General features: G+C 39.9%; 1 protein-coding gene across 2 annotated transcripts; it reads left to right on the top strand.

The window, feature by feature from the left end:
- Positions 1 to 64,518: 64,518 nt before the first annotated feature.
- lrrtm4l1 (leucine rich repeat transmembrane neuronal 4 like 1) lies at positions 64,519 to 129,685 on the top strand. 2 transcript variants are annotated; one of them, XR_002747046.3, is made up of 3 exons: positions 64,519 to 65,105; positions 84,491 to 86,187; positions 127,835 to 129,685. XR_002747046.3 is itself a non-coding variant. In XM_035955421.2 (3 exons), the coding sequence occupies exons 1-3, from the start codon at positions 65,102 to 65,104 to the stop codon at positions 127,898 to 127,900; spliced, it is 1,701 nt and encodes a 566-aa protein (XP_035811314.1). In that variant the 5' UTR covers positions 64,521 to 65,101; the 3' UTR covers positions 127,901 to 129,685. The 2 variants fall into 2 exon arrangements, 1 of the variants encoding a protein (XP_035811314.1); XM_035955421.2 differs by having other exon boundaries at positions 64,521 to 65,105; positions 84,491 to 86,121.
- The last annotated feature ends 14,494 nt before the right edge of the window (positions 129,686 to 144,179 follow it).

The following is a 144,179-nucleotide window of genomic DNA, read 5'->3' as shown; positions in this document are numbered from 1 at the left end:
TAACATAGCCTTAGCTACTGTGATAGGAGCTAATTCCCTGGTTTGTGGCAACGGCTTGTGTTTCTAGTTCAGTTTTTGCTCGAAAGACATTTCCAAGACCACAGAGTGATGACAGACAGAGAGAGGAGGCTGCATCAAACCTGAAGCAGCACATTTAATTTATCAGTAATTGGTCAGTAAAAATACTGATACCTGATTACTGGAAAAATGCAAAATACCTGTATAAATTATCAGCCAGGCTGATAATCAGTCTATCCCTAAAGCTTGACCCCCTCCACCACAACTAGTCCACCTGTTGCTATGTCTCAAGCAAGCATAAGTTATGGCAACTGGACTAACCTCGTGTGAGTCGAAAACGTTTCACCTCTCATCCAAGAGGCTTCCTCAGTTCTGAAAGCCTGGTGGGGAGTACCAGATATTTATCCACCAGGAGGGTGGTGGCAAAAACAAGTGGACAAAGACCCGAAACCAACAGACTCGTTAGGTGTTAATGTGAGTCGTTAGCCTTTGATGGGCGGTCGTTACCCCTCCCAGCCCTCTAGGAGGGTGGTTGGGGGTCACCTGACTGCAAGTGGGACAGATGGCTGCACCTCCTTGGGAGGGCTCTAAGAACGGCGTTGTAAGTGGGAGACAAGTGGTGTCTGAGGCCCCCTCCTCTGTTCAAAGATGGCCGTTCTAGTTTGACATGAATGGCTTCTTTTACCCCTCTCTCAAACCATCTGTCCTCTCTGGCTAGAATGCGCACCTTGTGGTCATCAAAGGAGTGCCCCTTCTCCTTGAGGTGGAGGTGGACTGCTGAGTCCTGGCCTGTGGTTGTGGCCCTCCTGTGTTGTGCCATGCGCTTGTGTAATGGCTGCTTAGTCTCTCCAATGTACAGGTCAGAGCATTCCTCATTGCACTGCACTGCGTACACCACATTGCTCTGTTTCTCCCTTGGAATTTTGTCCTTGGGATGGACCAGCTTTTGCCTCAGAGTGTTGCTGGGCTTGAAGTGTACTGGGATCTGGTGGGTGTTAAAGATCCTCCTGAGTTTCTCTGAAATTCCTGCCACATAGGGGATGACAATGTTGTTTTTCTTTTTGTGGTCCTCGTCTTTCTTATCCTCCCTGCGCTTTTTTGCTGTTTTGATAAAAGCCCAGTTTGGATAGCCACAAGTTTGAAGAGCAGAGTGAATATGTTTGTGTTCCCTTCTTTTTCCATCCGCTTCTGATGGGATGTTCTGTGCTCTGTGCTTTAAGGTACGGATCACCCCCAACTTGTGTTCTAGTGGGTGGTGTGAATCAAACAGGAGGTACTGGTCTGTGTGAGTGGGTTTTCTGTAGACCTCAATGTTGAGTTCCCCATTGGTTTCAATGCGTACCACGCAATCTAGAAAGGCCAGACAGTTGTCTTGGACATCCTCTCTTGTGAACTTGATGTTTTTATCCACCGAGTTGAGGTGTTCTGTGAAAGGTTCGACCTCACCCTTCCTGATGGTGACCCATGTGTCATCCACATATCTGAACCAGTGCCTCGGGGAGTGGCCACTGAATGTTCTCAGTGCCACAATCTCCATTTCTTCCATGTACAGGTTAGCTACAATGGGGGACATTGAGAGTGAGAACATTCAGTGGCCACTCCCCGAGGCACTGGTTCAGATATGTGGATGACACATGGGTCACCATCAGGAAGGGTGAGGTCGAACCTTTCACAGAACACCTCAACTCGGTGGATAAAAACATCAAGTTCACAAGAGAGGATGTCCAAGACAACTGTCTGGCCTTTCTAGATTGCGTGGTACGCATTGAAACCAATGGGGAACTCAACATTGAGGTCTACAGAAAACCCACTCACACAGACCAGTACCTCCTGTTTGATTCACACCACCCACTAGAACACAAGTTGGGGGTGATCCGTACCTTAAAGCACAGAGCACAGAACATCCCATCAGAAGCGGATGGAAAAAGAAGGGAACACAAACATATTCACTCTGCTCTTCAAACTTGTGGCTATCCAAACTGGGCTTTTATCAAAACAGCAAAAAAGCGCAGGGAGGATAAGAAAGACGAGGACCACAAAAAGAAAAACAACATTGTCATCCCCTATGTGGCAGGAATTTCAGAGAAACTCAGGAGGATCTTTAACACCCACCAGATCCCAGTACACTTCAAGCCCAGCAACACTCTGAGGCAAAAGCTGGTCCATCCCAAGGACAAAATTCCAAGGGAGAAACAGAGCAATGTGGTGTACGCAGTGCAGTGCAATGAGGAATGCTCTGACCTGTACATTGGAGAGACTAAGCAGCCATTACACAAGCGCATGGCACAACACAGGAGGGCCACAACCACAGGCCAGGACTCAGCAGTCCACCTCCACCTCAAGGAGAAGGGGCACTCCTTTGATGACCACAAGGTGCGCATTCTAGCCAGAGAGGACAGATGGTTTGAGAGAGGGGTAAAAGAAGCCATTCATGTCAAACTAGAACGGCCATCTTTGAACAGAGGAGGGGGCCTCAGACACCACTTGTCTCCCACTTACAACGCCGTTCTTAGAGCCCTCCCAAGGAGGTGCAGCCATCTGTCCCACTTGCAGTCAGGTGACCCCCAACCACCCTCCTAGAGGGCTGGGAGGGGTAACGACCGCCCATCAAAGGCTAACGACTCACATTAACACCTAACGAGTCTGTTGGTTTCGGGTCTTTGTCCACTTGTTTTTGCCACCACCCTCCTGGTGGATAAATATCTGGTACTCCCCACCAGGCTTTCAGAACTGAGGAAGCCTCTTGGATGAGAGGTGAAACGTTTTCGACTCACACGAGGTTAGTCCAGTTGCCATAACTTATGCTTGCTTGAGACTTATCATGACCTGGATGACTGAGAACATCCACAGATTCACCTGTTGCTATCTTAAGTGGACACCAAAGTTGCATCCTTCGCTTAGCCACGCGCACTATGAATGTGATTGGTTTAAAGAAGTACAACCAAGCCAGAGCGTTTTTTGCCGCTATAGGAGAATGACAGTGTGGTGCAGCCAGACCATTAGGTTCTATATAATGGACTGGCAAAGCGAGACTATGGTGGCAATGCAGAGAATAACTGCTCTGATTCATCTTATGGGAACCGTGACTATCTGTATAAAATGTCAGTAAGACAAATCAGTTGAGAACAATTTCTCATTTACAATGATAGTTGAGATATTTCAGTCCATACCAAAACCAAAGAGTTAAACCAACCAGAGGCTGTTTCTTAAAGTACCAGAGTGCACCAATCAGTGTACAGTTTAGTTTTATCACCAATGTTCCTGTGAGTATTTTCATCTTGTTGAGAGTATTATAAGTCAAGCGTCTAGCTCAGTATTATTAAACAAAATCATGGATGTAACAGGTTTTATTTACTGTGGCACTGAGTGATACAGCAAGTTGTTTTTGTTTTGAATGAATCCGTTTGCTTGTTTGTGTCCAACATCTGAAACGTCCATTCCGGTGCTGTGTTGTGTAGTCAGAGGTCAAGCACAACTAACAGGCCGATCTATGAAAATATGGCTAAGCAAGCTTTCATATCCTGCAGACTCTGTGGATGCAGAGTTCAAGAGGTTGCTATCTAATGTTCCTTTGCAAATGAAACACAAAGACACCATCAGAAGTGTGAATGATGAATGAGAGGATGTTGTGCTGCCTTTTCATATTTACTAGCTAGCGTTAGCTCTGTAGAATAAATAGCTTTATTCATAGTGCCACTTGAAGGCTGCTGGCAACAACTGGCAGCATTTAAGGTCAAATGTTTTCTTGCACTTTAATCAATGCATGAGTTGTGAAACAATCGTACAATGCAATATTTAAGGTGTATACAACTTTGACTGTTAAACTTCTTTTAAATGGTCCTTTATTGCCTTTTTTTTTTGCTTAACATATGCTTTAATTTAAAAAAAAACCATCAAAAACTTTGATGACTTTCAGCCACGTTACATGAACTGAGGATCTATTTCCTAATATAGACCCATCATCCAGATCAGCTCCGACCATCCAAAGAGCATCGATCCATTCCAGCAAGTAAATAGGAGGTTTCACACAATCTTGACTTGACAAACCTAATAATTTCTCTTACGATCCCATAACTGGATTGCTAGTCAAACTGACCAGTATTGACCTTTGCATGTCAGTTTTTGGTGGGAATAGTTGTTGTGTTGGGTCTCTTCTTTGATTTGATTTTGAGACATTAGCTAGAATTTAAAAAGATAATGTGTGCTTCAGTTCCCAATCTGTTGCGTTTCTCTAATCACAAACAGTGGCGCAGATGGTGGGATGGTGACTGTTGCTGATTTATGCAAATACAGTTTCAAATGCAAAGTTGTCTGACTACATAGATGGGCGGCAAAAACTAAAAAAAAAAAAACAATAAGAAAACAAAAACCGAAAAACAGCTTTAGCCACGTGACAACAGATGGCCGTATGGTGATTCAGCAAAGGAGGCTGAAAAAAGTTCCAGGTTCGTGTGACGACAGCTTGGTCCAAGCTGTAAAATACAGGCAAAAGAAAGTGAAAGAAACTTGAATTTGGAATCCTTTTAGACAGAAAAATAAAACACATCCCCAAAGCATATTGTACCATTTCAGCTCTTCAAACCCTGTGAGTTGGTGGTTTGCTTTTAAGATATTTGTGTGTAATTTCTGTGTGCAACTGCGCTGCACAGAAATCCACAATAATGTATTCCACAACCTCTACCATCCTCAACCTCACTCACACTTGGCATCTTCTTCTTTCTTATTACCTTTAGACGCAACAGCAGAAAGATGTGAAGTGCAAAAAGGACAAGGAGGCTCAGGTAGAGAATAAAATGCTGATCCGGCTGGGTGCCGAAACCCTCGGGGACATGCAATGAAAGTAAACACAAACACTGCACAAACACGTACCCACAAAATAGTTTGGAGGCTATCCTGGCTAACTGTTGCACTTTCATGGGTTGTTGAGTGTTCAAACTGTTCAAAAATGCAGTTATTTAAATGGTTTTGGATTTCCTCCAGGGAATATCTGATCAAAATAAACAATGACAGACTCTGAGGCTCAGTTTCCTTGAAAAAAATATTTTCAAAGTCAAAAATAGTCAATATCAACATGATACCACATACAACAGAGTACGCCGACAGCAGCAGGCAGCGGATAATATCGGAGAAACAAAAAGCAGCTGTGCCAGGTTGAATTTTGTGCAAGATGTCATGAAGAACTCCAGAACAAAGACTAAACTGTGAGCTTGCAATCTTTCTAACTTTAAAGTTTTGGGAGCTTATTGAATCTTTTGTTAGTGCTGAATTAATAAAACAAAAAGACTATCACTGCGGTGATCAACGTCGCTTTCCTTCCACTCAAATGGTGACATGAACTGTGAAAGCAATTTTTTTTTTTAGAGAGAGAGAGAGAAGAAGTTTCATAAGTAAACAAAATCTGCCGAAAATGAGAGACTGCACTTCCATTTAATGGATGATGACATGCACTATGGTTTTACTCGTTACAAGGCTGAGTTGTTGACAGCATAAATGTGCAGTGAGTCTATATACTCATAAAAGCATAAAGAAAAGAAAAAGAGGAGGGGTAGGGGAATTGCCTCCTTGACTTTTTGTCTGCCAACTGCAGGAAAGCTGGTCCTGCATTGGTGCAGCTCTTCACTACATTCCCTGTTTTGACTTTGAAAGAGAATTTTTAATCCGTCCAGTGGCCCAGGGACTTGTCTCAGCTGACAAGTTGAACATCAGGGCATCTTCCTCAGCTGTCTTCAAAAAAGCAAACAATGACAAACTTGCTGGGGCATCCTTAGCGGGGCTAACCCAGGATTCACATCAGACAGGTGGGAGTGAAGCTTTTAATCCAGCAGGGACAGATACGGAGCAGAAAGAAATGGCTTGTTGAGTAGTCGTGTCACGGCAAAGTAATCATGACAGTTTTGATTTGAAAAAATTATGAACTAAAGCCATTTACCAAGGAAAACGGCAAACGGGTGGCAGCTAGACCTCTTTTCAAAGTGATGATTGGCTGTTTTTGCCTTTTTTTTTATCATGATGGATTGAATATTTTGGGGGATTGAACTGTTGGTCAGATGAAAGCAACATGAAGATGACAGTTTATTACTAAACAGTTGGGCAAATATTGGAAAAATCATCAATACTGAAAACAAGGATTGCATCTGTGTAGAAAATTATCATGTATACATTAAAAAAAACACAACTAATACATGAAAAATGTGTCATTCATGAAGTAACCTGACGTATACACTTAATAACTGCGACTGCATTAACATATGCTGCAATAATTTTCAAAAGACAGAGCTGACTTGTGAAAGCAGATATGGGAAAAAATGAGGTGCTCTCTCAGGAAGAACTATGTAATGACTCAGCAGCAGAGAAACACAAAAGAAACACAAAAAAATATACTACTGCAGCTAAGGCTGGAGAGGAGAGCAGGAGGGGAGGAGAAAAAAGCATTTATTGTCGACGTGTAAACAAGCTTATCGCTGGCTGTCATTAAGTGGAAAAAACTGCCTGCTGATACAAAACTGTGTCACAGCGAGTCCGGGAGAAGATCTTCTATTCATCTGGTATTCTGTGGTGGTGGCGATGGTGGAGGGGGAATATGAGGACAATCTGCTGCATCAATCACCGCAGGGAACCCAGTGATGAAGCTCCAGCACATTAATATACAACGGCAAACGTCATCTATGATTGATAACAGCGGACGGGGCTACCTGAGAATCCTGGAAATGGGGCAACCAGTTTCTGATATCCATCGTACTATTAATCATTATGTAAAACACACGAGCTCTGAGCTGCTCCGGCCTGCAAACAGGCCTCTGAGCAGCTCTCAGTGGGACTCTGTTCATTTGCAATGATGGACAGACTGTAGGCCATGTGCTAGAGATGTTAATGACACATTTTCATTCGTTTTTTTTGTCCACATTTTTACTGAAAATGCCACGCTCAGTAATTAATCCCACCCCATTTATTTGCCACCACATCTATCAAGCGCTTATAATTGCTAACAAGCTTTTTGCACATCTCCACTGCGATGTTGCCCTCCTCTTTTGTGACAATCAGCAGGTCTTTAAGGTTGAAAGAACTTCTTGCCATCACTCTGCTCTACGGTTTCACCAAAGATTCTCAGGAGGATTCTGGTCTGGACTCTGATGGGTCCAAAATGGCTATATTGTCTGTTTTGGCTCTAATGTTTCAAATGATTGTGTCAGTGGAAGTTTTTCTGCAGACTGCTGGAAGTCTTCATACAGACCACTCACGATGACACTTCTTTCGGCAAGGTCGCCTGGATTGTCAGCTGGGAAAGCACTTTGGAGTCTTACCATTCACACCACCATCTCGTGTCTGTGTGTGTCTTCCTTCTTTCAGCAAACAAAAGCCATGTCCATGTGTTCAAACAACTCCATTTTCATTTCATCCAAACACAGAATGGAATACTAACATCAGAACTAGAGTTGACTTCTTTTTTGCTTTTGCAAAGGGTTGCTGAGTTTTTGTGTTTCAGTCTTGGAGAACTGGAATCCTTTGTGGTGAGTGTCAATGGAGCAGCCTTGTTGAGTGTCTGCTGGAGTGTCTGTTTTGACATGTTGCCACCAGAAGTGTTCAAATTCCTCATGAAGGCATTGGTGGAGATCTGAGGATTCTTCTTAGCCTCTCGTACTCTCATTCTGGTCAGCAGAAGGGTCACTTTTGACTTCTGACCATGTCATTTGTGTTATGTATTGACAACGAAATAGGACCCAATATAAACTTTAATAAGACTTACACAACATGTCATTAACAGGCTGGCAGGGGAGTAAATAAAAAGCAGCTGGTGATTCAGGTAAAATACAAACTAAAAGTCCAAGAGGTCATTAAAGAAAACTAATCTAAAATCAGAATCCGCTTTAATGGCCAAGTATGTACACAACATAGAAGAAATTTGTCAGGGCTCCCTCCTCTGTCCCAGCTTCAGCCCCCACCTGACCTCCCTCATCCTCCTCCTCCTCCTCCTTCCTCCTATTCCTCTCTCCACCTTCCTGCTCTGTCCAGCTGCTGTTCATCACCAATCACTCGTCAACGGAACTCCATGCAGCTGCAGTGCAGCACACCTGATGATCATCTCCACCATAAAAGCTGGCTGCACACTCCACACCCTTCCAGATAGTAAATGCTGCTCACGCAGTCAGTTGTCTAGCCTTGCACCTTTGCTGCGATTTTTTTTTTTTTTTTTTTTTTTCTCCATTGAAAAGCCTTACCTTAACTAACCCTGTTTTTCTTGCCTAGCTCCGCTGACCCAGCTGCCCGGTTCCACCTGCTCTGTCCTCCCATCTCCTGCACTCTGGATCCAGCCCTGACCAGACCTCCCCCCCCATGCCTCCCTCACCTTGGACCTGCTGCCTGTTCCTGGAACTCCTGCTCATCATGGAGGGTCTCTGCCTGCCGTACTCCCCCCTCGGCTCTGGAAAACACCCCGCCTGTCGCCCCCCCCGGAACGAGGCCCTCCTGCCCGCTCTCTGCTGCTGACCCACCCCACGGAGAATGCCAACCGGGCCGCCGGTTCCTGGTACAGTCACCCCCCCAACCTCCCCTTTAGTTCAGTTATTCTAGTCACCAGGTTCCCCACCCCGTCCAGCACTCCCCTTTGTTTTTGTTAAATAAAATCCACCTTTGTTCTTGCCTCAGTCCCTCGTCTGTGTGCTCTCTGCTCGGGTTCACCCCCACGCCGTGACAAAATTTGGATTTGGCTGTTGGTGTCACCCTAGGAATAAGGAAAGAGAATAATAAAATAGCTATAGAAAGAAGAAGTGGGGTTTTTTAAATCAAAAAATAAAGAAATAAAGTAAGATGAAATAAATAAAAATAAAAAAATATATACAGATATTTACACATATGTAAAGAATATATAAACACAATAGCCCAGAATGATAATTGCTACAATGATAATACAGTGCAAAAAGCAGACAACCACAAGCAACCAACACAACCACAAACCAAAATGTGGTCCAAAAATCCAAACCTGACTCCCAAGGAGCACATGGAAGCAGCAGGTATTAACTTTCAGCTCTATTGAAATACAGTATGTGAGCACAGAGAGCAGGAGAGAAACAAACACTGGCTGAGTTTAAGTTGCACCAAATCACAACAAGCTTTATTTACAGAAAGGAATCAATTAACAAACAAGAAAAGCACTCAGAGAGGGCAGTACTCCGCCCAGCCTGCTCAGTCGTTGTATAAATTCCGATGGATGAAATCTTAAAAAAATTTGAGGTCCGCAGCGGTTGATTTGTAGAAGGATCTGAATCATGTGATCGTCAGGAGGCAGCTGACGTAGCGTTCACTTGTTGTCATAGTTACAGTGACGCTGTAACGCAATCTTTCAATGGAAATCCTTAACAAATCCGTGGATCCAGGCTTTAAACCGCATCCCTGCCAAAATCTAATGAGGAGGTCCTAGCGTCCTTTCTGACCTTCACTGAAAATTTCATCCAAATATGTTATTCCGTTTTTGAGTAATGTTGTGCACAGACAAACGTAACACATAACTCCGCCGGGTTCCTTGGTGGAGTAATAAATATAAAGAACAACAAAAGTCCACATGTACACACACTCATATTCCACTGTCCCATGTTTGGCCAAAAGAGAAGTTGTTCAGAAGTATCCATGGGAGTTACTCCTTTGAGTTTCAAAGCCTAAGTGGCCACGGATAAAATCAGTTCTTTACACGATGGATGCCACATGCATGAGACCATCATGACATCAACCATGCATAACAATGTCCTACGTCCGTACATGATAATCTTGCAGTTGCCTGTAAATTGTTATGACTGTATGCAGTTCAGAATTCTGTCAAGTCAAAGGTGTAGCTGGGTCTGACCTGCTGCAATTTAGACAGAAAAGTGGGCAGGGAGCTCAGTCAGGTATCTGTTTGACAGGTTTTCATTTGTTTCGAATCTATGTTAAAGTTTCAGTTTAACACAGACTATTTATACACTGAAAAGTGCTTATGGAGACAAGACAGTAAATGAAACTCATGAGGTCAATCAAAAAATGAGAGATAAAGGGACAAAGTAAAATGATACATGAGGCAAAGGTATTTCAAAAGAGAAACTGAAAATGCAAAAAAAGCTAATCAGAGCCAAAGACCATGATACTTTGACACATTTTTCATTTCATGAAACTCCTTGTACTTTTTGATTTGGCTTTGCACAGTGGCCACTTGCACTTGAAAACACTTGGATATAGCTTAATAGTCTTTTTCCATTTTGTGAATAGCCGTGATGCATAACTCTCTCTGTGATGGACATTAAGAGTGACCTTAATAAGCACTTTAGTTGTAACCATGACTTAGAATCGAATGACAACTGAATAGAGAATATTGAAATGCCCTAGAACATGGCAGATTTGGTAGGGAACAGAAGATGCATTTTCTCAAAAACTTGGGGAAAATTATGAATAATTTTAGACATGGCATATTTAGTGAAATCATAAAAAAAACATAGATGCTATTCAAATTCATCTTACCATGTTTTTTCCACTTGTGTGTGTCATTTCCAGCCAGACGAAACTCACTGAAGAAGAAAAAAATCTCAATAAATTTAAATTTGGCATGGGTATGAATAATTTTGGGCTTCACTGTACCCAAAAATCCATAAAATGTGTTGCAGTCTGGGGCATCCCCAAGGTTGCTCTTGAAGTTTAGGCAGATATTTTCCTCTCTAGCTCAGCTGCTGCAGATTTTAGTCAAACTCTTCAAAGTCTAACGGTGTCAGAGCCCAGGTGGGATTGACCTCCCATTTAGGAAATACTGGTTGTTTGCCTAAAACAGAATTGAAAAATAATAGAAGTAGAGAGAAATGGAGGGACTGTAGTGAGTGAAATTCTATGAATAGAGGGTGATGACAATACTGTGTTTCACTATGTAATTTTACAAAATGGTGCATTAGCAAAGAGAGCAAGCTTTGTTCGCTGTCAGAGCGGCAATGCAATGGGTACAATCAGCGTATTTAAAAAGGAATCCAAGGCATTGCTTGTTGCACCTATACAGAGCGAAACAGATCATTACAGAGAAAATGACTGCTTGAAATGTGAATGAGGAGTTCAGGAAGGATGTAAGAAAATTCACATCCATTATCCTGACTCCACATTGAAAGCACTGCAAACTTACCATGACTCACCACACATGATGACAAAAAAAAAAAAAAAAAATTCCAAAGCGTTGACTAAATGGAAAACAACAGGCTGTTTTGTTGCGGGGTGAGTGGTGATTAGCAAGCTGAGCGTAGCAAAGCAAACAGATTCAAAGACCACTTGTATAATTCTACCCAGGGGACAAGCTTGTCATTTTTTATCACTGCTGTAATAATCCCAAAATCATCCGTGTTTTGAATATCATTCTGCTGTGGGGTGCCACGAATACCGCCTTAAAAACTGCAACCTCAAGGCTGCACTAGAGAGAACTGCTTGTATGCTATCTACAATGTTATTGCTACTTATATATACTGTATATACTGAGTCAAGATTTCACTACTCAAGTTAGTGACTTGTTTTAAACTGCCTTTATTTCATTAAATGGCATGAATATATAATTTCTGACCAGCTGTGTGCTTTCTGCTGGTTTTCCTCGCCAACCCTATCTCCAGAAATTCACGTTTCTATACTACTTAGCTGCATTTTCATTTGAGTTTGAAAGAAACATCAATAGCTTTGCTCTTAAACAGACATATTAACCAGGCTTCCAGTTTGAAAAAGCCACAAAGATTGGCATCAAGTTTCCTTTTCACTCGTTTTTTTGGTCAGGTTTAGGCACTAAAACTATGTGGTAAGGCTTAAGAACAACACCAGAGTTGGGGTTAAAATTAGGGCTCGGACTTTAATGAGTTACTTTATCGATTAATTAATTACAGAAAAAATAACGTGTCACTCGGTTCACTAATTTCTGGCACACCAAAAATACATTTTAATCATGATTCATTACAAAGCCTCTAATTAATTAGATTTTTTAAAATCGCATCCCACCACTTGTTAACATACAGCCCTGTCACATTTGAAGTTTCTCCTCCATTTTATCGGTTACCGGGGCAATCATTTCTACACAAAATCATGTTCCTATATGACAGAACCGTCAGGCTGGCAGCTGCCAGGCCTAGATAGTGCTCTCTCCCTCTTTTCTCTGCCTCTTTTTCCTTTTTAGGTTTGTCGGCAGTGCAGTTGCAGCGGCAGGTGTCTCTCATTGACAATCATCATCAGCTGGTGCAGGAGCAGATTTGCCAATCAAGCTTCACTCTGGCCACAGTATAACCAGACGCCACTCACCTCTCAGCGCTGGATTGTAACACAGCCAGTACTGAGTTCTGAATTTTACTCCAGCCACAGTTCCGTGTTCTCGTTCTCCTGGTAACTCTGTCCTCCTTTGTTTCAGTCCCGGTTCCACCTGCCCCTGCTTTGATTCATCCTGGTTTCTTCGTCACCTCCAGTATCCTGTTCTGTTCAGCGTTCTGGAAATATTCACGTGTGCTGTTTCCCTCCGTCCTGGCGTCCAGCTGCACTCACCTGTCGCTGCAACTCGCCGTTCATCGTCCAGACTCAAACCCATCCGCTTAGATCCATCTGCAGCTTATAGTCCGAGCATCTTGTTTAGTGTTCGTGAGTTTTTGTCCAAGAAATCTGAATCTAGCTTAGTTTATTAGAGTAGCTGTTCTTGAATTTAGAATCGAGTCTTGTAATCATCTTGTGTCCTAAATCAAGTTTTGTATTCTTGAGTTTCTGATTTTTGAACCTAGTATCTAGTTGTATTTGCGAATTGTAGATTATGAATCTGGTTTTTGTTCCTAGAGTTTTTATGTAAAGCGATCTTCCTAGTAGTCTGTTATTTTTGACTATCATTCAGGCTTCCTAGTTGTAGCTTTTCCTTAAGTTGAGCCTTTTTGTATTTTCGTTCTTTATTTTAGTGAAGCTTTCTTGCCTGGGTGTTACCTAATGTGAGTTAGTGTATTTGAGTTTTTGTATTTAGTCTTCCCTGCCTCTAGTTTTTGCCAGGAGATTATCAGAAAGCTTACGTCGATTTCCGGTTTGTAGTATGAAGAAGATCCTAGTTTACGTCTTGAAACTCTCTCTCCCTTTTTTTTTTTTTTTTTTTTGAGGTTCTGTAAATAAAACTTCTTTTTTGCATTTAAAATCTGCCTGTTCATTTCCTGAGCCTCCTGGACAATTGTAACAGAAACCTTATCCTTAAATACCCTTAAACATAATTTTCTTATGAAATAAACATAAGTTGTCATCCAAAGGTGTCAAGGCGGACAGTTTGAAAGAGTAAGAAAGTCCAGGATTGCAGGTTTGCATAAACCAGAACCCAGACCTTTACCCAGAAGTCCAGTTGTGTGATGGATGAGAGATATTCAGTGTCAGAATTAAGTTTGGTTTACTTTTGGTTTTCACTCACTTTCCGGTTGGAAAAGATGATATTGGCTTGAAACGTTTTTGCGACATGTCACAAAAAACAGAATCTCTCAAGAAATGTTTCCCTCAAGACACAATTGAGAAGGTGGTTTAGTTGTATAGGAATACCATTTTTGGGAAATTATCACATTAACCCGAATTTAAGTCAATATATTTTCTTCGGTTTAGTTTTGAAAAGATAGAATTTGTGTTTTATTCGATGACAATTATACCTTCACAGCTTAGTCCAAATTAGGAGAAAGGCTTTGGTTGTAGTAACAAACCAGCAACTGGTTTTTACTTAGAAGGAAAGGATTTGCACCCTGTGAAAATTAAGGGGTTGCTTTCTGGGATTATTTACTTTCAGTTTTCATTCTCTTTCTTGTCAAGACTAGGCATAAAAATGACATGGTTAGGAAAATATTGCACTATATGTGACACTTTTACGTGGCTATGGTTAGGAAAAATGTCAGGGTTTAGGATAAAACACAACCCTTTTACTTCACATTTAAAGCTAGGTTTAAATATAGGTTCCACCGCGTCTACTATATGATACATTTCAAATCAGTGGAACTTTTCAGACAACCATTTATTTGTGATACATTGCAAACAAACATAATCTGGCAGAAAATCTGTTTCTCTCAAGGCGTAATTGAGAGTGCAGTTTGGTGGTGCAGAAATTTCTTGATGCCTGAAAACGAGTTCATAGCAAGAAAATCTATCAAACTGCCGACAATTACAGCTGTTGCAGATGAGGCAGCTGGAAAATGTCTGTCAGAGAAACATGATTCTGACCATTTCTAGGAGCCTGACAGGAGAGAAAGTGAGTCTTTGACAGAAGATTCCAGCCCAGTAAAATGATGAGACTCTTACGCCATTGTTTTGGTGGGATTCATCATCCTACCAACCTAAAAACCAACAGGAACCTTGTGGTTACTGTTTGCATGGGTATATTTTTAACTCAAACTAGGATTCTTTAATAAACCTGTTGCTTCTTTTCTTTATCACATTATGAAAGCAGACACAGGATAGTAGAAAAGAATGGGCCAGGTAAAAAAAACAGAAAGGAAAAAACACTCACATCTCACTCTTGTACTGCTTTTATGGTAAATCTAATACATTTCTCACTGTGAATCAATGCACCTATTACATATTTTTCCATGAAATGAAAATACATACATGTGACTGTAACATTCATCTATTTTATGTTTCACTTTACGAGAGAAAAGGCTTCATTGTTGAGGACCCAGCTCTTCTCCTCAGCTTAATGGTATCTCAAGGAGCTTTTTATGAACAGCATGGATGTAAAGGTGTTTGTCTGTACTCAAGAATCTTTGAAAACAGCTCTTGGAACATGGAGGTCATCCCATAATAAGGAATGTCCTGTGTTCATGCTAATATACTGTTGCTGAGCATAATCCTGGATTTGCGCTGCCTTCTTGTAAAGTGTGGCATGCTGGAGAGACAAGATACATGCAGACAGCAGAAAGACACCTGAGAAAAGCAAACTCCAGTCCTATATATCATGTAATTATATAAGAAGATGCGCTTCTTCAAATTACATGCTTTACATTGTCCAGATGGTATGATAACATGCAGCGCTTGCACTGTACACGTGACTTAATTAGCATTTCAAGTCATGCGTTATGACAGCCAGATGACTGATCTAATGTACACATCAACGTCTACCTTTACCACAGTTTCTTTAAGTTATTACTGTCTCCTGGTGTGTTTTTGAAAATAATGCACTAATTATTCATTATCTTGTTTAGATGCACAAACCTGTAGTGGTAAAAGCTGCTGATTAAATGGATCCACAAAGAGTTCATGAGAGAAAAAATGCTCAGAATGCAAGTATTTTAATCGAGTAGTGTCTGTTTTTTATGTTAATCCATGGGACGTACAAATTAGGATAGGACGAGACACATTAGAACATTAGGAACTGTGAGTTCACATGAAATGCAATGAATTCAAATGTATTTAATTGTTCACTGTAGCATCCCCGGCTTCGTTCACAGAACTTGTGCTCCACTCGAGGGCATCAAGTAATACTTTCTTTTTCTGTAATATCACATGGGGGTGAAAAGGCTGAGCTCTCTAAAAGTTTAAATGCAGGATTCCTCCAGGGATGAGTTTTACATGAGTCGCAGGACCTCTCAGCCAAACTGGCAGGCATGTGTCAGCCCACCTGATGTATAAATAGAACTCAACCACTGCAGAAAACACCTATGAATATTGTTTTTCCACTCTGCTGTGCTATAGAGTCTCAGATATTACTTTAAAAGGTCCCAGAAAATAAGAAGTGGCTTTCTTTTGTGTGTTTTCTCCTTTACACATTTGAAAGTCAAAATCCAACCTCCTTTTCCTTTTTATTTTTATTCTATGATGCATCATGCTTTTGGGAGTATATTTAAAATTCCATCTGGTTAAATGTGATCATAAATTTTGGGGGGGATCCAGCTCGCCATCTTTTAAAACCTGCATGTTGACATTCATCCTTGAAGATACACTTTCCTGATTCTGTCACAATGGAGTTTAAAACATCCGGAGATTTTAGATTTTTTTGGGAAAGCTGCAGGTCGCCATAACAACAATGGAGACTGCATTTATGTATTAGTAGATGGGACAATGCTCGGTCCTTTTCATGCATAATCTTCCACCTGGCAGAGTAGTCCATGTAGGCGACGGTTCCGCTGAATGCTAATGTTCATGTTCATTATTCCATTTTTGTCCAATTTGCTTCAAGCTCTCAAATTAGGGCTCAACATTCAGTCCTGCTGCCTCAATGTCTTTCACGTCAAGCTAATTTAGTCTGAACTTTGAATATATTACTAATGCAGGTATATTTTACTACTGTGCCAATGTCAAATTAAGTTTTAATAATGCTTCTTCTGTGTGTATATCATCTGCAATTAAACCTACCAACCTCTCCAACGCCACAAGCTCCATCCATTTAAATCAAGGGTAAACCTGAAAGTTTATTTCTCATTGATGAAATTTGAAGGTTTCCAGGTATCTGTATATTATAGTAAGTTCACATGTATCTAGAACAACCTTACCGCAAGATTCAGTCCGGCCAACACTATTCACTAACACAATGTAGCATTAGAACACAGGAGTGATGGTTGCTGGAAATGTTCCTCTGTACCCCTATATAGATATTCCATTAAAAATCAGCCGTTTCCAGCTAGAACAGTCATTTACCACATTAACAATGTCTAGAGTGTATTTCTGATTAATTTAATGTCATCTTCATTGGGGGAAAAAATGCTTTTTTTTTAAAAAAATAAGGACATTTCTAAGTGAACCTAAACTTTTGAACAGTAGTGTATGTCTTGAATAACTCCTTAACCTACAATCTACGCACAAGACCTTCGACAGTTCAAGAGACCTTTATTGTAAAAGGCTATAACATAAATGTCTAGAGTTCTGGGTTGTGGATGAACGGTCATGTAAGATACTAGCATTTCCCTTTAGTCACAGACCTGCACAAAGCTTTCTATTATGTCTGTTATGTAACCATGAGCCCAACAGTCCAACATCACAAATCATGAATATATCCTCAGGGGGCTCTGCAGTCTGTTAAACATGTGACACCTTCTATCCTCAGGCCCTTCAATTAAAGCTGAACTGTTGCTGTTTTGCAAAACCACAAACTTTCTATTTAACCCTCATCAGCACACGTGGCAAAACCTATTAATCTGTACAGTTGGGTTCCAGCTGGACCCCTGCAGTATTTCATCTATTTCACATTTCTGTACCTCTCCATACCCTCTCAATATATATTTTCTTAAAATGTGTGTCATCTGTAGATACAAGTATTAAAGAAACAATGAAACTTGGGTGACTTATGTTTTTATTCAAGAGAAAATGAAATGAGAGTAACACAACATTTTCACTATTTTCATACTTTTACATGTCCAATTATTCTGACGGTAAAAAGTAAGGAGACATTAATTGTTTGTAGTAGAAGGGCATATATATGGTCCTTTTGATTAAAACTGCCCTCTTTGCCACTGGGGTCCAAGTGGACCCCGTGATAGTAGGATGTTGTTTATGGTGGAAATATGGGTCCAACGGAAAACACATAATCAGTTCACAAAACAATGTCAACTTTAAAAAACACACAATGTTTGACCTTACTGTATATGACACTTTCATTCCTCTGCACAATTATATGCATTCATCACACATGACGCTGTTAGTGGAATGGTCCTTGCAGACATTAATGGTACACATGGTGCAGGCTTGCTGGATCTTCTGGTCAGTTCCCCCTTGTGCAGAGGTAGCATCGCTTTTTAAGAGCTGGTGCTCTCTCAGCAGCATGCTGGCGAATGTTGAGCTGAATCATCCATATCTGATTCAGGATCAGACTCATGGTCTTCAGTTTAGCACTGGTTAGCACTTTCGCCTAGCAGCTAGAAGATCCCTGGTTCGCGTCCCGGCTTTCCCGGGATCTTTCTGCATGGAGTTTGCATGTTCTCCCTGTGCATGCGTGGGTTTTCTCCGGGTACTCCGGCTTCCTCCCACAGTCCAAAAAACATGCTGAGGTTAATTGATTATTCTAAACTGCCTGTACATGTGAATGCGAGTGTGATTGTTTGTCTGTATATGTAGCCCTGTGATAGACTGGCAACTTGTCCAGGGTGTCCCCTGCCTTCACCGCAAGTCAGCTGGAATAGACTCCAACGCCCCTGCAAGCCTAATGAGGATGAAGTGGTGTATAGATAATGGATGGATGGATATTCCCCTGGGTCCACAGCCCAATCAGCCGAAATGGCACATGCCAGGTGGGGTCTGGAGCTCTTCATTCAGCTGAAACCAAGTGTTCACACAAACCATCTTCCCACACAGAGGCTGCAAAGGATCCACCACAAAAAGGGAAACCGCACGACCACCAGGGGCCGAAACACAATACATCCTCACTCGTAGCTCTTCAATCCTCGGTCCTCAAGATGCATTTTAGGAATCGAGACGTCTTTTGTGCACAAACGTTGATTTCCAGAACACAACCTTTGCCTCACCCACCCCTTCCCACTTGCTGCAGTTGTGTAATTTTTTTTTTTTTTTCGAGTTGAGAGTTTTAGACTTTAAGAGTTGTGGCGCACAAATAAGTACTGTACAAATTGGGTTTTTGCAGATATTTCCACTGTTAAGTAGGTCTTAGTTGGGATTTTGTCAGAAATGCTTCAAAAGCCACAAAGAACTGAAAGTATAAAGACTCTTTAACTTGTATCTTTTCAATTTTCATGACCATGCATTCCATTGGACGCTATCTTAAATATGTCTAACCTCATACCATGTACTTTACATTCTTGCGTTGCTCATTTTAATGGGAATTTTTGTCAGTGGTGAAGTTTGTGTCGGGAGTGGTGGGTAAAAGATGAATAGAGCTGCCCTCCAAATGGCACCACGAACTGAAGATCGAAAACGAGCGTGACACATTTTCACTAAAGCAGTGAAGCAAGTGCATTCAAAATACACAACAGCTTACGTGACATTTGGTGTGTTCATCGTAAGAGACGTACAAAAACATTTATACAGAAATACATGAAGCTGGGCAGCTTTCTGAGATGTTTCTGACATGCACTGAAAAAATAGGAGGTGAGTAGTGAAGTTCTTAATGAAACTTGTCACAGCTGAGTTCACACACTTCCCCGCTGAAGAACTGCTCTGACACATATGTCGCCTTGGTTCACCAACAATGCTGCCCCATTTACTGACTTTTACAGTAACTTTGGCTTAATTGCACTCGTCGGTAGAAAGAAAATTTGCATAACAGCAAAAGGAGCAAATTCTGAACTTCTAGGGATGTCATGCAGTAAAGTCATATGACATCAATGAGAGCATTCTGTTAATTAAATCGTGTTTTTCAAGTTCGTTCAGTAGGAATTTGTTTTCTGCTTTTTGACAGGAACAGAGGCAAAGAGTTGTCTGTAAATAATTAATGTTAGGAGGACAAACAAGATTTTCCCGTAACTTTGGGGTCTTGTACTTTCTTTATATAGATAAAACTCTGTGCTTTCATAGTTTCCGGGGTGATGTTTTGAAACACTGGAGTTGAAGCACCACAAAGCATGTATAATCAGAATTAGAGGCAGCCAAAGCCCAGAATATCTCAGATATGAAAAATGATTTAAATATCTAATTTTGTAAAACAGCTATAGGCTGTTATTCAGATTGTATAATATGCAGAACAGAAGATAACAATCTTGAGAATATCAAAATTATAAAAATCCTTTTGTGTGTTCATCTCAGACACATTTGTGTACTGCAACGGGACACAGAAAGGACATGTAGGCTTGTTCTTATCGATGCTGAGCACGGCAACCAAGAGATAAGATTTTTTTTAAGAAAACTGGGCATGTCATGATGTAATCCCCCCGCTGTACCCAAACTCTGGACAAAAAGTAGTTCATGTTCAAATTTAGGAGTTCGAAGTTTCATTATTTCATTATTTAGACCAGAAACTTACGATAAAACTCCATTTGTGTGCTGTGAAACCAGGATCAGGTGGAAAAGGTAACGTCGAAATGTCACAACCTTGCAACTTTACCAATATCTGAGAGTTTAATCAGAGGAATCAGATGATAACATTACGCTGAGACTTTTAACTGTAATCTCTGAGATCTTGACATATCAAAAGGCCCAATCTTCTCCATGATAAGGATGAACAGTAAGCCCATTTTTACACTATGAGAAAGATTTGATAAAGTCCGAGACACTTGACCTTTGACCTTTCCTTTTGCCTGTGCTGTAGCTCTTGAAATAATGGTGGAAACCCTGTTTTAACTCCCAAGACTTTCATTAACTGTTTGTGAACTGTGAGATTTCGAGATGATTAGTTTAGCTTCAACAGGCCATTCTGCAGAAAAGAATAATCTGACTGCACCCCGTTATAACTCTGCTATTGGGGAAAAAACAACGCTTGGGTTTGTTTGTATTTCTTTAAACCAGTCACGGTCGAATTGGGCAGAGCTAATCGAATAATAAATCAAAAAATAAAAACAGTGTACCTGCAAAATTGTGATGGGAAGGATTGTTTTGGTGGAATGTTTGCAGGCAGAGAGGCCTGTAATTAAAATGAAAAACTCTTTGAAGAAACTAGCAGGGCTGCCTTACTGCATGATCCAAATCATTGCAAACCTTGTTATTTTCACCGTAGTAGGTTGTTAGCCCAGAAGTGGCTGTTCTTTCCTATACTGAAGGATACCACGTTTAAAACTGAAATACAGATTTATACCAACAATCTATATCCAGTGAGTCAAGATGATCAGGAATTATGTGATTTGTGCTTACAATAAAATCAAGTTTGTGCTTTTAATTTGATGTTTGATGATTAAAATGTAATGATTTAAGTTCAGGGTACAACAAGGGTAATTTACATTGACTTAGAGGCGTTAACATAACTGTTTCTTGCACTTAGGATATGCAGATGACTTAAAATATTTAACAGTTTCATGTATTTAATTTAATGGTGGGACGTGATTTTTAAAAAATCAAATTAGTTACAGGCTTCATAATTAATTGCAATTAATTGCATTTTTGTCAAATAGCAGTATTTGACACAATAAACAGTTTTTCAGTTCAAATAAATTTTGGTTGATGGCTGAATCAATGAATAGACATGTACGTGAACTTAAACAACAAGTGTTTATGTTTCATTTATATGTATCTATATTTTTCATCTGTCTACTACATTCATATCAAATAGAGACATGTTTTTTTGCCCTTTTTCTACCCTTATTTTGAAAACATTGGAAAAGGAAATTAGTTTTTATACACAGAAGTTTGACTCTGCGTGAGTTTCAGTAAACAGTTAAATTTTATCAAGTGGTCCTGAGGGTTCTTTTTTGGGTGTAAATTGATAAGGGAGGAATTTTCAAGCTGACGGCTTCATGAACCTGAACCTACAAAAAGCAAAAATTCACTCATTTCCAATGATGGATTTGGGTGTGGGGTTCAAAACTTTAAACTCCACCTTTAGAAGGATGATCCAGTTAGCGCTTCCAATATATCTGAGCTGACTCCAGATCACGGTGTTTCCTGTTTGCTAGTCTTTTTGTTCCTTGCTTCTTAGAGCCATTGCTTCTGTTTTTTTTCGTGATTCTTTTGCACGTTATCCTATGTGACTTTTCTGTAAATGCTCATCAACTATTCTAGCTTTTTTTCATATAGTAACTAAAACTCTACTAGTTTTGTTATATACAGATTCTTTGACTTGGCATAGTGTGAAAAAGTGAAAGCTCAGAGTCTGGTCGGCGTCAGTTAAACAAGACGGAGGATCGATGCTGACTCTTTGTCTACAAGGTTATGCATTAGTAACTTTGTAAACAAGGGAAGAAAGACGACTGGAGCACTTGAAGTCTGATACAACCTGCAAACTGCCACGTTCTGGTGAGTGTAGCTCAGTGGCAACAGCAACACATCATCTTATTGTCACAGCAGTATTCTGAATTAGTATGCATCCTTGGCCTTCATTACTGAACTTAAACAATTGTTTGTTTTTTCATTTCTGACACTGTGAAATTTCTTCATTTAATTTTATTCCTCTTGTACGTTGTGTAAATACATTTTCTCATTTATCTGCTAAGTTCTGGTCTCTTGTGGTTCCTTTGCTGTAATGAACGGAGATCAGTTTAGTGAACGGAGATCAGTTTAAGTGAAAAAGAGCCAGTTTCAAATTACAAATGTAGTATTGCTACACGAATACAACACTTTGTTTTAAAAATCTGTGATGGCAGTTCTCTGACAGCACTGAATGAAGACTCATAATTACAAGAGGATATTGCACTCCTGAGAGTCTGAGTATAAATTCTCTTCATTATAAACATGACAACAAGGCCAACAAAGTCAAAAGCGAAACATCACGCGGCGGCGTTGCACTGCCAAAGAGCAGCACGCTCAGCTAGTTGCTGGAGTCTAAATGGCGTCACTGCTGAAGAGCCAAGCTGCCGTGGGGCACAAATATTCCTAAGTGGTCTGGTAAAAACGTCAGCTATATATCCGGAGATACGGCGATGGAAGCTGCTCGGCTGAAACATTTAATTAGAAGGAAGGCCACTAGTTTTCTGATGTGTTCAGATCCAAAGGCGATCATTTGAATAGCATCAGCTTTCACGTGTTTATCCCAACCTGCTCAGAGCAGAAGGGCTCAGTAATGACATACAGTAATATTTATTGCATAACAAGCGTAATCACAGAATCATCACTGATGCCAGTTTTACAAAGAACCAATGCAGGAAACTTTCTCTGCTGAAGGAAATTATTCTGCTGAGTGTAGATATGAAGAATATTAGCAATGCTGCAATCAGTGGTGTTAGCATGAGCAGCGAATATTATTATCTTTGTATAGTAATATGCATCTTATTTGGTACCTAATGCCGGGATTTAAATGACTGATTAGTGTGGTATGAGCAGCATGAAGTATAAATTACTTCACATTTGATTCTTGTGTTGACTTTAAACAACCAGAAATCGACTTTGAACCTCACAGCAGCTACCAAACCAACAGTAATAGGAAGTAGAAAATGATAAAATTAATCATCAACCTGGAAAAGACAGACAGAAAAATACTAAAATTAGGTTAGCGCACATTGGTAAGATTATGTTAGTGTCAGTCGTGTTGAGAGCAACCCGTTCATTAAATCCAGCCAATCTGGTGACTGGGCTGCCAACACAACTGGGTCAAAGAAGCTGAAACTGGTTTAGATTCGGCTGGAATCCAATGCATCCTCGTCCAGCGGGCCAATAAGATGTGCATGTAACACCATCTTCCTACTGCTTACCAAGCAGTCAGTACAAGGAAACTGATTATGACTGCCACTGTGATACCTTTAAAAGAGTTGTAAAATCCCTCCTTAATCCTTTTCCCTGCACCATGATACGACCTCTGACTCAGCATGCCTCCCACCAACGCAGCTTCCTGAATCTTTTTGGTTTTTTTGATCTGAAAAGGCCTAGTAGAATCTTGATACGCTATCAGGATGATTTTTATACTTGAAGTCCTGCAAACTTCAGGAAAATGCTTCTCTAAACCACGGGCACCAATTCAAGTCAAGAAACAAACACCCCAGTGCATTATTTAGCAACAGTTTGATAGTAAGCCCTGATTGGTGCGTTGAAATGCATGATATATTCTTTCTCCAGCGCAGCCTGACAATAGAAAAAACTGCAATACAGAAACCTGCCATATCAAATCTCCAAAACTGTTGCTTTTGCAGATAATGTCCCTTTAATAAAGGATTCCACCAGCACATTAAGAAGTTGGGTGGGAAAATGTATTTGAAATGTGACATATTTGAGTGACAGCAGCTTGGAATCATTCTTATTTGGGCACCATTAGGCTGTTTCAGTACACATCACTGGAGACATTTATACACTACTTTATTTTTAGGCTTCTGCAAATGGCTGTTGACATTTTGCACAGTGAAACATTACATTTGCTCCTTGTGACCAGTACCCAGGCTGGTAAATATGGTCAGTATTGGTGCTCATTTGCAACCATCTGATCATGTCATGAAATAATAAACGATTTACATCATTAATCAGAATCAGCTTTAATGGCCAAGTACATACACAACATACAAGGAATTTGGTTTCGGCTGTTGGTGTCACTCTAGGAATAAGAAAAGCGAATGATAAATAATAAATAACTATAGAAAAAAGAAGAGAAAAAAATAAAAATGATAAAAATGAAAAATAATTATCATAAAAAACAAAAATATGTACAGATATTTACACATCTAGAAAAGAATATATGAACACAGTAGTGCAAAATAATTCCTAGATTGCGAGTATAGTGCAAAAAGCAGAGAAAACTGTTCTTAGTGCAAAAATAATCTACATATACATTGGTTTATTGTATATTGTACAAGTGTGGAGGAATGGCTCTGCTGTTTATGCAGAAATGCTGCTATCAAAAGCATTACAGGGCTCCAGACTGCAACCAAATGGTCACATTTGTGACCTTTTTTTGAGAGTATGCGAGCTGAAATTTCAATTGGTCGAATTTGTGTGAGTGAATGAAGATCATTAAGCTGTCTTGGTGTTGCTGTATTACTTTTATAACTTCGGTGGCTCTGTCATTCTGTCCCTGCCTGGTGCATAAATCAAGCTGCTTAGCTGCTGTGTGTTAAAAAAGATAAAGTCATACGCCTGACGATCAGACAAATCTGCCTTTAGAACGCCCTAGTTTAATTCTTTTCAAAATCTTTTTTGGTCGCACATCTGTCTGAGCACCACAGCAGCAGCTACCGCAGCCTGCAGTGTGGGGCGTTTAGGGAACATTGGGAAATGTGTGCATCGATAAGCAGATGTTCAGCAACTGATGTGGTTTGCCTGTGACAAGGTGGGAGGTGCGACCAAATGAGAAAGTTGGTTGCACTGGTGCTACAAGTGAAAAAATTAGTCTGGAGCCCTGCATTAAGAAAAAAGTAGGGACAGAATGCAGATATAGGCAAGAAAAAAGCAGGACTTTTTCAACCTTTTGGTCAATTGGGCCACAGAATCAGTAAAACCAAACTCTGATAGTAGCTTTGTCCTTGTTTCCTTGTTGTAATCTTTACTTTATTCACTTTTTGTATTATATTCCCACACTATGGGACCAAGATGACAGTCCTTTTTAAATTCTATGTAGAAGAAATGAAATAATATTTTTAAATCAATCAAATGAACTTCACATTGGACATGATTCCACTGGCCACTTTGCCGCACTCTTTCTGTAAATGACATTTACAGTGTATGTTTGTCTTTTTCCCTACATTTTTCCAAGTTTAAAAATATCCCTTTATGACGAGCTTAGAGGTCTTTTCCACACTGATCAGTGTGTTATTTATCAATCGGCTGCAGCTCCTCACCTTCGATACCTGATGCCAACAGACCATCAGCGGCTGCCCTCACAGAAGCTCTCTGATAACAATGGGGTTAATTTCCATGAGTGTGTGTGTTAGCTCTGGGTGGATTTAGTGACAAAGGAAGGGAACAACAGCAAACAAAACACTTGAAAAAGGGACAAATGTGCAGCTATTATATAGTGAAGCTTTACAGAGCTGGGTTGTGATTAATAATTCAGTCCACAATGAAATTTCCTTCTATAATTGAGTTTTATTCAAGCATGCAGATGGAAGAGTCCAGTTTTTGCTGAAATTGACCGTTGTTATTGCACTTTCAGTTCACTTCATGCAGCTTTAACTTGTCAAAGCAACTGACAGAAACCTGAAGTCGACCTTAAGGAGGATTTGTTAAGTAGATTCACAATCGCAGGGGAGATAGTGAAACAGTGTTAATGTGCTGATGCAATGATATTGTAAAGCCATATTTTCAAAAACACCTTCAATTTCCTTCAATTTCAAACACTATGCAATTGTTTGCACTAACTGAATACAACTGCTGAGTTTATTTGTCACATTTCTGCAGAGCTGCTTTGTTCCCAGTTTCCTCGCTTGTGCTGAAAAGACAAAGAACAATTAAAGTTGCAAATTGCATCACAATTTACACAGTTAGTTCCCAAAGGAAAAAAAAAAAAAAAAACAAACTCTGTGAACTCCTTCAGGGGCGAAGTTCTCGTCCACCAGTCTGGCTATAAAGTAAAGTTGCTGCGTTTCAGATGTGATGAAAATATGAGAGCTTCGCGAGACGAATCACCACATGTTCTCTATGTATGTATGTATGCATCTATTTGCTGGCAAGGATAAAAACAAAACCTAAACCTATATAGCTGGTCTATGAATAAATTAATGCATTGCATGAAATTGCCATGTGTCTGATCTGCGTCAGTGCTGGGATTTTCATCCTCAGAAATAGAAGGAAATGAAATGAATGTTAAGTATCTCTCCAAAGTGTACATTGAAATATATTTATCCAGATTAACAACAGAGAATACAAAGCAGGCTGGTTCTCAGCACCGCCTGCATGCTTTATTTATGAATAAAAACACTGAAGGGATCCTTGAATTGTAAATTGGAAAGCAACTTAGTTTTTTTTAAGACAATGAACAGGAAGTACCAGCTAAGTAATGCCAATGTAAAGCAGCTTGGGACTTGAAACTGGAGCACACCTCTATGTAAGGCATTTCATTGTGGAGTTGTGTTCGCCGCGAAGACGCCGGAAAATGAGCACGAAGACAGTTTACGGGTCAGTTCAGCCTGAATAATGTATGTCGTATTAGTGCAATTATATCAGGGCAGGATTCTCCTTTCAGCCAGTGTCAAGGGGCGAAAAATCAATGCCTGCTTATCTTGCCCACTGTCACATGACTGGAAGAGCAGTTAGGAGTTGGCTTTTCCTCACAGACACTGATACTGATGCATGGGCAGGCTGGGAGTTTTATGCTGCCGGGTGTCTGGTCAACAAATCCACTTACGCCTGCAGTATGCGATGCCATTAATGATATATGCTTGTGAGCCAAAGGCAACTCTGTCATTCCTGCTCATTCTGTTAGCCAGGGAAATAAAAAAATCCAAAAAAACAAAAGAATAGCAACACTGCTGTCAGACAAACGTGAATGAATCACATCGAGGGCAACAAGGAACGGCAACACACATTTAGACGACAGTTGAATGTTGAACCATGGCCACAGAGTTTGCTGGGAATATGCCTGCGGGGAGTTCACAACTTCACAATTAACTGCCGCTCCACCCGTGAACCATCCACCAGCCACTCACACAAAAGCAGGGATATTTAGAATAATGAGCATCATCTATGCAAGCTGTCTTCCCTCTGGTTATAATCAGAAACCCACTCGTGCTTCCTCCCACACACAGAGTGTGAACTCAGCGCAGCATCACTCGCAGTGTTTCCAGACCAGAAGAACAGCGATCGTCGGTGGAAAACATCTGTCTAACCTCTGTGTTGTTTATCACCTGGCAGCATTGTGCATTTGCTCTGTAAAGCAGTGTGTGTGTGTGTGTGTGTGTGTGTGTGTGTGTGTGTGTGTGTGTGTGTGTGTGTGTGTGTGTGTATATATATATATATATATGACATTTTATATACATTTTTTACATTTTTTTTGGATGCACTGCTCCAATGAAATTTCATTTCACTGTCAAAAAATATAATTCTGAACAACATGGACGGCTCGAGTATACCGCAGAAATATTGAAATTCCATATTCAGTGTGTTTTTTTCTGATGAACTGATGAGACATACCATTAAATACCGACAATATTATTGTTATTTGAAGACAAATGAAGCAGCCCTGTTGGATATTACATGACAGGCGCCATCTGCGCTGCAGTGCATCCACATACTGTGTCCGTGGCTGCTCTGCTTTTTTATTTATTTACACCACCTCAGTCTTCACATTCAACATGTGCTGAAAGTCTGGTCAGTCGGGCTACTGATGCAGAGTGGAGTGTGTTTGATAGAAGTCCTGCTCACCACCTCCGCTAACAGACTCCACTGAGCACCAATCACATGGAGCCAGCGGGAATCCAACGCCCTGCCGAGGTGGAACTCTGCCATGAGTCAAGCAATCAATGCAGACTGAAATGCATTGCGGATGTCCAGTGGTACCAATGAGGTCTAACAGTGAAGGTGTGATATGGCTGCTGTATGATGGTACCTGTGATTCAGGTGAGTTCCTGCAGGGAAACATCCACTCTGAGGCTGGATAGCAACGTAGAACTGGCATTTACTCCCACTTCAGAAAGTATTAGAACCCGTTCTGTATACTTGTTCTCTGTTCTCTTACACCTCTTCATGCATAATAATATCATGTTAACCACTGGTCTTTTCTGTCAATAACGCTTGATGACTGCAATAACATTTACTGTGGGTATGTTATCCTCCATGCCATACCTGCATATGTAAGTTCATCATGTCATATGTGTACATATCCATATGTAAACTCATCATATAATAACTGCACTTATCTATATGTACATTCATCACGCCTGGTATATTGTGTCTGTGAGACCTTTTTTATTATTATATCATCATTTTTTTTAGCCCTGTCTTTATAATTCTCGTGCTTCTTTCTGTCTAATCTGTATATAGCTGTTGGAATGTGGATTTAACCGGTGAGGGATCAATAAAGTATCGCATAGTATCGTATTGCATCGCATTGCATCGCATTGTATCATATCGCATCATATCGCATCGCATCTTAATTTAACTTAGCTTAGCTTTGCTTTGCTTAACTGAACTTATTTTACTTTGTGCTGTAAATTTCATGTTATCAAATGGATAAATCTGGCTTAGTCTACACTTAATAACCCATAATTACAAATAAAAAAAACATGTTTGTAGGAATGTAAAGCTGGAAAAAAAAAGAGACTGCCCTGCTTGTTATTAATGTACATATTTAGTATTGGTCAGCAGTCTAAACAGAAGCCAAGACTCAATATAATCGATCAATCCATTTTCTATATGCTGCTTAATCCTGATTAGGGTCACGGGGGAGCTGGAGTCTATCCCAGCTGACTTAAGGCGAAGGCAGGGGACATCCTGGACAGGTCACCAGTCCAACACAGGGCTACACATAGAGACAAGCAAGCACGCTCACATTCACACCTTTAGAGTTTAGAATTATCACTTAACCTCAGCATGTTTTTGGACTGTGAGAGGAAGCCAGAGTACCTGGCAAAAACATTTTTCAGTGGGAACAGTAATCTGGTAGCCTCAAATAGTTCCTGTAAGTGTATATATGTAGATGCATCCATATTTCCTGCTAAAAATATTACTGTAGCATCTGGGTATAGTCATTAAGTTACACGCTACTTCCATTATGTCTTCCTATTGAAATTTAACAACACATGAGACTTCCTTTGTCTTACTGAATGTTGAAAGTGGTCATTTAGTACACAACCCAATAAATCTCGTTTATTGAAACGCATAATATCTGTAAGTGCCATAGTAAAAAAGATCACCAACAGAAATTAATGCAAGAGTCCTCATCCCTCAATGGGTTTTGGATTCATTTCAGTCATTTGTAAAAACAAAGCCCACAAAAGCCATTTCAGTGTCTCTGTCGGTCTTCGTGTCCAGTTTGTATTGTCTTCCCCTCCGCGTGGTACTTGGATCTGGGATGGATGACAGAACATGAACTACTGGCAGCAAACACAGATCATCAGATGGAGGCCACTTGAATGACGCAGCCCCTGTGTATGACTGCAAGTGGTGGCTGATTCATCAACCACAAGGAGGAGTAGCAGCAGAATCTGAGGGTAAAGTCGCAGATGGTTTCCCTGGTAAGATGTTTTCTGAGGGTGAAAACACAAGAGTTCTCTCCAATGACAAATAAATAAAGCAAAAAAAAAAAAAGTAAAACAAAATCCAAGAAATAGGGGCATCTCTGCTACTGGATATCACACGGACTGACCCATGAGGATAAACATCTACTGTAATTATATTAGACTATGAAAAACAGACATACAATCTCATCTTAGAAGGTCAAACTATATACACTACCGTTAAAAAGTTTGGGGTCACCCAGACAATTTCATGTTTTCCATGAAAACTCACACTTTTATTCAAGTGCTAATATAATTGCACAAGGGTTTTCTAATCATCAATTAGCCTTTCAACACCATTAGCTAACACAATGTAGCATTAGAACACAGGAGTGATGGTTGCTGGAAATGTTCCTCTGTACCCCTATGGAGATATTCCATTAAAAATCATCCGTTTCCAGCTAGAATAGTTGTTTTCCACATTAACAATGTCTAGACTGTTATTCTGATTAATGTCATGTTATCTTCATTGAAAAAAATGGTTTTCTTTCAAAAATTAGGACATTTCTAAATGAGCCCAAACTTTTGAATGATAATGTATATACTATAATATAACCTTGTGCTGATGGACAACATTAACTATGAGCAGCATCCTACAATCATCCATCCATCCATTAACTATACACCACTTAATCCTTATTGGGGTCATGGGGGGGCTGGAGTCTATCCCAGCTGACTTGGGGTGAAGGCAGGGACACCATGGACAGGACGGTAGTCTGTCGCAGGGCTATATATACAGCAAAAATATCACACTCGCATTCACACCTACGGGCAATTTAGAATAATCAATTAACCTCAGCATATTTTTGGACTGCGGGAAGAAGCCGGAGTACCCGGAGAAAACCCACTCATGCACAGGGAGAACATGCAAACTCCATGCAGAAAGATCCCAGGAAGACTGGGACTGTGACTATGGCAAGTAAACTGTGTCTAAGGCATGCTTAGCAACAGTAAATCAACTAAAACACTTCTTTTTTCCTTATTTTATGTCATATAAATAATGTTGCAGCATTGGAGCTTCATATTAAAGGTGGCCAAAGTTTTAAATAATGAAAGGTTTGAGTCAAAGCTGCATGCTGATGCCAACTTATCACATATTTCTTTAAACAGTAATTCGCTCCAGGCACAAAACATCCACCAAGTCACAATACAGTCTTGGCAAATCTATGCTCTGCACACATTGTCACAAAACAGGCCACTTAAGTGGTATTACAGATAATTAATGTAATCAAGCTTGGTGTGTTTACCTGCTACCAGGGGCATATGAATACAAAAGGTCTTGTACCCATTGTGTTTGAAAGATTAAATCCACTATTATGCCACACAATAACCAGGTAATTAGTGTTATATGTATGAAATAGTGACACCCTGCTGTTGGTGCTGATGTTCCTGTTGTGTCATATTCTGAGTTTGAGATCAAACATACACGACTGGCTTTGAGAAGTTGCCATTTCCAATCAAGAACAAGAGAATGTGTTACTTAGTAGTGTAGTTTGTTTTTGGATTTTCTATATTTAAATAAACCACGTGGTCTTCTTCAGAGAAAGGTCAATAATGACTTCACATCATATCTTCATTCCCAACTAACCTATGAGTCATGTATTAGCCATTTCCATTAAAAATATCAAGTTCATTCTTGGCCGTGAACTATTATTTGCACAAGTTTCAAACAAAAAAGAATAGCATTCTTTATAATATGTAATTGCATGTTTTAATATTTTTAAAGTCATTTGTGATTATGAAAACTGTTAAAGTTGCACTACATAGAATTTTTGCTCAAAAATTTCCTGTTCTTTCTTCTTAAGGTGAATCTACGGCTACATGAGGTTTAGACTTAAATAAAGATGGACATGATATGACAGAAGGCATCCATATTATGTCTCCACTTCACTAATATGTAGACTATGGGTGCAAAGACATTGTTAGCATTGGGCTTGACTGTTTTAGGTTAATGCTCATATAGATCTTTTTATCAGATTGAAGACCTTACCTGGCCTCATTAATGATGGTCATCCAGTCATCCAATTTAAACATGATTATCGGGGAAGTTGCCTGTTTATGGATTAATTGACTTTCCATTGCAAAAAGCATGAAGTGCAGACTTTTACAAAAATGGCCCTGTAATCTGACCTTTTAAACTTCCTGTTTCCATTGCAGGTTAGGATGCAACAGTTTCAATCGAAATATCAAGTCTACGTGTGCAAAAACAACAAGAAATGGTCATTACTGGATGTAAGTCCAGTTGTATGAACACGCAGGAACAATGGAGGGTGTGTTAAGTTAGCCTATGTGGTTCATTTCTGTTGGCGATGTTTGAGACAAGATTGCTACTCGATGAAGAAATCCAAAGACCACTATTTGTCCATTAACCAATCAGCATTTGTCTTGACAAAGTTTAACCAGTTGGCTTCAAGACCTGCACAGCAGTTTTTGAGTCCTACTCAGAAGTACCCACCCTGGGTTGGAGGTACTTTATTTCTCATCTGCAAACAACCCTGAATAGGTTGTATTTATTGTTCTTGCAGTGAAAGCATGCATAAAGGTTCTGGCTGCCCTAAAACAGCGTCCAAGTTCCTGCAGTGGAAAATGGTCTAATAAATGAAGCTTATACATTAGTTCAACAAGTGAACAAGGGAAGTTCCTGCTGTTCTATTTTCTTCATCACTTTCATTCTCCTTTAATGTCAAAATCCCTTTACTCTCATCGTCTGCGTCTCTGCTTTGTCCAGTGATTTATCAGCCTGTACTCTCTGGACCAATCAGCCCCTAGACTTCATTCTTCAAATTCATTGCGACTCTGCATCAGCAAGCTGTTAACTTTGTTCCACCATCAGCAGCGTCTGGACTCCAGGAGGTCCAGTCCTCTCCTTCCTTCATCTCCTACCTTCACCTGGGATTCTGCTCTATGATGCCGCTTGTTACCAGAGTTGCAAGCGACAAGGGTCTAAAATGAATATTTCAATCTAGCAGGCTCACATTTTTGCAATAAACTTTGGATCTCTACTTTCAAATGAGCTCTCCTTAAGCAAAACCAAACTGTCCAGATTACTTTTTTTTGCTGTTACACACTTACATAGTCATTTATTGACATACTAGAGTCAATTAGATTTTAGCATTATCAAAATGTACATATATGTAAAGTGGAATAAATAGTCAGTGCACACTACTGCTGACAGAGACAAATTGATCAGTAAAAAATCAACTCATACTGTCAGATTTTCTACAGTTTCTAGTATCAATAAACAAATATTACTGAGCCCACCAGGACTCATGCACCACACCTCTCTTATATACTCCTTGTTGGTTTCTACTGTCGTGTTCAACCTTTTCTACCTCATAATACACTATTCATTGCATTCTGTACTCTTATAATACTCTATATTTATTGTAAATAACACCAATTTGCACTTCATTGTAAATACTAACCATTCTTTACACATCTCTGTAAATACCAGCATGTTACACATCTTATGTTGTTTCTTTGACCACCACAATTTGCATGTCAATTCGCATATTCTTTTGGTTTTGTACATTGTCCTTCTATCTTGTAGGTAACGTGTGAGCTACTGGATACCTTGACTTTCCCCAAGGGGCAGAATAAAGTATCCATCTATCTATCTATCTATCTATCTATCTGTCTGTCTGTCTGTCTGTCTGTCTGTCTGTCTGTCCATCTATCTATCTATCTATCTATCTATCTATCTATCTATCTATCTATCTATCTATCTATCTATCTATCTATCTATCTATCTATCTATCTATCTATCTATCTATCTATCTATCTGTCTCTCTGTCTATCTGTCTGTCTATCTGTCTGTCTATCTATCTATCTATCTATCTATCTATCTATCTATCTATCTATCTATCTATCTATCTATCTATCTATCTATCTATCTATCTATCTGTCTCTCTGTCTATCTATCTGTCTATCTATCTATCTGTCTGTCTATCTGTCTGTCTATCTATCTATCTATCTATCTATCTATCTATCTATCTATCTATCTATCTATCTATCTGTCTCTGTCTATCTATCTGTCTATCTATCTATCTGTCTATCTATCTGTCTATCTATCTATCTGTCTGTCTATCTGTCTGTCTATCTATCTATCTATCTATCTATCTATCTATCTATCTATCTATCTATCTATCTATCTATCTATCTATCTATCTATCTATCTATCTATCTATCTATCTATCTGTCTCTGTCTATCTATCTGTCTATCCATCTATCTGTCTATCTATCTGTCTATCTATCTATCTATCGCGATCAGTGAATCTTATTCATTTACTTACCAATTTACCTACATCCTCTTTTATCTACTTCCCAACTAATCCACTTGTAACTGGCATGTAAGTTAGTAAGATGGGAAAAAGAGTTTAGATGAGGCTAAGCAGAAAGTGCAGGAAAGTCCAGGTGAGAAGACATAAAAAGAGCCACAGATTTCATTGTCTCAGGAAGGGAAAGAGAGGTTCAGGTCATACTTTTGCACCTCTAAAGTGGATTTCCTTGTTTGCCTGGAGAGACTGCAGTAGCAGTAAAAAAAAAAAAACCCTCCTTTCCTCAGTATTTGAGTGCTTCTTTAAAGGTCACAATTCACAGAATAGTAATAATGTGTGTTAATGGACACTGGCGTGAGGTGTGAGACTGACACAAAATGACAAGAATAAAGAAACTACCATGAGTTCACCCACTTCTATATTCAAGATCATTTCGATGCAAAATGGGTCCCAATGCTGGCCATGGCACCCAATGGATACTCTTGCTCATGAAGAGCCACTTAACCAACGTTATTATCAGAAATCATTATCAGTAGCATTTGAAAAGTAGTCTGAAAAGGTGTACATGCTGGTCCACATGGAAGGAATTAAAAACATCATGTACCATATTCTTCCATCTGCACTCCTTTCTTTTTCTCGTTGATATGCTAAGAATGCTGTGTTTATGTTTTCATGTGGCTGACATCCTTTGGGGGTCTCCACGATATCTCCTCTTGCAACAACACTAAAAACAATGAAGTCAAAGCTGCCTGAAATAGAAAACACATCCAGAAATGGTGCAGAATACAAATGTGTGCTGCTGCTCACTGCAGCTTTGTGCTTCTTTCTTTATTATTACTCCATGCCAGTGGAGCACATGCAGATTAAAGACTAACTGTAACCTGGGGAAACTGGAAATAGAGGTGACAAAAACAAAATATAAAGCTATGTATCAAAGAATAGCTGCAAGAACAGTGGCACTGCTGAAAGGAAAAATCAACAACAATTACAGCTAAGGAGATATGACAGTTCAGAAATGTTTGATTATAACAATGATCTTGCTAATAGCACACAAAATCTTAAAAAGAAAGGATAACACCAGGAAAATGAGAGCTTTTCTCATAAGACACCACAATGAATTTATCTGCTACACATTATATATACTTAGGCAACTATTTCCCATTAATGGAAAAAAACAGTTACCTGGCAGAGGTGGATATTTACTTGACAGCGTGTTGCTTATTTTTTTTCCTTTTTATTTTGCTCTGGTCATTGGTCTTCTCTGCTCTAACTGTGGCTCTTTTTATACCTGCTGTTATCATGTTTGTGGTGATCCAATAACAAGCATGAAGCTTTAAGAACAGGTGTGACTGCACCTTAGATGCATCGAGGATGTGTGGAAATCCAATCACTCAGACCGACTCTGGGGCGATCCGTACAGCACATGACTACATTCTTTAGCAGTGTGCGCACAAAAGGGTCCTGGGCTGCACTAAATTACTACCTACTCAACTAAAGTCCTGCGCCTAAGTGGAGGTATGTACCCAGTTGCACATCAGTAGTGTCAAAAGGCGATGTACACTGCAAAAGCTGAAGAATCTGTATTGCTTACCAAGAGCGATGGCTTAGCTCATATCTGTGTTTGTGTGTCATCATGGCAAAACTGGTCCTGGAGTTACCTATTTTAGTAAGAACTGCACAAAAAGGTATACTAAAGTTGTTTTTAGGTTCAATATTCATTTTGTTCACACTGTGAAGATAAAGGAAACACATCGACTGCAAGATTGTCTTAAGGATATAAAGACCTGGATGATCTGTAATTTCCTACTGCTGAATTCAGACAAGACTGAAGTCATTGTATTTGGCCCAAAACATCTTAGAAATTCGCTTTCAAAGCATATAGTTACTCTGGATGGCATTACATTGGCCTCCAGTACTACTGTGAGGAACCTCTGCGTTATCTTTGACCAGGACATGTCTTTTAACTTGCACATAAAACAAATCTGTAGGAATTCCTTTTTCCACCTGAGAAATATTGTAAAAATCAGGAACATCCTGTCTCAGAGTGATGCAGAAAAACTAGTCCATGCATGTTTTACTTCCAGGCTTGACTATTGCAATTCCTTACTATCAGGATGTCCCAATAGCTCTCTCAACATTTACAGTTTTACTGCTTTACTGCTATAGGCCTAGGCTGCTGGGGGACCTCTCTGGATACACTGAGCCCTTCTCTCATTACCTATTTACTATATATACCGTTACTGCATTGCATTCACTCTGTTTCTCCCTGTGTCATTTCTCTGAGTGTCCCTGGTCCCTGAGCTGGATGCTTCTGATCTGTGGTTGTTGTCCCACTAACTGGCTTAGTCTCCATCATGTCCACTATGGGATGCTGCTGCTGACCTTCCTCCAGCCCACTGTTTCCAGCTGCCCATTTCCACCAATCTACTCTGCATTCCTCTTACTATACTTGATATGCTCATCTACACACTATTTGAATTTTACTACCAGCTAAATATTTAGTGTATTTAATGCCAGGGCCTTACATCTTGACAGTAAACTTATGAATCAATTTCAATGTTAGCTTGTACTTTGTATATGTCATCTATCTAATCATGCATGTATCCAATTGTGTGTTATATGTTCCTTGTCCCCCTCCTTCCATCCCTCTCCACCACTCTGCCTCTCTACCTTTTCTGTCCCTCTCAACCCACCCGTCCAGCAGCAGATAGGTCCCCCCACATAAAGAGCCAGGTTCTGCTCAAGGTTCCTTCCCCACTAAAAGGGTATTTTTCTTGCCACTGTTGTCTTAGGGCTACTCTGGGGGTTCAGGCATATGGGTTCTATAAAGCGTCTTGAGACAATTTGACTGTAATTGGTGCTATATAAATAAAATTGAATTGAATTCAGCCGTGCAGAATTTGTTTCTTGAATCCTCCATTAATCTTTTTTTTTAAAGTCTTGAACTACAACTTTTTAAATTTCCTTTTTCAGAACATGATAAGTGTCTGATTTTCAATGCTAATAAGCAGATGAATCGAATGAAACCTGTGTGAAAGAGAAAATGTGTCAGAAAAGACCTGGTTATATAGTTGATAATAGCATTATGAGTTGGTATTGTATGCTACTGATGTTATTCCTTGCTGAATTACTTGTTCCAGCCATGTGCTGCAGTAAAGTGTATGACTTTACACAACTCCAAACAATGAAGACACATTCAAACTAATTCACGCTTTGCCTTCTCTTCAACGGCCCTCGACATTTCGATAAGATGTGCATGTAAACCTCTGACATCTTGAGGTTTGACAGTCTAGCAAGGATGTAGTTTCTCTACTCACTGAAAGATATACGCTTACCTTTACTTTTCCTTTACCACTGAGAGGCTGATACCTGTAGAGGGAAAGTAATAGACAATACCTTGCGCCCCATGGGGAACACTGTCTGATTCTGATGAGGTCGCCTCGCTCTGTTCTCCCTATTTGCAGCTGCTTCCCCCAGTTGCAGCTCAATGCTGGTTCCTCTGCAGGTATAAGGTCATCAGGTAGAAGTTCCCCAACAGCAGCAGAGGCAATCGTATTTCTATGTTCTTATGGAAAACGAAGATATCTAGAGATCAGCATCTGTTCTGACAAATAAATGTCACATTTCATTCTAGGCTACTTACACATCTGTAAAAAAACAGCTCTTCTTTTCATTCATTTGTTGCCACATTCAGTATTGGCTATTGAGATGTTGGAGATGAATGAATGTAGAACAAGGAAAGTGCCAGACATCTCATTTTCACGAATGAACAGTAAATATATTCCAGTTATTTCAAGCATGGTAAGATAACCACCATCTTGATTTTGAACGCACATCTAATATTGTCACTCCACTGATAATATAGTCATGATCTTACTGTATAAATAAGCCAAAAGGTCGTATAACTTACTCATTTACCTTGACAGCAACTTTTTGCCAAACCATCTCCCTCACTTTGTTATTTGCATTGGCCTTTCTGCAATCATCTTTTGCACCTAATGCAAAATTGTACAAAGCTGGTTGAGTTAAAGTGGACGACACCATGTTAATGGGTCAGCTGGAGCCTCAAGTGAAAGTCAACTTGAATTAAAACAAGCCTTTTCAAATAGCCACACATTTCACCTGTGGTTTTGATAGAATAACCCCCTAGCCAGAATTTCTTTGCGCCTTTAGTCAAGTCACCCTTGTTTTGTCCTACATGACTTATTTCCTTTGATCCATGTCTGCCTTCTGGTTTTGTTTCCCTGTCAGACTACCTGCCAACCTGCCATCTTTGGTGTAAGCTTCTGTTTGCATTTTTCAATAAATCACCATAAACTGTTGCTGGTCTCATTCTGCGTCTGGGTCCCTGCTGTTCTGACACACGGCTGTTACATTTACCAGAGGATATGGGGTCCCTTTTTAAGCAGCAAAAGGTCAAATGGTGTTTGTTCACATTTTCTAAAGGACCATGCTGAGGTGCTGCATTGACAAATGGAAGCAAAGAAGCACTGCTCAAAATGCAGTGTTTGGTCTCATGTAATATTTATCATAAGGTATTCTTTGTTAGAAACTGAAAGTATGTGGAAGAAAGAAATGGGAAAGTTATTTGAATACCCCAAGCAGATGATGGATCACAGCGAATTGACCTCTTCGGCAATATAAATACTTTCTTTATCTGCCTTGCATTCACCTACTAGACTGTTTAAGTATTTCTTCAGATGGACCACTTGGGCCCTAGAAAGATTTTATCTGCCTTCAGTTCACCTGTTCATAGGTGCATTTTCATTTTGCACATGAAAACTGAAAATGGGGGACATTTGGAACAAAACAAAGTTGATTTAACGGCACCAAGTGTCATGAACAGAGCGTGAGGCTGTGGTCAGGGACGGTGCTCTCTCCTCCTCCAGCTCTATTCTCTCCCTCCCTCACTCTCTCGCTATCTTGCTCTCAGGTGTGTGTTGGTGTAGAAGGCTGCAGCAGGTGTTCTGAGTTGGTGATTGGGTGATTGTGTGCAGGTGGAAGTCGTGCAATCAAGCTGCTCCTGCTCTGCTTATAATCAGACACTACTCTGTCTTGGATGTGGGACTGTGAACAATGAACAGTCAGTTCTCTGCTCAGTTCATGTCTGCACCTCTGTTTTCAGTACTCTCAGTAATCCTGTTGTCTTTGTTTAGTGTAGACTTCTGCCTGCTTCTGCTCCCGGATCCTCCACCTGGTTTCCTACCTCCTTTCCATCTTGGAGTCTCCTGGAAGAAACACCTGCTGTCAGCCAGACCTCACTATCTGAGACGCCATAAACATCCAGGTGGATAACAACCTGGAGGAAAGCTTGGACACCTCATAGCCATACCTCTGCTCCAGCCGCTCCATCGCTGGTCCAAACACCTGCAAGGGGATTCACTGACCTGGACTGTCTGAGCCCAGGTTTCCTCCCCATCCTGAACTCTGTTCCTTCGTGACAGCCAGTTAAGTCTCTGTTCCCAAGTAGTATCAGACTATTATTGACCAACATTAATGTTACAGTAGTTTGTTCATCGTATACTGTAATATTCTCTGGTAGATAATTATAGTTTGTAAATAGTTGCTTTGGGTTTAGGATTACTGATAGTATTGATTCTGGTTTTTGTATTATTTTAGGATTCCTACTTTTGTGTTACCAAACGTGGGTTTCAGTGTTACCTTAGTTCTTGTAATTATTCTGTCAGCCCGCTAGCAGGGCTACCTCCATTTCATAGGTCCTGGTTAGTTACTTCTGGTTCCGTTTACTGGGGTTTTTGTTCCGTTATATTTCTTGTGTTATATATTGTAAATAAAAGCGTTCTAAAATGTTACCAGTGTTTGTAATCTCTTCCCTGCTCTTGAGCCTTAGCACTCACTGTAACACCTGAGGACCACCAACTATTTATCACAGGGCACCCAACTCCTATTAACATTCATGTGAAACTGGACCGTTCCCTCATGGGAGCTAATGTACAAAATGTGACTGGTTTATCCACACATGGGCTCATGTGAAGCCTGAAAATGCTGCACAGCACTTTCTTTCCATACCCCACTTCTAAACACTATTCCAGAGGTTGAAGCTTTGTTCTAAATAATATAAATACAATACTCTAAGTATTCGACTTGACCATTTCAGCAGTGGAAATTGTTTATCTGCCTTTGATTTACCTGCTCATAGGTGCATTTTCATTTTGCACATGAAAACTGAAAATGGTGACATTTGGAACAAAACTGGTTTAATGGCTCCTGAGGACCGCCAACTATTTATTACAGGCCACCTAACTCCTACTGACTGTATATTAATAGCGGGAGAAAACGTGTATGAAATTCTTTTGCCAATTTGTTGATGAACCTGATTAAAAAATAAGTCAATTTTGGGCAGGACACCTCCCTATACTGCCTATCTTCACCTCGCCCATAATTCATATTGTACTAGGTCTAGTGAATACATCATGCTCATCATCCCCAAAACTTCTATTTTTGGCCATAACTCCTTTCGCTGTGCAGCAGCTAATGACTGGAACATCTTACAAAACACCCTCAAACTTGCAACTTTGATTCTACTCACCACCTTCAAGCTTAAACTCCAACAGATTGTAGCTAACTGTTGCTCCTGCTGATGGCTTTGGACCTTAGTTATACACACACACACACACACACCTTCCTACACCTCATGCACATTTTTTTGTCACTTACATGTATATGCTTCCATGGGTCTTACTTGTTGACCTGTTTAGCTTCACGTTATGTCTGTGTCTATTTGCTTTTGTGGTGTAAATGTGTGTTTGTTCCTGCTGGCACCTCTTGACCAGGTCATGTTTGCAAATGAGAACTGGTTCTCAAACATTTTTTGAGAACAACAGTGGCTTGGTGGTTAGCACTTTCCCCTTGCAGCTAGAAGATCCCTGGTTCCCATTCCGGCCTTCCTGGGACCTTTCTGCATGGAGTTTGCATGTTCTCCCTGTGCATGCGTGGGTGTTCTCCAGGTACTCTGGCTTACTCCCCATAGTCCAAAAATATGCTGAGGTTAATTGGCAGTTCTAAATTGTCTAAATTAGGTGTGAATGCGAGTGCGATTGCTTGTCTCTTTGTGTAGCCCTGTGATAGACTGGTGACCTGTCCAGGGTGTCTCCTGCCTTCCACCCAAGTCAGCTGGGATAGACTTCATTCCCCCCTGCGACCTTAATGAGGATTAAACAGTGTAGAGATAATGGATGGATGGAAATTTAAATGAATTCTGGGTGGAACCCCAGCTAGACGAGTCACTATTCAAACAATGCATTCTAACTTTACCAAAGCTCAGCACAAAAGAACAACAATAAGGAGATGTTTTCACACCATAATGGCTCCAAGAAGCAGCTTCAGTCTACTGGCCAGTAATTGCAGCGAGACATATACTTAGAAAGCTTTCTTTTTGCACAGAAATAATCTCGACACAAGAGCATTAAAAATCTCCCACACTTATTTTTTTCTTTTCCTAATGAGTAATTCAGTTACGGATCCCTTTGTGTGACAACATCGGGCTCTTTTTATTGAAATGCATTCGTCTTCTTGGCGGAATAACTCAGGCATACAGTTAAGTGTCTTCTCTTTAATTAGCATTTCAAGTTCAAGGCGAAAAACTTTGCCGTCATGCCGCATTCACGTCTGGAAAGTAATGATGGATGACTCATGCGCCATTACTTTCCAGACATGTGGCGCACGCATCAAACAATCCGGAATCACATCTTATTTAGAGACACTTTTTTGCATTTCAGAGTGACTGAGACAGGACTTATTTACATCTGCAGTCTTTGCACATAACCTGCTAAAGAGGAAAATTGGGACGACAACAGTCTGCACCCTTAACAGCAATTGCAGGCTTATCAAACACCTCTCACAGTGCTCATAAATGTAAATCTAAGTGCAAAGCATGTACGGCTGAACGAATCCTAGGGGGAAAAAAAAAACAATAAAAAGATCAAATGCACCCTGACTCGGATTAATCCGAGGCTGTTTGGGTCGCATCACTTGTCATGTTGCAGCCACCGCAGGTTCACCGTGTCGGACAAAAGGTACAACATCGAATTATCCAATGCAAACAAAACAGTAAACTGTGCATTTACTGTGAGGACCGAGAAGTCTGGAAGTCAGCGTGTTTATTGACCTTCTAAAGAGGGAAAAACACAACTAAACAATGACATTAGATGAGAACGCACATGAATTTCAACTGTGAAATATTGCACATTTTCTCACTGATCTTTGGATTGATGTCTCCTCCTGACTATCACACCGTTTGTCTATCAGTTTTTCCTACATGCACCTGACACTTAAATCATTTATAGCCACTGTATGTTGCTCATTCTTTTTATTGAATGATACAAATGAGCATAATCCGCATCAAGCAGTCATTCACTTAACAGTTGCCTCGTGGGAGCTGATGTACAAAATCTGACGGGTTTATCCTCACGTGGGCTCATGTGGAGCCTGAAAACACTGCACAGCACTTTCTTTCCACATCCCACTTCTACACAATAATCCAGAGGTGGAGGCTTTGTTCTTTTTCTAATGATGTAAATACTAGACTCTTTTACAGAAAAGTACACAAAAGGAGAGAGCAGTATTGTAGCCACACTTTGAACCATGTGAGCATGCAGCCTCTCCAGTTTTTCTGACAAAGCTGCAACGCTGATGTGCGGTAGGGGGCTGAGGTGTGGTGATGGCATGAAGGAACAGTGTGGTTCCTGTCTGCAGACGCCCCGCCGACCTGTTAGTTGATTGTAGACAGAGGTTGTGTGTAAATGTTTAGGCTGGCTTAAGTTGGCAAATTTATTAGACACTGACTGTAGAGGGAAGATGCTGTCAAAAACAATGTATTAAGTTTTTATTCACCAGACTGCAACCAGAATGGTTGCATCTGCAATGTTTTTTGAGAGTGTGCAAGTTAAAATTTCAAGTGGTCACATTGTGCCAGTGCATGATGATCATTAAGCTGTACTGATGTCGCAGGCTGCTGCTGTGTTAACCACAGTGGTGGAAAGTAGTACCTTTATAACTTCAGTGTACTGTGGTACTTAAAAATGCAGTCTTTTGGTGGAATGCGGAGCATGGTTCATTTTCAAATATTTTTGAGGCTTTTGCATGGCCAAACACACTGGTATATCGCTGACCTCCTTCAGCCTTACACCCTAAATAGAGCTCTCAGGTCAGGCCAACAGAAATTACTTGTTGTCCCATAAACAAAGTACAAAACCCACGGTGGCTGTGCTTTCCAAGCTCTTGCACCAAAGCTGTGGAATGCTCTTCCTCTACAGCTGAGATCAGTCAACTCCTGTGGAGCTTTTACGAGGCAGCTGAAAACACCAACTGATTAGACTTTGGCAGTGATGCGGCTTATAGTCTGGATCCATGGATTTGTTAAAGATTTCTGTATCATTTCGAGATAGCGACTGCAAGTGGACACTGTGTCAGCTGCCTGCTGACAATCACATGATTGCAATCCTACTACAAATTGACCGCTGTGGACCACAAATTTTTTAAAGATTCCATCCGTCAGAACTCACACAACGACTGAGCAGCCTTGATGGAGTACTGCGCTCTCTAAGTGCTTTTCTAATTATTATTTTTGTTTTTATTTTAGCATTGTTGTAAAGCACTTTTTGTGTGATGTGGTGTCTGTTGAAGGTGCTATATAAATAAATTTTACTTACTTTTACTGACATACACACAGGCACTGTTTTTTCCACTCATAGAAAAGACCACATTAAACACAAACAACACAAATGTGGGAAAAATTTGACATTAGAATGCTGTAGTTCAACTCATTTTAAAAATTATTTTTGGTAACACATCTGTCTGAGCAAAACAGCCGTCAAGCAGCAGCTATCACACCCTGCAGTGTGGGTCCTTTATCGAGTGTTTATCGATAAGAAAATGTTCGGCAAGTAATGTGTTTTGCCTGTGACAAGGTGAGAGATGTGACCAAATGAGAAAGCTGATCGCAGCAGTGCTACCAGTGGAAAGGTTAGCCCTGTGTGCAATAAACGAGAGAAAAGCAGGCTTAAATTTACGCTTTCCCTTTTCAGATTGGATGATCTCCACAACTGAAGCATCTATACTGCTTAAAGCCAACATTTACAGGACATTTAAATACAGAGGAGGAGGCTGAAAACCAATGCAAGCGCAGCTCCAGTGTTAAACATGCAGATTCAGTGCAAAGCTGTAGAGATGTTGGCATCCCTCACTGTGACTTAACATGGCAAGCCTCCCCTTTGTGGATCTACAACTCTACAAGCCATAAAATCCCCCCCCAAAAGAGCCTATAATAAATCACCTCAAACATAAGAAATGTTAAAATCCTAAATTTCAAATCAGATAAAACAGCCTTGACTGATCAAAAACATTCTAGATAAACATACTAGATAGTATAATAGTTTAATACCTAAAATTTGTACACAGTACTTTGCAATAAGTGTGTTGTAGTTTAGGTAACACATACTGTCCCTTCAGTAAACGTAATGCACTTAGACATAAGATGACATCTAGCGAGCAGACACTGGGCCTTTATGCAGTGCAGCAGCTACAGTAACAGTAGAAGATCAGTTTTTATAGGAAAACACTTTTTTTTTTAAAGAATCTTTGCTGCTACTCTCTTTGTTGCTGCTTCCCTTCTATTCGTTCATGACTCTGCAACCTAGCAACCAAATCTGCAGCTTATGCCTTTACATCATGAGCTGGACACCCACTAAAAAACAGAGCAAAACGAGGAGCAGCCTCAAGTTAGACTCCCGTTTGCATGTATGTGCAGCAGTCTGCAATGAATCTGATCATGCATGCCTCTATCTGGATCTTAAACGTTGCTATTTTCACAACATTTAAAAAAATAAATAAAAATACACGTCTGAAAATAGATAGCTAGCTATTTAGCTGAATCTCCTGCAGCCTTTCTGTTCGGCTGTTTGCTCTATAGCTAAACACACTCAGGCCATTTGCCATTGGAGAGCCATTCAAATGAACGTTGATGACTCCCTGCTAGGTTGATGAGAGGTAGCTTCCTTTCTCTTTGTCTTTCCACCTTTCTCTCCGTCTCAGCTGTTTCCAATACACACACACACACACACACACACACACACGCACGAACACGGGAGAGATTCTATTAAGATTAACCTGAATGAAATTGTACAAATTGAAAAAGCCAAACTTCATCTGCAGCTTGGAATAAAATACACTAAGCTACAGGTTCTCTTTTTTATCAGTTTTGCTGAAAAGGAAGTCCTTCATTCTTTATCCTCAAAAAAAAAAAGAAATCTTGTCAGGAATCTGCAGAATAGATGTACAAATGTATATGTCACTGATGAATATGTTGTACAACCTTTTCTGACACTTTCTCTTTTCCTTTCTTTTTTCTAACAAGTTACACATACAGTTGCTTCTAATTAGAGGCAAATGATTAGATAGATAAATAGACTGAGCAGAAAACCTTGTTGGAACTCCAAGAACTTCTGCACCGATGAGCCACAAAATTAAAACCACTGGATGACGGTGATCATCTTGTAACTCTACAATGTTCTAGAGGGAAATACTGGATTCTGTCCTTCTTGTGGATGGTACTTTGACATGTTACCACCCACCTAAACACTGCTGCAGACCAAGCACACCCCCACATGGTAACACTTCCTGACAGCACTGACTTCCCCCGGCAGGGCAAACCCCGCTGCTTAGTGCCGTAACGAACCGAGTGTTGATCGGCGATCCGTAGGGGTTCCCACCCATGGTTCAGCACACATGTGAACTATGGATTAATTGCAAAGTTTAACCATCATAGTGTGGAATACAGTTGTAGAGCCACTGTTGCTTTATAAAGTAACTAGAAGGGCACTGAGAGGCAATCACCATTTCCCCTATCTTGCAATTTTAAGGAAAGTGATCAGATCCAAAACAAATTTTATCTGGCTACACTCCACCTTCTTACCTGCTCAATGTGGGCTTTGGACAGCTGTAGTCATTAACACAACACCTCAAATATGCTTTCTCATTATGAAGTGCAATAAAGTGAACTGATGAACATTTTCAAAACATCTTGTCAACATCTCACATTACTTTAAGTGCAAAAATATTTTATTCATGTGAAAGGTTTGGAAGCAGAGTGGTCTAACCCACAGTGTTAGTTTTGGAGAAAATGGGTTCAAAGTTTTGGTGTTTTCAAGAATGGTGAAACATTCAAAGTACCACTCTAATGCTATATTTGGGTTGTGAGTTAGACCACTTTTCCACTAAAATCTAAACCATAAAATATTACAGAAATTATATAAACTCACTTCGGATTTTTTGTGGGTTAGACCACTCTACTTTTAACTCACTCATGTATGAAACTAAAGCATGTTATCAAAGTGTTTCCAAGAGATTTTAACATCCAATCTCAGTTCAGTGTCAGGAATCATAGAGTTTAAGTTTTCCCCTCTGAGCACAGATGGTACATTTGTTGCTTAGATAATAATACAGGTCCACGTTGGTCCCTACTAACCAAAAGATGCATTGCCATAAAGGGGATCTTTTAAACTTGACAAAATGTAAGGGAAAAGAGAAAACACACTCTGGAAGTTTCATGAAATTTTATGCAGTTTATATCAAGTAGCAGGAACTTTGTAAGTTTTTTCCGCAATCCCACTTACAGATGGAGAAACCCTGAAAACATACCTCTGCCTCAGCATGAAACAACTCCCCACTACTTAATAGGGAGTTTTCCGTTCCGTTCTACACCTACCTTTGCCACACCGCAAATACTGCCCAGGGATTGCTCGAGGAACACAACCAAGAGCTCAAGGCAGTCACCCAGCCTCCAAACTTTTAGTGCGGTCCTTCTTACAGATGGTTAAACAGCAGTGAAAACACACCTCTGCCCGAAATGACTCCCCAAATCTCAATGCAGAGTTGCAGTGACTGTGGTGTGGTAGCAGAAGTTGTAGAATGGATCACAAAACTCACAAACACTGCCTCGAGGAACATGACCAAGAGCCTAAAGCATCGACCAAGCCTGCAAATTCAGAAGATCTCCTTGAAAAGCATTCCAAAGATGCACTAGAACTTGTCGGGTTCATGTTGTGATGGATCAGAGCTGCTTTGGTAACTTAGTGGGACCCTACACAGTAACAGGCAGGTGGTTTTAATATGGTTCATTGTCGTAAATGCAAAATTTATCAATTTATACAATGAAAACTGCAATCACCACTTAAACGAGCTGCCGCCTCTTGAATGTTTTGTCTGCTGATCTGTGCTGATGGGTAAAGAATGAGGAGAAATAACAGATTTGTTACTGTCTGAGTCAATCACTGCTGTGACAAATAATTGTTCATATTCACTCTCATGTGCAGTGAAATGCAGTCTAGCATGAGGCTTTCATTAAGGAGAACAACACAGCTAGAGACGGAGATGGATCACACAGTAGCACAAAGTAAAGAAAGTGTCAGATTTATTTGCTAATACCAGTCCATTAAAATATATCTGGATGTCTATAAAATTTTCCTTTTCTCTACCTCAGCACAGTAGCATTGGTATTATTACTGTAGCGACGAGCAAAGCACCAATTTATTTATTTATTATGTCTCAGCTGAAGTATTTCTAACAGAAAAATGGAATATTGTCAGTGATTCTCTCAAGGGCAGAAAAGTATTGTTAAATGCTGCCAGCAGTCTTTGACCTGAGAAGCTTTTCCATCACACAGTCTAGGGTCTCACCTGTTTGCTTCTGTGTTTGACTCTTATATTTCCTTTCCACTCCTCAGACTCTGATGCGCATTTTTCATTTTCAACAGTCAGTTCTGGTCTGTGCTCTCCGACTCTCAGAGAATGTGTTTTATGCAAGGTGCAGATTTTGAGAGTCAAAGATATTTTTCATCTGTGCTACACATCTCACACACACACACACACACACACACACACACAACCTCGCTGCACTAAAAATAAATGTTGCCATTATAAATCTGCACGGATTGGCTTGTGTAAAATTAAAACATTATATGGTAGAGCGGATGTAGGCCAGGGTAACATTTTAACGTGGGTTCACCTTCAGGTCTGTGTGTTTGGTTCTGTTTTTAAAGGTTTTTTTTTTTTTTTAGAGTAAACTCCTGAGCAATAGCTTCCATCTATTCTTAAATACACATTTAATCTGTCTGATCCTCTGTACCTCCTCTTCTGTCTTTCAGTCCAAACTCACCCTCAGCATTATTATTTGGGCAGTTTTCTTTGGGTTCACTCTCTGAATAGTTAAAATACAAGCAGTGCCTAGTGGTGAACGTTAAATTCTTCATATGTTCAACTGGATTAAAATGTTTAATCTATAGTAATGCTAATATCCCATTTCCATTCCAGGCTAGCAACATTGTTGGAAAATTCACTGTGTGAAGTGGCAGTCAAATGCTAGAATAGATTGGAACTGACTAGCGAGGCACCAAGGATCCATTAGAAGCACTCTCCCTAAAAACGTATAACTACCTGAGAAAAGACAATATGATCCGTCTCCCCTTGTTCAGACTAAGGAAGAAACCATCGAATAAAAAAGAAAACAAAACAACAAACAAAAAAAAGAAGAAAAATGCAGCCTGGAAATAGTCTTAGATCACAGCTTTCACGGTCAGAAGGATCTTTTCACACAAGATATCGAGTGCATGATGGCTGGTTTGTTGTTATGAAAACCGAGTGCTAGATGAGATAAATGCGAGCCCAAGAAACCCCCTCGGGAAAATACTGGTATCCCACATATTTATGCTCACTATGTAAGCCTACACAAATGCCATCATGTTTTTAAAAGATTACATGAGCCATCATTCTCTGTTGGCAAAGACTTGACATCCAGATCCACATTTTTTGGTGAACAAAAGGCTATAATATGAAAAAGCCTTCACAATTACAGCACATCTGTTGTTATCTAACCAGTCAGTTTTGCCAGTCTCAGATAGTTTTGCCAGATTTTTTTCATTGCATGGTGTGCACTGTTTGCCTTGCCCCTAGTTACCCTAACCAGTCAATGACAGGCTCTGTTTTTGTCTAAGTATTGATCACTTCGGACCAGGATGCAGATATGAATTGCACAACATGGCTGTTTGCTGACACAAGCTCCCTACTTACAGAGCCGCTGTAGCAACTTTGTAGATTTTCAAGATGAGAAAAATACTTAACTTGCAACCATTTATCTTTACATTTCCTCAGTCACTTTGATGCATCCACCTCATTTTGAGACATACTATAGGCCTGTGAGTGTCTCGAGTCCTTGCTTCAGCTGAGAAGGACATGTAATTGACTATTAAGAACTCCTTGAATGCAGAAGTTGTAAAGGAAAAAGAGTAAGACATTATTGACATTCTCTCAAGTCTCTTATATTACTGATGGTCGTTCTTCAGACAGATCTGGATAATGGCTCTTCACACAAACACGAAATAGCTGAGTTTGGAACAAGTGGAAACGTAGTCCTAGAACAGTAAAATGTTTTGTCGCCTTTCAGCTGGGATAAATTCCTGTCCCCTCTTACCCTGAAGAGTCAGATGGTTGGCAACTGAGAATTCGCTACTGGAAAGCGTTTGTCAATCACCGTCTGTCACAAGCTAACTCACATGAAAATCTGTCTAAATCTGCCAGTAGTTGCTCATAGCACGCTGACTGTGTATCTGCTACAGATGCATAGCTTGAAGCCTGGCACGGTGGATTCTTTTGTGTTTGGGATCCCACGAATCTCAAGAATCCAGCTGCCTCATGAGGTAAACCCCCTCCAGCAACCCGCTAAAGGACAAGTATATGTTGTGAGTGAATAGATGGTTCCTCAGTCATTCATTCCAATTTCATCATGCCCCTCTGTTGGGATGAGGTCCCAGGACTTTCCTTCACATCTCACATAAAGTGTCAGGTTTCTGCAGGTTTCCGTTGCCTCTATAATATATTCTGCATGGTGGCAGATAAAGCCATGCCCCACACATGCAGCCAAGAACCTTAGTGACGCCTCTTTGCACACATTTGTGTTAATATCTTGGGAGCCTGGCAGGCAAACGTAACACTGACTTTGACCCCACAACACATGTGGCTGGCATGCTTTCCACTCTTTTCAGGTCATGTTTGCTAATGTTGCCGAACAGGCTTTCAAGTGCTGTGTCCAGATGAACCAACCGAGCAAGCAGTTTTCTGGTCTAAGCCAAGATAGCAAACCTCCCTGTGTTTGGCTGGCTTTCCAGCTTTCTTTATGGTCTGCTGCCCAGCAAATAGTCTCAAACGCCAGTTTATCTATTTGGTCATCTTGGGAATGACGTCTTATAGGTCCTTCATGTTCAGGAAAGAACCTGGTAACTGGTATTTTGGCTGATCAACCCTCCTAAATAGCTACACTGGTGAAAATCAAGTTTTTGTACCTTGTTGATACGTGTCCAATAAGTGACAGTAGTCAATGACCTGAGAATTTGGCCTTGAACTAGGGCTTTCCTGTTCTTTATCAGCCTGCTAAATCCAATACCACTGCTCAGTGCTGTCTATAAATCACCGCAAATAAAAGTGCACATATACTCTGTCGATCTGGAGAAGTTTGAGTGACTTTCTGAAAGTGTTTCCATGGTTCTGCAGGATGTCTTAGCAACCAGGTTTACAAATAAGGAAAATATAGATATTCATATTGAGTTTCAAAAAAAGTCTGTGGTCACACTTTTATTCATGTGCTAACATAATTGCACAAGGGTTTTCTAACCATCAGTTCACCTTTCAACACCATTAGCTAACACAGTGTAGCATTAGAACACAGGAGTGATGGTTGCTGGAAATGTTCCTCTGTACCTCTATGGAGATATTCCATTAAAAATCAGCTGTTTCCAGCTAGAATAGTCATTTACCACATTAACAATGTCTACACTGTATTTCTGATTAATTTATTATCTTCATTGAAAAAGTGCTTATCTTTCAAAAATAAGGACATTTCCAAGTGACCCCAAATTTTTGAATGGCAGTGTATGTTTTTGATAGATTAAAGATCCTTTTAATTTCTCATATTGTGTGAAAAATTGGCAAAGTGGACAACAGATGCAAACTAACTTATATATATGTAGTAGTTTCAGAGTAAAATATGTCTTTCAATATGTCTTTTCCATCCCCTTACATGCAGTTCTTGTTGCCTTCTAGGAAAGGTCACACCAGGTCAAAGAACTCCCCTTTGGGACTTTGGTACCTCCTGTGTACATTTATTAGATGTATGGCAGTAGCACTGGCTCTTCTGCAGGCAAAAATAAGAAAAAATGTAGCATGTGCATAAAACTGATTGTTGGTTTAGCATCAAGGACACTGGCAATCATGACAGAGAGCATCAGCATCCTTGATAACCGTTAGCAAAAGGCATAGAGTCGGTAACCAGTTAGCAGAGTGTGTTCATCTACAGTACTCCGGATTCTTAGCTTGTGACAGCCTCCTCTTCCCCAAGGTGGGCAACCTCTCCTGGCACATCCGTCAATTTGGCCTCTTGAGATCTGACTTACCGGTCTGGACAGAGCTCACCGACACAGGCTATTAAGGGCTGGTTGGTTTACTGTCTCATTTCCCCTCAGTCATGGCTACGTAGGAACATACAGTCTAAATCAGCTTGAGCTCTGTGCTGCTTTTCACCTGCTTCCAAGAGTCTAAAAAGAAATGTTAGCTGAGTTTACAAACCATTCAATTAGATACATGACATGCATGTACATGTGATGGGATATCGGAGCATTTCGTCCATATGTTTGCTTTGAAAAATCACATTATACACCAATTTGAGATCACGCGCTGAAATATTTTGGGCTCTCAGCGCTGTGTATTGATAAAACTTCAGTGGAGAGAATGAGTGCTGGAGTGTTATGCTAATGTGACCTTATCTGCTTGATTGACCTCTGCTTATAATGTTGAATAATTGATACGCATGTTTACAATTTGTCAGATTTAACATGCTTTGTTTGATCTGGTCAAGGAACATATTAGGCCCAGGGCCTTGGCTTGTATGTCCAAACTAATTTATAAAATAATACATGCTGTCAGGATTAGCAGTTTCACCCATAGTCAAACTAAAATTTGATCCTAACCTCGATTTTGTTTCATGTAATATAACATTGTGTTCTCTATATACACTACCGTTCAAAAGCTGGGGTCACTTTGAAATGTCCTTATTTTTGAAAGAAAAGCAGTTTTTTTTGTGAAGTTAACATTAAGTTAATCAGAAAAACAGTCTAGACATTGTTAATGTGGTAAATGACTATTCTAGCTGGAAACAGCTGATTTTTAATGGAATATCTCCATAGAGGTACAGAGGAACATTTCCAGCAACCATCACTCCTGTGTTCTAATGCTACATTGTGTTAGCTAATGGTGCTGAAAGGCTCATTGATGATTAGAAAACCCTTGTGCAATTATGTTAGCACATGAATAAAAGTGTGAGTTTTCATGGAAAACATGAAATTGTCTGGGTGACCTCAAACTTGTGGAAACACAACTGCAATCGGAGGTGTAGTCAAGGGTTAAATTGGAATTTGAAAATGGGTCGAAACCTGTACATGTAACATTCACCTGAATGTCAGGACCCGAGGTTTTGCAAGTTAGACAATGTGCAGAAGTCAGTTTGAAACTTTTTGGATATGCTCATCCGTCTCCCGTGCACCTGTCTGCTGAACAACAACTGCAAAGACTTCTTTCCTTCTTTGTCTTCATGACCCAAGGTTGTTCTGGCAGAACGTTGTACTGTGGCGAAATGATCAATATTATTCACTTCACCTGCCAGCGATTTTAAGGTGGTTGTTGACTGGTGTAGAACAACGCGTGATCCACGCTGACAACCTTGGATGTGTGCAAAACAACAAGCTGATGACAGTAAAACTAAAACCTGTGTATCAGTATCAAACACAGGAACTGTTGTTCGACTAAAATCTGCAGCAGGAAGAAGCATATTCATAGGAATGAATTAATATGGGTGGACCAGTGTTTTCAGTGATTACACTGAAAGGGATTTCATTTACATTCTGCAGCATTAAAATATGCCAAGATTGAGGTTAAAGCAACAAATGATCAGACCACTTTGCATTACTTAACCACAGTGTCATTTGCAGTATAAGGTAATTTCATGAAATTAGCCGTCTGCTGCTTTTCTCCTTCTTTATGAATAAACAATAAGTGCAGATATTAGCTTCAATATCCTTGAGGATTGTTTCAAATTAGCTACACTATTCAGATGTGTTATTTTTTTCTTCATTTTTACTGTTTAGTTTTAAAACTTTTGCCACTTCAGACTCACACTGCGAGACTCAAAATGCTAATATCCTAAAATAATGACATGGAAATGTGTGGACAGCGGTGTTGTTACAGCTGTGGATCCCTTTAATTTAAGCCCTCTAATAAGGCCGACATTAGACTTTGGAAACCAGACAAATGTAATTATCATGTCGGATAGAAAACCAGCAGGATTCTGTGTCTCGCGCGCTGTAATTGAAAACCGGTGATATGCAGATCTAATGCGGTGACATGCCAAACAGAACTGCAGCCAGCTCATCACACACATAGACTTAAAAACATATGACAAAGACCAGGTATCTCACATATTTAAAGAGCTGGGGATTCTGCAGTGAGCAAAACTAAAGACGCTCTGATGAGACATGTATATTTCACTTACAGAAACACTTTGAAACATTTCATTAATTGTGAAAATCTGTGAATTTAAAGTGTTTAATGAAGTACGGGTTCAACAATTAGGCACTCAACAATACCAGCACTTCGAAATCTCACTAATTAACATGTTGTACCATTTGTGTTTAGTCTGTAGGCAAACTTAAATGTGAAAATGACAGGTTTTCCAGGGAGTTGCAAGCTCCAACTTTTTCAGTCAGGTGCAGCATTTTCCGAAAGCTTTGTTGTCACCGAAGTTTCCAGGCAACCACTGTGAACAACACATCTTTCAAGCCTTGATTAATCTGGACAAAACCAAACCTTGTATTTTTTTCAACACCAGTCTCTGCCGAGTGTTATCATGTAACATTTGAGTACTTCTGAAACCTTACAGCCCTCAGTGACTGGATGGATTCTGTCTTTTGTTGTGGCTCTAAGTGGGGAGAACATTTGCATGGATTTGATTAGGGGAAAGTGGGGTAAGATGAGCCTGTAGATTAGTTCAGTTTAGCTGTTTCTAGAAAATCATGGACATTTTTTTTTCAGGAGGTATCCGTTCTACTCTCCCAGTGAAGAGAAGGAGCACATTCAGTAAAAGTTCAGCACATTTTGGTTAACAAAACATTTTTTTTGCTGTTTAAAGTAAATTTTTCATGTTTGTGGTTTCATGAGAGTTGTGTCTGAACAATTATTGAGACATCTGAAACAATATCACACGTGTGTTTGTGCATTCATAAGCTACAATGTGAGGATAAACTGTTAGCATGAAGTTAGCTCTAAACTGCCTGGATGATGCACTTTTGTTAAAATGGTGGCAGTGGGGTTAGTTGAGCCAGAAGGCCGGGGTTAAGTTGAACCACTGGCTCCTACCTATGATTATTGGCAAATAATTATAACACTGTAAATTTATATCATATTTTTACATTTTATAACCAAAATAATGTGACATTTTGATCTTGAGACCAGTGGAAGACAGATGGGGCTTCAACTTTCCTTAAGGATTTCTATAGAGCTGTAGGAGAAGTAAAGAATTGGAAGTCCATACGTCAGGTGGCAGAAGATCGATAGAATGACTTTAAAGTGATTCATAGACAAAAAAAAGAGAAAGATTAGCAACCAGAAGAAGGGTCAAGAGAACAGGATACATATTTTAAAAACTGTTTATTTTTGATCCAAACCAATTATTCTCATGGATGCTTAAGTATACGTACACATTTACTTTTACTGTCATGTCTCCACTGTAATGACACCTCAGGTAGAAACTGGTTCACCCTGCTCTCCCCTACATCTGACTGGAGAACCCGATCCAGACCTCACCTGTCTGACATCAGGGATCATCAACGGATGGAGACAGGTGAGGTCTGGAGACAATGCTCCAGACCTCACCTGTCTCCAATCACTGATGATGGGCCTGGAGATCCAGACTTGCTCTCCAGCCTTCATCCTTCTCCTGGCCTACTGACCTGCCCACCTGGTCTACCCCCCAGCTTCCTCCTCCAACCAGACCATGGCAATTACCACACCTGGGTTACAAATCTGTAGCCAACCTCACAGTCAAGGTAGCTGGGATTTAATGTTAGCAGCACGTATCTTGTCTTGTGCTCTATTTAAAATCTGTGACTTCTGTTAGCAGCTGTTCTACTAGGCTGGAAGCTACTTGTGTCTTGTGATTTCTGTGATTTGTATTCCATGGCACTTGTTTGTCTGGATTTTCATTTTCACATAAGTGTAGCTGTCATGTCTTTAAGATTGGCTGAGGAGTTTAGTTGTTCTTTTGATATTTTCTCATCGTAATTTTGAAAAACTCTGTAAGCCTTTGGTTTTATTTGGTTCTTTGATGTAAAAATATGCCACTAAGCAATAAATTGCTTAGTAAGAACACTAAGAACACCTAGTTTTGTTGTCTTCCCAGTTGACCCTAGACGCTGGCTGTAACATCTACTGATGGAAATATGAATGAACGGCAATTTTTAGGAAATCTATTTATCATATGTGTTATTTGCCATGCAAAAATGCCACGTTTGTATGTGGGGACTCGCTCATTTAGTCACTTCAGTATCACTGCAAATTGTGTATCTTTGGATTTTGGGCTGTTGAAGACTTGATCTTGGAGAAAAGTCTTTTTTCATTCATATTTGTAGACAAACCCAATTATTTAATAGCAAATCTAATGTTTGCCTTAAAGTCATAACTACCTGTATGACATAGGTAGAATACTGATTCTAATCCAGTACAGTTTTTGTCAAATACAGTGAATATCTCCTCATGGCCTGCAATCTATTCTGTGTGTGCTGTAAAGAAATCTGATATTCATGATAGACGCAGACCCAATCACTCTCTCTCTGAGAATTTTATTTATACTTGCAGAGAAAATGACATTGAAATGTTTCCTTATTGAAAGCACAGTGATATAACACAATAGAGAGATGGGGTGAAAAACATCTTTATCATAGAGAAAATCACAGCAAGATTATGATTGAATGCAGACGGGTTTATTGAAAGATGATCACCGATAATAAAGAACTTTAGTCACCTCTTTTTCTATAGTTAGATTCACTTTGATACATGTATTTTTTTCCTCCTGTATTGCACTTGTTATTGGTATCCTTCTTTATGTATGAGCCACAAAGTATGCTGCTAGTCACCATGATTTCAAGGCCGAGGTGGTACAAGGATTGTGTTTCTGAGGTACTATTGTCATAAGAAAGCATTTCCTGGTAAATAGTGTTGCATAATGCATCTCCTGCAGGTTGTCTGTCATTTGTGTGGTGTGTTCTATAAAAAATTAAGTTAAAAAAATGTTGATACATTTGATGCTGACCGCTTATCAGCCGATTATAAGATTCGGTATTTGGCTGATTTCTGATAAAATAAACTCATTTTTGCCGCTATCTGTAGTCACCACTCTGTCGTCTTGGGCCCATTGCTATCTAATCTAACAGTCTATCGATACTGAAAAATAAATGCTGAAAAGTTCTATTTTAACACATAAATAAAAGGAATTTCAAGGAAGTGTGGTATCGGACTTTGGCTTGTTTAAATTTTAACGCAAAATGGTCATTTTCTGTCCCATAAATCCATCAGCCTCCTAATTTACCAATAACCAGTATCAGTATTCACATGCAAACATATTGGTTGACCCTTAAGGGATGCACTGTTGGCTCTGAAACTTTGTTTTTTGTATCAAATTGGCCCTAATTAAATTGCCTCGGAGGAGTCACCAGCTGTAGTCAATCGTAATCACTCGTGAGAAGAGGCCATGCTGCTAAGGAAATTAGATTAACACAGCTTTCCACATCACCAAAACTGATAATTCAAGTTGCTGTATGCATACTTTTCACCCAGCAGATTTTACCTTATTTCAGTAAGACCAATAATAAACCTACGAAAGAATCAAACTGCATGATTGTTTATTTTTTGTGACAAAGATGCACGGGATTCAGTGATTCCACCGCAGAAAATTAACAGTCATTGGAAACTCAAGACTGCCATAAAATACAGATTCTTTACAAGCGTATGTAAACCTTTTTTCATACTGTAACTCTATTCCAGCATGTCTGATGCACATTCAAGCTCATGCACAGGTAAAATGTGGGGTAAAGGGGCAAAGTGAGTGAGATGGACAGGTAATCTGCCACATGCTAATATGCTAACTAGCTATATATACCTACAATGCAAAATGACGGCCTGCCACTTGAAGTTTTCAGATTTTAACCGAACATTTACACTTAACTGATTCCAACAAATGACATCTTCCGATTTGCTCCTTTAGTGCAGCCTTTTCTCCGCAGCCTTCCCTTTTCACCTCTTCTTCAGTTATTGATTTCCTACATTTTCTGCAGGAAACTGTTATGAACTAGCAGCACTCAATCAAAAGAATGGGAGAGTGCAAACATAAATGCGCCCAGGGAGTCGACTGGCTGATGAACACGGGGGCATGTCAGCGATCATGCCGTGTCTGGTGGCTGCACAGTATTGTGAGCTCCTGATGCTTTTATCTCTGCCTCTTGAACAAAGCATCGCTCTCTGTTGAATGTTGGTGGAAAGTCGAGAAAACAGTTTTTGATTTTTGATTGCGAGGGACTGAAAGCACGTCTGATGTTTCAGAGAGCTGAAAATATTGTTTTGTCATCCTCTGCTGCAGCTGAGCTAAAAATCCACTGATGTTATTTCACCTAATCTGTGTTTTTTGTGCAATATTTGAAAAATTACACAACTGTCATGGCCTAAAAATACAGTTTACATCCGGACTCGATTTAAAATTCAACAAATGAAAACAGGTTTAAAGTATGGATTGTGTATTAAAAATGAAAATGTCCCTCAGGTCTCTCTTGTTCAGAGTGAGGACTCTCTCGTGATAATTTTTAGACAGTAATGGCTCACAACAGCTTGGGTGATGTGATAAAGAAAGATGGCTGCCTAGTTGAGACATTTAACATTTGCTATTCACAGTACAAGAGTTTGTTGTCCTAGATATGACAAAAAGTTTTCACCACTGACTTGAACTTACACCTGATTCAACAGCAGAATCACGCACAGATCCTTATCCTAATCACATCAAAAACCACGGAGCACCAAAAAATCTGGAGAAATCTGATGTCCACTTTAATCCTCAAAGAAAAAAGAAGAAAAAACATAAACACAGTGCAATAGAAAAACCCTGCTTCTTGCCATTCTGTTTATGTCCAATGAACTTTTTCTTAACCTTTAAGGGAACATGAGGTGTTTTGTAGAAACATTTCCTCAGAGAAAATACTTTTAGGAGTAGAAGAGCCCATCCTATGCTATACACTAACCTGGCACAACATTAAACCACCTGTCAAATATGCTATAAATCTCCTTTGCCAAAACAGTTCTGACCAATCGTGTGATAGAGTCCAGAAGACCTCTGAACGTGTCTTGAGGTGTCAGGCACAAAATCATGGACTTGCGAGCTGAAGCATTCACACTTCAGATGCGTTCAATCACATTGAGATCTGAGGAATCTGGAGGCCGAGTCAGCACTTTGAACTGTAAATCATGCTCCTCAAACAACTCCTGAATGATGTTTGCAGTGCGGCAAAGAGGCCACTGCCATCAGGGATTATTGTTGCTGTAGTCTGCAACAAGTGTTTACGTAGGCAGTACACATGTCGAGGTAAGATCCACATGAATGATTTCTTGACAGAACATTGTCCAGAGCATCATACAGCCTCCAAATCCAAGAAAACGATGCACACACAACTGGCTGTCCACATGATGTGAAAAGGAAGCATGATCTATTCATGTCTATGGTAGCTGCATTGAGCTGTTTTTCATTCAGCGTTTCTATCAAGACGCTCTTTCCAAGAAAAATAAGATATTTTATCAAAATTCTGAACACCAACATGCTGTATGTTTACAGTTAAGCGATGAAGGCCCCCAGTGGCCATAGGAGTTATGACTCTCTTCTATGAGGAGCAATAGAGAAAATAGACCAGCATTGTTGTAGAAGTGCATAAAGAGATGGGAGGGATGGTTGGCTCACAAAAACACCTGACACAGGGCTACTGTGTCCTGTTTAATACATGCCAGTGCTAGTTACTTTTAACCACATCCAAAACTGTATCATAATCTTTATCCAATTTGCTCTTATCGCCACGGTAGTGAAAATGTCCCAACCTCGTGTGAGTCGAAAACGTTTCACCTCTCATCCAAGAGGCTTCTTCAGTTCTGAAAGCCTGGTGGGGAGTACCAGATATTTATCCACCAGGAGGGTGGTGGCAAAAACAAGTGGACAAAGACCCGAAACCCGAAAGACCCGAAACCATGTCAAACTAGAACGGCCATCTTTGAACAGAGGAGGGGGCCTCATGTCAAACTAGAACGGCCATCTTTGAACAGAAGGAGGGGGCCTCAGACACCACTTGTCTCCCACTTACAACGCCGTTCTTAGAGCCCTCCCAAGGAGGTGCAGCCATCTGTCCCACTTGCAGTCAGGTGACCCCCAACCACCCTCCTAGAGGGCTGGGAGGGGTAACGACCGCCCATCAAAGGCTAACGACTCACATTAACACCTAACGAGTCTGTTGGTTTCGGGTCTTTGTCCACTTGTTTTTGCCACCACCCTCCTGGTGGATAAATATCTGGTACTCCCCACCAGGCTTTCAGAACTGAAGAAGCCTCTTGGATGAGAGGTGAAACGTTTTCGACTCACACGAGGTTAGTCCAGTTGCCATAACTTATGCTTGCTTGAGACTTACCATGACCTGGATGACTGAGAACATCCACAGATTTAAAATGTCCCAACCTTACATCCGGACTCGATTTAAAATTCAACAAATGAAAACAGGTTTAAAGTAAGGATTGTGCATTAAAAATGAAAATGTCCCTCAGGCCTCTCTTGTTCAGAGTGAGGACTCTCTCATGATAATTTTTAGACAGTAATGGCTCACAACAGCTTGGGTGATGTGATAAAGAAAGATGGCTGCCTAGTTGAGACATTTAACATTTGCTATTCACAGTACAAGAGTCTGTTGTCCTAGATATGACAAAAAGTTTTCACCACTGACTTGAACTTACACCTGATTCAACAGCAGAATCACGCACAGATCCTTATCCTAATCACATCAAAAACCACGGAGCACCAAAAAATCTGGAGAAATCTGATGTCCACTTTAATCCTCAAAGAAAAAAGAAGAAAAAACATAAACACAGTGCGATAGAAAAACCCCGCTTCTTGCCATTCTGTTTATGTCCAATGAACTTTTTCTTAACCTTTAAGGGAACATGAGGTGTTTTGTAGAAACATTTCCTCAGAGAAAATACTTTTAGGAGTAGAAGAGCCCATCCTATGCTATACACTAACCTGGCACAACATTAAACCACCTGTCAAATATGCTATAAATCTCCTTTGCCAAAACAGTTCTAACCAAGCGTGCGATAGAGTCCAGAAGACCTCTGAACGTGTCTTGAGGTGTCAGGCACAAAATCATGGACTTGCGAGCTGAAGCATTCACACTTCAGATGCGTTCAATCACATTGAGATCTGAGGAATCTGGAGGCCGAGTCAGCACTTTGAACTGTAAATCATGCTCCTCAAACAACTCCTGAATGATGTTTGCATTGCAGCAAAGAGGCCACTGCCATCAGGGATTATTGTTGCTGTAGTCTGCAACAAGTGTTTACGTAGGCAGTACACATGTCGAGGTAAGATCCACATGAATGATTTCTTGACAGAACATTGTCCAGAGCATCATACAGCTTCCAAATCCAAGAAAACGATGCACACACAACTGGCTGTCCACATGATGTGAAAAGGAAGCATGATCTATTCATGTCTATGGTAGCTGCATTGAGCTGTTTTTCATTCAGCGTTTCTATCAAGACGCTCTTTCCAAGAAAAATAAGATATTTTATCAAAATTCTGAACACCAACATGCTGTATGTTTACAGTTAAGCGATGAAGGCCCCCAGTGGCCATAGGAGTTATGACTCTCTTCTATGAGGAGCAATAGAGAAAATAGACCAGCATTGTTGTAGAAGTGCATAAAGAGATGGGAGGGATGGTTGGCTCACAAAAACACCTGACACAGGGCTACTGTGTCCTGTTTAATACATGCCAGTGCTAGTTACTTTTAACCACATCCAAAACTGTATCATAATCTTTATCCAATTTGCTCTTATCGCCACGGTAGTGAAAATGTCCCGACCTTAAACATGCAACAATTGTTTTTGACCACCAGGGGCAGCACAAACAAATTGACTTTTGATGCTGTGAACTTGGTACCAAACAGCTGCCTCTTTTCACTTTCAAAACAGCATATTCAATCATTTACAGCCATTTTTCTGGCCTCCTGATGGTTCTATATAAAGTTATTTTGTTCACAAGTTAGTCGTTTACTGCAACTGCCTGCTGTGAGGTGGCAAACAGTACATCCTGTAGAGTGTTTTATCCATTCAGAAGACACACTAGAACAGCTTCAATACACCTTGGCATTGATTCTCCAAGTCTCTAGAGCTCTACTGGAGGGTTTAACACCATTTGTCCAAAAGCTTTTGTGTCATTTGGCGTTCTGATGATGATGGTGGAGGATCCTGTCTAACACATCAATTCAAAATCTCCCATTTCAATTGAGATCCGGTGGCTATGAAGTCCACAGCACACGATTTACATCCTTTTCACCAAAACATGGATTCCCATAAGGATAGAAATGCTTTGTCATATAATAAAGGTGAAGAACTTCATACTGATTTGCAGCAAAAATTCTCCTAAATGGACCCAAACAATGTCAACAGGGTGCCACCTACAGCAAAGAAATCAAATCTCCTCACTATAGAGGTCCTAGATTCATTTTTTTCCTTTAATTTGATAAAATACTGACATTTGTCAAGATGCTCTGACCCTAAACCTGAAAAAAAAACTTTTTTGACCATTTGGAAGCAGCAGAAACAGACTTTTGATATGGTGAACTTGATACCAAACGACTGCCTCTTCATATATCCAACAACTATCACATGATAAAGGCGATAACTTAGAAGTTTGTGCTGATTTGCAGTGAACCTTCCCTCTAAGTGGAACCAAATCATGCTGAGAGAAACCAGATTACCTCACTTTTAGGTTCAAGGTTTTAGGTTTTCCCTTTACTTTGATGAAATACCAGTGTTTGTTTTCCTGAGAGGACAGTCCTCCTAAAAAAACAAGTGAGACAATGCAATATTAATCACTGCTTCCAACAGTCTCCCATGTGCAGCATTAACTAATGAAAGTCTCCCCCCCTCGTCTGCCAACTCATGAGGCATCCTTCCCCCCCGTGCTATCGCTGTTCCCCTCTGTCATGGTGGTCTACCTCCTCTTCTTGCCTCTATTCAGCTGACGTCTCTGCTGACACCACACTTTGTTGCACTCCAGCCCTCCTCCGAAGCGCCGCTGATCTGCCGCCCCGCCTCCTCGTGACTGTGACTCCAGGTGACGTCGAGCCATCCAAGCAGGCTGCTTCCTGCGCTTGTTAAGTGAATTGTATTTCTCTTTTCACTCCTGGTCCTCAAGTGAGCTGAAAGGTTGTACCTGTGGGGGGAAATTCCAGGACACCACGGTCAGCTTGTTAGGTGAAATCCATCCAGAAAAATAGAGGCACTGTTGTTAGCTCCCCAAAAAACTGACCTGGTCCAGAACCAAAAGGAAATGTGACCCGTAAAAGGTTGCTGTGGTGCTGTCAGTTTGACCACACAAAGTGGGATAGTGCAGCTGTTTTGCCCTCAGCAGGAACAAACAGCCAGTTAGGTTGGAAAACACGCTGCACAGTTTGTACGGATCTGTTCTTTGTGCGTGTTGCATAATGCTTCAGAAACCTGGGAGCTGAAGGGATTCAAATCAAATAATTACAATAATAAAGAAGAAGACAACATATGAGACTCTAAAGGAGATGAATTTTAAACAGTCGGCCCTCTGGTGAGCAGCCTGTCCGGCGTGTAGCAGAACAGTTTATGAAATAAATCACAATGAAGAATACGTGAGCCAAAAAAAAAAGTAAAATAATTTCAAAGCACAAGGTGTTGAAATGCTTCCAGGAGAGTCCCAGAAGTTTGAATTTTGTTCTTAATCGAAGTCCAACTGAAGACTGAAGAGTTTTTAAGTCGCTTGCTTTGAACGTCACACTTTCAATGTCACGCTGTTACAAAACTTTCACAAAATAGTGTGAGGAGACGAAACTTAAAGTCACCTCAGGTGGGAGATGCTTTCTCATAACAGGGCACATTTTATGTAGATTTTATAATCTATCGTCCTCTTTTACATCTCATGTCTGGATCTTGTGTAATGCAGCAAACGCCATCCTGGAAGTTGATATAAAGTGAGCAAAGAAGGTGGGACTGGATCAAACATTTGGGATTGTTATGGACTTATGACAAAATTCAAATTGGTGAGAAATATCATTGGAGCAAAAATGTAATTAGTTATTTCTAATCATGCAAAAAAGTAGTAAAATGTTCGAAACAATAATTTGCCTCTTAGCCTGTATGCTGACATTCCCCCTAATCAGGATGATTTAAATTTATTTATTTTCGCCCTTAGATGCATAAGTAGGTCAAAAATGACCCGGTGAGGTGGTTTCCTTACAATATCTTTGTAATGAAAAGTTTCCATCATTTCATTTTCCACCTATTCCTCAAAAAACATGTTTTTGATATCATTCTATTTAAATTTTTCAGTTACCTTTAATATTTCTAAAGAAATTGTAATATTTGTGTTACTACCCCAAGCTCTTTATCACTGATAAAATGATACAAGAGGTGATGACGTGCACAAACTTGGAGGGACGGATAGCAGCAATCGCTGGAGGAAAAGAGTGAAAAAATGTCAACAAAATGGATGTTGACATTCTTCTATTGTCGTTCTTCTTCTTTCTTTAATTATCAAAACGTTCACAATCTGTTATAAAGTGAAAAATAAGCATGCTTCAGACATGAAATCATTCTTGTGTTGACAAAAATATAATACAAACAATAACATAAATGATTATTTTTAATCAAAATGACAAAAAAAAAATGGCATGAAAACATTGATTCTTATGGGGGTCATTTTTGACCCACTTGTGGCAGAATGTAGGGTCCAATCACTGCATCTCAGGGTTAAAAAAAACTTTTCAAGGAACATCTTCACTCTGTGGCATTGAGCCTCCTCATCTGCAATAATTATGAAACAGCAGGTGGAAGCAGGCAGGCTGCTACCCACTCATGCTATAATGATGACCACGTGTAGCCCTCAGCATATCCTCCACAACACCTGCATAATAGACTTCCACAGGAAGCGGTGGTGGGGGAGAAAAGCAGGAGACAGATCCTGCTGCACGGGTTTGTTTATGTTGCTGCTGATGCAGATTGAAGGGCATCGACAAGAAAAACAAACAAAAAAAACAAACAATAAATCTCACATTTGACCAAACCTGCCTGCAGCTGTTAACACTGCATCGGCTCTTCTCTCCCTCTCTCTCCTCTTTCTCTTTCTCCCACATGCCCGCGCCTGCACGCACACGTTCCCTCCTCGCCGCGCAGCCGGGCGCGCACACGCAGACCTGCTCCTCGCCAGTTGCACCGCACAGGATCCCCCGACAGTGCGCTCACCGCCTGTGATCCCTGCGTATTGCGCTCCGCTGGATGTTTTGCGCAGAGGAAACCTGCCTCCCTGCCTTCCACCGATTCCCCGTTTTCTTCTCTTTAACTTTTGACTGTTGTTTTCTTTTCGCCCGTGTGCGTCCAGGGGCACCTGTTCCCGACGCTATGGTTCTCTAAGGGCTGACAGAACCCTGTAGATCCAGGCGTTCCAACTTGGAGGGGCTTGATGGTGCGGTTATTTGTGCCACATTTGGAAAAGTTGCGCTGCGTCAAGGAGCATGGGGGCAAACTTTAAGAGCTTTTTATAATCCAGAGACATTTTTTTTTGCTTGTTTTTTTCTATTAAAGAATGAAGGCAGGTGAGTCACCCGTGGCGTGAGAGGCGCGAACATCTCCACGGCTCTCCCAGGTAGTGGGTGAGGAAAAATCAGGCGACACGGAGGGGAAGTCGTGATCTGTGCGGCGGATTGCGCTACGGAGGACGGAGGGAACGGACCGATGAGACAACATGGGTAAGTAAGTGGAGGTCTGACTGCCGCCATCTGCGAGTGTGTGGAGAGAATTTCTTTCAACAAAAGAAAAGAAATCTTTTGCGGATGCTCTTTGCGCAGCGGTCTCCACAATGAAATAGTACTTTTGGCGTATTTGCTCTTAGAATATGGGTTATTTCTGTCTCTTTTCGTGAATTTACTAAAGCCGGTATTTTTATTTATTTATTTATTTATTTTTTTGCTTGTGAATATCAAGGAGAGGACAGCAATGCGCTTACCTTTATGCTGTGGAAGTGATGGAGACTCAAAATCGGACTCAGTGGATGTGGCAGAATGAGTGTCTGTCCTTGATTTTCAGGCTGAAATGGCAAGTTTTTGGGAATTTGATCCTGAGCTGAAATGGTCGAAATGTGGTGAGATGTGTCTCATTTTCCCCCTCACCGGCCTCCTCCTCCTCCTCATGTGTCTCCTTTATCACCCTCCAGAGCTGTGACATGTTTTGACTCCATCCCGTGGCCCCCTCCACCCCTTCTCCTGACAGCTCTGGGCACCTCCAGTCTCATCCCACACTGCCTATCACCTCCTCCATTTTACTGACTGTAGGTGCTCCAGAGCCAAATCCAACCGCTCAGCCTCACAAACCCACACTTCACCTCGCTGTTTCAGGGGTTTTTTGGGGTTTTTTTTGTTTTTTTGCGCTCCGCAGCTCCAGTCATTCCTCTTCCTTTGCATCTGTTTGTGCTGCTGAAAATGCAACGTGGGTGTCACTCGATGGAAACGATGCAAGCGGTCTGATTGGGAAAGAAGACAAAAAAAAAAAAATCCGCAGCATGTTTCACGTCCTTCTGTCTTTTCAGTGCAACTTTTGTTTGTTGAATATCTCGCTGAAGGACTATTATTCATACCTAGGCACGCACACGCATGCGCGCGCACACACCAGTATGTGGTGGTGCAGAGAAGAGAGGAAAAAAAGCGTTTGTTTCTAATCTGCACCTCATGATTCATCTTGTCTGTCTTCATTTCTTACTTCTTGGATTGAAGCCTTCTGGGATTTTTTTGTTTTGTTTTTTTTTTTATTATTATTATTTTTTCGTTCCTAAATCCAGTGGAAAGCTGCCACAGGCTGGAGGGATGCATGCAGCCCACACATCTGTGCAGGATTGTGGCATTTTCCCAAGTAATGAGCAGCTTAGTGCGGCTAATGAGCACAAACTATTACAGTTTTAATTATGTCATCACAATTACTATAACCCAAAAATGAGTGGATGTTTTTTTTTTGTTGTTTTTTTTTTTAGGATATCCACACTTCTGATTGAAGCTCTCGCCTCATCCTTCCCCATCCTCACCCAAATCACCTTGTTTTCTTCTCGTGCAGGCTGATTAAATAAAACAGAAGTTGTCTCCACAGTGAAAATAGCCGTTAGCTTGATTAATCATCCATGCAGGAAACTATCAGCTGATTAGATCTGGAGAAATATTGCTGAATAACTGATTATTAGCTCTGTTTAAGTGTTAATAATGCCCATAAACGCATTTTTCACCCAAGTGGCTAGTCACAACATCACAATATTTAATTAGCATTGATAGAAAATAGAGGAAAACTCATTAGTGGCGCTGGAAGAGGGGAGTTCTGTGGTGTTTTTGCTTTATTAATGGTGTAATGATGTTAAAAATGGCTGCATTTTTGTGTTGGTTGACTCCTAATTTGCATTCAAATCTTGCACCAAGCAATGTAGTGGTGTAGTTCTTTTAAAATCCTGGCTATCAACCCGACCATGATGAATCTGAATCGTCTATTTACGATGCGATATTCATCACAGCTTCCCACAACGACAAACAACACAGCAGAGGTGCAGTTTTTTCGCTTGATTGAAAGTAATTTGCAGAGAAAAGGTGGCAGAGGAGTCACTGCGATGGTCCAAACAGCTTGTCAGCTGGAGTTGAAGTGCTTACATGAGAGCAACAGGGGCAATTAGGCTCAAATAACGTTCCATTTACTCAATAATCCATCAGTTTCTCAGAGCAGACAGAGACACTAATTAGTCCACGGAACACTTTTTTGCAAAATCTGAGCTGAATGTCTCTTTTCATAAAACCAAAAAAAGCCACCTGTGGACACTTTTTTTTTTTTTTCCCCTTTCCAGGTCTTGGAGCTTATAATAGTGCAGATAATTAGGAGATCCAGTGTTGTTTATAGGTCGCCGCTGGCACAAAACTACTAACTTTTTCCTCCAGCACCGTTATGTGGTGGGGATTTTGTGGCTTCATAAATTCATTATCGCAGTAGTGCTGCCAGGTTTTAATTAGATCAAATGCAGCAAATACCTTTAAGTGGAGGTTTCTGTATCCTGCAGATTAAAACGTGTTGCTGCTACTGGTGGGTTCACAGCGATTTGATTTTTCCACATCCACGCAAAAGACAAGAAACTAACCTTTAACAATCTAAATGGCTGCACCTGCTTTTAAGGCCGTCAGCACCAACATTCCTCACGCTGACAGAATAAAAGGATTATTCTGTCAGCGTGAGGAATGTCTTCTCACTCTGAGCCTGACTCAGAGTCCCCCATCAGCCATTTCTTTTTTTTTTGCTGTATTTTAGTAATATTCACTCCACTACTATCCACTCTGACATCACACAGCGTCTGATTGGCTCCTCCGGGTCATCGATATAAAGTGTTTTTGTCGTGCAGCAGCAGCAGCAGCACCTATTCCGAGTTCTTTTTGCTTGCTGTTCTTTCCAAATTCTGAAATGACTTGGGCTGTGAAAAGACTTCCACTGAACAATGTGTCCGTCCTGCATGTTGAACTCGTGCGACGAAATATGGGCAGAGACACAAAACTGCCAACAGAGTCTGGCAGTAAACACCCGGAGCTGAGTTTGCACAAAGGAAAAAGAAAAGGCACATGATTGTGTGGTGTTTTGTTTTGTTTTTTTGTGTGTGTGTGTCCCTGAGGTGCACTACAAGCCTGCATGTGGTTGTCATGGTTTCATACATTTGATTATGCTGGCTTTTTGATCATTTTTTTGGCCTTTTATGTGCCTTATTTGCAAGCTCACCAGCCTGGACAACAGAAATGATCATTTATTAAAGCCTCCTAGAAAATGCTGATGATAGAGTGTTTTCCGATCTGTCACTAATCTGCAACTAAAATGATCTGGTTGAGATTCAGGGATTCATCTGGGTCATGGACGAAAGAAACCAACAGCAGTTACCCGATTGTAACCCCAATCACCACTAATGCCTGCATTCAAGTGGCCACAAGAGGTCACTTGGTCGAAAAACCAAAACAGTTGGTTTGTCAAAAGTCCCTGAAATCTTAAAATCCTCAAATTTGAAGTATTTTCTCACAACTGTAAATACTGGTGGCGAGAAAAGGAACAAAATTTTGTCTTCTGCTATTATTACCTTCAAGTTTGATGCTCAACATGCTAAATTCCAACAGCAAAAACATTCAAAAAGAAATATAACTGTTATAAAAATGTATACAACAGGATTTGGTTTTTCCTCAGTGCCATGAGAAAATGAGCTAATACTAAACTATTCGATACCTTAGTCATCGAGGTTGTGTTTCTTTCTGCCAGATTACCATATTTTGATAAACTGCTTGTAATGACTACAGCAATATTCAACTTTTTGCACTCAGCTGCTAACAACATATTTGTCTAACAAAGGTTGAGCACCAAAATGTTGCAACGATAAATTAACTTTTGTGAGTTAGACAGCGTGCAGGAGTCTGTTTGAACTTAACAATAATAATAATAATACACTTTATTTGTAAGCACCTTTCTTGACACCCAAGGTCACTTTACAGGAAAAACAAATACAACAACACAGATAAAAAACATACAAAAAGATTAAATAAAACATACATAGAGATAAAAAACATACATAAAGAAAGAGGCAGAGAGAGTAAATCGTCTTGAACAGATGAGTTTTGAGTCTGGATTTCAGGACAGGCAGACAGTCGATATTTCTAATGTCTGGTGGGAGTGAGTTCCAGAGTTTGGGAGCAGAGCAGCTGAAAGCCCTGCTCCCCATGGTGCTGAGGAGGGTGGAGGGTACTGTGAGGTGGATGGAGGAAGAGGATCTGAGAGAGCGGGTGGAGGAGGTGATGTGAAGGAGATCAGAATGTATGGCCTCAAATGTATACAGGAGGATTTTGAATTCTGTTCTGGATTTGACAGGGAGCCAGTGGAGTTGCTGTAGGATGGGGGTGATGTGATGAAATGAGGGGGTTTTGAAGATGAGAGCATTAAGAGCTTTCAACTAAAACCTCAGTTATTCTGTAAGCTTCAAACCACGGTAATATTGTAGACTAAAAACAGACGCGAATGTGGATGAAACTCACGAAACACTTCATGGATGTGATCATTCAGATTTTTTTGGGGGGGGGGGGAGGGGGGCAAACTTATTTTAGGAGAAGGAACTAAAAAAAAACTCATTAACAACACACAATGTGAGAAGAAGGTTCAAATCTGAAGGGATATTTGGATCAAAATTTATGCAGGCATTGTGCCTAATGTTTTTCTTTTTTTATTCACTTCCATTTGTGGAGTCTGTGCTTTTATTTTAAAGCATTTGTGCCAGAACTCTCCCTGTTGTTTCTGCAAGAGAAAAAAGTTTGCAAGGAATGTGAGAATAAATGTCTTATATCCTGCCTACTGTAATACTTTCCCCGCACATCTTATTTCGCAGTAAGTTCTGAAATAATGATCGGAATCAAGAGTTCAAACAACTAATAGATTTCTCAAGGTGAAATGAGACAGTTGAAGCGACAGAGATAGTTAAAGGGACTCTGGTGCACATCGGGACTGGCTAATCACAGGCAGCGGTGCGTTCTGATTAGAAAAGAAATGGTTTTTTCATGGTTCCGGACAGAAATAACGGACGACGCCTCTGACCTTTACTGATTACCGGGAAAGCACACACACTTTCACGCATGATGTCAAGTCCTGAGCATTCACAGCGGGCTGGCTTCACAGCGGCCAGCTTAAAGCGCTTCAGTTTGTGCTGATCTTCTGACATCAGCGCTTGTATTGATTATCGTAGCTCTCTGCCTCCCTGCACAGATTCTTAAACCAATAACTTGTGCGTGTGTGTGTGTGTGTGTGTGTGTGTGTGAGCCCACAGAACCAAACCAGTATAAACGTCTTCTCACATGTGCGGTATTATGAAGAGTTTCAGCTGTCTCTTTTCGACAGTTGGGATGTTAAGCGCTGTGGGTGTAAAAGGTTGAAGACTTTGTGATGCGGCTGATTTATTGGGTGTAAGTGTTGCTGAAGCAAACCGTCTGGCTCATGCAGATCGATGCAGCTCGAGGCAGCGAAGATTGTCCTTTAAAAGCTGATTCTTTAAAATAAAATAATACAACTTAAAGGCAGACCTCAGACTCCTTAAATGACATGACATTACATCGCGCTTTAATCATTTTTTTAGGGCGTAAAAGCATTCTGTTTGCCTATAGCTATAAAGCTCCTGCCAACGTCTAGGAGAGATAAAGAGTACATTAGCCGGATAAAACAGCAGATATCGGTGTAGAAGAAAAGATCTGCGCGCTGTTTCATAACTTTAATTATGTATTCTTGCAGTTTCTCAGCATGGATCTTGGCAAAGGCACATCATGTCAGATCAAAACATTGCAGCTAACAGATAATTAATGGGGCTATGAAGCAGTGCCCTGACATCTCGCACATTTCCAGCTATTATTTCCAGTTTGTCAGACAGTGCATATGTTACTTTTGTGATTGTCTGCTCTGAAAAGAAAAAAGAAAAGTGATGCATAAACAGATGTATGTTTATGGATATTCATGAGGCTCCAATATCAGGGCCGGCAAGCTCCAGCTGAGAGGAGAAACTGTAGGCACCCGACCATATTGGGCTGGCTGGAACTCATCTAAAAAGTCACATTTCCAAGTGGACTCCCATCCAACACTTCTCATTAAGGCTGCCTTTCTCCACAGCGGGCGGCTTTCATGGCCACACAAAACCTGCTCTTGGAAAAATGTTGACATTCAAAATAACCAATTAGCCTTTTCAAAGGTCTCCCCTCTTTGCAAATTATGTTTCACACCCTTGAAAAGCAGAATCTGGGGGTTTTCACAAATAGGCCGCGCAAGGTTGCGACTTTTACGAGACGGCAGATTGCCTTTGAGCTCTGTCTTCGCCAGGAAGCTTTGGTGAAATGTGTAAATGAGTAACAGTCCAAGTTGTGGAGGTGATTTAGTAATTAGTCCAGTAGAGGAGAGTAAAACTCTGCAGAATGATCTCACGCAGTTCCACGTGCTTTACTTTATTTCACATCTTTATTAATTGAGCATCCTCAATTAATCCTCAAATGCTTTAGCAGCTGTTTGGAGAAAACAAAACATGTTACCTCAAGTTCTTGAAGACTTTGTAGTGGAACAACTGACTGACGGATTAAAACAAACAACAGCATATTAATAAATTATTAAAATATCAAAGGTTGTAGACAGAAGCTGGAATCAGAAGCATTTTTCACCGAGAAAATTTAAAGTTACTGTACTAAAGGATAATGCTTTTAATCAATGACGCCTCTGTAGATGGATGACTTGGACGCTAAATCCTCCCTGCGCCACTGCCAACTAAATGCCAGTTGCATTCAATTTCAATCTGACCTTTGCTCATCTACTCATGTAATGTAATTTTAAAGCGATTTTTCATCAATATATATTGTTAAACGTGAGTGTTGGGCGTCAGTCTTCCCACTTCCCCCATTTCTAGGCAACTCCTTATGTTTCACACAGCTGGACTTGAAGATGCAAAGCATTAATGCTTTGCAAAGTTTCCTGATCGCTTTAAAGTACTGCACGTACTCGGACTACAACAATACAAAATGGGGCACCGGCCTGCTAATGCTAGCAGCAATCTTCACTCCAGCTGAGATAATGTTGTAGTGATTTTTTTTCAGAGGTTACCTTCCTCTTCCTCCCCGCCGCAATTTGTATGTCACACACATTCACAGTTGTTGGCCTTCTGTGGTACTTTGTTGTTCCCTGTCACACTCTACTGGAAGTTGCTCCTAATTTCTTTATTTTTCGGCGGGTTTCGGATGCATTTACTTCCTGCGATCCCCTCCGGCGGTCCCTTGGACCCACAGGCTGCTAGTTTCACTGCACCTCACAAAGCAAAAGTCCTCGTTTTTTGTCTTCCTAGTGTTAGCTGGTTGAGGAGAGCAGGGCACAACCTAATGCAGGTTTTAGCGGAATAATTCCAAAAATAAGAGTTAGAATAATCCTGCTTCTATACAAGCAGCATGCACAGCTCTGCTACACATTAAAGCTTGTTTCTAGGACCTACTGTTCATCCTTGTTGGCTAAGATTCCACAGAATTTTGCAGAAGTGAGGAGAGATGATTAGAAAAGTCAATTTAAAAGCAATTATTTCAACGTAATTCTGCATACACTATATGAAGATCCTGTTTTTAGGTCTAACTATAGTAGATATCCACACATCTATCAGTCTATTCATCCTCATCCATCTATCACAGATGGAAAGACTAATACTTACATTGATGGATACATATGGATATTATTTATCCATCAATCTTTTTCATCGATGATAGTTGATAGGAAATGCTGAATGGGTGGATAGGTAAGCATATAGGTCTATTTGTCTATTGCCTGTTGGTCTGTCATTGATAAATCTTCAAATGGTGGGACTTGTGGATGAGATTCTAGATCCAATCATCTAAATGTATATGAATATCGACATTAGACTATGTCAGATATTGACAATCTTATCTTTAGTTTCAGATTTTTCTTTATCACCTTCTATGAGTTACCCATGTGTTTAAAAATGATATGTTCATAAAGATTAAGACAAAAAAGGGTTGTATTTGGATGCTAACATGCACAAACTCATGACAAAAATCAAGCAAGCCGCCTTAACACTCTTTGCTACAGATTTCTATAGAAACACCCCAAACTCTGAAGGTTGGTGGAAGACCTTCTTTTATCAATACAGCAAACTGATCAGAAGCACATCCTGCTCCGATCGATGCAACTATGTTAAACTATTTGTGGCGCACCAAGTGGTTGCTAATAACGCAGGTTTGAATGTAACACAAACTTGTTCGAAGTAAACCTTGCCTGGTTGTCCCTGAGAAACTATTAATCATAACAATTAGCTGAGAGCCCTTCAGCTAAGCCTCATTGGTTAAGTCTTTAGCGACATTTCAACACTTGCCCGCATCATCTGTGGGCGTCTGGTTATACTGTCCTCCAACTGAAAGTAAATCTACACCTGCTGGCTGCTCAGAATCAACAGTCCTCAGTGGCCGTGGCGTAAATGAGAATGATAGATGCTCCGATCAATAGACACGGCGGCCAGCGGTGCTGCACTGCTTTTGCAGTGAGAACGCGACGTTTGTTACAGGCAGTTTCTCTTGTGAATAAGTAAGAATTCTATACAGCATATGTCGACAAATCTCATTGATCTGGACTGGTTACGCTTAGAATTAGCAAATCGATACTCCTAGTCACAGTTTTAGATCTTTTAAGCAGTGATACTTTACAGATGTGTGCAAAAATTTAGTCTCCCAAGAAAGCAAAATCACATATTTTGGTTTTTGATAGCGAAAAGAAATAAATGCAGGACTTCCAGAGTACACACAAGGCAATTTTTTCCTTTTTTTAGAAAACATTAACACATCATACATCATGTTAAGTCCCATTAGGAGTTGTAAAGCAGGTTAAGAATTGTCAATAATTGCCAGCAGACAGTTCCTGAGCTTGATTCATTCCCTGACTGCTTTGAAATTGTGATAATTCACAACAACCAGGGGCCACTATGAGCAACTGACCTGCAAATGAATGTAATTGATGCCTGCGAAGCAAGAAAAGGTTACAAGAAGATATCTAAGTGCTTCTGGCTTGCAATTTCCATTGTCTGGAATGTTATTAAAGATTTTGCAATTAAGGGGGACTGTAGGAGTCAAGACAGCATCTGAAAGATCAAGAAAACTTTACACAGAAAGGCTAAACTTAGGAGTTTAGGAGTGGTAGCTGCACTAACACTAAGTTCATAGCATTAAAGTGCAGGAAAGGCTCATTTTTCTGTGTGCTGGTTGCAGGAGTTGCACATAATTTTTCTCAATTAGTCCAAACTCTCGCATGCTTCTGTCTTTTTCCAATCAGGGTCCCAGCAGTCGCAGCTCTGTCTGTCTTCATTACCCTCGTTCACTGTTCTGCTCGAGCAGGACGTGGACTCGCCAGACCCCTGGTTACTCCGTCCTCCACAAATCCAGACAGAATAATTGTGTTAATAAAATTGACTGCTCATTTCATTTCAATTTTTAATGGATGCTGCTCCATTTAAGCTGTATTTTGCCATTACGGCGGTGATATTAACCAGCTAAGCTGCACTTTTTCCATATATCTTGCTGCTGATGTACAGTGCGGTGTGTATTTAGGACCGGCTGCCTCCTCCTCCCATCCCTGCATGTATGTGCAGCTCTAGTAGTAGTAAAATAAGCTTTTATCATAAATCAGCTGTTTTTTACTGCTTCTTGCTTTTGCTGCGAGTTGGAATTACGGCGGACTCCAATTTTCAAATTAATGGGCGTAAAATAATGGGTTTAAAGTGTGTAAAAGGTACTTCATTTCAATATTGTAATGCCAATGTGTCCAATTAATCACAGTTGCATGATGGGCCCCCACGACTGGTAATATGTCACGTACTTCTGTGCCCTGAAAGTATTTTTAATTTTATGTGCCTTAAATCTGAGTGAACACACTCAATAATGTAATATATCACACATGCTGTAGTGCCCTGGAATTTTTTGCTTGCCTAAGCTCAATCGCACATCACACACTTTTAAAACCCTTGGCTCTCGGTGTCAGGGAAGCAGGAGAGCTGTGGAAGGGAAGGAGGAGGCGGGTGGTGGTTTGAAACAAGACGGAGGTTTCAAGTTGGGTAACACTTGTTAATTTTAAACTTGCATGCATTTTTTAAGAGAGCTGATACAGAGAAGGAAGCTGGAGAAAAGGCATCCACTCAGTCAAACATGTAGCACATAACGTATAAGGGAAAGAAAGAAGCATGGATGCGATAAATCTCCTAATCTAAAAAGTTGATCTTACTTTTCCGCTAGTCAATAACCTTTAAAAGCTGCCATGGCACACCCTTTTCAATTTAATGTGTATAACCTGTGCTACAGTAGACCATTTAATAACAAATAGTAGATATATTTTGTTTTCTTGCACACTTTTCATTTCTTTGAAGTGCCCCGGCGATCGGCCTTAGCACTGTTGGCCAAGCCACTTGGGCACTCTGGGTAATAGCCTTTGCATCAGTGCTCAGAGCACCGTGCATTCAAATGAAATATCAACTTGTCGCGCCGCCAGGGAAGACGACAGCTGACTCTGCTGGGTCTGCCAGAACCCGCTCTGTCCTGAGGGGGCAGGAGGGGGAAGCTGTTTCACTTTTATGGGATTTTGCAGTGGTTTCCATGGGAACCTGACCTTATAGGTGAGGTAATTGGGGGAAAGATATATCTTAGGGTATTATACTTTTGCTGTTGCATTCGAAAAGCCCATTGTAGTTGACATTTAGTGTGTAAATTTGAGTCCAACTTTCAGCAAACTACTCTTAGTCAGGGGAGTAGCTGAGCTCCGGGGATACCGGAACACAGAAGTAGTTCTTTAATTGATATTTATTGTTTGCAATAGCATCTTTTTTTTGGTAGATGCAAATTGCATTGAAGCATTTATCGCTGCATGGGAAGAAAAAAGAAACTGCAAATCTGCCCTAGTTTGCTTCAAGTTACAACTATACGTCTTCACTAAGAGCACCAGGCCACTGAAGTGCAATACATAGGGTTTTACCAACAGGACCTGCAGCTTAAATCAGCCTCACAATCCTAGTTTAGGTGTGGCAAAAACTGTATTAAAAGAAGTTTCTCCAAATAAACATAGCATGTAGATTTGAGTCCAACTCTGACCAAACTACTGCTAGTCAGTGGAGTAGTTGAGCTCCAGGGATGCCTGAACACTCAACTTGTTCTTTAATTGATATTTATTGTCTGCAATTGCATTTTTTTTAGATGCAAATTGTGTTGCAGAATTTATGACAGAAAAAAGAAACTGCAAATCTGCCCTAGTTTGCTTTAAGTTACAACTATAGATCTTCACTAAGAACACCAGACCACTGAAATAAATGCACAGAGTTTTACCAACAGGAACTGCAGCACAATCCTGGTTTAAGTGTTACAAAAACTGTATTAATCCAAAGAAATTTAGTGTGTAAATTCCAACTTTCAGCAAACTACTCCTAGTCAGGGGAGCAGTTGGGCTCCGGGGATGCTGGGAGACAGAAGTGGTTCTTTAATTGATATTTATTGTCTGCAAATTGCATCTTTTTAGATGCAAATTGAAGCATTTATTGCTGCATAGAAAGAAAAAAGAAACTGCAAATCTGCTCCAGTTTGCTTCAACTTACAACTATACATTATCACTGAGAGCACTAGTCCACTGAAGTGCAATACATAAGGTTTTACCAACAGGAAGCCTCACAATCAGGTTGGAGTTGTTGCAGAACTTCTAATAATAAAACCTAATCCAAATGAATTCAGTTTTCATTTTGGCACTTTAGTCTTTGTTTCCTGGTGAAAGTTGATATTAAAGTTTTGGCTGTTACCATTTCCGAGCACTTCTCATTGTTTTCCTTATATTTTGATTCTGTTGTGCAGTCCCCCGTCCATAATTGTCCCTTTTTACTTGCTCACTCTGCTTCCTGGCAATGCTTGACCCTGATTGGACGATCCAGCTCCACAATCAGCCAACCTGTATTGCTGTCATCGCCCTGTTCAAACTCACAACTGACACCACTCAGGGTGGCTCTGAGTTATTGTGGGCAACTCGCCACCGTGTCTCTTGTTTTTCTGCTGGTTGTTAGCCGGTACTAGTATCTTGACCCTAGTTGTTGTACCGAGGCGATCCTTCAACTGTCTGGGAATGGGGCCAGGCTTCCATTCTGCACAGTCGCACAAAGACGATCAGTTGTTTTTTGTGAAACACACCAGGCATAGGGGTGCTGCTGCCTTCGTTTTAGCTTTAATCGGGAGCATCGCACAAATTCTCGCAAACATTCAGCTGCCTCCTTACTTTATTTATTAAATTACTAGGCAATAAAGAACTTTACCAAACCAAAAACAAATGGCTTTGTGTTGCCTCTGTTAACTCTGGCTGAGCTAGGGTGTAACAAACACAAAAGACATTCTGGTTTTAGTGACTGAGAAACTTTTGAGCGTTTTTGTCATGTGCTGTTAGTCTTTCTGCCCTCTGCGCATTGTGAGGCTCCAGCTGTCACCATCTTTATTGAGTGCATTCCTCATGGTTACAGGTTTCATTCTCATCTATCACAAACTTAGTGGAAAAAGGCGCCTGTTTACTTCTCTCACACAGTGTCAGAGTCACTCTGCTCTGCAGCAATACAGCAGACCAACTCTCCTCACTAAAGCTACTGATTCTCTCTGCTGCAGAGCAGAAAATCACTCGGAAAACTCGTTCGTTCGTTTGTTCACCAAAATATTGTCCAATGTCTGGCTTTATTTTGAGAACAGAAGGTAAAACATCTGACAGAGTGGAGATATTTCCTCAGAGAACATCTAGAGGATGAGCTAGCTTATTGACTGCTGACATTAATCTTGGAACTCGCTCATTCGTTCTCATGGCTACACAAAAAGCACGAGACTGAACGTAACACACAGCTGATGATTAAGTTTTCAATTAGTGACGCCAGCTTATCTACTGTTTAAAAGTTGGCATGTTGTCTATGTTTTTTGTTGTCCGTCTCAGTTATTTTGCAGATAAACAACATTAGAGACAAAGACAGGAAATAACTGAATGAAAGAATGAAATGAAATATTGTGTCAAGTGATTAAATACATTGTGCAAATACACAAACACATGCAGGTCACAGTTTCTGGGATTTTCTGCTCCTGTCATGTTTTTACTCACTGTGGGCTCATTTTTTGCCGCAATATATCCTGGAACTTTATGAAACAGCACAGCCATGACTAGAAATAGGGAGAAACAGAAATGTCTTCTGTGCAGCATAGCAGAGGGGAAAAAAAAAAAAAGGAAAGAAAGTTGAATAGTTTCAATATTTATCCTACAAAAATTGAAAGAACCTAGAATCAATATGTACAACATTTTTTCCAACTAGGCCCAGATGATATCAAGTGAAAAAAAATGTACATTTTACTACTTATATATTAAATTTGTTTCTTTACTTGTCTCTTAGCTGCTCAGTAAATAACACAGCCTGCAGTTCAGTTGAGTCTCACAATTTTCTATCTTTTGATGGTTGGTCACAGCTGAGTCACTCATCGCTTCCAGGTTGCACTATGAAGTCTGTTCTTTACAGAATGTGTTTACTAAGAACGGTCAGTTTTTGGAGAATTCTTGAATGAGATGTAGAATAAAGTGAATGTGATCAAATATCGTGATTTTAAGCTTAGATTTGATTACATTTCACGATGGAACAGCACTTCACAGTGGATTAGACCGCTGGGAAGGTAAAAATCTGATAATTTTTCTATTTTTTTTTTTTTCTAGCTCTACAAAGGTGTAAATTTAGTGATTTTCTTTAAAGATAACATGCCTTTCAAACCCACAGGTGGGTTTGAAACTCCGAAGGTTAATAAGATTTTGCATTGAATACCTCATTTGTCCATTCATCCATTTTTAACACTATCATTCATTTCATTTTTTGATGAAAACTGAAATTCATTTTGTTTTAATTCTTCTTTTGAAAGGATATTTTAATTAGCCTTTTCTCATTTTCAACATGCAGAAAAAGGTCAGCAGTTCATATTTTTTGTCACAGATTGCACCAATTTTACACTTCAGTCACTTTTCTACTACATATGTGAACAGAGCTGTACAGACTCCTTTTGTGGCTTTGTACAGAATCTGATAAATTGTCCCAAATGATGCAACTTGCTGGCCACACACTCCAAATCAAAGTCCTTCCACTGCTCTTCATTCTTGCTGTGAAATAACTGGCGCTGAACATACTTGAGAGTTGTGAAGATTTACTTTTGCGATAAGTGCACTAACTTCAACTTTGGCGTTGCTCTACTGCGCCGGTGTTGTTCAAATCTCCAAGATTTAACTTCTGCGAGATATGCAATCTCCAAAAGCCTCTGGCTGCGATTGGCCACGCTCTACTAAGAAGACAGAGCAGGTAAACAGATGTGTGTAGCTTACCGTTTTAGATGGAATCTGCGCCGTGGAGGAACAGATTAAATAGCAACGCCTGCCTGAGCTGTGGTTGCTGTATGTTATTCATGGTTAAGGTTTTTCATCGTATCGGTTTTTGCTTCATCCAAATTCTGCCGTTTTTCACCGAATGACATCAAGACAGACACCTTTTAAATTTTTGTGTATTTTCTGGTGATAGATGATATTCTCTCACAGTGCAGCTTTGCATATAATGCCTAACAATGTGTGTTGCCTCCACATAACAACACACGTAATGATCGGTTAATCAATCCGTGCTGAGTAAATATCTCTCCTCATTCTGCCGTGTAAGGCTTCCCCATGGGAAGCCAGTGTACACATGTCCAGTGGGTTTTTTATTACTGTTCTGTCTACGCAGAAATCCATGCTGCAACCAATGTACGCTAATTAAAGATGCTGTCAAGCGGAGGCGTCAATGAGCCAGTGGCAGAGCGTTGTGGCTGCGGCAATACAGCCTGGAGTTTTTCTCTACCATCCGAAATACGTCTGAGTAAGCCCCATCTGTTTTCTTTTCGGAGGCACATGCAGGCAAAATCCCAAATGTAGTTTTTAGTGATATGACATAGTGGAATTTCCCCCCGAGGCTTCACAACAGACCTTTGAAATGCTCCAACGGGATTATCATTTAGGGAAAAGTGATGGTTGTGTGTAGTGCGATGGATGCTTGGCGAGTTCACAGAGTCATTATTGGAGGGGATGGAAGCGGCAGTGAATCTTTTGCTCGGAGGATTCGAGGTATTTATTTATAGCGCACATTTTCACATTGTGTGTCTCTTCATTCATTTTCGTGCACTCACTGCCGTACAGACCTCATTCACCTCTATTCCCTTTTCTCCCCTTCTGCTGCTCTACCTTTTTTTTTCTCCCCTCTGGCGTTCTGGCATATTCATGGAAACTTCCATTCTTGAAAATGTCTTTTTTTTGGCTGTCTTTTTGGTTGCTATTTAGTTGGATATATCTGTAATATACCATACATATATGCACTACCTTTCAAAAGTTTGGCGTCACCCAGGCAATTTCATGTTTTCCATGAAAACTCACACTTTTATTCATGTGCTAACATAATTGCACAAGGGTTTTTCTAATCATCAATTAGTCTTTCAACACCATTAGCTAACACAATGTAGCATTAGAACACAGGAGTGATGGTTGCTGGAAATGTTCCTCTGTACCCCTATGGAGATATTCCACTAAAAATCAGCCATTTCCAGCTAGAATAGTCATTTACTACATTATCTTCATTGAAAAAAACTGCTTTTCTTTCCAAAATAAGGACATTTCTGAGTGACCCAAACTTTTGAAAGGTAGTGTATATATTTTCTTTCCATAACCAGTCACAGGGCTCATCATATATTAGTAGAAAGTTGGAAGACATTCTGAAACTAGATACCTTGAAAGAAAAGTCGCCCAAGATTGTTTATCTCTCTACTATTCAGACACAGATGAGCAGCTCCTTGACATTTCTTTCAAATAACACACTTAGGTTTATGCAGCCTCCGAGGAGGTACGTATGGGTTTGTTGAGTGCTTTCTAGTAGCCACAAGATAATTGTCATTAAAGCAGAGCCATTATGATTGTGCAGTGGTACTGTATGCTCTGGTGCTTACGCAGTAATTCATGGCACACGTAAATTACCACCAGTTTATCACATGCAACCACAATGAAGTAGTGTAATGTAAGCCGCCAAACCAAGTTACATATCAGTCTTTGCATGCAGTTTTAGTCCTGCCATTATGCGATTCCTGCAGGGAAGACAACAGCAAGAGTTGCTAAACACTGTGCACAAATATCCAATCGCTGGTAAAGTATCCTTTCCAACATGAGACAGTCAAGAGCTACATGCTGTTACCGAGGTGTAGCAGAATGACATCCGGCAGTTTGTGATTGCATGTGAGACAGTGCATGTTTGCCACCCATTTTAGCATGAAATTGTCACTGTGCCGTGTGACAGCCTCCAAGTCGTGGTATAATGATGCATAATAATGCTTTCTGCCTACCATATGCCACACAATGCAGGGATTTTCTACAAGTTTATTTTTGTTAGCTCGCGGCTCACAAGAGCAGTTCAGCACACAGAAATAACAAGTGATTTACTGAACGCATAATGCATCTGTCCTGGAACTTTACTTTATATTAAAGCTCCACTACATATTTAAGCTAGTAATGAACAATTACAAGAGTCATTATGCGGTGGTTTATATACTATTCATCTACAGCTTTCTGGGGAATTGTCAGTGTTAATATATTTAAGGTAATTATAATGCACAGCACATGACTTGCATCTTCAATTCACAGATCATCATTATAGCCTCTCTTTGTCTACATACCTTTACAATTTTCTGTAAAACCTGTCTGTTTAATATGCTCCAGAAAGCAATATCTTTCCCTCAAACTCATGTATACAGAGTTGCTCATCCTACCAGTAATATGATGCATTTCTGTTTTGGTATTCAGGTCATTCGCTCGCTGTCACTTTCCAAACCTTGTCCAAAGTCAAACACTACCTTCCTACGCATGTACAAACCAAATCAGAACATTTAGAGTGTGTGTGTGTGTCCCTTTATTTCTGATCTTGTGAAGAGTTATTCTCATTTTAGACCTTGACAGTGAGGACATTATGCACTTTCGACTCCTTTGAATTTTGATAAAGAATACATTGTGGGTCCTCACTAGTGTAGCAGTCCAAATGTGTGTGTCCTACCTGCAATCATCTCCATCTGAGCACAGTTCTGTGGGAAGCCGACATTAAGTCAACTGTTCATAAGTTATATTTAGGCATGCACGAATTAATGCTAATGTTTAATGCTAATGTGATGAATATGATTGCCTTGCTGTGTCAATATGTGCTGTCTCATTTTTAGCAACCCGTGTGAGAGGAGATAGGTGAAGGTATTCTTTGTGTATGCATAATACATGAGAAGGTTTGTAGCCTTAAGCTTGTGGAAAACTACACTTTAAAAGGAAAAGACACTTGTTATGAAGAAAGAAAGAAAAGCTAAACAGAAGACACAAGGGCCTGTCAACTTCCATCTAATAATGTCATAAAAATACTAAAATATACTGTAAAAAAATTGTGCTTACAATGGAATTACCGTACTGCAGTAATCCCAAACAGTTTACTCACTGATTTGTCAAATCTGCCGCTGAACATGAGAGTAGACAGCTGAGGCGATGCACTAAGACATGAATGGAGCTTTATTGTGAGATATGACTGTCCTTAGCCTGAGCAAGCTGAGCCCTTGATTTGATGTGTCCCTTGACATATGGTGTAGTCAGAATGTATTACAACAGTGACATATCTTTTACCATGCTGACTTTGTACCGCAGCATGTAGAATCTGAAATCAAACATGCTTGTAATGTTAAAGGTCTGGCTGTCAGCTTTAATTTGAAGGTGTTTACATCAAGCGACAGAAAAGATTATTGCACTCTTTGGCCTTAAAAATCCTTGTCTGTATGGTTGTCTTGCTGTGCTGTCCAAAAAAAAACAAACAAACGTAGGACTATGTATAAAAACAGGCCAAGGTCCAAGAGCAGCTTGGAAAATCTGACAGACATTGCATTTGCATGGAGGTTAAGGTCACCATTGATCCAAACAAGAAGATATTTATATTCACAATCTAGTGCAATAGAAGCTCCATTCAGGATTGACAGCAAAGATTAGTAGTTAGTAGTATTCTGTTGCCCCTGTTTAAAAAGAAAAACCTGCATTTACAACAAGTTTAAAACATGAGATTGTCAGCCCCGAGCTACAATTGTGCAAAGGCTGGTTTGATAGACTGACCATTACAGTTTAGGATTGTGTCATCGGCGTAGTGGTACAATGAAATTTGTTCACTGTAATGAACAGGACAACATCCAAAATAGATAACTGCAGGTTGCTTTGATCAAGTATGGAGCTCAAGTCCTGAGAGCCTAAACCATACATAGAACATCTCTTTTTTGACAGAAGAAAATCTGAAGTGGAGGGGCATTAAATCCTAGAAACAGTTTTTTGAGTAAGGTACTATATATTTTTCAAAATTTGACAAAAAAATTGGTTAAAGGTTGAAGTCTTTGAAACTTAAATCTTTGGGACTATGTCTTTGCTGTTACTCCTGCCTTTTTTGTATTAAATGCAGACATATATCATACCAGTTCAGAGAATACTGTGAATTCTTTTTTTGCATTTCTGAGAAAAAGGTGCAGCGTAAGCAGAGTGAAAGCTGAAAGCTTATCTCACAGTTAAAGTAGATTTTTGGATGATTTTTCTTGACAAAAAATTATGTCTAAGTTTGTTTTTCAAATCAACTCAGGGTCATTTTGGTCTTTGCAAATAGTGGCAAACCTTCAAAACTAAAAAGAAAATCCTTTCTCACCATCTATTGAAATGTAGCTGCTCTACAATTAAGCAGAGTCTCCCAGATTTTTAACCTTAACAGATGTGTAGGATGTTTATCCAGATGTTCAGCATTCATGAGATGACTGTGTGCAGAATATTAATATGCTTGAAGAGAGCTACATCTCAATAAGTGCACTTTAGTGCAAACCAGTGTCGTGACCTGTGTGATGGGAAGACTAGAAAGTATGCAAAGATGCATGGTAGAGCTTCTCGCTGTAGTGCTTCAGGACTAAAGCAGCCATAGCAAATGAAAGAGGTGGGTAGCAACTCTTAGGATACAGCAATTGTTCCATGTGCATTAGTGTGGAGGTAATTTTTGATAAAGTCAGTATTTGCAAGATTATCTTTCCCAAATTTCAACTCTGAACATATGGTCCTCACCATTGTTGGTGATGATAAGAAGAAAAGACACACTGTCCCTTGTGAGATGATGCTGATATGTAATTCTTCATCGAACATAGTAGGAACAAAATACTGAAATCTGTATCTTTTGTTACAGCAAATTTCACTGTTAGGCCTTTTTCAGCACATACAGTGGCTTGCCCTTTGAATTCTACTTTTTCTTGTTTTTCATCAAGCTTTTCCATCTATTTGATTCAACTCTTCTGGTACTCTTTAACAAAGTAAAGTTGAAATTATTCCTTGCAATGTAAATCAGTTGAATCCTTTTTGTTTGACTGAAATTAATTCTTAAAATGTATGTTGATCTTCAATCAGTTCCTTAAAGCCTTCTTCCTTTCTGTCTTACTTTGCCTCACAGGTCCATTGCTGAGTGATGGACGATTGACACACCTCCTCTTCCCTCTGCTCCTCCTCTTGCGGGCACCCCTCTTATTCAGCTTTGGGGAGCGCACCTGCCCCAATTTTTGTCGATGTGAAGGAAAAACTGTCCACTGTGACTCATCTGGATTTTTAGATGTACCAGAAAACATCTCAGTTGGTTGCCAGGGCCTCTCCCTGCGCTACAATGAACTGCACACCCTGCTACCATATCAGTTCGCTCACCTCAGCCAGCTTCTCTGGATATACTTAGACCACAATCAGATCTCAGCTGTTGACAGTCGAGCATTCCAGGGGGTCCGCAGGCTTAAAGAGCTAATACTGAGCTCCAACAGGATCACGTCTCTACATAATTCGACATTCCATGGAATTCCCAACCTTCGCAGTCTGGACTTGTCCTACAACAAATTGGAAATCCTGCAGCCAGGTCAATTCCATGGGCTACGAAAACTACAAAACCTTCACCTACGCTCAAATGGTCTCTCCAATATCCCAATTCGGGCATTCCTGGAGTGCCGAAGTTTGGAGTTTCTAGATTTGGGCTACAATCGAATCAAGGCTCTCACTCGCACCACCTTTTTGGGGCTACAGAAGCTGATGGAGTTGCATCTGGAGCATAACCAGTTCTCACGGATCAACTTTTTTCTGTTTCCACGCTTAGCCAATCTGAGATCACTCTACCTGCAGTGGAATCGCATTAGGGTGGTCAACCAGGGCCTTCCATGGACTTGGTATACACTTCAGAAACTTGACCTGTCTGGAAATGAAATCCAGACACTGGATCCCGCCGTGTTCCACTGCTTGCCCAACCTTCAAGTCCTAAACCTGGAATCCAACAAACTGTCCAATGTGTCTCAAGAGGCAGTGTTAGCATGGATCTCGCTGACCTCCATTAGCCTTGCTGGCAATATGTGGGATTGTGGAACAGGCATTTGCCCCCTTGTCGCATGGTTGAGAAATTTTCGGGGCAGTAAGGACACCACTATGATATGCAGCAGCCCAAAGTATCTCCAGGGGGAGAAAATCATGGAAGCCACGAGGAACCATGGCATTTGTGAGGAAACTGATTACATTCTGACTGAAACACCCTCCCCAATGTCGGAGCTCATTTCTGAAGCCACTGCTGAACCAACCTTTGCCCCGACTAGCGGATCTCCACCTCTGCCACCGACGAACACCTTTGGTCCTATCCCACCATTCAGACCTCGGCCTATTCCCCATCCTACCTATCCGGGGCATATGAGCAAAGACCCTAGAGACTCAATGGTCCGCCCTCGACCCACTCAATTGCCGCCCCCTGAGATGGAGCACATGACTCTGCACAAAGTGGTGGTGGGCAGCGTGGCACTCTTCTTCACCATGTCCCTAATCTTGACAATTATCTATGTGCTGTGGCGGCGCTACCCAGGTGCAACCAGGTTGCTGCAGCAACGGTCCATGGTGGGACGGAAGCGTCGCAAAAAGAGTCCAGAGCCAGAGCAGAACCTCAGCTCCCAGCTCCAAGAGTATTACATGAGCTACAACCCTGCTGCCACACCAGAAGCATTGGAGGTGCTAGGCAATGGCACTGGTTCCTGCACTTGCACAATTTCTGGCTCCAGGGAGTGTGAGGTATGATTCAGCGCCACAGCCCTAAAAATACAAACTCAAAATCAAAATACAAGGCTCAACAGAGAGGTAAATCCCTTATGCCCTGTTAAAAAAACACTTTTGAATCACAGTTAAGCACCCTCGACTCTTCATTCATAACACGCTTGACTTCAAATGTTAGATGTGTCCAATTATTCTAAAATTTTACTTTTAAATGGAACCCCAAAGTGGAAAATAGAAAACAACTAATCTGATTGAGAAGGAGAAATCTACAACACGGGTTCAGCAGACCACATTATAACAATAACGCAACACAGAAATTTGTGTTCACAGAAGTTAATTGAGTGTGGCTTTAATTATAGTTCTTTCACACAGCAGTTATCTCTGTGTTATTTGTTGTCTAAATTTGGTTTCAGTGTGACACATTTGGAAATGATCTTCATGGTATTTTGACCCGAAGAGACCAACAATAATTGGACATTGTCTAACCGATTTGTTGACACCACTGCACATTAGCATGGCATGGCTCACGTGTTTTACAAAAATTTGCTTGGATTGTGTGTTGTGGGAAGGTTTGAGGACTAATACATTAATGTTGCTTGAAGAACCTTACATTTCTGTTTCCAATGCAGAATTTTGCATTATCAATTAATGAATAATTGCCAAGTGTCAGTGAAGTGCGTTGGTTCAGTCAGAATTTGATTTTTCTTTCATAGGACAAAGCAAGTTCTGCTTGAGAACCTTTTATTAGATATAAAAGTGGAATATATCACAAGTTGAACATCCATTTTAGAATCTGAGGTCTGTGATCTGAATGGCCATGTGTATCTTTGCCCTATAACTGCCCTTTAGTGCAAGTTTCCTCACTTGGGGAGTTTTGTGATAATCGGCATAGAGGGGAGAACATGCTATAATCCCAAAGCTTATGATGTGGGTCCCTTTGCTATGACAAGAAGTAAATTTGTAAAGCAGGGTAATCACAATCACCCCAGTGAAAACTGGTTTAATTTCTTGTTTAAAACAATGGCTGTATGATTTATTCACTAGTGGATACAATATAATTCAATTAAATTTTTTTAATATAGCGTCAGTTACAGGTCAAATTGTCTCAAGATGCTTTACAGAACCCATATGCTTGAACCCCCAGAGCAAGCCCTAAGGCGACTGTGGCAAGAACAACACCTTTTTAACAGGTTAATATAGTTGACAAATTATTTAAAATCTTTCATTTGCAAAATATGTGTCTATAAATACATAAAAAAGGGCAAAAAAAGGGAAATTCGAACATAAAGGGGATTTAAACTTGTGTCAAGTGTCTCTTCTACTTAAATTAAGTCATATTAGCTTTGCAGCCTCTACTTCAGTGTTTAAAATCCTGAAATCTGCATTTTTAACTATAATTTATTCTCCTTGTTAACTTTGTGCTTGAAATTTCATTATCTTATTACTGTGAGGTTGCGGTATATTACTCAAGAGACACTCAGGAAAAGATTTGCAAACAGTTGGAGACACAGTTTAACCGAACAGCAAGAATTTCCTGTGATATGCTGCATTCAATTAAAACCCTGTACCGTATTATATAGTAAACGACTTTCCTAAATTATAGATTTTGTATGAGTAAATTAATATTGTTAATGTACCTTGCTGCAGTCTTTCATTTACCATAGTAAAAATGAAGGAATAATTGATTATGTACAGCACGCATAAAGTTTTTGCTGTGGGAAAAGTCAGCATAACTGCAGTGGGACAGTCAAGTGAATATAAAGCGAGCCAACCAAGTCAGTGCGTTCTGTGCAAGCCATAAATCTCTTGATATTGACAATGGAGCACTTCCAGCTCTTACCTTTTAACTTCAATTGTGAAATTATTCTCAAGCTCCTACTCAGTGTTAAGCCAGCAACTTTCCTCATGCACTGCATTCAGAAGGAAAGGCTGACAGTCAAGATGCGGAATGTTCACTTTCTTGGTGAGTTTTCAAGTATTCAGTAGCATTCGTGTGATAAATGTTGATCATATGGGTTATGTACAGGGAAATCTAATAGGCAATAGTAAAGAGGTGTATTTTCAGATTCAGTAGAATCCTGGGGTTGCAATATGTGTTCTTAATCCTGCCTCACTAACAGGATTCTGTACAAGAACCTGCAATTTGTGCTTGGAATCTGTATGTGCAGGATTTCACAAGGTGTGCAGCTAATCAAGCAATCAGTGGATGGGAGTGTGTTCTAGGTGCTCTCTGAGGGAAGGAGCACTTCAAAGGTGCAGTCCGGCGGCAGTTAAGAGGCAAAACCGATGTTAAATATAAACCCAATTAGGATGCTTTTCATCCATATGGTTTTTGGTCCTCTATTACACCCAGCAATTTCCCCTTCAGTAGTTATTCAGTTTCATTTGCAATACGTGTCTTCATGGCAGGGCGGAGAAGTTCTGATTTCTTTTCCCTGAAGCTTGTTATGTTTGCAGAGGAAAAGTCGGTTTTGATGATGAGTCACGATTTGACTGAGCGGATGCCACAGAACTTCACTGTCATCCAAAAACACATAAAAAAGTCATACGTTTTGGTTTTGTAAACAGAGAACTGGATCCCTGAGCATCCCTCACCTCTGACCCGTGCTGAGCTACTCTTCAGAAAATGCAGTGGAGAGCTTTCACAGAATAAGCAAATCTGGGGCTTCTGTGTGTTGTGAATGAAAACCAAACCGAAGACACTTCCTTAATATGTGGGCTTCTGCCAGGTCTCTAATATGGAGACTTCCGTGGTGCATAAGCGTTGGCGCTGAGCGGATCTTCTGACAGTGTTAATTCCACTGTAGAGAGGAATGTAGGGTAACTTACTGTTGTGACTCTCTTAATTATCCACTTCCACCTCACAAGCCTTAAAAACCTCAACCATGTAAGAAAATTGATATTGTGCATTGCAAAGAAGTGCAAAGCAGCTAAGGTCACTGCTTTGTTACAGGGTAAAACGCATTATGAGGATATGTTTGGTGTCTTTTTAAAGAAAAATATATAAATAAGATATGTTCTAAACCCATCATTAATGTATAATCAGTTCAGAAAGAAAGGGCCGGTGCAGTCTTGTGCTTGCTGGGTTTAGTCACAGCTTGACTGCAGTTTGTGACAAAACAAAAGCGTTGTTCTGATTCTCGCCTAGAAGACTGCAAATATTTCTGTAGCAATCAGCGACAGTGTATTGTCTCCCTATATAACCATAATCCAAATCTCATCATCTCGAGAACAATCACGCCTCAACATCACTGACGGGCCTCTGCAGTAGTTTGTTTGGGGGGGTTTTCGACACTGTTGCTTATTTCAGGCGTTTAATAATTGAGAAGCTGGCGTCAGCCCGGTTTAGTTTGATGAAAGTGCCATCTTGCTGGTCGGCACAGCTGGCTGTGCCTTTCATTATGGCTCTGCAGCGCCAGCAGTCCCTGTGGATGGCAATGCGGAGGCACAAAAGCCAATATAACATATTTACGCGGCTATGGCAAGAATTCAGTACAGTATTGTATAGACTGGCACAGAAGGATGTCAGAGCCCAGCAGGACATGGTTTTCCATCTCGTTCACTTCGATCCTGCAGTTTTTGGGGCAAGAAAGTCGAAAATTAACAGCCCCTGCAAATCCAAACATTTGTCATCATCTACTCAAGCTAATTAGGCTCCTGTTCAAGTTGAGGCTGGTTCACCAAAATCCATTCACTAATGCCACATTTACATCACATTATACATACTATGAATGTGAGCAGGTGTCTCATATTGGAATTGTGGGAATTTTATAGCATAAAAGCCATTCACTCATTAAAACCCAATACTAACATAATCAGCTAACTGGAACAAAGACTATGCGTCTATTTGCTTAAATTGCATCCGCTACGATCAGTGATTTATTGTTTTTACATCTAAATAGTGATTTGAGTGCAATTGTGAGAGCCAAAATTGCAATTTTAATTTACAAAACAAACACTGTCATAACATGCTGCAGAGGTAAAGTGTAAACCAGTATTTCTGTCTCACTGCAGAAGAATCACCATCCAAAAATAAAGAGTGGCCGATTGGTTTATGACTAAAAGTGTGTGACTAATGTTTTCCTACCTTAAAAGTCCATATATATCTATACACGTAGGAGATACCTCATGCTTCTCTGCTGCCACCATATTACAGGCAGTTTTCCAGCCAGTTGAACTAGTAGAAAATGTCTGCTGGACCTTTCTGACCACGTTGAATTAAATATTCAATTCAATTCAATTCAATTCAATTCAAATAAGGAATCCATCTGTTAAGCTGAATGTCAATGCAACACTACATTAAACTACTAGGTGAAAAAAATGCTTGAAATTTAAATAAAAATCATTTCTGTGGCTTTTATTTCCAGGTGCATAGAAGTGCCAGATTAATTTATCAGTATGTAGCTCACAACCATGTCCAAATTCTGGATATATAACTGGAAATGAATCATGTGTGAATAAGAGAAATATACTTGAAATGCAATTAGAGACAGAATTGTGAGTGTGTCTAGCAAAAACGTATAAACATAATAAATCTACTTGTATTTACAAAATTATGAACAAAATTACACAACTGAAGCCATGTAAATGCAGCAACAGGGAATATAGTTAGATTTAAATTGATTACATAGGGTAAATAGATCTTAGAAAAATGCAATTTCATATAATAAAGCATAATATAATAGAAATACTAGTATTCTGGTGTAAAAACAACCTATCACCAAGTACTTGCCCAAAGGAACTCCAGAGGAAACTTTTGTTTTGTTGGTTTCTAACTTGCTAAGTAAAGTGTCTTGAGATAACATATGTTGTAATGTTTTGTTTTTTTTCCTTTCTACATATGTCCAATGACAATAAAGTAATTTGAGTTGAGTAAATTAGGCGCTATGCAGATAAAAACTAGTGAAAAACTAATTTAACCAGGCATCCTGCATCCTTGATACATATCTGGTATTTGTGACAAATCAAACAAGAGGATCGCAATTATGTGATTGTCAGCAGGTAGCTGACATAGTGTTCACCTGTTTCCATAGTTACAGTGATGCCGTGACGCTATCTCTCAGTGATACAGAAATCTTTAACAAATCCATGGATCCAGACTATAAACCGCATCACTTCCAAAATCCAATCTCTTGGTACTTGTGTCGTTTCTGATTTTCCCTGAAAATTTCATCCAAATCCGATCGCCAGTTTTTGAGCAATGTTGCTAACAGACAGACAGACAAACCAACACCGATCGTCACGTTACTTCCTTGGCGAAGTAATAACTGGAAAATCAGTGAGTTGTGATGACTTCAAATGTGGATAGACTTCCTGTTTTGACAGATATGCGTGCATGAGCAGACGCCTGTGATGCTTCGTTGCAGAAGGAGGTTTCTATATGAATAATTAAAACCACTGACAAGTGAAGTGAATGACATTGATCGTCCTGGACGTTTAGCACACTCCCCCTATGGAAGCAACCCTCCCTGATGGCAGCCGGACGACGCCCTCAAACTGCCCTGTCCTAATCTGATTGGGCATCCGTGGGATGTACAGGGACAAGCCTGATCCGTCGAGGCTCCAGCCCACACTAGACACAACAAAACACCCCCAGAGGTCCCGTGTCCTTGGCCTGACACGTCACAGCTATTTTGGTGTGGCTATTAAAGGAAGGCGATTTTAATGTTGCGGCTGATTTCATGTATCTCTTTAAAAAAAAAAAAAAAAAACCTCTAGATTGTAGATCTAGCAGATCAGTTCTGCAGCTGTCCGGTGTAAAAGACAAACAGCTGGCGAATGTAGCTGTCGAGATCTTCCACCTAAACATTTAAGCGCGTCATTGCTTTTCGCTGATCAAACAGTTCTGAATCTGAACCTGCATTATTCAGAGCTGTGAAGCAGCTCAGCCTGTCAGTCTGTGAAGATAATATGAAAGCCAGCTCGAGCAGCTACACTGTGGAGCTGTCAACAGTATCACAAGGTAGTCAGTCTGCTGTGAAAACATTGTCAAACTTTCCCGCAGTTTCAGGGACATAATTGCCGTCATCAGTACATCTAACACAACTTTCAAATTCCATGATGCCATTATAACGGAACATATTTGAGTAATGACGAGTTTATCTATAATTAGATGACTTGATGTGTATCGAGGTGATATTTCTCTGTCTGAAAGGACCTTCACAACCAGCCACTGCACTGTTTTATCTGATAAATGTAAAAGCAAACACAGTTATGCAGTTTCTAGAAACCCACAAAGTAGCAATGATGGTCCGGAAAATCACAATCTTTCATCCCTAACAAACAGCGATAAATATAACTTAGGCAATGCTTTCTGTTTACAGCACCAACACCATGTCGAATTGACAAAAAAAGGCGTTTTCTTGTTTTTTTTCCCCCTTCTATTCTGCTGTCATACTGTGAATACAACATAATCACAACAAGTGTAAGCTGTCCCACCTTTTCCTGAGTCAGAAACTTGTCAAACGAATATGTAGACACCCACAGATTCATTGGAGAGAACAATATTTAGCTTTAAAATATGCAAAATCAAGTCACGCAAGTCAACTCTCTGCGGCTATGATGTGAAACAACTGACAGAAGTAAATTTATACAGATTATGTTCCACATTTTACAGCTTTTACACCAATTTAGAGCAGAGTTCAAGGTACGTATAGTATCCTTGACATACTGAGCTCGACCATTGAGGCAACCACGACCACAGATATTGGCTGTTTAGACTGAATGGTTTGCTTTTGAACACCACAAATTATTTTTACAGAACTCCAGCCTGGCATTCAGACATCAGTGGTGTGTGTAGAAACTAAGGATAGACCAATTATTGGAATGGCTGATTATCCCAACAGTTATTTGGCATATTACCAATTACAGGGCTCCAGACCAACTGTTTCACTGGTAGCACCAGTCTGACCAGTTTTCTTATTTGATTGCACCTCCCACCTTGTCACAGGCAAAACGCACTACCTGCTGAACATTTTTTCATGAACAGACACTACAATTTGTTCCCCACATTGCAGGCTGCTGTAGCTGCTGCTTGGTAGCTGTGGTGCTCAGACAAGTGTGTGACCAAAAATGATTTTGAAAAGAGTTAAACTAGGGCATTTTAATATCATATTTGTCCGAGAAGAGACCAAATGATTTTTTTCGACATACGGTCTTTTCTATGAGCCGCGCATGTACACTGCTGTTTAAAAGGTTGGGTCACTTAGAAATGTGCTTATTTTTGAAAGAAAAGCAGTTTTTTTTTTAAAAATGAAGATGACATTAAATTAATCAGAAATACAGTCCAGACATTGTTAATGTGGTAAATGACTTACTAGCTGATTTTTAATGGAATATCTCCATAGGGGTACAGAGGAACATTTCCAGCAACCATCACTCCTGTGTTCTAATGCTACATTGTGTTAGATAACATGAAATTGCCTGCGTGACTCCAAACTTTTGAACGGTAGTGTAGGCACGTTCAACATTTCACAAGGAAGACCGCATTTTTAAGAGTAAATACTGTAGTACACTGAATAATGAATTTATCGAGACTGCATCGGACCAGACTTGTGTGGACTTGGGGCGGCCAAATCACCCAGAATGCATTTCGCGCCGACCAGTGGGAAAGGCAGTGGAGGAAACTTTCAGAGGTAACAGAAGTTTTTTTTGGGAACACTACTGTTATTATGATATAAAATGTAGTTTTCAGATTATTTCAGGTGAGAAAGTCTTTGTGTAAACATCAAATATGTGGTCAATTTATCAAGATAAAGCCTGATTAAAAATTTACTCCAAAGGTTTCGGAGATGTGAGCGCCCAGGTTAGACGGCTGTGAGCGGCCGGTCAGAGAGAACAGCCTGATGTCGGCAAGACTTCTATCTACTGCTGGCTCTGACGGTTCTATAGTGATTAAACAGGGATATAAGCAGTTTTATGTTTATCTAATGGTCACACTTTGGCCTAATGGTATATTTTTTTTACTGTTCAGAGAAAAATGGGCTTGAAAAAAGTTAATGTTCATAACATAATATTGTTAATGTTTTACTCGATTGCTGACTGTTCTTCTGAATTATTGTCTTGTCTTCATTACCTGTAATACAACTTTGTTCTATTCTTATGACTGTTACTGTGCATTAAAAATAGCATTTAAGCAATATTTTATTCCAGGAACATCTGAAGAAACCCAGATCCTCCCTGACTGCCGGGAGACTCCACAGACAGAACATCAGCAGCTCCATCTTCAGCATCTGGACCAGCAGGATGCTGTTTATGGAAACTGAAGGATAGAAAATACTGAAATGTATTGAAGCATTTTGCAATTAAATATTACTCAATTGTTTTCAAAAAATGAATTGAATTGTTGAAGCCAGAAGTAAATGTTGCTCTAACATCAGACCTGTTTGATCAGATGCTGCTGATGTTTGAAAAGGTTTCTGTTTTATTACCTGACAGAGGAAGAGCTCACCTGTAAGAGCTCACCCGTATTCAGGTTCTGAGTAAAGTAGTTGACATGAAATATTCTCTCATTAATCAGTGATGATGTTCAGCATCCAGAAGTCCTGGTGATCACATTAAAGTGTAGTGATGTTTGTGTATCTGTCAGACTATAAACCTCTTGATGTTGGAGGACAAACATCAGGTATGTATGTAGAATTTAGACTCTTGTATTTTAGTCATGTTAATGATAAAACTGTAAACCATCCATCCCTGTTCATGAAGTGTCCTTGTGAAGGTTTAATATTTTTTCAGCAGTTTCTGAAAAGTTTTTGTAGATAGAACTGCGAATGAGACGGTTCAGTTCAACTGCATCACAAACTACAGCTGTCAATAAATCAGCGGCTCTGAAACATTAAAAAAAAGATTTATGACAATCTTACAAACCTGAACATATATACACACAGTAACTGTTTTAATATTAAAACGTGAACATGCAAGGCTGTACATCTGTTCCATTTCGTTGCTTTTCACGGTAAATGTAACCGGAGCAGATGAACCGAGGCGGTGACATCATCAAGTACGCTGGTGTTCCAATTGCACTTCAGAAACGGCCATAGTCTGGAAAACAATCTGTTATCGGCCTTTCATGAGCACCAATAATAAAAATAAAAACCCATACCTGTCAATCCCTAGGAGTAATAGATAAAAATGAATTGCATTTATACCTGGCATGAGAGAAAAATAAAGACAATTGGAAATACATCTGTTTTATGTTGTGTAATGCTCATAATAGGCTTTGAAAAGAGACCACAAGCATCCTTAATCAGCAAAACACGGCAGACTGAAATCCAATAAGAGCACATGTGTCTTTTACAGGACCAGTAAATGGATAGAAAATGCTTGTGTGGCACAAACAGTGTACGAAATCAGCATCGTCTCTCATGAGATGCGGCGGGAAAAAATAAAACAGATTTGCCAGTTCACTGTCTCTCTGTGGTCTTTTCCTCAAGCACTCCCTGCATCTGGGAGATACTGTGCAGCGCCACCCCAGCCCTCCAAACCTCCCCACCTCCCCCCCAGACAGCTTTGAAGAGAGAAGGATGTCACACAGCCAGCCACAGCGCTCGCTTTGCATGTCCCCCGGGCTAATTTCCCCCTCCAGTCCCGTTCCACTTGACAGGCATTCCTCCAAAAACCATTTAGAAGAACACTTTCATTTTCCGCTCCCTCTCCCCTTTACCTCATCAGTTTTAAGGAACCATTAAGAGCTTAAGTGCAAGCAGGCATGCACTACAGAGAAAGATGTCAGTGAAATATACAGTAAGTCTCACACTCCAGATTACAGTGAAGTCATTTGCTCCAAATTCTCCCCTCGCAGGCGGCGAAACAGCTTTTAATACGTGCATCATGAAATCCTCGCCGATCTTAAATTATTAAATTCATCATTCCTCTGATCATGAGCAAGATGGAGTTTTAAAAGATTGAAATATTAAGGTTTTTTTTTAATGGTCAATGGAAAGCTCTCTGTGGCTGTTTTAATGCGCTTCTTAAACTCCCAGTGTCTTAAACTCAAGAGGGAGCGAGATCAAGCTGCTCCTGTCAGCCGATAGCTGAGTCGCTGTTAATACCAGCGGGGGGTTAATGAGCACCAGATAGATGTGTTTTTGTGGTTGACAAAACAGAAGAACCTGGGGGAAAAAAAAAAACCCATCTTCTTTCGTCGTCGTCGTTTAAACGTGCGAGCCCCCCGTCAAAGCAGCTGCTCTGGACCGCAATGCCGGCAAAGCCCTCAGTAGCAGAAGTATTTCCACTTCTTCAACGCAACAACCTCTCAACTATCTCAGAGGGGCAATTTCATGCCCTCTTCCCTCGATTGCTGGGTCATCCTCAAAAGAACTCCCGGCGAGGTTGTGCTGGATGATGATGCTTACTGAAATGTTGTAAACGTGGCTCTTTACCCCAGGCGCTCCTCGCTATCTCACATGCAGAAATATAGTCATGCACACTCAACACAAACCCCAGTGAGTCGTGTATTATTAGCAGCATCTGGAGCCTGGTTTTGGCCCTGCAGCTAAGACAAATAGGGATCTTCTTCTTTTTTCTTTCTTTTTTTTTGTTACTGGATATCACAACAAAACCACAGAAGGACAAGATTCTGCAGCAGATTTTTTAAAGTGTATGTTTGTGTCTTAGACTGAAAAAAAGGGGGGGGGAAACAGCTCAGCGGCGCCTTATATATAAGATCCACCCCCTCTTTTGCCCTAAGTTGAATTTTATAATCTTCTACCTGCCCCCCCATCTTGCCACAGGCTTTGGCAGTGGCTGTATGCTTCATCCTCAGATAACAGTAGCATCAACCCACCCACCTTCGCTTGTTCTGTCGAAAACAAAAACACACAGACATCTTGCTTTGCCACAGTCTTAATAACTGCAAAGCCGGTACATGCACTAAAATGTGCAGATACGGAACGGGGATCTTTGTAACTCACTGTATCATGACATTGCTACACTGCACAGAATCAGTGTAATTAAAATGAACAACGCAGCAGCCTACACAGGCTCTGGAAGTTCATTCTTGCAACCGCACACAGAGACTGTAGTAAATGCGCAAGACAGGCAGCAAAAGGTTTGTTAGTTAATTAACGGATTGACAGAAATAATTATCAAATAGCGGCTGTTGTCAGTATCTGTTAATGTGAGAGCACAGGGATGATGGGAAAGATATACAATGATGTGCAACAAATGTCTCTGGCTGTTCTTGAACTGATGTTAAATATAAAAAAAATCTAGGGCACCAAGAAACCATGACTTATCACTTAAAATTACAAAAAAGGATACTTGATGTCTTAAAATTAATACATATCTACTTGTGAGTCCTTTTTTAGGTGCTTCATATGATTATATAACTGCTACACTGTTGATAATGCAGTCTGTGTGACTAAAACCATTCGTTGATGAGCCAACTGATGTCATGAAATAACTCCTATACATCCCCTCTTCACTGACCTGGTAGTTATGATCGTAAGACTACAATGATCAAAAAAAAGATAATTAGTAAATGCAAATATAATGGATGTTATATTCAAAAAGCAATGTAGATTCCAAGTATGCTGTATATGCTGAGAAAAGGAGACAACTTGTAGAGCGGAAAAGGGACTTTAATAAAAAAAATATACTAGTCCAAACCCAGGACTGTATAAAAAATATATACATGTACAGAATCCTACAATCCTACAGTTTCATTTAGCAGATGCTTTTATCCACAGCGACGTACATCTGAGAGTAGATACAACACAAGCAAGGATCTAATCAGGACAAAAAAAAACAACCTGTAACCGGGGTCCAATGCACTGCATCAATCAGTCCTTTTTAGAGCTCAACTGAACATTAACAAGTGATTTTTTTGATTAATTCTTCATCATTTACAACCAAAAATGAACTTTACCCAAATCTAGCTCCTAAATCATGAGGTTTTGCTTCTTTTCTTTGGCTTATGCATCGGTGGGTGGCGAGTAAAGATCATTCCTGTGGCATTCCACCAGCCACAAAGGTTAAGTTGGAGTCAGTAAGCAAAAAGAAAACAAAACTATTTAAACACTTTAATATGAGGAACACCATCTATTTTTGTCCATGCATGTCATGCACTGCACACTCTGGCTTAATCCTGATCACTCTTCCATCTAATGCATTTACATGCGTGCAAAAGGGTGCAGAACCCAGAGATTCGTGTGCGATTGGCTGAGTAGCCGATCAAGAGTGCAGACAAGAGGCTGTTCGTGTTTCTATTTCTCACTCTCGATAACTCTTGCAGCTAATTGTCAGAGAAGATTTTTCTCACCACTTGGAAACGGAGGTGTGGTGGACAATAAACACTTTAAGATTAATTTGCGAAGCTGAGCTGTGGGGAGAAGGGTGTTGAGTTTTCTGATGCGAAAATGCGAGTCTGTTGTGAGTGTCAAAGCTTTGTGAACCAAGCCAGACAGTGACATTTCTACTGCATGAGCACTCTGAGCCTGCAGCCCCACCCGGACGCTGTAAACGATCAAGCCCACAAGACGGTAAGCAGGAAACAGAGAGTCTTTTGGGTTTGCCATCTTCCTGCTCTGTCTGGCTGCGTAGCAAAGCAGTCGATGCAACGACGTCACCTTGGCTCTGCGACACTGTAATTGCCCTGTTTCACCATTTTCTGACGTTTTATAGCCTATTAACTGAGAGAAAAACATTAGTTGCAGACCTACTCCTCTCCATACTGGCCATGAAGCAATTTCTTGCGTCCTGACTAGATTATATATAGCAGACATCAGCCACTTTAAATTCAGCCAAAGCTAATATGAGTCTTTAGTTCTCCAACTTTGCCAGATCAATGAGGTATCCTCCGACATTACTCTCACTTTGAATTCTCTATTTGTGCTTCTCCTGTGTTTCTTTGCAACATTGCATTGGATGAAAATACTTTAACTTTGCTATCAGGTTGAGTGCAGTCACTGTTTTGCAGGTATAACGTTCACCTTGTCCTCCATCTTTGCTCAGGACGTGCTTATGCAAAAACTACACTTAATTCTGTTTGGAATGTCTGCTTTTTGAGGCTTTCTCTCATAAAGCAAATTATTGAACATACGGGAAATGTTGATCTGATGCTGCCACAGGAGACACTAAGAGATCACCAGATTTATTGCAGTTCATACTGAGGGAATATAAATGTTTGAGTGCTATGCTAATACCACTATCAATATAACTCAAACCAAAAAATATCAAGCGGGTGCCGCTACAAGAAAAGCCAGGATAACAAATCCAGCAGGCTTAATTCTCTTTGGAAGATAAATGTCAATACAGAATTTCACACCAATCCATTAAAATAGCTGGTGAGATAGTTCAGTCTGTCCTAGGGATCAACCAGTATGGGTTTCCCAGGACCGATGCCTATTATTGAGTGTCAAGAAAGGCTGATAACTGATATTTGGAACTGATACGCAAGGTGTGTAATGTTTTAACTGTGTGTGATAGCAGGAACCCTTCATTTGTAACTAGATTTCTTCATTAATAAAGGTGACTATAAGTAAATATGTGAAATAGAAATAGGAGAGATTAAATTAGGACGCTATCAACTGAGATTGAACAGTTTGTCTCCTGATGTTCTTCTCTAATTTCTTAATCTTTCTCTGTTCTATCACTTTTATTTCCCACTAAAATCCACATCTTAAAGTATTAATAATTATTGTTTTCCCAACTCTGTTTCAGGTAAATCTGTGGCTGCCTGCTAACTTAGCTGCTAGCTGTTAGTTTAGCCTTAACCACTGTGTGAAGAGCTAATCTGCTGGTTTGTGTTTCTTGTTCAGTTTTTGAGAGACATTTCTGAGACCACTGAATGACACAGACAGAGAGAGAGGACAATTGGACAATAAAAATACCGATACCAATAATTGGAAAAATGCCATTTATTGGCCACTGTAATTGTCTAGACCAATAATCAGTCTATCTCTAGTCTGTACCAAGGTGGTGGACTAACCAACTGCTACTGTGTGTAAATATACAGGAATTTGTGCAGCAGAACTGGGATTTTTCTTCATTATGGTCTTGTTAAACGACCTGTGATCCCTCATAATGAACTCTTCTGAAATCCATATCGGTAAGGAAAGGGCTGCGATTTTGTCACGATTTTTCATGATTAATCATGATCATGATCGATAAAGAAAAAGCTCATTAGGTGGAGTCTTGTAGCGTAACATTCATCTTCTTAATCTATCAAGCCATTTGCCATGTTGAAACTTCCCTTCGATTCCTCGTTTGCAGTTTTATCTCCAACTGTAATCCAACTGGGTTTTAGATAACATGTCAAAATGGCTACAGGACATCAGCTCAAATAAAAACAAGGAACAAGGAGGCACCACGACATTTCAAATACTATTTATAGTATTTCATTATGAGGTTGATAGTTAACATGTGATGCAGAAGCAGCATGGTCGCAGAGGGCTTCCACCAACTACCCTAAATATGAAGGACTGGGACAATCTGCAACACCCACTGCACTTCATGAGTCTTGAAAATGTCTGGAGATGCATGTAAAAGACCCCAAACACTTCACTCTTCTCTTCAAAAGAGGCAGAGCATTCAGCAGTACTTCAGAGCAGAAGTTGATGTGGTTTTTATAACTTTGACAATCAGCCTTGTGTAGTTTATGGTGTTATTTGGCACAGGTTGTTGATTCGTGCTCCAAGGCCTGTTATATAAAACAATATGTATTCAATACAGCTGTGAAAAACAGAATTTATAGTTTGTTCTGACTTGGTGCGTATTTGCACAATGGGCAATAATTCTATTGCTTGTCCTTGTTAATTCCATAGTTTTCTCTGTCTGGTGTGTGCCACAATACGAGTTCTTTATGGTATTCATAACCATTGGAGCCACATAGTGTTACTGCTGCTCTTTTGTCTGTCTGCTTCTTTGTCCTTGTCTTGCCTTGAATTTTTTTGCTCTAACTTGCTGGTCTTTTTGTGTGTGTGTGTGTGTGTGTGTGTGTGTGTGTGTATTGTTATTTTGTTATTTTGTGTTTTGTATTATTGTTTTTTAGCCCTCTTGTTCCATTAATTTTAATTTCACAATGTTTCCGCCTCTTCCTCCTCACATGTTTGAATTATTAAAGTGTGGTTTTCAGAAGGGAGCAGAGACATTTGTGGAGGTCCCATGTGTTTTAATGGTTCCCTATTGGCAAAATGTTCATTTGCCAGAATCAGGCAACAACCGCAGCCACCCATAGAGGCCACTCCCTTTTATAGAGCAGAACAATGCCAGCTTAAGTTGCCTTTGTACTTAAGGTGACCCCTGCTAGTTTTTACATTCAACAATACATGCCTTTTTATGAGGGGAACATTCAGTTTCTCTTCAAAAGATGAGCTATAATATGTTTTTTGGCATTCAGTGTGAATCAAAACTGCCTAATAAAAGATTAAAATCAGGATATTTCTTGAAAACTTTAAATTAACTGCTCCTACAACTTCCAAATTGTTCTACAATTATATACTCATGAATATATCTTTTGGAATGACTGATTCGAGCAAAATACAGCTCACTCTCCAAAACAGAAGTGTAATAGCAATTTTGATGAATGGCTGAACATGGGTTATTCTCACAAATATGGCTGTAAAATTGTGAAATGCTTCAATTATTTAGGGGCTATTGTTGGAATTGGACTTCTCACCTGAGCAATGTAGAAAACAACCAGAGTTTTATGCATTTTAACCCAGACTATGATCTTTTCCTAAACCTAGCCAATTAACTTTGGTGCCTAAACCAAGCAGCAGCCTCCAGGGTGAAAAAATATAGCTAATACCTAGAGCCAAAGCCTGCAGTTCCCTAAATATCCACTAGAGGCTGGCTCCGAAATTAAGTTAATCCGCATTGACCTCTATGTTAAAATGGCACTCGCCGCCGCTCATGGCAATCAGCGGAGCGTGGCTGCGGCGGCCAGAGATGACGCCGGTTCTTCTTCGGGGAGCGGAACCGGGTTGACTGGAACAGTCCAGGGACTTTTACGTGCTTTTGCGTGCAAGGCGAAAAAAATAAACTTGTGAGTCATGACGTGAAACTTGCAAATCTCGTGATGTGAATCCACGCCGATACAAAACAACAAGCGGGCAAAACACTCATAGTTTTACTGCCTTTATTTTGAATTTTCCAATTTTTTTTGTGCTGTGGAGCGGCATAGCTAATACACATTTTGGTGTGCGTTGCAAAATAGCAACTCCTCCCAAACAGTAACCATGAGCAACAATGTCAGACTAAAACACTTAGTAAAGTGAAATCACAATTTTGTAATTAATATCAAAGCATACCAGTGTATAATGGAAAAGTAATATGACAGTTCATTTGTGATTTTTGAAATACTGAACGGACCATGTTGATACAATTTTAGCCTTAGTCATTTCTGAGGCTAAAATTGAACTTTCATGTTCAGCTCTGCCAATGTGGCGATCTGCAGTTTATGCCACTAAAAGCTGAATGTCTTTGGCGTTTGAACTGAAGAATCTAACGACACACTTTGGATTCGTTGACATTTTCATTGTATATATTATTATTTTGTAGGCTAACTAAACTGGGTTGTTGGAGAAATTTACAATTGAACACATTATACTGTAAGTCATAATACACCAGACAAATATTTTCTCATGTACTCCATTTGGTTCATTCTGTAAACATAATTTGCCTACTATAATAAAAACTGACACAGTGGTAATACTTTGTATGCTGCTACTGATTAAAAGAAACACTAAAGTACAAATATAACTAGCAACAATGTATTACAGTGCATTTATAAGCAGACATTCAGATATTTCCCTCTAAGAGCTCACCATGTATTGTCTCATAAAGGACTTATAGAATACATAATATATAATTAACCCATATTGGGTTGCAAGTGCACTAATATATTTCACTGTGCGTCATAAGCCACTTGTTAGTTGTTCATATGCTGATATAAATACAAAATGCACAGTGGGTGTCAACACAACAATTTAGCCTATGACCAGATTGCTATAGCAACAAGTAGTGCTGCTTTGATATGTCAGTATGTACAATATGTATGAAGAGAATGGAACAGAATATACATTAATACATTATGGTTTTGTTAAATGTATTCTCTAGTGGTGAGAATAAATAGCTAGATTGTTAAATTTAAGACAAAGTTCATATTTGACTGACTAAATGACCTATAAAACTATAAAAACATTGACATATTGATAAAATGAACCATCATATGGCATTATAAGTCATAATACATCAGATGGAAGATTCCCAAGTGTCACCTTTAAGTGATAGTTTGGGCTTGTTGTATTGTTCAGATCTGATTCTTTTTGTTATGATTCTGCTCCTGCCCCTGTTCCTTCTCCCTCTTCCTTTCTTCCTCCTGGTTTTTCTGCATCTATTTTGACCTGTCCCTCTGTCTCCCTCTGTCTGTCATCTCTTTCCCTCTTGTGTCTCTCGTCCCTGTGTCTTACTCTCCTTGCTCACCTGTCTGCACTCAGCTGATTACTGCAGGTGACTCACATTGCAGTAATCAGCTCACCTGCCCACAATATCACCTGTTCACTGTTTAAACCCTGCTCATTCTCTCAGTCCCTGACTCTGCTGCTTTCCCCCTCCTGGATTTCCCTCCTCTTGGACTCTGTTGTGTTCCTGTTTGTCTGTTCATGGGTTTTGTCCAGGCTGTTCTCCCCTTGGTTGTCAGTTTCCCCATATTGTGAGTACCCCTCTTTACCTTAGTTTTGTTAATTTAGTTCAGTTTTGTAGACTTCCGTTTTTGGATTCATGGAGTTTGCTTGTACAGTTTTAGTAGTTTTGGTTTGGTTCTTTCCCCCCAGTTCAGTTCTCTATTTATGTATTGGTTTAGTTATGGTTAAATAAATCTCTTTGAGTTATTCGCTTGTCTGCCAGTTTCTGTGAGTCTGCGCTTGGGTTCTCCGGCTTCCCCCCGTAACAATTTTGCAAGTTTATAAACTTTTTTGCATGTGTTCTGTTCGAGGGGGAAAAAATTGTGTGTTTAAGGGTTGTTTTTTTGGTTCCTTCCCATCATTGCCAACTGCTTGCTCATAGGGAATACAAAGGCTACTTTAGATTGCTGGGTTCTCTGTTCTATGTTTATAATTTGCAAGGCCTTTACCTTAATTATGTGAAGTTCTTTGACATGACATGTTGTGAACTGGTGCTATATAAATAAAACTGAATTGATTTCAAGTGTTGAACACCTTTAGTGTGCCTTGGTGTTTATTCTCCAAGTTTGTCATGGACAAGTACATATTTGACTGGCTAAATGGCCTGTAAAATTATAAAAACTTTGATATTTTGATAAAATTAACGATTGTATATGTCATCATAAGTCATAATACACCAGATGGAAGATTTCAATGTGTCGCACTTAAGTGATAGTTTGGACTTGTTGCTAACCAACAGTATTGTTCATACCTGATTATTTTGCCAGTTTATAAACCTTTTTTTGCATCTGTTTCTGTTCAAATGAAAAAATCAAGTGTTTCAGGGTTTCTTTTGGTTCCTTCCCACTGTCGGTAACTGCTTGATGATAGGGAATCCAAAGGCTACTTTGTATTGTTGGGTTGTCTGTTCTGTGTTTATAATTCCCAAGGTCTTTACCTTACTATATGAAGTGCTATGAGATGACATATTGTGAAGTGGTGCTATATAAATAAAACTGAATTGATTCTAATTAAGTAATGTGTTGGGTCAATAGAACACATTTAGTGTGTCTTGGTGTTGATTCTTCAAGTTTGTCATGGACAAGTTCATTGTTACTGTGAAGTGTTCAGCCTTGATTATTTTGCCAGTTTATAAACTTTTGTCGCATGTGTGGTTGTTCAAGGGAATGATCGAGTGTTTAAGTGAAGTGTTGGGCCAGTGGAACACATTTAGTGTCCCCGGTCATCGATTCTCCAAGTTTGCCATGGACAAGTTCATTGTTACTATGAAATGTTGTTCAGTCCTGATTATTCTGCCAGTTGATTGCTTTTTTTCCATGCTGTTCCAAGGAAAAAAACAACTGTATAAGCAAAGTGTTGGGGCCGTAGAACGCCTTCAGTGTCCCTTATCATAGATTCTCCAATCTCTGGATCCCTGTTGGAGGGATGGAACAGCATTTTTCCAAAAGATATTCTATAATTTGGTGTTTTCATGATATTGGTAGTCGGCATGTTGGTCCAAAATCTCCAATAGGTGTTTAACTGGGTTGAGATCTGACTGTGTAAAGGCCAGAGCAGATTTGCATCATTATCACACTTATCAAACCATTCAGTGACCCCTCATGTCCTATGGGTGGAAGAGACCACTCCCATTAGGATAGAAATGTTTTAATCATAGGCTAAAAGTGATAACCCTGAACTACTTTGTGCTGACTTGCAGTCACCTTTCCTTTTTAATGGATCCAAAACCTGCCAGCAAAATGGCCCCCACAGCATAAAGGAGCCACTGGATTCCCTCACTGTAGCTCTCAGCAATCAGGCCTGCACATCTACTTGCTCACCTGTTGAAAATATGGTGACAGATGACTCATCCGATCATATCACTTTATTTTTCTCCACATAGCCGCAGACCACTGCCTATGGTTTGTGCACCACTGAATGATCAAATGTGCATCCATCTCTATGATGAAGGGCTTATACAATGCAACAGAACCATTACATCCCTCCCTGTGTAATTGCTGACACATTGTTCTCGCTGACACTCTAATCACATCCTACTTGGATGAACAAGGAAGGCTTGCTCTTCTGTTTTTCCTCACATATCGCACTAATGCACTAGCATTGCGGCCATCAAATGTGTGCAGTCAACCACTATTTCTGACCCTATTAAGTGACATCTGTGCCATAGATGCATAAGCGCAGATGTCATTTTAAAGGGTTTTTCCTGCCGAGCAATTGCCCTGCACGCTACGGTGAGCGTGACTGGTAAAGGCAATGAGCCTGTATTACCTTATTTGGCGAAAATCTATGCAATCTGTGTAATAGTTCTATAATTTAATACCTAAGATGACCCCATGTAATTAGCTTGAAAGTATTTTCATGATACATTTTGCTAATAATTTTGAAAATGAGTACAACAAGCACTAAAGTTAAATGAGTCTGTAAACTTCTGACAGGCTTCACAATTCTGCTTATATAATTGCATTTATATTGAAATATTCACAATTTGCTAATTTACTTTTAAGTCATACATCATGTAAAATATATCTATATATATCTATATATATCTATATCTGCAGGGTTGTGCAGAGTTGCAGTGTGACAGTTACAAATTGTGCTAAACCAACCTTAAACCTTTGTGCTACTGAAAATAAAAGCACCGGGGAAATGACTCTGGCTGCATGTTAATACAAGAGAGACAAACCACACACATTCAGCTCAAATCTCATATAAATGTATAAAGAGATGGATGATGGTTGATAATGTCTTTTTCACCGTCCTACTAACACATAATGCAAATAAACTGGATGGATTTAAGGTTATACAATACCATAATATAACAGAATGCTTACTTTGATTTCTAATAGTCATTAAAATTGATAGTAATTTGGGTAAACACGCTTTAAATAGGCCAGCAGAAGAGGCTCTGCAGCGTATTTGAAGGGAAAAAGTTCACCCGTAAAAGTCTCATAAAACAGTAATTCGCCAAGTAAATAATGAATATTCAGCCCAGATCTTTTGACTGTGTAGCTTGTATCTGTTTATTTTTAAATTTTAGTTTGTTTAATGTTTGCTAAGCACTGAAAATACATGAGTACTGTTAGTTTATCTATTTACAGAAAGTTATAGCACCGTACAATATGTGTTCCTTACTAACAGACAGCCATATGACAGTAGTTACTTTAATGATTAGAGGTGTCACATTTTGTACTGTTTGTAGTTATGGAAAGTATCTGTTGTGTACAATAATGTCCCTGTAGCAAAAGAAATGATGTGAGGCTTTACAATGGAAAAACTGTCCCAATATAACATCTAAAATGGCAGAAAAATGCATTTGGCCTTCAGTGGCTAAACAGAGGAGACATCTGCGAACAGTAAAGTAAAAATGTCCCAGATGAAGCTGAGGGCTAAACCAAGGAAAAAATTATTCAACTGTACCAAATAAACTGTGACTCTGTGTGGCAGCTCACCTGTTTGAAGTGAAAAAAGTAGATGATTTAATTTGCTGTTAGTCGTTTTGTCTAGAGCGATCCTTTTGTGCCATGTGCTTATATGTGCACAGCTTTCTCACTTTGGAGATGCTCAGATGGATGCTGCTGCAGGTATTTAACTTAGAGGAAAGACTCCTGCAAACAGCTGGACTCAACTAAACTAAAACTGAAACGCCTGGTAATGTTTTTTCTACATCTGGATCACATTTAATGTTGGAGAGTGAAACTTTAAGTGAAACTGTTACAGACTCCATTTTCATGGCGGTAAAGTTTTATTGTAATTCAGCTCTAATAGATGTGAAATTGTATAGCAAAGTATATGAGGATCTAGCTCAAGGGTGTCAAACGTAGCGGCCCACCAGAGGGTCTAATCCGGCCCACAGGCTGACTTTGCAAAGTGTAAAAATTACACAGACAACATTAACTGCAATTTCTCAATAAAAGTACTGCTATTTTAAAACTGTCCACTATACTGCGATAACTTTTATGCATTTGTTATGTACAAATTTAATACATTTAAAAGGCAGAGGAAGAACATAAGCTTCTTCCTTAACAGTTCCCACTTTAGTCTGTGTGATGTTGTGTGTCACTTCAGGTGGTCAGGGTTACTGCACAGATGTGGAAATGAATGTAAGTTTAAAATATTTTCTAGGAAGTTGTTTTGATCATAAAGTAAAATACTATATTGTTCAGTTCCAGATACCTGTGACTAAATGTTTTGTGCCTTTGTAGATACACTGTGATCTGTAAGTTGTAATGTATAAATGATAAACTGAGGCATAATAGTGTTGAAATTGCACTTATTTTTCTTTAAAAAATTCAGTTTGTTCATGATGTTTTGCAAAAAGATTTTCAGAATGTACCTTGCTGCGCTAAAAGAAAGCAAAAAAAAAATTGGAGTTGTTCTTATTTATAGGTTATTATGCTCTGATTTTACTGGTCTGGAACTAAAATGACTTCGACACTCCTGATCTAGCTGGTAAAACTCAGTTAAATGCTATTGTTAAAATCATCAGCCAAGCCTGATTCTGAGCGGTGAAGCTGGAATTCCATTACATATCACACAACGGCTCATTCAAACCCAGTCAAAACAACAAAACGATGCAGCTCAGGTTACTGATCTGTTGCCAGCCTCATGTGCAAACCACAGCGGCTGTGGATGAGAGGGGAGTCGACTGCTGGGAGTCGATCACGTTGTATTTTAATTCATGTTCTGCATGTTCAACAGTTGTTTGAGAAGTTGCCATTAAGCACATTCAGAGAGGATTTGAATTGCTATTTTTATCCTTAATTCTTATAATTTTGGAGCTGGTGATTTTCCTTTTGCGCTGGCCAAAAACCCCTTTGAGAGGGTAGCCAAAAAATTCCTGTATGCAGGAAAACCCCCGCTTTAGTTGCTGTTCCTGTTGAAGCACCAGCCAGTTGAGCTCCTGCCATCGGTGCCCCAATGATGAAACCTCTTTCAAGGTCTCTTGGATCATTTTCTCTCTTGCCATCTTGATACAAAGCAGAATCAGCTGGGCCTGCTCATCGGTTTTAATACATGCCATGGAGCATGATTAGGGGTTAATTGCATAATTTTACCACACAGTGCACCTGCAATGAAGCATCTGAATTCATTGTGTTCCTCCACTCAGGTTTTTCCTTTAATTTATCACTCATCTTATAATCAGTTCTTGTAAAAAATGATCTGAGAAACCCTTTAAGAGATACGCCATCATGACCTTTACAGCCCATAAACTGTAGAGGCTAATGAAGCCTTGTTTTGTCTTAGCATATGCCTAACACAGGACTGTAATGGTGGCATTTATGTGTGGAAATGTCCTGGAAAAACAAACCTAACATGACTTGAGAAATATTTTATAGCATAAATTGTACATGTACTAGTTAAGATTATGAGCAAAGACTTTCTGCTGCTATAAACTGGAATAATGTGACGTCCTCTTTAGTCTACCAAGAAATCAGAGCCTTGGCGGAGTTATGTGACGATCCCTGTTGGTTTGTCTGTCTGTTAGCAACATTACTCGAAAGTGGATTAACGGATTCAGATGAAATTTTCAAGGAAGGTCAGAAATGACACAAGGACCAGGTGATTAGATTTTGGCAGTGATGCAGCTTATAGTCTGGATCCACGAATTTGGTAAAGATTTCTGTATCATTGCGAGATAGCAGCACAGCATCACTGTAACTATGACATCAGCTGCCTGCTTACAATCACATGATTGCGATCTTACTACAAGTCCACCACTGCGGACTTATCGGGACTTATCCATCAGAAATGACACAAGGAACAACTGATTAAATTGTGGGGGTGTTTCCAAGTTCCATCAATTCCCCACGTCAGCTGCATATTTAGGTCATTTGGTATCCGTACATAACATACACATGCATAACACACGCTTGTGCTCAGTGCAAAGTCATTTTGTTTGTGGGTACATCTACGTTAAATGCCCACATTCTATGGTGCCATGATTCCTGCCACAAATTCTTTCAAGATTTCGTCGGAAATGGTACGAAAACTGAGCAGCCTTAGCGGAGTACTGTGCTCTCTGACTGCTTTTCTTGTTTTATAGTAGACCATTTGAAAAGTTCAACATATCACATTCTGGGTCATGATATCATTTGCATTCAATTTTCTGTTAAATGTCACATTACATCTGCCAGTTATTAACAGCTGAATACGACACTGTCAAGAGAAGTTGCAAGAGGAGTACTAATTGCACTATTGCACCCTCTGGGATGTGTCAACAGCCAATTCAGTGGAAAGGGGAGGGAAATGAAAACAATATCTCCTGCAGCTCCTTGGCAGTTCTTCGGCATCAGGTCCTGTTATGCCAGACAGTGACAGCAGATCTGGAACATGTGAGCAGGATTTGCATGAAGAACAGTCACATGTGTTGGTTCCGACTGATGTCCAAAGACATTAAACATGGAAAAACACATCTTTGGCAATTTAGAATGTCAAGGCATAAACATAATTTAAAAATGCTTTTGGTCAGAAAATCCTGAAAACTTGTCTTGCCTGCAGTCAAAAGACAAAAGTTTGTGTGTGTGTTGTCAGATTAAAAGCACTCAGAGAGACACTCGGTATATTTGCATCCATTTAAATTTCCATGGCATGCCCCCACTGTTATCTTCTTTTGCATTATGGAAATGCTATAATGTCATGTTTTATCCTCTTGATATAGCCTGGAAACTAATAAGGGATCATGATGTTTGTCCCTCAGTTACACAAAACATTAGAAATGACACGTCTGCCTTTGCGGCACTGAGACAAAAATTATATGGCGTCAAATATGTAGACAGTTTCTCAAAAATAACTGATACAATCCTACCCTGATTGTTATCAAACCAATAGAAATCTTCTGACAAGCCAGCTTTTGATTGAGATGTCAGAGCCGTTTTAGATTTGGAGGAGGGAAAGTAACGCCGAAAATACGACTGAATGAGACAATGTTCAGTCTGAGGCCGGTCTCCTGTGATTTTATATAATCTGCAACCATTGTCTTCAAATGCAAATGCCTCGAACACAATGTGTGAGAAAATAGTTTTTCCACAGTGGACTACATGAATGAGATGAGTAGATACGGCTTGTTGCCTGAAAAGGTGGCATGAATGGGTACAAATTTGACATTTTGGCCCCATTACATTAATCACTTCAATCGGAGAGAGAAAGCCAAAATGACTTTTCTTCGTCACATTTACGTTGATGTATTTTTACTGAGCCAAACATGCGTCACAGATCACAAGGTGTTGCAATCAGTCTTGACTTTACTCCCGTCCAGAAGTGTTGGTAATGTGCCCGTACTGTGTTTGCTAATGACCAAAATTGCCCCTAGAGGAATACCTTCCACACTATAGTGATTTAGTTGCAACAATGACAGTTAATCTAGGATTTACGAGCTCACTATTATCCCTAAGCTACAAAAACACATGGATGAATTGTATTTATAAGCTACAAGTGAGAGCAAATTCTTATAATCCTCACTGGCACCAATTTATGTCCCTTCCTCAAGAATACAGGCTGATCCACTTACAACAGCTCAGTGATGTTTATATGAACTTGATTCTTATGCTTCAGCAACACAAACTGTTTATTGCTATACTTAGATATTTGAAAGCCGCAAATCTCATGTATGTGTCTCGGATAAATGGATGTATTTGCATCTTTTCAACATCTGGCTGCACTGAGTTGCAAACCAACTCAAAGAAGTCCAAGCACCTGCACTTAATCACAACTTTCACCAGATCTCAAACGCATATTGAGTTTATTTCCATTCTAGCTTTGAGATGGTGTAGCTATTCCATCAGTTAAGGAAGTAATGAGGAAAATGGGGCCAATAATCGATGACATAAATTGACTTCAAGTCCTGTAAAGTAACCATAGCTGCAGAAGTTTTGCTTTGTTTTTTTTTGTTTTTTTTTTTTGGTGTAGAAAGAAGTTTTGAGCACAAAATTGTCATATAATCACCTTTAAACTTGATTCATGGAACGTACAAACAGTTGCTGATTTCTGCACCCAAAAGTTGCATAGCATCATTATCCTTAATCATTTAGACTCAGCGGGACGGTTTTGGCAATTTGCTGAAAAAAAAACAAAACATACAAACAGTCCATACACCAAAGCACACTGTACCACCTTGGCTGTCAAACATGGTGGTAGGTCTGTTATGACTTGGACACATATAGCTTCTAATGAAGCTGGCACACTTGCATTTGTTGATGATTTCACTGGCGACAGCAGTAACAGGACGAATGCAGAAGTGTGTACAGATTCACCCAAGTGCATCAAAATTCATTGAACAGCATGTCATCATTCAGCAATCATGCACCAAACAGCTCTACGTCATGAAGAGGCGAACAACTTTGACTAGCTGAATTAATCACCTGAGCCCAACCCAGTTAAGCTGCATTCCACTCACTGGAGATCAGACTAAAGAGGCTCCAAAGCAACAAGAGTTTCAGGTGGTTGCACTGAGGAGAAGATTCAAAGTGTCTGCTCACATTTGTGGACCATAATCTACAGACACTAACTACAAAAAAAATCCACAAAATACCAAATATAACGACTTATTTGACTTCCAATTACTTTTGAGCTTCCAAACTTTGAAAACTTTGGCAACTATGGGTTAAAAGTCCTACCAAAAAGTGTTTCTTCTTGCTGATGTAAAACTACTCAAATTAATGCTGAGACTTGGTACTTTAATGTAGTATCCATCATTTTATTTCAAACTAAATCTGCTCAAGCCTGAAGAACAAAAAGGCTAGTCTGGACTACAACTCTGGCCAAATGGTGCACCACACTCTCCAAGCATGGCCAAAATCAATTACAGAAGACAATGCGTATAGAGTACATAAACCACAGCGGCATGATAGTACAGATAAACAATGGCCTGTTTTAAAGGCATAATTTGAGTTGACTTATTTCTGTTTTACCTCTTATAAAATGAGACTCTACCAATATCTGTCCAAACTAAATGCAATCAATCATCTAAAAAGGTTTTTATCTTGATCGTTACATTATGAAAAAGTCCATTTTAATTTACGTACGTCCGTCTCATTGATGCCAAAACCTCCCTCCCCTGTAAACAGTGGCCAAAATACTGTCCAGATGAAATAATTGAATAATAAAAGTGTTTACAACATCTCTGTCACACTCAATCATATTAAAATGCATTGTATTGCTTTGAGACGGTCCTGAATTGGATTTCAGTCCGTCAACAAGAACATATTTTGTTTCCACATAAAAATATTTAATGTGCTAGTGTCACAAGTTACAATATCTCACATCATGGGATTTAGAAATGTTTTGCTGGACTGAAAAGACTTGCCGCTGCGCAGTTTTGCACTTTAATACGTGAAATGACATAACAGACTCGTGTGACTTTGGTAATGAGTTATTCATGCTTATAAAATGTTGATTAATTGAACTGTCTCTGACCAGAGAAATGAAACACATGATTTCTAATTCAGGCTGACTTTCAGTTTCCTCGATTAATTTTCCATTTGCTACATTAAATCATCACAGTTCATCAAACACATCAGTTTATTTCAAATGTAAAATTCATCGACTTGCTTTTATCACTTTTGCAGCTATCAATAATTGAAACATATTGACCAGCTTTATTTTAGATTCAGATACGACCCGTTCAAATAAGAGTATAATGTCTTAAAGGAGAACTTTTTTTTTTTTTTGAAGTATAGAAACCCAGTTGGAGAAGCTGAGTACTAGTGCAGAGAATAACTGAAGGAAAGTCCTGAGCTGAGATCTGAGGATCTGCAGGGAGCCGACATGACCAAAGCTGAACCCCTGCGTTGCTCAGTTTCCAGCCGAGCCTCAGAAGACATGTAGGAAAAGGAGATTTTGATTCGAACATAGATTGAGTCTTAGTAGTGGCGTAGTGTGCAGAGGGGCTGGGCGATGTAATGCTGTATATTCTATGAAGAAAATGCTGTCAGCTGTCAGTTAGAGATTGTGCTGTAGCAGTCTTATGATTATGCTTCTGTTTCTTGTTGCATTGGCAAGGGTGTAGTCAGTCGCCAACATTGAAACCATCTGTTTTAGGTCCTCCTTGCGCCACCAGTTTGGACACAGGACTTCTGGAGGTGTACCTTTGCAGCAGGTTCTTTGGGTCCTTTTGGTAGCAGGGATCAGATTGGGATTGGTCTGAAGCGATGTTTAGACAGATGATTCATGTCAAACTAACATCCACATGAATGCCACGACCAAAGATTTCCCAGCATACTGCATGGTAACAAGATGATCAATTTCATCCTCTTCACCTGTCAGTGGCTTTAAAATTGTGGCTATTGGTTGCACATCAAGACTACTGTGCAAAAATGTTCAGCACTTGAGATGCTGAAACAGTAATACCAGGGAGACATCTGATTTGTCCCAAATTTAATCTGTAGTATAGCTATGGCAGTGTGTCGCTTCCTTCCTGACAGATTCTCCCAAGTTCTGACAGATTAGATTTGAAGCATGCGTAAACTGCCATCCTCAGGTCTCTTCACAGGTGTTTCACGAGGTTTATTTTTGGGCTTTGCCTGACTGTATGTTTTCATCCCCTGTTGTGTTGAAAGGTGAACTGTTACATCCATTATTCTCTCATTTCTGACCAGTGTCTATATCTCTATAGTATCCTCATAGCATGATGCTACCACCACCATGCTTCACCATAGGGAATGGATGAGCAAATGAAATATGATGAGCAATGTGTGGTGTCTACTAGACATAGTGCTCGGAATTCTGCCGGAAGAGTTCATTTTTGACTCATTAGGTCAGATAGTCATTTTCCGTGCTCCCAAAGGCCTTTAAATGTCATTTGAGCAACTGAAAGGAGGCTGGCATTAGCCACGCATTCAGAGTGTCTTTCATCTGGCTGCATTGCCATATAGGCCTAATTGGTTGAGTGCTGCTGAGATGGTCTACACTTCAGCATCTTCTCCCATCTCTGCAGGGGACTTCTGAAGTTCTGTTAGAGTGACTGTGGGGTTCCAGGTCACATACATGACCAAGGTCTTGCTTGTTGGTTCTCATTTTGGTCTGACAGTCAGTTACATGAGGATACCTCATTGTTCCCAACTTCTTACATTTCACAATTATTGAAGTCACTGTGCCACTTGGAAAACTCAAAGCTTTAGAAATGGTTCTAGACCCTTCCCCCAATCTCTGCCTCTCCACACATTTATGATGTTGGTCTGCAAAGAGTTCCTTGGACTTTATGGCTTGGGTTTTGTCCAGACTCACAGTGTGGATATGGGACCTTATATGTACAACTGTGTGCCTTTCTAAACTATGTTAAGTCCTTTTAGTTTGCCACAGTGAAACTCCAGTTAAGTACGTGTCTTAAATATTAACAACGCAAACCTGAACACAGCAGATTTCAGTCTACAATTTTTAATAAATTAGCAAAATTTCCCCCAAATTTTTTCTACTTTGCCCTTATTGCTCGTGGATTGTAGATCCATGGGATATATCAGCATTTTTATTCATCTAAAATTAAAGTTGCAAAGCAATAAACTGTCCAAAAACAGAAGGGTTCAGCAAGTGTATAAACTATAAACCTTTGAATTCAAGATTCAGCATTTACTGCAGACCTTGCATGCACAAATGCAATGTGGAGTAGAACCAAAGCAACTATTCAACTATTGAGCACAGCAATACAACAAGGTCAACGACAAAAATTCGCTGATATGCTGGACAAGGCTGTTGGTGCTGATCTGAAATATCACAACAACATCATCAGCAAACTTGTCGATGGAGTTTAAACTGTTCTTGACAACAGATCTAATTAGAAACTGAAAGGGCTTCTGCTGGGAATAAAACGAGCTAAAAACTACTCAGACTCTCAACATTTCATTTGTAATTCAAAATTTTAAATAAGAATGAATTGAAAAGCAACTAATTCGCTCAGTTGTGGATCTCTAGGTGTTCTGAAGATTTGAAGGACAGCTGTTGGAGGAACACAAAGGGATTTTTTGCTGAAACTGCTGAAGCTAGCATGTCTTTCACTATAAAGATAATGAAGAGAGTTCACAAGTTCGAGTGTAAGATAGTAAAAAAAAAAACAAAGAGGAAGCTAAAGTGTACTTTCTTGAGTTTGTGATGAGGGAAAAGAGGCGGAGAAGGAGTGAGCCTCTGCATGCAAGAGAGGGAAAGTTGGTGATTCTTGCTTCGGTTCAATAACATCACAGTATGACACTGTTTGATGAGTTCTGAGTGGTGAGGAAAAGGCGAGCGATCTTCCTTGATATAATCACACCCTGTGCAGTAAATACGCGCTGTTACAATCAGGGTGGCTCTGAGAAACAATTCTGGGTGATGTGACATGCGTGCCACTTGTTGTCTTGTTGTTTCGTTCAGCAGTTTGTCGCTAAATGTCTGTAATTGAAACATCTCTTCAGTTGCACTTTGCTTTACCTGACAGCTGCCACCTACACAAAGAGAATTACCAAAAGGACACAAAATGAAAATGACTAACTATGTAGTTGTTAACACTCTCCTTTAGTTTTAGGTGCATTCTTGATTTCAGAGCAGATAACCACAGAACCTTGGGCTGATGCAACGTATTTCCAAATAGATCAAAACCTGTAATCTGAGTCTGAGACCTTTGATGTTTGGCTGGGCTTCACGTTGACTAGTAATGCAAGCTGCAGAATAAAGCACAGAACCTATTATTTTGGTGGTATTTATAGCAAAGTTCCATATTAAACATTTAAAACTTGATGAAAACGATCAATCTTGAGAAAATCTGTAATTCGATGACATGGCAGGTGTATATGGTGTTATATGTAACGGGATAACATAAATAATAGATGGACGCTGTGGCCTGCATCCTGCTAGCAGAACGTTCCTTTATGGGTATTAATAGCCATAGATGATCCACGTATCCTAACAAGGTATAAGAAATGATTGGTTTCCTGATTTAGTTTTGTATTTTTTGTTCCAGACATGTGAATTTATTGCGCACCGTGTGATATATAGAAATATATATATAGAGAGAGAGGGGGGAAAAAACCAGTGGCTCCTAATGTGGTCATCCATCACCTGCATAAATCACAACCATCATAAATCATAACGCTCAAGCACAGATAAACATGCATATGCACTTACATCGATGTACGCAGACACTGAGATGTTTCATCAGGGATGCGCTCGGTTTGCCACAACCGACAGGATCAGATTTCCTCGGGGAGATCTTTGAGCTCTACCTCCAGACCGCGGTTTGCGTGTCTCGCCTAATGGATGCACACAGAAAATCGCTCTGTTTAACTTCAAATGATGTAAGAGCAGTTTGCTCTCACTGGCCCTCTTAGATGTGGGTCAGTATATCCTCGCTTCTAATGAAACACAGTTTGCTGTCTTAAAGACATGGAGGCACTAAAGGGTAAACCTACTTAAGCTCATTTAAACTTATTTCTTTTTCCCTTCAGATAAAGTCGACCAGCAAACTAACGTAAGATTATGCATATCAGACATTTTTTTTTCAATGAGGCCTCCACTCTTTTAGATGCAAATCAAACTGGATGCAAGTGAAAAAGACACTGTTTTAATATTTTTTTACATCCAGCAGTTACGTGCAGATTACCGACACTATAATGATGCATTTGTGTAATTTTATCCACATAGTTATATCTGTTTCTGTATTGGTCGCCTGCAAATTTAAAATTGCTGTCATTGCAAAGTTTGCATTTTAACTCTAAGTCATAAAGTGTGACTGGAGGAAAAATATTGCACTTGCTGTCAAGATTTATATATTCATATATTCATGCTCTCAGCGCCAATATTAATCTGGGTACATGTTATTTATGCATATAAAAAGAACTGGAAAAACACAAACTAAGAGAAATATTCGGTGCATTATATTGTATATTAATCTCTGTCTTTGTCTTTCCAGATGTTTGTGGAAATAATCACTGAGTCACAAGTCACATTAGGAAGATAAATAACAAAATAAAAGACAATTAAGATAATAGAAATTTCCTATGATACATCCATCGCGTCATTAATATGTTGTGCTAATAGCCAGCCGTGGCTGCTGTGACCTTGCCGAAAACAAAATTAGAAGCCTTTAATGAATGGATTTTGTCAGGCCATTAGCAAAGAGTCCATTATTTTACTTTTTGTTTCCACTGAACACTGCTTTGTTATCAAATGGAGAATCCCAATTACAGCAAGCCAACATCTACAGATGTTTCTGTAGACATCTTTGCTCACTGTGGCCTTTGCAACATTATGTTCAAACAGAAGGGAATCAATACTGCAATTTATTAACCAAGGGATGTCACTTGATCTAAAATAATGAGAGGACAGAGTGTGCGCTTGTGTGGCAGAGAGACAGTCACAGCTTAAGAGAAGTTTTAAGTATCTGTGTTGTGGAGATCAAGAGCTTATGCAGGCATCAGCTCCCCGGGAAAACTTTCCTTGTTTAATTGCTGTTTTTTTTTTCTTTCAGTACAAATACAATAAGATTGAATGTGATGCTTTCATTTGTCATCCTTTGTCTGTATCCTATGTGGAAATTAGACCTATTACATTTACATACGTGAACGCAAAACAGCCACCGAGGGGTTCTAAATTTCACCCGCAGACCTTGATATGTTAATGATTTCAGCTCAAACAATATTGTTTCATTAACGTCATTTTTCACAAAGAATTGACACATCCAGTCATGTCGGTGCCTCTCTTTTCGTGGCCTTGAGGGAAACAAGGGAACACGCAGCTTCACACGAACAGGGTGGGGAATCAGAATGGAATAATTGTGAGCGCTGAGTGGAGTAAGAGGCTTGTAATCCCTTTGAGAGTGGCAGACATATGTCTTTGTTACTTCCAGATGTCCTGACTTGAGAGCAAGCTAATTACATCATGTTTGCACCATGCTAATTAGCAACTCTAATTAAAAACACATAAAGGCGTTGGAGGGGGCGGATGAGAGGAGGGACGGCGCTGGACATGCAACCTGTGTTCTTGAAAAGAGCAGAACTCTGTCTTGAAAGTGCATGTTTCTCCTTTTGGTGTGCCTCAACAGCAGGAGGGTTTATAATTATGTTCCTTTCAATTATGTTTATTGCCTTTTTGTTGTGCATGTAAATTGTATCAAACTATATCATACTGTTTTTCACCAGAAAACACCTGGATTTTCAAAAGAAGCAGAGATTTTTGAATTAATTTCCTCACAGATGTGTCAGCTTAAACTCACGATGCTGGTTTCTTGCCGCAAAAGGAACATATTCACCAGAATTGACAGAAAACAAGAGCTTAATATTCTTAACTGTGGAGATGATGTTTTTTTTGCCGCTGGCTGGTCGTTCCACGATTTTAATGCTTGGACTAACTGTTGCGGCATTAATGAAAATGTCAAATTTTGCAGAAAATTGCCTTTTATGTTGTCTTAAGTTTGTTTCCATCCGCCTGTTTTATGCACATTTTTACTTTAGACTTGGAAAACATGAGTGAAACCTGGCAAATCTGAACAAAAAACTCAAAAATATCTGAGGTTTAATATCTGAGTCTAAGTTTTTATGATTTACCGAGATGGAGAACTTTTTCCATGAAAGCAAAATACTAAAAAACATTAATAGGAAATTAAATACATGGACTTAAACACCCACTGAATAGACTAAAAATAGCAGAAAACTTCAGATCCGTGTGGTGCATTGAGGCAACTGTTACAATCTTCAAACTAATACTTGGCACCAAAAAAAATGTAATCTTTTCATAGTGTTTTTGACACATTTTCCAACAAATAAGGTTTAACACATATGTTATTATGTTGCACTGGCTTATTCTCCAGTGCTTTAATGGCAACCAACTGGTGAACTGGTCAGCTTACTCCTACAATGTATACAACACACATTAAATTCACATTTATTCCTGCTGATTCTCTTTAAATTTGGTTAAAACACAGCTACAGCTTAGCAAAATTTAAGTCTGAGCTGCCAAGTCTGATATCGTGTATTTAAATTAATGGTTGCACAATGTAACACTAATTTTGTGAAGAGTGGAAGCACAAATGCCAGCGAAAATGCCAACACAATGCCATTCTTACTAGGAACAGTCACATTTTTTTCAGTTTGCACCCTGTTTGAAGAGAAATGTTCAGCTGAGGTTCTGTCATAGAGTCACTGCACTGTAAAATTTCCATCTCTGCTTACAAAACAAACACCAGAGCACAGATGCATTTCACATTAGCTGCCAACAGTTTGTACACAGAGACTTCCAAAAATCACAGAAACCACTTTTAATTTTGCTTATTTCTCTTTTACATAACAACCCTCCAGACCTTGGAGCGCTTGTGATTCCAGACTAAACATTTTTGAGTTACTTTTTGGCCTTTTGGTGTTATGAATGTCATAGGTTGGAGTTTCAGCATTTTATGCAAATTTAATTAACTTATTTATTCTGAATCAAACTTCTTTGTGAACCTGTTTACGCCAGTCTGCCTTAAGATTTGAACCACAGACTGTTGAAGTTTGGTCCTGGCATTCCTGTGGATGTCACAACGCCTCAAAAAGAACAAAAACCCAAAACTCCCAAACAGTAAAAGCCTCCTAGAGCCACTTAATGTGCTCTACCACACCTGAAAAACTTCTCAAGAATGGCTCAAGGAACACGACAAAGAGCCTAAGGCAGTGATTTGGCCTACAAAGTCCCCAGATTTCAGGAACTAAAGGATCTGCTGGCAATATCCTGGTGCCAGACACTTCAGGATTCCCCTGAAGTCCACTCCTCAATGCATCAGAGCTGCTTTGGTGGCATGAGGGGGATCTTAACAATATTAGGCAACTAGTTTTAATGTTATGGGTCAGATTAGATTCGATTTTACTTTGTCATTGCACAGAGTACAAGTACTAAGACAATGAAATGCAGGAGTTAACTCTATGAACACACTAAGTACTTGAATATAATAGCTGAGAATATAACAGAAGACGGACAATGTAGAGTTAGGGACAAAGAGTGATGTTAACAATATACACGGTATGAGCAGCATGTGTGTTTGCAGTGTATACTATGACTATAAACACTATGAACCATGAATATGATATGAAAGGGAGGATATATGGAGCACATACATTGAACGGACAGTGTAATCGTTATAAAGAGTGAGCCGTGAACATGAGATGAAATGGGAGATACTGTTTTAGCAGTATATACATAGTAGTGGTAATGTTGTGGCAGGATCAGTCTTAATATTTTGTTCATTCACTCATAACAATATCTAATAGCTCCGTGTTACCAGACATACGCAAATAATCATAGGACTGCTATAGCAAAATCTCTCACACAGTTTTCACATAAAATAAATAGCATGATAGTTTTGAACTCCAATACTAAAAGGATTTTTTAAAAACAGAATTCCAAATCTGTTGGGTTAGGGTTAGAAGCCTGATTGTAAGACAAAAATGCAACATAATTCATCCGGCCCTTCATTTTTGTTCCAAGATGCACAATGAACTTGGTAAAAACAAATATGTGCATAGCAGCAGAAGACATTAAATATTGGTTCAATATGTGTTTACACAAGGAAACAACCTGCTGATTTTAGAACCTTGACCTGACTTCCGATAGCTACTTGCTTCAAATACGTGAAGTCTTGATGCAGAGCAGATAGTTTATCTATTGAATTTATAGATGTTATACAAAACTTGATAATGTTACACTACAATTTCCACTCACAAATGCAACTAAAATAATAATAATAATAAACCTTTTACTTGGTGGGCTGCGTCACCATAACTGTACATCTCTAATTTCAGTTTATTATTACTAAGAGAGGAGGCACTTGGTTAGACTAGCATACTTCTATCAATACCGCTATCAATAAAATCATCCTCAACTGTTTGGGATACTAGAATCTACATGTGGCTTCCATGAATAAGCATTAAATCCTTACAGCTTTTAAACAGTATCAGGAACTTTCAGGGGCTTCTGCAGAAATGCACACTGCTACAGGGGACAGTTCTAGATTTACAGGCCAATCCCTCTCAGGATTTCACTCCTTTAGAGGCTGTCCCAGGGTCCACATGTCAAGCCTGTCCCTCGTCACAATGTGGAAGAAGGCTGACAAAGCTGGTACTACATTAGCCAAGTTATCTCTGAGTATTAAGGGGAAGTTGTCAAGTTTGAAGCCACCAGGATCAACGCCAGCTCCTTTCTCATGTCTTTTTTTCTGAACAAATAGCTGCAGTGTGCAAACGTGACTTATAAGAGGGTGTTTTGCTAAGGGTTGGAAAGAGATCCACAAAAGACATAGTAGGCGTGAGTCCATGAGGTAAATGTGTCTTTTTTCTTATTCCAAAATTCCAAATCAGTTTCATATTTTCAAGATATAACCTGCTGCTTATTGGCACGTCTCTGGACATTAAGTTTGGCAGCTTGGATGGCTGGAATGTGCGTGGAGGCAGAGGTGATTCCTTGTGGCACAGCGACATACTGTAGGTTCTCTGCGATGCTAAACGGTAAATAAACAGCTATACTGCTGCCACGTATTGCCATTCTGCACTGGTGGGAGGGAAGGACCCCTGACCATAAAGTTTGCCAAGTTTATCCTGGACCTTTGCCAGGTTGTCGGAACTCCCACATCGGCTGAAGGTGAAGAACCTATTAGAAAGGAAAAGCTTCTCTGCTTACTCATATGTGTTGTTTTTATGGAAGAAGTAGTAGTAGCAGTGCTTTTGGAGGATGTTTCAGGCAGGTGGAGGACAATAAGGACTCCTTCAGATATATTACATGCTGCTATGTGCCATCCACATGTCCTGGTAAACAACTTTAGAGAACCAGCAGAGTTTTAGCTGCATTTCTTAGAAAATATCTGCAGAAGTAAGGCCCGTGTCCCTGATGACCAATGACAAGGCTTCCTCATTGTTGACTTCTAATGGTCACTTGCTTGTTCCACAAGTAGAAGTGATTGGGTTTGGTGGAGTGTGGGACAGAAAACATCCTTAGCCATTCAGTGTTTGAGGTTGTAAAAGAAAATACTGTTTCTAGTTTATGGTCGGAAGTCATTAAACGATTAATGGCTGTTTGCGAATGCAAGTGTTTGAAGAGGTGTGAGCAGAAGAGCATATTACAATAATCTCCATTCACTCAAGCACACACACTTGAAGCAAGTCACATTGAAGGGGTATAATGCATTTCGCAAATAACTGCTCAGACGTCCATGTCAGTGACGCAAAAAAAAAAATCGGAGCTGCGCTGAAATTACTACTGTACAGTACCATTCAAAAGTCTGGGGTAACCCATACAATTTCATGTTTTCCAGGAAAAATGACACTTTTATTCATGTGCTAACATAATTACACAAGGGTTTTCTAATCATCAGTTAGCCTTTCAACACCATTAATTAACACAATGTAGCATTAGAACACAGGAGTGATGGTTGCTGGAAATGTTCCTCTGTACCTCTATGGAGATATTCCATTAAAAATCAGCTGTTTCCAGCTAGAATAGTCATTTACCACATTAACAATGTCTACACTGGATTTATGATTAATTTAATGTTATCTTCATTGGAAAAAAAAGCTTTTCTTTCAAAAATAAGGACATTTCTAAGTGACCCCAAACTTTTGAATGGTCATGTATATAATGACGATAACAAAACTAGAGAAACAACAAGGAACATGACAAGAAAGAGGCAGCTGTTGCTCAGGTGGTAGAGTGAACCTTCCCCTAATTGCATGTTCAGTTACAGTTTCTGCCTGTCCAAATGCTGAAGCGTCTTTCTGCAAGACAACAAACCCAAGTTGCTCCGATAGGATGCAGGTGCGACAAGAAACAAATTGCAAAGCGCTTTGGATCTAATACAGTTAAAAGAAATGCTATAAAAATGCCGAGCATTTAAAGTGAACTGGATTAGCTGTGAAAACTGTGGGCTTTTACCATCAAATAAGGCACAGTGTTGCTCACACAGCAGCCGATCCTGTGGCTACTATCTTACAAGCAATGTACTCCTGCCGTCATTCGGCGAGATATGTTGAAGAACATCTTTTGAATATTGATGTGAGAGATTGACTGGAATCGCTTTGACTTTGAAGGCATGTGGCTGCATTTGACCACTCACCAGATTGATTGAGGTTTTTTCAAAGCATGTAGCGTTGTAGCACAGAAAAAACACTTGTGTTCACATGCAGCTTGCCATGTTTTGTATATGTGATGGGTTTTTCTTACCTCCACAGTTATACAAGATAAACAAGACTGTCATTTCTAGTACATGCCCCATTACCAGTTGCAATGCGGTAAATTGCATCTATAATATTGATTACACTGTGCAATGAGGGGAATTACTGCATAGATGATGTACTAGCTTTTTCTTAACCACCTGATAGGATAATTTCCCAGTGTTTAAGTGTGCGTGCGTGTCTGCCTGCACAGATGCAATTCAGCTTATTGTCTCTCTGTGTTGCTGCACATGCGTTGGCAGCAGAGCCTGAGTTTCTGCTGTGAGCTGTTTCTGTTTTCGTGCTCTGTTGAAATAGTCCAAGGAATGACAATTTGCGCAGCTGTCGTCACTTCCCTCACATCCACCTGAGAGGTAGATAAAGAGTTGAGTGAAGACTTGTCAGCCTGTTTGATAACGTTTAAATCAAAGTTCTGCTCAGGGCATACTCGTCTGAGCCCCTGTGTTACAGAGATCTGCTTCTCTCTGACAACAATCTCAGCTTGAGCAGCAGAAAAAGAAAAAAGAAAAAAAAAGTTGAGCTGGGATAATTTTCGAGCAGATTCTGAAAGCTTTGAAAAATTGCTTAGCCTGGCAAAAGAGCGTTTGTGTTATTAAAGGCAAAGTGGGTTTACCTGTGGCCAAGTCGCAAATAGGCCCTTTTAAAAGGTTAAGTTGTAAAGTAGAGGGTTTTCAGAGGCAAACTTGGATAAGAGGGCTGAGTGTGCCTCTGCCGCTTTTCGGTTTTGGAGATCAGCTCAAAGCTTGCGCCTCTTGAATGAGAGTAAAATGTCAAAATCTCTTGCTAATTTGCAACAACATCTCAACAAGCTTGACCTGACCTGTGGGAAAGCGTTGACATTTAAAGGTCCTAAATTATTCACTTGTCATGATTTCAAATTTACTTTTTCTCGTGAATCAGGTTTACAGTGTTATTGGAGCGAACCTGTTTACCTTAAACCAATGCTGCATATAAAGATTATGCATTACACTGGGGAGCAAATTAAACATGCAAACACCTGTTTTGTTCATCGCTTTACGCATGAATAAAGAAAATGCTCTACATGCGAGCTGGCTCATTTGAAATCATCTTTTAGTGTTCTACTGTATTGACTAAAATAACTTTACATACAGATTGCTGTACATTTACGGTTGTGAACAGAAGTTTAAAGACACTGCATTGCAGTCTTGAGTTTCCATTGACTTCTATAGGTCTGAATTATTGTAGGTCTTCTGGAAATAATGACAATCTGCTGGGTCAAAAATATAAACACAGAACTTGAAATATCAGTTTTGATGTAGAAAGCTATGTTAATCAAATTTTCTTAGTGACCTCTTAAATTCTTGTGATTGATTATGATTGACTACAGCTGGTGACTCCTCTGAGACAATTTAATTAGACTCAGCCACAAACACTACGATGACAAAGTCTAAGGAGCTACAATAAATACAGATCTGAAAAAGCAAATCATTGATTTGGACAAGTCAAGAAAATCATTTGGAGCCATTTCAAAGCAGCAAGGGATCCCAAAATCATTTGCGCAAACCACTGTTTATAAGTATACAGTGCAGGTACAGTTGTGTCACTGCCAAGATCACAAAGCAAATGCAAACAATCACCTGCTGCTGAAAAACAATTGTTAAGGGTGGTCAAGAGTCAACCAAGAATCACCAAAAACAGGTCTGCAATGAATTAAAAGCTCTTGGAACACAGCTGTCAGGGTCCGCAGTGTTGTACATCAACATGAGCTGAGAGGTTGCCATGAAGAAGGAAGTTCTTCCTCTCGAAGTAGAACTTTAAAGCTTGCCTGAAGTTTACTACTAATGATATGGCCAAAGAAAAGGCTTTCTGGAGGAAAGTTCTGTGGTCACATTAAAGAAAAATTGAGCTATCTGGCCACAATGAGCAGAAATATGTTTGGAGAAGAGAAGGTGAGGCCCTTAACCCCAAGAACACCAGACCTCCTCTAAAGCATGGTGGTGGCAGTTAGGGATGGGGCCGATCCCATCCAGTATTGGTATCGGGTTCCGATACCAGCGTGATTCACGGATCGGAAATTTCCGATCCATGATCCACGTCTGTGCTTTAATGTTGTCTGCTGAAATGACTCCACAAGTGATTCCCTGCCGGCTGCTCTGCTAGCTGGCTGCAAAATGTGGAATGGATTTCCTGAAAGGAAGCATATCTCAATGAGAGGCAGAGTAACGAGACACGCTTCCACTCCACAGTTTGCAGCCAGCTAGCAGACGAGAATTGAGCAGCACTGTGGCTAACCAACTTTTCATCACATGTCCGCTGTGTGGAATTTATTTTACAGTAGAAATACCGCAAATTAAGTGTATAACATTAAGATAATTAGAGAATTTACTCAACCTTTGTCCAGTTTTAAAGAGATTTTATTTAGGTTCAGCTGCTGAAATGTGTTTAAAATGGAGAAATTATCCCCTTTTTTTTAAGAGATGAAAAGACTTCAGCAAACACCAGATGTTTTTTCTAACAAATTATGTTAGAGAAGTTTACCCTTTGTGTGTATCTTTCTTGGATTTAGTAAATATTGACAGTCAATTTGAAACCTTTACAGATGCATGTTTGTTTTCAGGATGGGATTTTTCCAGTTAACAGGATTTCCTGTTTTTCTGACTTCCTTTTCTGAACTTATATGTACCTCAAGTTGCTTTTTGGGTCATACATGCATACATTCGTATATATCATACTTACCTGTAGAGAGGAGTTTATTACAGCCTCATATAAAATCAACAATAATGATGATAATAATATTAAAGCAAACAGATCTCTGGTATCAGAATAGAATCGGTATCTGCAGATATCCAAATTCAGGTATCAGGATTGGATCGGAAGTGAAAAAATGTGGATCGGTGCATCCCTAGTGGCAGCATCATGCTCTGTGCCATTTTAATGCTAGTGGAACTGGTGCTTTACACCAAGTAAATGGAATAATGAAGAAGGGGGATTACTTCCAAATTCTTGAGGAAAATCCAAAATCATCAGTTAGCAGGTTGGGTCTTGGAGGCAGCTGGGGTTTAAACAAGACAATGACCCAAAACTCATGTCAGAAATGACAAAGAAATGGTTAAATTAGGCCAGAATTAAAAGTTTTCACTGGTGTCCCCAAAGCCCTGACTTAACCGCCATCAAGAACCTGTGGACTGTGATAGAGACAAGTTTGTGTCACAAAGCCAACAAATTTAGTTGAACTGCTCCAATTTTGTCAAGAGGAGGGTCAAAGATACAACTAGAAGCTTGTGGACAGCTGCCAAAAGTGCCTAGTTGAGGTGAAAATGGCATATGGTATATTTTTGACTCAGCAGATTTTTGTCATATTTCTAGAATACCTGCAATAAATTGGTAAAAGAACCAAAATGCATAATTGCTTTTTGTGACAAAAACTCTTGGTTTTCAGTGATTTCGTCGTAGAAAATTTTGAGTTATGTGAGTCATTGCAAACTCAAGACAGCCATGATACATGTGGTCTTCACAAGTATATAGAAACTTTTCTTCATGGCTGTAAATGCTTGACTGCAGGATGACTGAAATTTGAAAAACTGTAGCAAACTCCATATAAGTTAAATGATAAATTTCGAGTAGGAAGGTTAATTTCCTTTATTTGACTATTTCAGCTTTAATTAAGATTTTATGTTAAATGAACTCTAGTGAGAGTTCTGTGTATTGGGCTTTTCTTTTTTAATCTCTGTGAGACATAAGGGGAAGTCACTCCACCTCAGCCTTTCCTGAGCTAATCTAAGTACATGGGATTTCATCATCTGCTTAATTGCTTACCCTAATTTGCTTTGCTGGCACTGTCACAGCCCCATTGTACTGTTATCAAATCACTGGGCACTGTAATTAACTTTACATTGTAACCACCACCTCTGTAACTGGCACAGACCAGCTGCTAAATGGTTTTAACTTCATTGTCTTTTCTGTTTTTTTCCCCCTCCCTTTTTTCTGTCCTTGCAGAATGAGTATACGTGTCCACGCCCCTTACCCGGTGCCTGGCTAGGAGACGTGCCTACCATCCATTAACCCATCAAAAAGGAACTGCTACCGGAGGGTGCAGCAATGAAACGAGGAGAAAGACATATGCAGTGCACCCATCAGGATCCTAATCTCATAATTCACATGCAAGGATACATCTGCGATGGTTCTCCATGCTAACAAAGGCGACTGCAGACTTAGACATGGAGGAGATAATACTGTCTTTTCCCACCCCTCTTTTTTTCTTAAGGTTTTATAAAGTCTTTTTTTTTTTTTTTTTTGGCCCGTGCTCTTTGGTCATCGGCTTTTGCTGCATCCCACTGCACTTCATCACCACACAAACACTGACACCGATGGTCATGGAAATGCCGTCACAGAAACAGCAGAGCCCTGGAGGAAGACTAATGAGAACTAATGGATGATTATAACCAACACGGGAGCTTATTGTATAGACTATAATAGCTTATTGTCTCCATGAGGACAACGAGGCATTGTACAAATTCAAGAGGCTTTAAAAAAAACAAAAAAAACCATGTAAAACTGAGCAATGAATCATTAATGAAAATGCACTGAACAAGTAGCTCTGACCGCTCTGCTAACACAGCTGTGTATAATTTAAAGTGGGTTTGCATATTTTGATTCCATCTTCTACCATTTTTTTCAATGCTTTATTTTTATTTTACTTTTTTTTTTTTTTTTTACAACAACAAAAAAGAAAGACTAATCAAAGGCTATGATGGTGTAAATGTGCCTCACTGGAGCGGAAACATTCTGAAATGAGTCGCTGAGTTTCTGTGCACCTGTCAGTAAAGAGGAATCATCTGGTGGAAGTCAGCAGCTGGAATATTGTTTGAAGCTTGTCAAACATTCGCCAGAGGAAAAAGCAAACTATGCCCAAGTCAATTATCTTCGTGGAGGTTATTTGTTTGTTTCTTTGCTTTTTTTTCTTCAAAAAAAAAGGAGAAGTTTTTCTAAGTTGTTTCTAATTGCAATCAAACCTCGACTAATGTAGTTTGATTTGGAGGACAGACAAGGGCAATCAGAAGCCAAAAAAAAGAAAGAAAGGGAAAAAAGGGAGAAAAGAAACTCTGATCGAGGGTAAAAATGTAATTTTCTGAAAATTATAATGTTGTTAATGTTGTACTTTATAAATATGTGTTTCTGCCATTTTCAACACCAAATACCAAAAGAGCCAAATGGGTCCTATGTGGCTCTCCCAAACACGTCATGAACAAAATTCAGGATTTGCTGTCTTAAAATGAAATCCACGAGAAATCAAAAAGAAGCCTCAACTCCTCTCATGTCCAGCAGTGCTCTCTGTTAACGAATCTGCTTTTTCTTTTCTCTTCGTTTTTTCATGTGCGTAAACGTGTGCGTCTTTGTGAACAAATGATCTCGCAGCGACGGTCTTCATTAGGAAGGTCCTGTCTGAAAGATAACTCCGAGCACTGCTTTATACGTTTCTGTTGAGAACACGCTTCACCTTCCTTCAGAATAACCCGCCCGTCTCTCCACCTGGAGGAGACTGCAGATGTTTGCCGGTTCTGCGTGTGCTTGTGTTTCATTTGAGTTCCTAATTATATCCGAGACACACATTGAGTTGTGGATTGTTTGTTTGAACCTTTAAACATAATCTTTCTACACCGGAAAATGATAATTTTCTATTGTAAATTTCTGCTTCCCCCTACCCCCAAGCCCCCTTCCTTGAATTTGTTGATATTTAGTAAGCAGCTGTATTCTTTGTTCACTTTCAACAGTATGTTTTATAATGAAAATAATGACTTTATTGGTGAGCAATATGAATTGGTCAAATTAAAATATTCATTAATCATTTTTTTTCTTGTGTTCGTTCCAGCGCTGAGTGTGTGTAATGCATTTTCCTGGCTGCCCGCTGTAATTTAATAGGCCCGTTTCCTCGTCTCCATCCACACCTGCTGAAATGTGTCCCCGCAGATCTGCGGTGACGAGGCCGACACGTCAACATTAGCCTCATTAATTTAGAGAGCAGAGCATTGATCGCCGTTCGACCGTTCTGTTCATGGTGACACTTGCTTGCAGGCCCCACGCTCCCGCTGTAATGTGTTGCATATCTCAAGAGTGGGGGGAACTGCTTAGCGAATTTGCTCCACGTTTGCTGCTCTTGGAGCACGTCAGGCTGTCGGCTCAGAGGTCCAGATGGCCTATCTGCCCAATGCTCCCTGTGGTATTTTTCTCCTCTCTACCTATCTGGCCCTGCTGCTATCACTGCTCAGTCATGGGAGCACATTTCACTCACTTTCTACACATTATTATGACATTTCTGTATCTGTTTGTCCCGTTTTTTCCCATCTGTCTTTAAGGGTTCAAGTCACTCACATTACTTTAAGGTAACCAGTCACACAGACAGCTGCTGCTTCAAAATAAGACATTTTCAACATTGCACCCTTAGTGTTAGTATGTTTTATTGCTGTTCATACCATCGTTCCAAGGACAAAAACTAGGGATAGACCCATTATCGACTTGGCCAGTTATTGTGGCCGATATTTGGCATTTTTCAGATTATCGATATTGGCATTTTTACTGACCAATTATTGATAAAGGTAATGCTCTACTTCAGGTCTGATGCAGCCTCCTCTCTCTCTGTCGTCACTCTGTGGTTTCTGAAATGTCTCTCAAGCAGCAAAAAGTGAACAAGAAACACAAACCAGGAAACTAGCTTCTCTTACAGTGGCTAATGCTATGCTAACATCTAGCGGCTATGTTAGAAGGCAGCCACAGATTAACCTGAAACAGAGTCTGAAAGATAATAATTAGTAATGCATTAAGATATGGACCTTAGTTGACAATAAAAATGATAGAACAGTGAAGGATTAAGAAAATAGAAGAACAGCAGGTGGAACTGCATAAGACAAACTGAAAAAATTACATTTAATGTATATCAGTTCCAAACTCTTCTACAATTAAGTTGATGCAATTATGACACCATGTTTGATGCTTTTGTGTGATTTTCAGCACAGATATATTTTAATGGATTCTTACTGTGTAAGGGATATTCCAGCATGTTAGTCTTTCAATAAAGTCTGAAGACTATTAAAAAAACAGGCAAAATCAAGCAGCAGATTTTTTAAGATCCTCCAGTTTTTAGAAAAATCTTTCATTAGAACCTTCCTACCTGCAAAGACACACGTACATAAAGTTTCTCTCCACACATTATTATGACATTTCTGCATGTATTTGTCTCCTGTTTCCTCCCCGTCTGTCTTAAAGGGTCAAGTCACTCAAATTACCTTACGGTATCCAGCTACATGGATCGGCACAGCTTCAAAATAAGGCGGTTTCAACGTTGCACCCTTAATGTCGGTATGTTTTATTGCAGGGCTCTTGCATTAGACTGCGATAGTTTCAGCTAATAAACTCAGCAGCTCAGCGTATGTGTCAAGGTTGTGAGATTGTAAAATGGAGCTTTGTCTGCGATGGTCAAACTGTATTTATTTCCAGTGAAAGAGCTGACAGTGATGCGTGCAGATTATCTGGACTAGTTTGTGCAAAACTTTGAATTCACTTGGTAAACAGGGAAAGAAACTCCCTTCAGAACATGCTGTAGCCGTGCACTCGTGGCCTTGACCGCAACGAGAAGTTAATTAATCAGCTCGGCTAAATTGACAACTCACTGTAGACGCAGACAGGAAAACAAGCACAGAGGAGGCTGAGGGACTCGGCCTGCAACTAACAGTTAATTTTGCCATCAATCAATCCACCGGTTGTTTCCCTGATTGGTCGATAAGTGGTCCAGTCACACACACACAAAAAAAAAACAATTGTCAGAAAATGGGCGCTTGCAGCAAACGTCTTATGTTTCACCAAAACCAAGAGGTATTCAGTTTGCAATTATATAAAACTGAGCAAATCTTCACATCTGAGACTGTTTATTCTAAGCAAATATCTTCTACTAGAAACCAACAACAACAACTTGACAGTCATTTATCTGTTCAAGAAAAAATGGTAGAATTAACATTTACAGGTTGAAGCTTCTGAAATGAGGGGATTTTTCTGTTTTTGAGACGTGTTTGAGCTCCGTGTGAGTCTTATTTATAACATCAGTTGTGAGAAATAACCGACAGATGAGCTGCTGACTTAGTTGCACCATGAAAAACGGCATTTAACAATTTTGATTGAACCTTCAGTTTACATTGTGGGCCTCTGCCTCATCTTTTTTTTCCCCTGTCACGCGTATTGTACATGTCTTGCTGCTATCTTCTGCATTTCCCTCTCTCTTTCTGCCTCCTCTTCCCTGTGTATCTGTCTTATCCGCCACTGTTCACTGTGATCTCCGTAACTCTGCCTCCGTCTCAGGCGCTGCATGTGTGGTGGCAGCACAGACAGGGCTGTATGCCTGAGAGCAGACTCCATGCATTATTCATGCGGCTCGGGCTCCCTGTTGACCCGAGTCCAAACAGTTGGCAGTCTATAACACTTGCACAGAAAGGGCCTCAGGAAGAAGACGTTAAAGTATGAGGAAAACACACTGATGTAAGATTCATCGAGCCACTCCCATGACACCGTAAACAATGCGGCTTTCAGACACCACCTCTGTTTGCCATCTCGGATGGGATGATAGAGGGATAGCTCCAGGTGAATGCGTGCACGTGCAGGTCGAGCAGAACAATGGATGAACACGTGCAGAATTTAGAACAGCGGGAATTAAGACAATGACGATATATTAAGGTCAGATTTTATAGCAGGTTACAATGAAAAAAAATGAGAAGGTCTATAAACAGCCGACTTTCAAAAAAAAAAAGGAACATCCAGACAGATTGTGATGGAGAAAAAAAAAGCAAAGAAGAAATAAAAGAGGCAGCCGCCCTGTTGAGCTTTGACGCACATTGTTTCACTCCTTAAAGTCAGATTGGAAAAGGCATGCAAGAAAACAGCTAAACAAACCCTTTTGATTCTCCTATTCCTCCTCCTGGTCTTCACTTCAAAATAAAAAATATGCATTAATAACTTTACCTAACCGCAGTTCTGCTGACTCACAAAGGATCATTCTTTTTATGTAAGGCATGTTAATTTGATTTGACACTCCAATGTGAAGTTTCATTCAGGAGTTTTTTTTTTTTTTTTGAAGTGCAATGTGTCTTTGCCTCTCTAGGAATGACTCCTCGTCATTTATAACCTCACATAATCTCCGACTTGGAGTCACCGAGTGGCTTTCACTTTAATTAAGACTGTTGGAGCAATTAGTCAGTGCCTGCTTGGGTGGAAGTGAGCTAGAAGCTAAAATACCAAACTGGATCGGCGAATGACAACTCTTTATGTAAGCTATTTCCAATACAGTCACGTCGCTGTTTTCACAACCCACACCAGGAGTGGCTTTCAGCAGATCATCTGCTTGGGCCATCTGCTCCTTACTGGGGGACTGCAGGGTCCTCGTTGAGATCATCTATGATACCATCATCGCCAACTGCTGGTCTGATGCTTTTCTTCCGTTTCTGCCGCCTTCATTTTTTTTTTTTTTTTTTTTTTGGTTAAAACTTCAAACAAGATGAGCAAACAGCATCTTAGAAACTAGGGAAATGTTTGCTTTTTGCTCGTGTATCACTGATCCGGTCTTTAAAGCAGCTTTCGTCTGAGTACACATCTGCAGCACCTTCCTCAGGAATGAAACCGGTGTTCAGAGTTACAGTGAAATAAAGCAACACCTCCAATGCCACGGTGTAGTTCTGGAGCAGCTCCAAAGTTGAGATATGAGCAAAAATTAAAAACAAAGCATCTCAGTGAGCCATTTCACGTTGAACGGATTGATCGAATGAATGAAGAAAGACACAGGTTTGATATTTACTGCACAAGATACATCTATATAAAGCGACGATATGGAATCTACCATCTGTAGGCCAGAATTATCAGCCTCCAAGTGACGGCCCCCCTACAAAGCATCTCCACCCACTGCAGGGGAAAAACTATCTATAGCATCTGGAACTGGAATAGATAAATCTAAACCGAATAATCCACCTGATATGCGGCAGGAGGCGAGAACACATCAGTAGCTGATAATTATCATCTTTCGGATATTAAAATCTGCAATTCCTGCCTCGGAGCATGAAATGAAACGCCATGCAGCACTGACAAGCAGCAGATGACCATCAGTAGCTGGTTCTGAGCTTAAGGTTGGCCGTGAATTCAGCTGGAGGGAGGAGCAGGAAAAGTAAACTGTTGAATAGGAGCTCAGCAGTTTAGATGGATTCATGAAACAAGAGAAAAGGGAAACCGAGCTCCCTCATGATCACATTACTTTGGTTCGAAGTATTGTGTAATATTTAGCTGACTGTGAGGTGTTGCGGGGGAAATATTAATGTGACTACCTCTCCTACACGAACCATATTGATTCTCCCATGAAGCCAATTATACAGGGAAATAATTATGTGCCGGTCAGCAGTGAAATTTACATTCTGCTAACATACAAGCTTGGACTGAGCCTATGGGAGACAACAAGCAGGAAAAAATTATGAGAACATATAGAAACGACAGCATGGAAGTATCACAATGAACCTGCCGGACCACGACCAAGAGAAACGTCAGTTTAGCCACAAAATGTGCAGAAATCATTATAATCCACAGAAATCCCTTCATGATGACACTTGCAGGTTTCCTAATGCAACACAGTCCCTCAAAAATTCCTATACAACTCAACTGCACTTTAGTTTTAAAGAAACCATCAAGGATCTTTAACATACTTACATTCTACCCTTGAATAAGATAACAAACACACTATGGAAAATGAAGTTCCATCATTACAGTGGGACTCAACATGGGGGGAGAGACCTCACTCACTCCCCCGAGGAAGTTGTTCACATTTAACCGATTTTGTAGTGAACGCAAACTCTTTTCTTGTCGGCTCACAGCAAATAGGTTGTCCATAGCATGTTAGAAATGCTGAGTCCATCATTCCAAGCACAAAATCTAAGTATAGATCAATTATCTGCCTGGCCAATTATCGTGGCCGATATTTGGAATTTTTCAGATTATCAGTGTCTGTATATTTACTGACCGATTATTGGTAAATTAAATGCTCTACTTCAGGTCTGATGCAGTCTCCTCTCTCTGTCTGTTGTCACTCTGTGGTCTCGGAAATGTCTGAACGTGAGACAAGACGCTGCCACAAATCAGAAAATTAGCTTCTCTCACAGTGGCTAAGGCTACGCTAACGGCTAGTGGCTAGCGGCTGTTAGAAGGCAGCCACAGATTAACCTGAAACTGAGTGTGGAAAAAATAATTAATAATGCCTTAAGATATGGATGTTAGTGGGCAATAAAAGTGATAGGAACAGTGAAAGAAAATGGAGAAGAACAGCAGAAGACAAACTGATCAATATCAGTCGACCCCACATAAACAGAGGAGATAATTTAATCTCCTGTTTCTATTTTACATATTCAGTTATAGTCACCCTTTTTAATGAAGAAGCCTAGTTTGGAATGACAGGTTCTCTGCACTCACATGCTGTCAGAACATTACATTTAATGTATATCGGCTCTAATTTTCAGTCATCAGCCTTTCTTGATCACCAATAATTGGCAATGGTATCTGTGCTTAAACACATCTTCTTTGGTTGGCCTCAATCCTAAACTTTTTTGACCCTTTAGGCAACTCTTACAAGAGACATGTAGATAAAATGAATAAATAAATAAATGGTAACCAAAGAGCTAATGATTGATTTTACTTTCACAAAAGGTATTTAATCTGCTGGGTTTCTGTATTACGAATACATTTCTAATCAACATCTCTTTGCCATTTATGCCATATTTTGCTGCTTCAATGCTGCTACTTTCCAGCCAACCAATCAGATATTAGATGGGGCAGGAATTGTCACTATGGTAACCCAGAAAATGGAGGAGAGGCTTCAAACAAGCACTGAAAGAGTCATATTTCAACCTAAACCATGAGATTTTTCAGAACTTTAACTAAGTAATATTTGTGTTTCACTTTAACCAGGCTTCGAACATGTATAAGCATTGTACAAAGTGTCACATTTTCTTAAATTTGTAGTTTTTGTGCCTAAACCTAACAGGTGCTGTGCCAAAAACTGATTGCAATCTGCAATCTTGATAATTTGTACTTGTCCTGTGCTCTACATGAACCAATCCATTACCGTGTTTCCTCTTTCTTTCACCTGCACAACCTCAGATCATGCCTTTGTGCTAAATGAAATAGTAGGTATAGGTGCTCAGTTGGGGAAAGAGGACCCCGCAGATGCTTCCTAATAAAGCCTGCATCCTAGCCGTGGCATCCTTTTGAAGTTTATTGAAAAGAGAAGTCACATTTTGTTTGCAGTCAGACTGACTTTGCTTGTGTAGCAGCAAAAATGAATAAATAAATTAATTAATTAATTAATAAAGGGTTACTCTTAACAACCATTTGCACATAATTAATGGTTCTTAGCCCTACATCGTTAGTAGTTAGGCTAGTTTCCAAAATCCATAATTGCTCGGGCAAGGAACACGGTGGAGTTATGTGATGATTGGCATCGGTTTGTCTGTCTCTGTGTTAGCAACATGACTCAAAAACAGACTAACAGACTTGGATGAAGTTTTCAGGGAAGGTCAGAAATGACACAAGGACCAACTAATTAGATTTTGGCAGTGATGCAGCTTATAGTCTGGATGCATGGATTTGTTAAAGATTTCTGTATCATTGTGAGATACACACGGCGTCACTGTAATTATGACAACAGACGAATGCTACGTGAGCTGCCTGCTGACGATCAATTCCTACTACAGATCGACCGCTGCGGACCACATATTTTTATAAAAATTTCATCTGCTGGAAATCATACAACAACTGAGCAGCTTTGGCAGAGTACTGCGCTCTCTGAGTGCTTTTCTTGTTCGCTGCGTTGTTATAGAAATGTATATTGATATACCTAGCTATATTATTAAATGAATGAGATTAATTTCCATATTTGATAATGATCGTTAATTTCCATATAATACCTTGGCATCTTAGCGATTATATTAAATTATGATGGTTAATGTCCATGCAGTGGCTAGCACTGTCGCCTTACTGCTAGAAAGTTCCAAATCTCGGCATGAGGTCTTTTTGTGTGGAGTTATGTATGTTGTCCCTGAGCCTGCATGGGTTCTCACCGAGTTCTCCAGCTTCCTCCCACAGTCCAAAGACACGCTGAGGTTCATTGGTGATTCTAAATTGTCTGTCAGTGTGAATGTGTTTGTGCTTGGTTGTTTGTCTCTCTGTGTGGCCCAAGTGACTGTATTGCATCAAATCACCATAATAGTGCCTCGCCGGCTGTTCATCTGCTTGCATTCGGCTTTCTGCTTAGCCCCTGCATCCAGATGGAAGGTCATGCATTCTTGCATGAATTTGAAGGGAAATGCATCAAGCCTGACACCTCTCATAGTCACATATCTCAAATACAAACACACTTGAAATCAAGGGAAACAACTTCAAGTAAGACATGTAACTACAACAATAAATTAATGCACCGATATGGCCCATACATAACAAGATATTTTGTGTTTTTGTATCATTCTCACTGGAATTACACATTGAATAGAAAGATCTTTGATAAAAAGCTATGTATTTCCTTTGTATCAAGTCATATGTTCATCGGCATTCCTTCAGCTTGCTGCTGGGTCCCTGCATCCAGATGGAAGGTCATGCATTCTTACATGAATTCGAAAGGAAATGCATCGAGCTTGATGCCTCTCGCATATCTCAAATAGTACATTTCCTTTGCATCAAGTCACTATAATAGCGTTTTGCCAGATGTTCATTGGCGTGCATTCAGCTTGCTGCTCCCTGCGTCCAGATGAGAAGGTCATGCATGGTTGCATGAATTCAAAGGAAATGCAGCACCCTTGTCACTACGCATAAGCTGACTTAATTAAATTCATTTCATTTTAAGGTGACTCTGTTCATCTGCTCCAGGTTTTAAGGTTTGTGGTCTCATGGACTGTCTGTGTGATGCTTCCTCAGAACGTTCCAGAGCATCACTTGATCAGATTCACCCCCAACCTCAAAATGTATGTCAGTTTGAAATAAATGGTTAAGTCTGAAATATTTTCACCGAAACTGTGAGATTTTTCCAAACCTTAACCAAGTCGTTTTGGTGCCCAAACTTAACCAAGCTTCTAACATGTAAACTTGTCCAAAAAAACATACATACATACATACATAAGCCTAACGAATGAGCAAGTAAAAACTGAAAATATAGAAATAAAGGTCTTCTAGGTAGTTTATGCCACCTACCACCCCTTCCTCTCCGAATCCAGATTTTCCCATCAAGTTAAAGGTAAGTGATTACATTTATTTCAAAATAAAATTATATTCCTTTCAAAATATATCTGTTTAGTTGTATAGGAATGAACAGCGGCATTTACTTATGCTATGTGACGTTAGAGAGAGAGGGGTCACCTAAAGAGGAGTTTTGAAGGTCAATATTCCCCCTGTACAGTTGTGATGAACTAGGCCTTCAGCTCCATAGGCCAACATGTTGTTCTGTACCAGGCTGTAAACATGTCAATTTCGGTTGTAAAGTTGGACATTTGACATGGAGGTCGATGGTGGCTGACCTGCTTTTGGATCCAGCCTCGAGTGGTCATTCCACAACTACAGTTTGTGGCATTTCCACGTTGGCTTCATCTCTCAGCCCCAGAGGTTGCCGCTCGATACCGAAGCAAAAGCAGCGCCTGAGATAACAGCGTAGCATTTGTGCAGAAATTAGCAGCAAGCGCACAGAACACCTCAACTGGCCACGGTCAATTTTATCTAACTGTGCTGAGGTGAAGCAGTGACCGCCGGCATATTAGCTGATGATAAGCTCTTCTTTGGGAAAACTGAAGTGTTGACAACAGCAGGGGCTGAATAACTGAACTTGTCTGGGGTCAACAGCTGATAAAATCAACTGTCCTCTGAGGAGCCACTGGGTTTGTTTCCCCTCTCCCCCACACCACAGTTTAAAAGCAAATCAGTCACATTGTTCGCAGGCGAGGCAGCTTAATAACGGAGTTTTGGAGTGGATGTTGCACAGCAGAGCATTGCAGTGCTCCTGGTTTACCTTGGACATGTGTGGTGGAGATTAGCATGCACATTTTGTTAAGCAGTGCCTCTGGACAGTTTGTGTGGTGGTGTAATGTGTCCTGTGACATTCTTGCTGCTCTCCTGAGTAATGGCTGTCTGGAGCGCTTCTCCATAACAAAGAGGTTTAAATGTTGACTCAATTAAGGACTGAGTTTCTGTTGGGATGCTGGGATGTTTGAAATGAGACTGGAATTATTAAAATATGCATGAAGAACACATGGATAAAACACCGGTTATTATTTGTTGTATATAGGAACAGTTTTGGTGGTGAAGTCCAAATGAAGTCACATCAGAGTAGAAAACAACCGTGGAAAATCAGGATGCTTTAAAAATATAAACTAAATACCACTGATACTCCAGAATCGCAGAGCAACTCATCAAAAATTAATACATTCACAGCTATGCCGACTTGTGTGTGCTTGAGAATGCTTGCATTTGAATGCTTAAGAATAAAATGAGTCTTGCTGAGCTCGCTGTGGAATCGCTAAGAGCCTTCTACAGGCTGGCCTGGAAGCTCTAGGCCATCCGGTCCATTTAAAGCCTGCAAAACAAGCAACAGAAAACCCTACATTAAAATTTTTGTTGAACTGTGAGCCAAAGGATGACATTGAAATACCAGAATGAGACCATATTATCTCTCTAGGCAGCAAGAGCGCAGAGAGAGAATTTTAATGAAATCTATGAGGTTGTGAAGGGAATTACCTTCGGATAAATGAGATAAAATGGTTCTGGGATTTTTTTTTCACTAATTTGTGCAAACAGTGTAATCAAAGTCACTTTTTTTGTGACAGCGCCCATCATTTTATCACCACACACCATATGTTGTATGAGAATATATGTTATAGTGATTATGACTAAACCAAACAAGGAAGTCCAGCAGTGAGTCTATAGAAGGAGGAGGTTGGGGTCAATGGATGGGTCAACATTTCATGGTTATCGCTATTCAGAACTTTAAGTATTTATTTTAACCCAAATTAGGATTTTTTTTCTCCTAAACCCATACAAGCTTTCACTATAGCATTGTCCAACCCTGTCTCACAAAAAATCCAATATGTTCTTCTTAAACAAAGGCTTCTTCCAAAATGGTAAGACTATGACGTAGTCAGAAATACTTTCAGTTCAAAAGAGACACAGAGTAGACAAGGTTGAACTGCAGGTGGGGGCATTAGTATGCAACCGAACCTTTACACAGAAGACATTTAGTGTTAGATTTATGTCGTTTTCACTCACTGGTTGGTTACGTTTAGGCGCCACAATAGTTATTTAGGAAGGATTTTTTTTTAAGGTTTACCAAGGTGACTAGTGCAGGTTGGTTGGCTGAAAAGGAGCAAGAGTAAAGCAATAGTATAAATGTCGAATATAAGTTGATAAGAAACACCATTTGCCATCCATAACAAACACAATACATGTAATTTCATTAAAAGCAGAGGCAATATGGCCATTTAGGTTTTAGGACTTGTTGTTTTACCCACAAATTTCATGAAACAAAACACTTTGAGGACAATTTGATCGCTCCCTTTTCCCATCACACATATAGATAGAATTTGAGCTGCTGATTACATCTGTAGGGCCTACAGGGATTCATCTGCCCTTCACTACATAATGTTATGAACCACTGCTGTGTAATGTTAACTAGGGGATTTACACAAGTATCTGTAAAATATGAAGGGTTTAAGAGAAGTGGATATTTTCCACATAGCAATGATGTTACCAAACACGCTGGAATCAATGAGTTGTGTCTCCTTGGAGAGGCATATTAGGATGAATGTAACCGAGGACTGAATCCTATGAACGAACAACCAGGGGCATCATAAACGTTCCTCCTTTCTATATTCAGCTAATGAATGTGACAAAAACTGTTTTTCATTGTGTACTTGAATTCAGCTGTTAAGGACCTTGGGAAAAAGAGACGGCATCAACCAGACCATGATACAATTCACAGAGTTAATGTACCTTAAAGTTGAGATTGTTTTGTCACACACAGCATCCCGAAGGTCAAGAAAAAACTTTGAAGCTCAAAAGTATTGCAAATTACTAATTAAGTCCACTAGCAATGGCTTTAATATTGCTTGCTGACTGGGAATTGGGAATAAACTTTGTTTTTCCAGAAAAATATTGTTAGTTTTTATGCCACTTCAACAAAAAGATTCAACATGAAAGTTTGGATAGTTTAAGTGAACAGATTTTAGGATGTTAAATTGAAAGAAAAGCCACAAAGACAAGATATTTAACGTTCAAACTGATAAACGTTATTGTGTTTTTGCAAATATTCACTAATTTTAGGTGTGATACCTGCAACATGTTCCAAAACAGCTAACAGACTATCTAAACCAAACTTTTAAATTTGTAACATCGATATGCAGAGATGAGATTTTAAGGGTTTCACCAGTGACTGACTTCCATTTGTCATCCATATGTATATATAGACTGTGTTCACTGGGAACACAATGTTTTTCAGTAAAGTAATTAATAATCATCTAGTTCTCTCTCTGCTTTAAAAAAAAAAATCCAACCTTCATTCAAGTGACCGTAATGAATGAAATTCCAAACGATACAGCAGCCTATTCTTTAGGTAATTCAAAGAATTCAAGTCCAAAAAATGTCAAGCAGCATTTTATAAAGAAAAATATACAAATAACTGACTGTGTGGATTATTACAGGGACAACTTCTGGATTTTATTAGATTTCTTTCTTCAAAAGTCTTTCAATGGTCATTTCTAAGTTATCAATAGTAGTATATTGTCCTTCAGTGTTCACTTATGCAACACTAATTGAAAGCTGAAATATATTTTCCCATCCATCCATCCATCCATCCATCCATTGTTCCTTCCTATCGTTCTGTTCAGGGTTGCAGTTGGATGGAATCATTCTCAGCACACTGAAGAGTTCAGGGCTAAGCAACCTTTCGCAAGGCACTCCTGCTTAAAAATTAAGAATGCATGTGAGCCAAAAGTGTTTTTTTCTTCACACTCTGTTCACACATTCACAAAGCAGCTTGATTTCACTCCCACTTCTGCTAAAATACAGTACATATCCCTTATGTATACACACAGATGGGCAACAGTTCAACTTTACTGCATAACGTTCAGCGACTCTTTCCTATTGAAACCCTCTTGTAAAGTCACTCATTAATTCTGTCACGTCATGGAAACATCTCTTTTTATTAAAGTCTTTCAGCTGTTTCTTATCTTATTAATTATGGTTCTTTCACACATAACGATGTCCACAAATTTCCTACATGTTCCAGAATGTACAGAACTCAATCAAACATGAAAATAAAATGTGTCCAATGGCACTTTTATGATACAAAATGGACAATTTCAAAGCTGAAATGTTTTTTTCAGTATGTCATCAATGCAATAATCACAGTATTTAACCATTTATCTTTTAAATATGTGATATACATTAACTAGAACGTCTACACAGTCTTATTTAGACATCATACATAAACAATGCGCAGCTACTATTGATACTTGTCTTTCTTCAGTAGTCGTTTTCCATTTTTATTAGCTATTTTAGTTTTTTCCCTTTGCTGCGTCTCCCATGAGAAACAGGATGACGGTTCAATATAATGCAATTAAGTGCAACAGCCTTGTAAGAAAAGAAAAACTTTCAAAGTTTATTAAATTTCTGTTTGTTGAGATGTTTTCACAGGTCTTGGAATAAGTTCAAGGGCATATTTGAGACTTCAGTCTACATTGTTTCTTCTCGAATCTAATTCTTGGATTCTTATTCTTATTATTTATTGATGTTATTGTGCAAGTATGTGCCTATGTATTGATGGGAAGCAGACAAAAAAAAGTTTAAATGAAACGCGGATCTGCAAAACAGTTGTCATTTCTGTGACTGACTTGCCATCTTTAATGATCAAATCGGTGAATAAAAGCCACCTCTGCTCACCCTATCTCCAGAATGTGAGGAGATTAATAACCTACACATTTTAGATACATAGATAGTCAATAAAATAAAAAATCTTTTGTATGTGTAGGGGAGCGGTAGCAGAACTCTAGAATGAAGGTCTTTTTTCCCCCACAGAGGTGATAATTAATGTGAATTAAAGAGGATTGTGTGAATAAATTGAGTTTGTAAGAAGTAGATGCTTTTCTTGTGGCCTGTGGTCGACACCAGGTATAGGGGCAAAGCTCTGCAGCACTTGGAGGAACATCTGGGACCAATGATAGTGCAAAAAATGCCAATAAAACAGACAGTATTGGCAAAGCTAACAGCTAAGCGACTAGCTGTGGCCAGGTTGCAGCTCAGTAGCTTTCCTTCTCCACATCCTCCTGCTGCTTTGGCTGCAGGGATGTTTTTGGGTCTAGCAAAACCAAATCATCAAAGTATTACGTTTCTAATTCAGCCATAATTGCCTCATTTGGAAAATTACGATGGAGATAAAGCCTGATATTTGGTGGAATTCATAATGCAGACAGATGCCGGTGCACAATATTCTCCCCATTGCTTTTTCTCAACTTCCACGTGTTTAAAAAATGCTTTAAAAAAAGGTTGTTTTCCAGTGTCACTGAGCATATGGAGCCATGTTTCACTTGCATAAGGCCCAGTTACTGCAGCTGGCCTTTGAGAGACAACTTACCACTAGTGCGCTAATAAGTGGAAAGATGCTATCTTCACACAGCTCCGCTCAGACATTGTCCGCCTTCAGCTATTTTAAGGGCAAGCGGAGCTTATTTTTAACAGTTGGCATTATTGCGCTTCTGTTCTGCTGTAGCTTAATTTGTACATCGCTCACATACACCCAGTCTGTCTACTTTGTTTAGTCAGCATTGTGGGTGCCTTCGGTGCTGCATTGTGGAGGTAATAATATCGCGAATGCACATTCAATGCATGCTTTTATGTTTGTGCCAAATTTCTGCACATATTCATGAATGACAGCTCGGTGTGAATTCTCTGGGATAGCAGGCAGCGTGGTCATTTCTCCTTCCTGACAGCCTCGGAGGATATCTCTGCACCTTGTTACTCATGCAGTTGTTTTATGCATGTCCCCCCTGGTTGAAATCTGCCCGTCAGATGTGTGCCGTCACCAGCGCTGCTCTTTATGTAGCGACGTTGGCTTCGATTCATCCTCAACTGGCTTAAATGAAACCAGGGACAACAGTCATGGTTGATCCTTTGCAAGCTTGCGATAACAAAGACAAATAGCGCGCTATGGCACCAGACTGCTTTCCAGTGATCAGTGGGTGTTGGAGATACTCTCTGGGACTGAGAAAAATCCTCTCAATCAACTGTGCAATCAAGTGAT

Source organism: Amphiprion ocellaris, chromosome 17 (assembly GCF_022539595.1).
Source record: "Amphiprion ocellaris isolate individual 3 ecotype Okinawa chromosome 17, ASM2253959v1, whole genome shotgun sequence".
NCBI lineage: Eukaryota > Metazoa > Chordata > Actinopteri > Pomacentridae > Amphiprion > Amphiprion ocellaris.
Note: the sequence above shows the minus strand (reverse complement) of the source record. Positions and strands in the feature narration are given on the sequence as shown.

What these genes read in the sequence shown, in the direction of transcription:
- lrrtm4l1 (XM_035955421.2), top strand. An exon ending in CTGGCTCCAGGGAGTGTGAG is followed by an intron (nt 86,122 to 127,834) that starts GTATGATTCAGC and finishes CTGTCCTTGCAG; the next exon opens with AATGAGTATACGTGTCCACG.